We start from the raw sequence: 144,179 nt of genomic DNA, 5'->3' as shown, positions 1-144,179 counted from the left end.
TTAGAACAATTATACATGACTGTGCTTAAACTGACACACAATATTTTGTTAGCACAACGCAATCTGACTTTCAAAATTCCCTACAAAAGAATGGCCCTGACTAACATTAAACTATACCTTTCACAAATCACTTACCTCACAAAAATCTTCGCTACTCAAGCTACTGCAATACAGCGAGCGCCACTACTGCCAGCTAAATAAAAGATTCAAACTACGGAAGGCACTAACTACTAATGGGCATAGTTAGCAAATGAAAGATTTTAATAGAGAACAAACAATGTATTTACCTTAATAGTCATAATATATATATATATAGCAGTTCATGACAAATTACAAAACTCCGCCATCTCTCTCCCCACATCCACCACTGCTGGCGGCTCACCTCCAACTGCGCAACGCTACGCGCTGTTCACATCCAGCTGCCCCTCTACAATGGCAGACAACAATGCAAACTAGCCACAGACTGCACACAGCACAGCCAGTGATTTCATTTTCATACAGAGAGCGCTACGTGGCGGCGGCGTTACCAATATAAGAACCTAAACAGCCTACTTACATAAAGAAAACATAAACAGCCTACTTACATAGCCCCCATGCTCCCCAAAAAAAATTTTTACAAATGGTGTTGGGCACTGGCCAATACAGATTTGACAAAAATTTTTCACAATTACAGTAACAAAGATATAAAATGCACACACTTATTGATACAATGTTGGTCAAAAGCTAAAATTTTCTCACAGTACATAAAGATAGTCCAGATCATTCATCATAATAGTAATTACAGTTTCTCTTTAGTAAAAGAAATTGCACACAGAAGTAGTGGATTTCCATGCAGTCTTGAAGAAGTAGTGTTGTCCTTCCAACAGAAAGACAGTGCTGACTCTTGACAGGCAGACAAGTAATGGGCCACAACAGAGCAAACCCACAGCAGAGCCAGCCGAAGTTTGGAAGAATATTGGTAGGTAGGTCATCACAGAGTAGAATCACTGTAGTCCTTGTAGAGATTACAGTATTGGTGGGCCATCAAAGATGCAGACCCACTGTAGTCCTTGTAGAAATAATGGTACTGGTGAGTCAGCAAAGATGTAGACCCACTGTAGTCCTAGTAGAGATGGCCAGCAGCCATCTGCTGCGACTGTGCAGGTGCACAATCACCATCGAAGAGTCTTGCGGATAATATAGCATATCCATAACCACCACTTGTGCACTCACAAAGTTTTTGGAATTGTCGTCAGAACCAGCAATGCTGTTATCCAGTCCCTTGCTGAATTATTAACACACGTGCAAACACTAACCGTCCCTACTTCTCACATATTGTCCATATACTATGACCAACAGAAATATGTGCAGTGAAATGAATGCTTACAAGTTACTTAATTTGATGAACTGGTGTCAATTACAATTTTATAACATAAGAATACGATTACAAAGGTACAAAATACCTCATTAAAGAGCATAACAATACAGATAACATTTGTAGTACAGGCTTTACAAAAGAATAGAAATAGACATATACATCAGTGTTACAGGAATTATGACATGAGTACATACATAGAAGATCAGAATAACTTGTGAAACATCAGCTTCACACATGAGCATTTAAACAGAATAAATAATGTCTAACATCTTTACAAAGTAAATAACATATTATTAATGCCAATTATATTTGAGGATAACAGTATTCCTCATCATAGTGAATGTAGCTTAATATTAAAAGAAGAAAAAATTCTATGAAACTACACAGAGACAGGAAGAAAACAAATACACAAGGGTACACAAACATATAGTGGGATAATACAAAAGGAAAGGATAGGGTTTGTTTCATTGCAGTATTTTGCAAACAAAACTTTCTTTGCATCTTGGAGATCTCCCTTCATTCATCATTATTCCCGAAAAGTCCTATCTATACCTCTTTTCTGTATTCTAACCATATTTCTTTCAAAATAATTATGGCTCATTGTACAATACTCATTTTGGCCCAAATCGTTTTCATACAACTTCTCAATGCATTCTTTCCCAATTCTCCATAGTTAGTTTCTTATATAGTCTACCCCCCCTTAAGCTAACTTAAATCTACTGAGCTCAGATGCTAAACTAAGGTGCGAGGCAATGCAGCAGCACAAAACAATTAACACAAACATCATTGACAAAAATTCAAATTGGCGAAGCAATTGCAATATTACAACTAATATAAGGCACTGTGCAGCAAACATGAAAACTAAATCCGTAGTAAAACTGGCTTAACAGCGTAATACAAAGTCAAATTCTGTACCATTATGCCTGGCAAACAGCAGCAGCAAATAAAAAAAACATATATCTAAACATGACATAGCTCAAGCAGAAAAAATATTACACTAAAAATGGCCATGTCTAATACCTATGTCACATCTGAATACTAGAGTGATGCATCACAATTTTATTCTACAAAAGAAATTACCAAGTACTTGAAAAGAAAATTCTGTATGCAATTTCTGTGAAATGTTTTTGTGCTCCTTCCTTTTTTTTTAAGTGCATCATAAAGTGATTATTTACCGGATCTGTAGACAGAAAATATTTATATTAGTACATCTATAAAATTTTATTTTAACCAACGCTGCAGTGCAGCCAGAAACTAGATATTAAACAATATGAGTAAATAAATACATAAAGGCAAGCCATATGGCATTTCTCTCAATTAGCAAGACAATAAACCATGAAATGTTTCTCATCATTTCATTAGGCATTTTAGTAAATATCATAAATTAAGAGCTCCACAGTGTAATCATGTTTTCAAGTTTGAGGGCATCGTATTTACGATGCTTTCTACAAAGGAATGTTGATAGTGAGGATAATGGCCTCCCCTTTTTTTTTCTACCACCTGATGACTTTTTCTCAAGGCGGCTGGCACACCTGGCCGCTCACAATGAATTACGTCACGGTCACTTACCTTTCTTACTGAAATATTTACGACAGCAGTTTCCGCTACAGTGACAGTCTCATATGAAAATATTTCACAGGTCAAGAATTTGGGTTACAAATCTGTAGAAACAAAATCCTATTGATATAACAGTGTCCAAAAAATTTTCATCGGCATTGTAGTACATTCACGCATTTACATACATTTCATAACTCTTAAAGTACGATTCTTGTTTTCCAACAACCTTTTTCACAAACCAGAGTCCCTAACCACTACTCATTATTCCTTACCTTATTCGTCGACACTTCTTCAATATTTCATCATAACAGATATGTAGCATATTCAAATAACTCATAAAGCATCAGCTTATTGATCATAAACATACCTCAACAGCATAATACACATCGTCATCGTAAAAATAACATCATAACACCTCAGTCAAATCTCAAAATCGTCGTAGCTTCCTCCAATAATTTCAAAACCTAAAAAAATTTTCTGCTCATGTCAAAAGTGTCATCTGCCTCAAACACACTTTAAAAATCATAATCCCATACCAAATACATCACTCAAAGCTCTCATAGTATCACAATGGTTCCGAAAAAATATGAACAGTTTACAAAGTACAGACAAAATACAATTTCATAAGTGTGAAGTTATCCAACTGTGTAATTGCGTGATCATGTGCCACTGATGTAGTAAAATAATGTTTGTTTCTCTGTTAAATAATCAGGTAGCTGTGTAATTTGTGTGTTAGAGAAATATGGTACCGATGTGTAAAGTTGTATAAGCAAATACCATATTAGCTAGGGTTCCTTGTGGTTGCCACACACATGGTACACAAAGTAAGCACGTACCCCCCTGAGGATAAATGTAATTATACCCTCAGGTGTTACAGATTACAGCAATGGAATGAAATGTATCACGGAAAACTTTCTTTGTAATTCAAAAATCTTTAAAAATAAATGTTTTAAGTATAAAATTAATCACTGAAATGCGTGTCCTGTAGCGCTAAACTGTGCGTCTTGTAACATAATCTCTGTGGAAGTGTCGTAGTTATCGTCCTCCGAAAGCTAAGTTCTGCAGAAGTCAATGTACTTACCTCATGATAAACAAAAGTGAAATGCTTTGCGTATAGATATCGTAGTTATTATGCTTATTGGCGTGATGAAGAAAGTACTGTACAGTAACGTATTGTTGTGCTATGAAAAAGGCTGTCTCATTGTAGCTATACCACAAAAGTTACTACTAAAACCTGTTTTTCTTTCCAGAAGAATTCAGAAAACTGTGCAGATATAAAACAGATACACCGCAAAAGCAACATTGTAAATTGTCACTCATTAGTAGCGTCGTGATAAAAATCGTGTAGCTGTCACATAAACAAACCTCTGTGTCATCTGGTATCTCTCAGAAAGCACTTTAAATTCAGAATGTATTTTCAAATAAACCAAAATGTTGCATTAAAATCTCATTAGCAGTACTGGTAAATGTTCTAAGTATGTGAGCCTTATAGTCGTTACGTAATCGTGCAACAAACAAGCAAGAATGTACACACACAATAACACTGTGACGTCTGTTCACTATAACAATGCATTCGTCATTTCTGTTTAAATAAGTTCTCTTGGTTCTTGATTGGATATTTAACTTCAAACATTGTTGTATGTTAACAGATTCTAAGTCTGACAAAGCATTTTAGTAATGTGAAGCGAAAAATTTTATGACAAAGACTAAGTTAAAAAGCAGATTATCTTTCAATAAACGGTTTTACATGTGAAATGTGGTGTAAACCTTTACTCTTCCTAGTGCACAGGGTTTCAACTTCAAAGCAATTATCATGTTGTATACATCGGTAAAGAATGTTATTTTTCTCAGAGCCAGCGGCGCACGCGGCTGCCTGTGGTCCGAGTCATTGTCTCTTCCTTTGTTGGCGCGTGTCGTTATTGGGATTTGGAGGTCTAACTTCCACAAATTCACATTGTCGAGAGGGCCCTGCCCTGTTCAAATCCCGCCAGTTCTGATGCAATTCAGGTCTGTCGTTACGATCACATCGTCTGTCGTCATGTCGATAGTTCCTGTAGTTTCTTTCTTGTCGGTTAAGTGGTGGAGAATTTCTCCCTGAATTATCACTGCACGGTGGACCGTTGCGTCTAAAGTTATTCTGTCTCCCGTAATAATAATTGTTTTGGTTCCCATATTGTCTGTTTCTCTGATTGTCTCTGTGATAGTCATTACCACGGAGAGGTGATCTTTCCCTGTAGTTATTACTACTCTGCCAACGGTTGTCATACGGGTGGTGTCTGTTTTGGTCACGATTTGTGTTGTGATAATAGCCTTGTCGTGTCAAGTTATTACTTCTTTCATCGCGGAATTGCGACGGATGTGACCTGTAATTGTTGTGTTCCTGGTTTCGCGTTCCACGATTGTCAGTGTCAATTTCTAATTCTTGTAAGAGTCCCTGAAATGCTTCAATGTCGTCTTTGCAACGTCCTGCCAAAATAATATGTCGTAAATGTTCAGGCAGTTTGATTAAGCAAATGCGGATGAGTTCTGAGGGGCTGTATGGGTTTGACAGGTACTGATTCTTGTGCAACATGTCTTCAAAATATTTCACAAGACTGGAGAATTCAAATTGTTCGAAATGTTTCATCATTATGATGCCATGTTTTACTCGGTCTTGTGTGGCTTGAGACCAATATGCTGAGAGGAAGGCATGGTAAAACTCTCCTTCACTGTGGCAATCGTGAATTACCGATCGCATTCTTACAGCTGGTTCATTCTCCAAGTAGCCACACATAAATTCTAATCTGTGTTCTAACGACCAATTGGGAGGAAAACAATGCGAGAATTGATGGAGCCATGCTTGTGGATGAATGTCGTTGCCAGAATTCTTAAATGTTTTGAATTTACGTGTAGTAATGAACAGCTTATAGTCAAAATCATCATGTCGGCGAGTCGCATATCGGTCATTGTTAGGTCGTGTCGGCCGTTCCATCTCAAAATTCGGTGCACATTGCCAATTTCTTTCATAACTTCCGAAATGCCCTGTGTTATTATTTTGCGGCTTTTCCGTATTTCTAAGTCCCTCTTCCCGTGTTGGAGCGCGAGTGTCCTCTGAAATAAGTAATTCTTGTATTACCTGTGTCAGCTGATCTTGTACCTCCCGGATTTCTCTTTGGTGTTGTGTATTAATTTGATTCTGATTTTGTTTGAATTTCCTAATTTGTTCGTACTCTTCCGTGTCATTAAAGACTACCGGTCTTGCATCAATCAGATTATCATCTACCTTTGTAGATAAATTAGTGAACTGATCCAAAAGTTCGGCTACTTTCTCCGATAGTGTACTTATTTCCTCAGTGTGTTTTTCTGAACCAAGTTTCAGAGTATCTACTGTGTCCTTAAAGTTTTCCTGAGTTTTTGCAAGTTGCGTAACCAAATCGGTAGATGCATCTGAGTCAAATTTTGCTTGCAAGGTCTCATGATTTTCATGAACAATAGTTTTTTTTATGGCTGCTTCGTGATTCTGTAATGCATTTTCATGCCGCGAAAAAATAGGTTGAAAATACTCACAAATTTGAGTTTTTACGTCATTACAGACTTTTTGACATTTCGATTCAATGTTATGTAACTCAGTAGTTAAATCTTCACGTGTTTGTTCAAGAGTTTGTTCCAATGAGTCTAACTTTTTAAGATTTTGTTCCACTGTGTCTAACTTTTGAAGCTTTTGCTGTGTTTGTCTCTGATTTTGTTCCATTGTGTCTAACTTTTCAAGCTTTTGTCCCATTTGTTGCATTAATTGTAATAACAATGCACTGGTGTCTGAAACATGTTCCTCAGTGCTTTTCGGCAGTGAAGTTGCACCGGCAACATTCACATTTTGACAAGTGGAAAATGTGTCTTGACTCATTTGAGAAAACGGTGGGAACCCAAAACCTGAGTCTGCAGTATTTGCAATATTGTGTTCTGTCATTCCCGATTCCTGAGGCGAGCTGTTGCCGACCAGTCGATCGATAACGCTTCCCTGTTCACTACCTGTTTCACTGTCTACACCATTGTTTGCCGCCCGCTCCATTTTCCTATGCGCAATTACCAAATTACTACTTTGAACATTAGTTAATTCATTACTCTGCGGCGCTAACACACTGCTTTCGTCTTCACTGTCATTTCTCAGTTTACTTTGGAGCCTAGTATTACGTTTTTCACACGCCACTATTGTCACAGTATTTCACACGATAACACAGAAAAGCACAATTTGAATAGCAAAAATAAGAGAACACATTAACATAGCACTGAAAATAATATGTAGTTAATTACAAGCGCAGCTGCGAAATACTTGGTGCAAATCTACATGCATGCCACAACTGTTTTACAGTACAACAATGAAAAACTACAACTACAAAGGAAATTCTCTCTATAATTACGCATCTGTATTGGCCACTGCCCAATACAATTTGTAAAATTTTTTGGTGGGGAGCATGGGGGCTATGTAAATAGGCTGTTTAGGTTTTTTTATTGGTAACGCCACCTCTGTATGAAAATCACTGGCTGTGCTGTGTGCAGTCTGTGGCTACTTTGCATTGTTGTAATACTCGCCATTGTAGTGTTAAGCAGCTGGCTGTGAACAGCGCGTAGCGTTTCGCAGTTGGAGGTGAGCCGCCAGCAGTGGTGGATGTGGGGAGAGAGATGGCGGAGTTTTGTAATTTGTCATGAACTGCTATATTTATATATGATGATATCAAGGTAAATACATTGTTTGTTCTCTATTAATATCTTTCATTTGCTAACTATCCCTATCAGTAGTTAGTGCCTTCCATAGTTTGAATCTTTTATTTAGCTGGCAGTAGTGGCGCTCGCTGTATTGCAGTAGCTTGAGCAGCGAAGATTTTTGTGAGGTAAGTGATTTGTGAAAGGTATAGTTTAATGTTAGTCAGGGCCATTCTTTTGTAGGGAATTTTGAAAGTCAGATTGCGTTGCACTAACAAAATATTGTGTGTCAGTTTAAGCACAGTCATGTATAATTGTTCAAAAGGGGACGTTTTATACTGTTTATCTACGTCACGCATTCTCCGACAGCCAATAAGCGATCAGAAGTGTTCTGACCACTCTGCTGTGAATGCTGTAGCTAATGCCAGCATTAAACACGATCGTTCCGAGTTGTTTAGTTAATTTCGATTTCATTTGTTGCGAGTTGTCATCGCTGACGGAGGTGGTAAGCGATAAATTCTGCATAAACAAGTGAGAGACATAATTTGCACGATGTATGCTTTCTTCAAGCGGAAACCAACTGTCGCCCTGGAATCGCTAAGAATGCAATCCCCGTAGATGCTTCGACGTGGGCGAACCGGTATCGTTCGTGGATTGGACTATGGTGCTATAGCATTTCACCGATAATATTATTGCTGTGAAAGGAACTTAAAGTGATTGTGACTGTCTGTCGGATTGGACCATTCCCTTGTCAATTCAGTGTTGACTCAAAGGAATCATATTCATAAATACTGTGAATTTAACTATAATAAAAATATCTCACTTCAAGAGTAGCCTCATTTTTATGTATTTCAAGATGATCCTAAATTGCTAACACTCACTGCTAAAACCAAGACAGCTTTCATATATTTACGTTTCTATGAACTATTTTTCTCTGCTGTTTAAGTGGGTTTTATAATATTTTGGCTGAATCCGGATGATACATGGTGCTCGAAAGGTCGATGCTCTCAGAGAAGTTGGTAAAGAACCAGAAGAAATAACGCTAGTTCTCAAAGTTTCGGCATTTAAACTCCTTGACACTGACTGCATGGTAGGTGTAGGTCCAAAGTCAGTGTCATGTGAGGGAATATTGTCATCATTGGTTTGCAGATATCCGTTATACCTGATCCGATTGCTCTGGAGTTATGCTTTCCATCACCTACTCTGACTTGTTGGCAGAAATTTCAAAAATTTTTATCAAATGTTGTACTTAACATCAACTTTAGCTTTGCTTGTAAAATGTCTCCAAACATCAGTTACAGGAATCATGTCTCAGTACTGATTAAAGAGCTGAAATGAACAGATGGTGAGAAAAAGTGGTCTCATACGAAAAGAGGAGTTACCGACTCGTTGAGTTTATACACCATCCGTCCAAAACGTTCCTGGACTGATTTTATTTCTGGCGTATAGGTGCTGTCAGGGCACTCACACGTGTGGAAGATTGAACTAACAGCAAAGAACACAGGTCCGTTCGACCAGTCAGTTGTGAGCGGGTAATATAAAGTAGTGGTGATGCGGTCATAGTGTGTCACGAATCGCAATGGAGCAACATCTGTAAATCAAATATTCAAGACATTCTCCAGTCTTTTGAAGAAGGTAAAACTGTGTGAGAAGTTTATTCCACAGACATTAACAATCGTGGACGCCTGCCCTGACTTCACTCAAATTCAAAAAGCAGACTGCTCTTCCCTGGAAACAAATGATCAGTGGTGATGGTACTTCATGTTATCAATACGAACCTACCACAAAACGACAAAGTGGAGAAATTCACGTGTAGGGTCAACGCTTTGACGACATAACTGACATTCAAGCAAATGTGACGTGCGAATTGAAAATTCCAGCGAAAGACTTTTCAGACAGTTTCATATGGCTGTTTTATACACTCTACTATAGCAGAGTAGTAAGTAGTTGAAGAATAAAATTTTGCTGAAGCAAACTGGAATGATGCTAAGTGGAGCAAGGCAGTTGAGTATGTAGTGTTAACGTAACCAGTGTCAGCACTTGTAAGAGCCTAAGTTGAGAGAAATAGGGACTTCATTGTCTCAGACTGTGAGAGAGAGTGTCCAGGATATCTTATTCAGAGCATACACAGTGCTATTCTATCAACGAGGCTGTGTATAGTAACTACACCCAGCGGCGACACAAGAACGTCTTTCCGGCTACAAACTTTGCACAATGGAACGCTCTGAAGCTCTGAAACTAAGCATTACGCCAGCCGACAATTGTGACAGGCTTCGAAAAACTAGAGTACATTAGGTCACCGACACGGGGGAATCACAACATCGACAGCTATAAAACCCTCGCTTTCGTTCCACTCATTCTCAGAGTGTGGCCTCTCCATCTGCGAAAGGATGGAAGGACAGCTTTACCAGCTGCAGGATGACCCGGTGAATACAATGAACTGGTATGAGCTGGCGCCAGCTTTGAGTCTACTGCTATGAGTCTGCAGCCATCGGCTGTGTGAAAGAGCTGTATTCCTGCTGATCACACTCTAAACTACCCGAAGATGAGAGCCGGACTGATCTTCCATAATTAAAGAATCGATCTGCCCATCTTTAAACTGTTCAACTTGGGAGCAGGGCACTACAAGTATGCCTTACCAGCTGTATGCTGGGACCGCCTCTCGGGCAGTCCTCTGTGTTCCTGTTGGGTCTTCCACCTACACGCCGTCACGACAACCGACAATGGGACTATGCGCAGTTATACTCAGTGGGAGCACTGAGACTGTGACACACATTCGTAGCCACGGCAGGTTGCAGCAGGGACTAGCTGGGCTGCCGCACCCTCCTCCGACGGGGCGGTGCCACTGACCTCACGCCTAACACTACGGCAGGGGCTGCGACAGCAGACAAGTCTCTGGGCGCTGATGCGCTACCCTGGACCTCCGTGCAATGCGGGCACAGCGCGGCCCCTACTAGACAGCACTGAGAAGAAGACAGAGTGATTCTAAAACTCTCTGAATAAATTATTGTTAGTTGAATGATGCATCATTAGCGCCTGGCGCACCACGGGACCATACGACCACAACTCCGCTCGACTATCCTTCGCCCACATTGGAAGCCGCATCTAATGGGTTCCTACAGTACCCCAGTGGGAGGAGAATTTGTTCTTTATTAGTCCAATCTCAGAACTTTATTAACTGTGGAACTGTAGATGGAAAATTCACTGATTGGAGACATTCAAATACACCCCGAATTTAATGATACACAGAGTGTTACAGACGAATATACATTGAGGTGGCAAGTCATAGTACAGCGATATGCCCACATGTAGATGACGGTAGTATCGCGTACACAAGGTATAAAAGAACAGCGCAGTGGATGAGCTGTCTTTTGTGCACAGATGATTCGTGTGACAAGGTTTCTGACGTGATTATGGCCGCACGATCGGATTTAACGAACTTCGAACGCAGAATGGGCCTAGACACATGGGACATTCCATTTCAGAAACCGTTAGGGAATTCAGTATTCTGAGATACACAGTGTCAATAGTGTGCCGAGAATACAAAAATTCAGGTATTACCTCTTACCACGGACAACGCAGTGCCCGACTGCCTTCACTTAACGACCAAGAGCAGCGGCATTTGCGTATAGTTGTCAGTGCTAACAGACAACAGTGTGTGAAATAATCGCAAAAAAATCCATGTGGGACATACGACGAACGTATTGGTTAGGACACTGCAGTGAAATTTGCCGTTAATCGGCTATGGCAGCAGACGACAGATGCGAGTGCCTTTGTTAACAACACGACATTGCTTGCAGCGCTTCTCCTGGGCTCGTGGCCATATCGGTTGGATCCTAGACGACTGGAAAACCGTGATCAGATGAGCCCTGATTTCAGTTTGTAAGAGCTGACGGTAGATTTAGAGTGTGGCGCAGACCTCACGAAGCCATGGACTTAAGTTTTCAACAAGGCACTGTACAAGCTGGCGGTGGCCCCTTAATGGCGTGGGCTGTATTTACATGGAGTGGACTGGGTCCTCTGGTCTAACTGAAACAATAGTTGGCTGGAAATGGTTATTTTCGAATATTTGGAGACCATTTGTAGACGTCCAAGGACTTCATATTCCGGATCGCCGATGGAATTTTTATGGAAGCCAATGAGCCATGTCACCGGACCAGAATTGTTCTCGATTGGTTTGAAGAACATTCTGGACAATTCGTACGAATTATTTGGCACCCAGATCGCCCGACATGAATCCCATCAAAGATTTAGGGGACATAATCGAGAGGTCAGTTCGTGCACAAAATTTTGTACCGCTAACACTTTCGCAATTATGGATGGCTATACAATCAGCGTGGCTCAGTATTTCAGTAGGCGACTTCCAACTACTTGTTGAGTCCATGCTACATCGAGCTGCTGCACTAAGCCGGCCACAAGGATGTCCGATACGATATTTGGAGATATCCCATGAATTCGTTAAGAATTAATTACGCGCTTACTAAATATTTGACATGCCGTGTAATTCTGGAAACAACAACTCGTTGTTTATTTGACGTTATGTGTGAAAAGCAGTGATTACTGATATCCAATAACGACTGAAAGCTCTTAGGAAACGGATTTATCTAAGGGCGATGTATATCTGCGAAATGTACCGATATTACCAGTAGATCAACATATAGTATCGATACAAGAATGTGATCTATCTATTGCTAAACATTTATATTTCCGAGATACTGATGTATCATGTCCATTTTTAGTTACAACCTTTTTTTTTATTCTTTGCTTTTAGAATTGTTTGTTTTGACTAGTTTCGTCTCTAGTGACCCAGGTTTCGCTTACGACCACATAACCATGTCAAAAGTCTTTCGTGCTACGTCTCGACATTTTCGAATACCATTTTCATCTGTGGACAACAAGCACAACTTTTGTCCTTAACTGTGTTCCTTCATATACACAGTGCTGATGAACTGTAATAGCAACGAACTGTTGCAATTTCATAATTGGTACAATATAAAACCAAAGTGTGCACTCACCATTAACAGTGTTTCACTTACCGAAGACTGTTACATCAGGTCTGCAGAAGACAGCTACCTGGGTGTAAATCGAGAGAGTGATGTATCTTTCATTTGCTTCTACATTCGTAAAAGTCAGTCTTTCTGTTGTCTTCTCTTAGTCGAGAGTCTGTCCCCTTCCGTCTTCCTTTCCTTCACCTCTGTCGGTTTGCCATTTCCACCTATTGTGAACCGTGTCAGGTTTGTTGTTGGCGCCAGCCACAATCAGCCTGTGCATGTGTACGCCTTTTCCTGGCTGGACTGTCTTCTACAGCCAGTTAGTCTGAAATATGAGAAGAAAAGTCTAATCCCTGAAAAATAAATTCTTCTATGGAATTCCGAGCTCCTCCTCTGTCACCTTGGATGACCCGAAGCGGTCTACCTCCGTCAACTCGATATCCCTGTAGTGTGTCGGCATTTAAAAACAATAATACGTCAGCTTGTCTTCACAAAGCGTCAGTATGTATACAAAAAAAGACGATTCTTTCTCTTCGAATCTTGATTTTTGTGTGCAGTATTGACTTTTGATAGTTTATTTGTGCTCTTATAGTATTTGGTTTTGTCTTTCAAGTAACAATGAGTGTTAAGAAAGTGTTCTAGGGCGGAAAAGATAGGAAAGTATCGTATCCAACGCGCCGTCGAAACAGTATCTCATCAAAGCGTCTACAGAAAAGGTATGAGGCTGAGATCAGTTCGGACTGAGTTAGCGCCTCTCCTATGAAACTGAAAGACACTGACGAGGATTTTGATGCGAATTACGGAGCTATAGCGTTATAAATTTTCTCGGTATTTTCTCTGTTATTTCTCAACATGTGAAATGTAGAACGTACAATGCAGGCATCATGTTACAAGAAATAACTCCTTGAGGCTTAGGCTTCACGATAATTATTGCTTGTCCAAACTGCCCAGAAGTTGCTATACCAACTAGTAAGTTTACACAGATCACATATAAAATCAGTCGTCGAATCGTCATAGCACTGAGCCTGTTTGGGGTAGGGCTAAACGAAAAAGTTTTGTGCGTTCATGGAATTGTTATATACGAATGAGTAGTTTCACGGCGATATATACTGATAAAATTTTCTCGGGCTTCCAGCTCCGTGCAATGGTTTAAAATTCACGAGCTTTCGGCCGAGTTCTCCTCGGCCATTGTCAGGTTGTGACTGTCGAATGATTGCTGTTGCCGCCATTATATAGCCCGCTGTCTTCAGTGACGCCACTGGTGGGCATTCCATTGCCATATATGGTAATGTTTTCATTAAGCGCTTGCCGCACCCGCTTCAACTTTCCGATGGCCGGGTTCCAAGCTGTGCTTAGCTGCAGGCCGCCGCCTTTATTGAGGGTGTTGTCAGAAATTTTTAACTGGTTCGCTTCTTATCTCAAAAACTAGTAGCTCGCGTAATGACAGACGTCTCGGCAAATGCAATACGGTGTCTGTTTTCTAAAGCATGTTTCCTCACCGATGATTTCTCAGGATACCGTAGGCGAAAACATCTCTCGTCGTCCACGTGGAGCTGTTCAATAGTACCTACAGTCTGTCCGATATAGAACGGTCCACACCCACATGGCATTTTATATACTCCTGGCGTTCTGAGTCCAACATCGTCTTTCACAGGCTTCATTAGCTGTAAAATTTTAGCCGGTGCCCTGAAAACAGTATCGATTTTATGCTTCTTTAGAAGCCGGATTATCTTTCCTGTTACTGAGCTGCAGAACGGCAAGAACCCAAGCTTCTTCGTGCCCTCCTCGGAGGTCTTCCACTTTTGTTTCTTCGGCAAGATAGCTTGCGAAATCTGGTGGTTGTCGTAGCTGTTTCCTTTGAAGACTTTCCGTAAGTGGTTCAGTATCTTCGGAAGGCTTTCAGCGTCTGAAACGGCTTCCGCTCGATCCACCAATGTTCTCAGAACAGAACTTTTCTGCGGAGGGTGGTGATAGCTAGTGGCATGCAGATATCGGTCTGTATGGGTGGGTTTCCGATAAACACTGTGGCTGAGACATCCATTTTCCTTCTGGCGGACGAGGACGTCTACAAAAGCCAAGGCACAGTCTGTCTTTACTTCCTTTGTGAATCATGTTTCCATGGATGCTGTTGATGTGGCTGAAAAATTCTCCCAGTTTTTCACCCCACGAGGCCAGACAACGAAGGTGTGGTTGACGTAACGATAAAAGCAACTAAACTTTGCGGGAGTCGTGTCCGGGGCGATGTTCTCAAAGTATTCCATTTGTGTGTGTGTGTGTGTGTGTGTGTGTGTGTGTGTGTGTGAATGCTTAAGGGACCAAACTGCTGAGGTCATCGGTCCCTAGACTTACACTCTACTTAGAGTAACTTAAACTGACTTATGCTAAGACAAACACACACACCCATGCCAGAGGGAAGATTCGAACCTCCGGCGGGAGGGGCCAGCCAGTCAGTGACATGGTGCCTCAAACCGCGCGGCCACTCCGCGTGGCAGTATTCCATGAACAGTTTGGCTATAACTGGAGCTAATGGACTTCCCATCGCGGCCTCCATCATACAAAAATACGTAGAAGTCAGTTATGAAATTGCAAAACAAACTGCGAGAATACTTGCAGTTGACCTGTAAGACTAATGAATGAAAATTGGGGACTGTTAGGGAGAAACGAATTGCATTAACGCAATAAAAAGATGCACACTACCCAATTGGCATCAGCGAAAATTGCTATGGACTCTAAAAGTAACCTGAAATTCTCAAGAACAGTGTTCTGAAACAAGTTTAACAAATAACAGTTCCTGTTTCTTTTAATTTATTTTTTTCAAGTATTCGAGGGGATATGGAGATAAACTGCAACTGCTACTAAATTTGGTAGTTCATCTTCCATAGTATTTCTCGAAAGAGAGGCTTTCGTAGTACTGGCTGAAACTGCTTGGCTTATCGCTATGTTATGCAGGGTCTAGGCGAGCGACCAACTGCAGCGACATCAGATGTGACAGATCGCTCTGATCCGTCGCTCTTGTGTGGGGCGCCTAAGGTTCACCGGCCAGCGCACGCTAGCCAAAGAACGCAAGTATGGAAAACAAAGTACTCATACGTGCAAGGGCGCCCATTTGCGTAGGCGTTTAGGTAGGGGGAAAAATACAGGGCTATTACAAATGATTGAAGCGATTTTATAAATTCACTGTAGCTCCATTCATTGACATATGGTCACGACACACTACAGATACGTAGAAAAACTCTTGTTCGGCCGAAGCCGCACTTCAGGTTTCTGCCGCCAGAGCGCTCGAGAGCGCAGTGAGACAAAATGGCGACAGGAGCCGAGAAAGCGTATGTCGTGCTTGAAATGCACTCACATCAGTCAGTCATAACAGTGCAACGACACTTCAGGACGAAGTTCAACAAAGATCCACCAACTGCTAACTCCCTTCGGCGATGGTATACGCAGGTTAAAGCTTCTGGATGCCTCTGTAAGGGGAAATCAACGGGTCGGCCTGCAGTGAGCCAAGAAACGGTTGAACGCGTGCGAGCAAGTTTCACGCGTAGCCCGCGGAAGTCGATGAATAAAGCAAGCAGGGAGCTAAACGTACCATAGGATGGTGCTCCACCGCACTTCCATCATGATGTTCGGCATTTCTTAAACAGGAGATTGGAAAACCGATGGATCGGTCGTGGTGGAGATCATGATCAGCAATTCATGTCATGGCCTCCACGCTCTCCCGACTTAACCCCATGCGATTTCTTTCTGTGGGGTTATGTGAAAGATTCAGTGTTTAAACCTCCTCCTACCAAGAAACTTGCCAGAACTGCGAGCTCGCATCAACGATGCTTTCGAACTCATTGATGGGGACATGCTGCGCCGAGTGTGGGAGGAACTTGATTATCGGCTTGATGTCTGCCGAATCACTAAAGGGGCACATATCGAACATTTGTGAATGCCTAAAAAAACCTTTTTGAGTTTTTGTATGTGTGTGCAAAGCATTGTTAAAATATCTCAAATAATAAAGTTATTGTAGAGCTGTGAAATCGCTTCAGTCATTTGTAATAACCCTGTACAAGATTACGTACTAGCTCTGAGTGGGAGAAGGATGCGAAACGAAACTATATGTCACCTTTTCAAAGGAATCATCCCAGTGTTCGCCTTATGGTATTTGTGGAAACAACGTAAATCTGGATGGAAGGAACAGCCTGTGGAACATTGCTTTTCCAAATGCGACTATATAACGAGCCATGTATCAAGAAGAGGGGGAGAGAATGGGGCAGGGGGGGGCACATGGATTTCATAAAATTTTCCCAAACAATATTTTACTAAACATGTTTGTGTTTTTGCATATATTAATTTACTATCTGTTTAACTAATTTTTGGAGAACATAGTACCATGAGAAATAAGAGTTTCGAAAATCACAAGAAATTCTTAAAAAATTAGAAGCTCTATGGGCCCAAAAAGTAGTTTTGTTGAATATCTTTTTATTTTATATTTTTTGGTCGAAGAAAAAATAGTTGGGGTGTAACTTACCATGTATTTCAGTATATTACAAAAAAAAATACTGGAAAATATTACAAAATGGTGACACTGCATGTTGAATTTGAGGCTATTTGCGGCATGCACTATAACTAGAGCCAATTTTGATTTGGAAAAAGAAAAAAAAACGTCTATATAATCTATATGAGTGTAACTAGTGAACCACATAAGGGATTTAGAAATATTGATTTTTCCGTAATAGGCAAGTATTTGAATAAAGTCGTTCATTTTCACCAAAAAGGACAAAGATTTGTTAATAAATATTTTTTTAAATTAACTAATTAAAAGTCCCCTGTGTAGTTCACTTTTAAACGTTATTTTGAGGTTGTGGTTAAATTTTCAAATAAAAATATTGAAAATTGTTGAAGTTACGCTGCGTGCCGTTTTGAAAAATACATTTGAAGTTTTGAAATGCGTTATGAACAAACAAAAAAATTCAACTTTTAGAAAACTTTTACCATTATTCTACCGTCTAGAACCGCGCGACTGCTATGGTCGCAGGTTCGAATCCTGCCTCGGGCATGGATGTGTGTGTTGTCCTTAGGTTAGTTAGGTTTAAGTAGTTCTGAGTTCTAGGGGACTGATGACCTCCGAAGTTAAGTCTCATAGTGCTCAGAGCCATTTGAACTATTAATCTACGGTCCCAGGATTGACCTGTAGTACTGTTGCCGTTGCGATCGAAATCATATCCGCTAGTTTATCGTAGAACTATTGAAAGATCGGACGTAACAACTCCATGATAAAATTTTCTCGGGCTTCCAGCCGCGTCCAGTGGTTTAAAATCCAAGAGCTTTCGGCCGAGTTCTCCCCAGCCATTTTCAAGTACTGTCGAATGATTTGGACTGCCGTCCTTATATAGCCGCGCTGTCTTCAGTGACGTCACTGGAGTTCGCTCCAGCGCCATATATGGAAAGGAGTGGTCTTAACAGACGGACAACAAATGGCAAAAAAATTTATGTGATATAATTACAACTTAACAATTTTCGGTTTTTTTTTTTTTTTTTTTTTTTTTTTGCTTTGCTTGTACTGTGAAACATTGCTTCTTGTCAAATTTCATGATTCTAGGTCAACGGAAAGTACCCTACAAGTTTTTCCGGGCGGAAAGGAGCGCCTGGTCCCCGGCACGAATCCGCCCGGCGGATTTGTGTCGAGGCCCAGTGAACCGGCCAGTTTGTGGATGGTTTTTAGGCGGTTTTCCATCTGCCTCGGCGAATGCGGACTGGTTCCCCCTATTCCGCCTCAGTTACACTATGTCGGCGATTGCTGCGCAAACAAGTTCTCCACGTACGCGTACACACCATTACCCTATCACGCAAACATAGGGGTTACACTCGTCTGGTGTGAGCGTTCCCTGTGGGGGGGGTCCACCGGGGGCCGGACCGCACAATAACCCTGGATTCGGTGTGGGGCGGCGGAGGGGTGAAATGGACTGCGGTAGTCGTCGTGGGGTTGGGGACCACTGCGGCTGCGGCGGGGAAGAAGCCTCTCCGTCGTTTCTAGGTCCCCGGTTAGCATAAAATACAATATAATGCCGTACAAGTTTTGGTGGGTGAATCTGCGAGTATAAAACTATATGACATAAAAGGCAGGTAGTTTTTGATTGCATTGACTTGCAAACCTAAATTTTTTACAACTTAAAAGGACCGTAGATCATACTATTTGACATAGAGTTTTTCTTTATACCTCTACCTGTTCCCGAGGAAAAGGGGTCGTAACAGATGGACGAAGAACAAAGTGATCGTAAAGGGGTTTACGGAACCAACGTCGTCTTAAGTAAATTTTGAATGACCATCAGAAAATAGTGCAAATCATACACAACAAATACAATGAAACCTACCATAGAATTCCAAGTAAACCTCAGCATATCATTGAAGTTATTTCTAAATTGGAACGCCTGTCCAATTGGACACTCTCTGTTCATTAACCAGACGGTTACCAGAACAGTAATTATAACGCATTTTATCTGAACTAACATGTCTTAACGAACTGGTTCTCAAGGAAATCAGCATAGAGCACTCTATGAAAATACAAAGAAAAGTGTTAGCTATGTTTTAAAATTACCAAAGAAAATCAAATGTGATAATTAGGAAATAACGCAAATAAATTTTACGAAAATAGCTAATAGGTGAACTTTCACAACTGCAGTCAAGATTTCGTTACCGCACACTGATGTTTACCTCCACAGGTAAACACCTTCACAAACAAAAATCATACAATGTAACAATTACAAATAATTTGGAAGTCTTTGTATTAAATGAAAGCAATCAAAATTCAGTGCATTTGAAAAGCCGAACTAGACAAACCACCAACAACCAACAGAAACACTTTCACAAAATCAATCATGATATGAAACATTTTTTAAAAAAAGTAGTTATAGTTTGACAGTATTATTATTTTAAATTTATTTTACTGTTACTGTAATGGCACTTTCATTCGAATTGTAATGAGTTGAAATATCTGTGATTGTTAACCTGAATAAATTTGTTGGTTTCTTGAAACTTAATCAGTGAACAATTTAAATCTTTTGCCAACGAAACAATACTTGCGTAATTTTTGGTTTATTTTTATTAATTCACAGACTTGATGTTGATAAACAATCAATTATATCACAATAGGAAAGGTGCTGAATCCTAGTGCTGATAATAATGACTGAAGTTAATGACAAGTTCGAGAAGTTATAGTTTTCATGACTAGCGTTTCTACAGAGTTCTCAATAAAATTCACTGGGAATGCCTTACAAAAGTTCTAAACTTATCAGATGTGAATAGTCTCACAGATTGTCGATGCTACTAAGACGACAGTGTAGGCGCCTGCAACAGTTCTCCATTAGCTCCAGGCGTTACCTGAACACATCAATAGCAAACGATTTTGGGGCAGGCTCCCGTTAGTAGGAGCATAATTCATCCTTCGACATACGTCGCTTCCACCATGTCTCGCGTTAGTTGACTTACCCTCAACTTCGCAACTTGCGCTAGATACACATATCCACTGCACATCGTGGCCGTTATTGAAGTGCTGAGCACATGCACTATGACGTAACAAGGTAACATCCAGAGGTATAACGACCATCACGGTTTATTCTCTGAAAATATAAAAACATATATGTTTCCCTAACACTTCTCCATCGACAGTGACCTAGTATAATAACAATTTTCAGAATATTGCGAAAGTTGTTAATATATTTTACAAAATGCATACAGGTATGAAAAACATATTTCATTTTACTCGCAGGTGAAATTTAGAAGTAACAAAAAATATATATATTTTTGCAAGTACAAAATTAGATCATTTTTAAGGAAAACATTGGAAAATTTTGCATCTGTGTTACAGTGCTACAGTCTGTAATCAATCTGTACCGACGGGACAAACCTTAATCATCCTTTCGTTCCTGTTCACATATAGAACTTTGTAAAGGACACTACTAAGCCTTGTTCGTATGAGAGGCTTCCGAGTTCAACAGTCTCATGAATCTAAAAGCAAATTTTATCGATGATTTATTCAGAAGGAACCGCAATTTGGTGTCTCGAAAGTGAGAGATCTGCGCTATTTATGCGAGCACATTTAAATTCATTTATACATTGATTAATTATTGGTGAGCTGTCCCTATTACTTCTCTCGACGTAGACTTCACCCCAATCGCAGTTTACTTATAAAATAAATGTATTTGATAGCTGCACAATACACGTCTTTATCTGTTCCTAATAATACGTATTAATAATAAGGCGTATTAATAATACGAGGGTTGTTCACTTCCGACAGCTAGCGTAGCTGCAGGACAGTTTCAAAATGGCGTCTGTAGGTGACGCACATTACAAGCAACGTGCCGTCATTGAATTTCTCACTGCAGCGAACGAAACTGAGGGGAATATTCACAAACGCTTGTGCAAAGTGTATGGAGCACCTGCTGTCGACAGAAGTACAGTTAGACGCTGAGCCCGGAAGGTGAGGTCATCAGAAGGCGGTTCAGCGGAGCTCCACGATTTGCAGCGGTCTGGGAGACCATCCACGCCTCTCACACCTGACACACCTGACCTATCCCCTCGGACTTCCACTTGTTTGGGCCCTTAGAGGATGCCATTCGTGGAAAACATTTTGAGGAGGGGATTCACACAGTGAAACACTGGCTCCACCACCAGGACAAGGATTGGTACCGACAGGGCATACACGCCCTTCTTCCGCTCTGGAGGAAGGCCATATATTACGTGGAAAAATGGGGCGTGCAGATAAAAAGCCATTCTTCCGTGTGTGTAATTCTCATTATGTTCAGTAAAGAATTGTTCAAGAAAAAAATGCGGTGCATTACTTTCTGGGCAATCTTCGTATGTACACTAAAGGAAAAGCGACGCACCACGAAAGAATTATCCGAATGGGACGGAAATCGATAGATGTTACGTACATGTACAGACAAAGAAATGATCACAATTTCAGAAAAATTAGCGATTTTTTCAAGAAAAAGAGCTTCACTAATGCAGCAAGTCAATAGCGCCTTGATCCACCTCTGGCCCTTATGGAAGAAGTTACTGGATTTGGCATTGTTTGATGGAGTTGTTATATGTCCTCCTGAGGGACATAGTCCCTAATTCTAACCAACTGGTGCGTTGCATCTTCAAAATCCGGATCTGGTTAACGAGCCATAAACCTCCAAACGCTCTCAATTGGGAAGAGATCCGGCGACCTTGCTGTCCAAGGTAGGGTTTGGCAAGCACGATGACCTGCAGTAGAAACTCCCTCCATGTGCGTGCGGGCATTATCGTGATGATATGTAAGCCCTTGATGACTTGCCACGAAGGTCAACGAAACGAGGCGTTGTATATCGTCACGTACCACTATTCTGAAGAGTGCCGCGGATGACAACCAAAGGAGTCTTGCCACGAAAAGAAATGGCACCCGAGATCATCGCTCCTGGTTTTCGGGCCATAAGGCGGGCCATAGTCAGGTTGGTATCCCACCGTTGTCCAGACACTTCTTCGCTGGTCATCAGAGCTCAGTTCGAAGCGGTACTCATCACTGAAGACAGTTCTACTCTAGTCAATGTACAGGCCGAATGGACGCGACACCACTGCAAACGGGCTTATTGGCTTACAGAGGTCAATGGCAGTGGGAGCAAGGGGCGCTTTGAGCTCATTCCCCTTGCTGTGAGCCGCTTATTAGTGATCCTTGTGGTCACTGAAGCGCCAGTTGCACGTCGACTCCATGAATGATGATCATTTCTGACGATTTCTTGTTCTTCGTGTTCTCGCCTCTTCCTTCATGATGCTGTGTTCGGCCATAGTTCACCCATTCCTGCCAACATTGTTGCGTAGCGGCATCACTCCTGTTCAAATGTCGAGCTACTATGAGCCCATCTGTACGTCCTCTCTCAAATGCTGACTACCACGTATATTGTTTACACGTCTGTCTACGAAGCACAGATACTGTCCAACCGAGTATATGGAATGAAAATTGCAAGGACTTTATGCCCTGCTATCAACGTGTCCCCTGTTTACTATAAGTGCCATCTTCGCAGTGAAATTGCGCTGCAGCGTCATACATTTATCCATCAGCCGCCAAAGTTTACAGTTTTGCATTTTCCTTCGACACCAGTATGAATATTAGTCTGTGAACAATTCGCATAACTCCGTCCTTTCTTTAATTTTTGTGATGTATATAAAATACACTCCTGGAAATTGAAATAAGAACACCGTGAATTCATTGTCCCAGGAAGGGGAAACTTTATTGACACATTCCTGGGATCAGATACATCACATGATCACACTGACAGAACCACAGGCACATAGACACAGGCAACAGAGCATGCACAATGTCGGCACTAGTACAGTGTATATCCACCTTTCGCAGCACTGCAGGCTGCTACTCTCCCATGGAGACGATCGTAGAGATGCTGGATGTAGTCCTGTGGAACGGCTTGCCATGCCATTTCCACCTGGCGCCTCAGTTGGACCAGCGTTCGTGCTGGACGTGCAGACCGCGTGAGACGACGCTTCATCCAGTCCCAAACATGCCCAATGGGGGACGGATCCGGAGATCTTGCTGGCCAGGGTAGTTGACTTACACCTTCTAGAGCACGTTGGGTGGCACGGGATACATGCGGACGTGCATTGTCCTGTTGGAACAGCAAGTTCCCTTGCCGGTCTAGGAATGGTAGAACGATGGGTTCGATGACGGTTTGGATGTACCGTGCACTATTCAGTGTCCCCTCGACGATCACCAGTGGTGTACGGCCAGTGTAGGAGATCGCTCCCCACACCATGATGCCGGGTGTTGGCCCTGTGTGCCTCGGTCGTATGCAGTCCTGATTGTGGCGCTCACCTGCACGGCGCCAAACACGCATACGACCATCATTGGCACCAAGGCAGAAGCGACTCTCATCGCTGAAGACGACACGTCTCCATTCGTCCCTCCATTCACGTCTGTCGCGACACCACTGGAGGCGGGCTGCACGATGTTGGGGCGTGAGCGGAAGACGGCCTAACGGTGTGAGGGACCGTAGCCCAGCTTCATGGAGACGGTTGCGAATGGTCCTCGCCGATACCCCAGGAGCAACAGTGTCCCTAATTTGCTGGGAAGTGGCGGTGCGGTCCTCTACGACACTGCGTAGGATCCTACGGTCTTGGCGTGCATCCGTGCGTCGCTGCGGTCCGGTCCCAGGTCGACGGGCACGTGCACCTTCCGCCGACCACTGGCGACAACATCGATGTACTGTGGAGACCTCACGCCCCACGTGTTGAGCAATTCGGCGGTACGTCCACCCGGCCTCCCGCATGCCCACTATACGCCCTCGCTCAAAGTCCGTCAACTGCACATACGGTTCACGTCCACGCTGTCGCGGCATGCTACCAGTGTTAAAGACTGCGATGGAGCTCCGTATGCCACGGCAAACTGGCTGACACTGACGGCGGCGGTGCACAAATGCTGCGCAGCTAGCGCCATTCGACGGCCAACACCGCGGTTCCTGGTGTGTCCGCTGTGCCGTGCGTGTGATCATTGCTTGTACAGCCCTCTCGCAGTGTCCGGAGCAAGTATGGTGGGTCTGACACACCGGTGTCAATGTGTTCTTTTTTCCATTTCCAGGAGTGTATAAACATACGGCGGGATTTATGTGGGGGAACGAAATATGTTGTTTGAACCTTGGTGACATGTATAATCTTGAAATTTTGATAATATTCAGTAATGACGCGCAACGTCTCTTTCATTACTCCTGGAATTGAATAAGCATCTGTGCTTACTAATCTTATCCGCAACGAAAGTCTCTGTCTTTCTTTGGATCGTCTCTCTTCACTGGCTAATCCACAAAGTAATGGTGTAGGGGTTAGTATCGCTCCCCATAGATCGCTGGATTCTGGGTTGGGTCCCTTCCTGGACGGCGATTTTCTTCGCTCGGGAACTGGATATTTGTGTTGTCCTCATCATTTCATTTCATCTGGTTGAAGTGGCTCTGAGCACTAAGGGACTTCACATCTGAGGTCATCAGTCCCCTAGAACTTAGAACTACTAAACCTAATTAACCTAAGGACATCACACACATCCATTGCCGAGACAGGATTCGAACCTGCGACCGTAGCAGTCGTGCGGTTCCAGACTGAAGCGCCTAGAACCGCTCGGCCACAACGGCCTGCATTGTACACTTTCAGATGTATCTTGTTGAACTGATGTTAGAGATAGGCTGGAAATGCTTGACAAGGGGTCATAAAATGCAGAATTATGCAACAGTCGTCTAAATTCCGGAAAAAAATCAAAGATAATACGAAAAACATAATAAGAGAGCTTATGTCTGGCACAACGGACGCTGTTATGAAGAAGTTTGCCTTTGTCTCTCTCTCTCTCTCTCTCTCTCTCTCTCTCTCTCCCTCTCTATCTTGAGGGGTGGGGGTATCATCGGTCTGCCAACTGGTCAACTGGTGGTAAGTCAATCTATTCCTTTTACACGCTACATAGAACCTTAATTATTGCTTTGAATATTCTCCCTCTAGTACCGTAGTAAGCTTACCGCACAAAATACCAGGAGCGTTCAATAAGTAACACAACACTATTTTTCATGGCCAGTTTCTGTTTAAAAAATGAGGAATTTGTTGTGAGACATCGTGGAACATTCACGCTTGAGCCTTACAGGTTCGTGAAGTTCCTATAGGTGCCGGCGCTATACGTAGCCTTCTAAATGGCGTCTGTAATGGCGGTGCATTCTGAGTAGAACTCTGTCATTGAGTTTCTTTTGGCGGGTCCGCAGCTCGTGGTCGTGCGGTAGGGTTCGATTCCCGGCGGGGTCAGGGATTTTCTTTGCCTCGTGATGACTGGGTGTTGTGTGACGTCCTTAGGTTAGTTAGGTTTAAGTAGTTCTAAGTTCTATGGGACTGATGACCATAGATGTTAAGTCCCATAGTGCTCAGAGCCATTTGAACCATTTTTTTTTCTTTTGGCGGAAAATCAGAGAATCGCATGGATTCATAGACACTTGCAGAACGTCTACGGACATCTGGCAGTGAACAAAAGCACGGCGAGTCTTTGGGCGAGGTGTCTGTCATCATCTCAACAAAGTGACGCAAAACTGTCCGATCTCCCGCGTGCCCACCAGCCGCCCACAGCAGTGCCTTCTGCAATGTTGGAACGTGCCGACACTCTCATTTGACGTGATCGACGGATCACAAACACTTCGCTGCTCAACTGGACGTCTGTGCTGGCAGTGCTGACGCACTCGTCCACAAGCTGGGTTACTCAAAGGTGTGTTCCCGCTGGTTTCCTCGCCGCCTAACAGCAGACCGTAAAGAGCAAATTCCATATTTGTGGCCCTGCGAAGGATGCTCTTTGCGGTAGGCAGTTCGAGGATGATGGGAAAGTCATTAATGTAGTGCGACGTCGGCTCCGACGTCGACCATTAGGGTGGTACAATGCGAACATAAGGGCCCTCCCAATCACGAGACGTAAGGCCGTCTCATTTCACGGAAATTATGTAGAAAAATAGGGTTTTGTAGCCAAAAGAGTTGATAATAATATGGCGTACTGGAATACAGAATAAAACCAACCAGCTTTCAGAAAAAAATATGTTGCGTTACTTATTAAATGCTCTTCATACAGGGTGGAGCAGGGGAAACGCATGTTTTTCACTATTGAATGACTGGAACATGGTTTGATGAAAATAATAAAAACAAGCATTGATTGACAGATTTTTAATGCAGTTTTGAAATATATATACTTTAATTAGGTTCGAAAAATAATATCTTGGAGATGACGTCCTTCTTGCTGGGTACAAATTTGGATCCTCTCCCGAAAGTTAAGCATGGCTCTCTCCAACATTTCATTCGGCACGGCTTCAATTTGCTGACAAATGGAATTCCTCAGGTCATCGATTGCGCGAGGCTTGTTCATGCAGACTTTTGATTTTAAATATCCCCACAAAAAGAAGAATCGACTATTCGGTTGAGCGATGGGGCCAGTAAACGTCACCATATCTCGAAATAACATGTCTTGGGAACATTTGTCGAACCACTACCATTGATGCTCTCGCGTGTGAGCTGTGGCACCGTCCTGCTGAAACCATATTTCTCTCACGTTCACTTGACGCCTTTCAAGTTCTGGACGAAGAAAGTTGTTCAACATTTTAACTTAGCGCGCTGATGTCACAGTAACTGCAGTTCCTTCCTCTTCAAAAAAATAGGATCCAACAATCCCCATCTTCGAAATGCAACACTACACTGTTACTTTTAAACTGTGGAGAGGTCTTTGGTGTAATTTATGTCGGTTCTCCGGCGCCCAATACCGACAAATCTGAACATTGACGTAACCGTCTTCATGAAAATGTGCTTCATCACTCATGAAGACTGTAGCATCTGCATCTTCCGTAAAAATTTCGTCCATTACGCGACAAAACTCTCTGCGCTGCACAAAATCCCCTTCACTGAGCTGCTGGACGATCATTATCATCTACGGGTGAAACTTAAGATCATCATGTAAGACGCGGTGAAGCGGATGACGTGACATACCCAGCGCTACAGCGTGTCATCTAGCCGATCGTTTCGGACTAGCAAGAACTGCCGTTCTCGCTCGGTCTACATTTTCCGGATTACGAACTGAACGGGGAAGACCAGCTGGTTTCTTTCTCATCACAGATCCAGTACTTCTAAACGCTGCAACCCATCGGAGTACAGTATTTAGATGAGGCACTGCACCTCGACGTCCAACTCTAAAATTTTGACGGAAAGATGTTGCACTGCGACTATGGAACCATTGTTTCTAAAATACTGCTCGACAACGAACACACGATGCTCTACGCTCCAACGCTCCATAGCAACTGAAACTGCATTGTATGGGCAGCCTGCCAATACTCATTTAATGTCAATATCCCCTCTCGTCGCCGCGTACTAGCGGTTCAAAGAATGTGCATTTCCTCTGCTCCACCCTGTATTAGACACCATCGTAAAAGAGTACGTTGATACTTTGGAGCGTTAGAAATGATACAGAACTGGGACCAGCCGGTCATGTGACCCACCACTTCTAGTGTATCCCGCGCCAGTGAAGAAAACTGCCGTCAGTTGCGTGGAATCAGCGCAGTAAGGTGGACCGACGTGCAGACGTTACAAAATGGTAGTACCCATGATCACACTGTGCACCAAGTACCGAGGACTGTCCAGAAAGTAAACGTTTACCACTCGGAGCCATGTGAGACATCCTAGGAATACTGGAAGGAAGAAGATCCTAAAAGACAGTGACCCGTGACGAGTATCACACATTATTTGTGACAATTGATTTCAAACCTGTCAGGAATCGGTGCTGTTGCTGCGTGTAGTTTCATCTCAACCAGTTGCCAGAAACCACTGCGACTGGAACTGCATACAACAGACATTTGGCGTCGGATAGCTCGCAACGGAAATCCATTGCCCACAGCGACACATGAAACTACACGTCTTCCATGAGCAAAACCACTCAGAAACTGGACACTGGATGACTGGAGACGTGTGGTGTTATTCAGTGAGTGGTTATTCTGCCTCTTTTAAAGTGTTGTTAAGCGTCGAGTGCACCGCCGGCATGAAATGGCGTTTAACCTGCAGTGTGCAGAGAGTGTAGTTCAGCCGGAGGGGGTTCTGTGATGTTTTGAGGGCGTTTACCGACCATGTATTGGACCCACTCACTCAAGTTGCTGTGAACATGGACCAGGATGTTTATCCCAACGCTGACAATAGATGCGTTCACATGGCTGCATAACTGGCTCTGAGCACTATGGGACTTAACATCTATGGTCATCTGTCCCCTAGAACTTAGAACCACTTAAACCTAACTAACCAAAGGACAGAACACAACACCCAGTCATCACGAGGCAGAGAAAATCTCTGACCCCGCCGGGAATCGAACCCGGGAACCCGGGGGCTGCATAACTATCACACCATATAATCGCTTTGCAGCTAAGTCTGACATGGTCCGGGGTAGACAGCGGTCTTAATGTGGTTTACTAAATAATCTTTTTTTAAGTAAAAGCTTTTAATGCCTAGACCGCAATTTTCCTGTTACAATCAAAGTTCGATCACCAGTTTCGGTTGCTATCTTTAACCATCTTCAGATCGTTAAAAATATGAAAAGGCGGTGAATAAGCATTGGAAAGCATCGCTAGCTGTAGTCATGCAACAACATGCATTCATAAATACAGTAAGAGTACTTAGGTGAGAACGTCACAGCGGCCAAGTCGGGTTGTAGGCGGTTATTTTGCAGGTTAACGGCGGACATATAGGAGTTTGATCCAACTTCTACTCATGCAGCTAGACAATTTCTTATATGGCCGCCAACATGTGAACATACCGTTTACAACGGTTGCTCGCGATAACATTTTCAACTGCATACTGTCATGGTTTTGGTACTTACGAATAAATGTTGCTGCATTACTACAGCTAACGATGCTTTCCAATGCATGTTCACTGATTTTTCATATTTTGAGCAATTTGAAGATGGTTGTAGATAGCAACCAAAACTGGTTATTGAACTTTGATTGTGATAGGAAAATCGTGGTCTAGGAATTAAAAGTTTTTACTACAAATTTTTTTTAAATTGTTAATATTGGTTGTAGTGAATATAATAGGCAAAAGAGACGTAGGGCGATTATAACAATGAAATGAATGATGCACATCGGCGAAGCCTGTGTTGTAGATCTATCTTTAACGCGAAGATTAATCAGGTTTGTGCGTCAGAATTAACTTTGCAATAAAATTACGTTCATAAATCGGCATCGTGCTTTGTTATCATGCAGCTGAATGAAGATAGGTTCGTTTTCTGTGCTGTAAGCACTCAAGACTGCGACAATGGCAGCCGATCCATCACATCATTGCATTTAGACGACCATACAACGAATATTTGCCGAAAAATGTTAAAAATTATCAGATGAAGACGAGGAGTAAATTAAATAATACAAGTAAATGAAGTAAATATTCATATTAGTGTCATTCATCTTATTTAAAACAAAATCATAAGACATCTCCTTTTATTCCACCCTTTCACTAAGACGGCTACGACGGAAGATAGTGCAAAACAGTATTGAAACACTGGCATTTGTCCTAAATCAAATTCGGAGCAAAAAAATATCATAGCACATATCCCTGAGAATCTTTGATGATGCTAATAAACTGTGGGATTACGACCACGACTGCCCCCCTAAATTACTCGATCTTAATCCCAGCGAAAATGCCGGGGACTACTTGGGAGAGCGGGTGGGACATCCCCGCAGTTTGGTAGTTATACGCTACCTAATAATCAATGACTGGTTTCAGCTGAATGTGGAATAACTGAAGAAATTTGTGGATCTCTTCATTTCCTGTCTGAGGCCATTAAAGAAACTAGACGGAGCATTTACCCGGTTCGTTCAGTTACTCCTGATATCTTAAGACTTTCATCATTTCTCTTCTTTTCTGTGATCTTTCTACATATTCCTCCTCTCATCGATTTGAGGAGATATCCTCTTTTCTTAAAAGTCCTCTTAATTTATATCTGCAAATGAAATGTATCTCCTGCTGTTGGCCTAAAAATCATACCAACAATCAGATTTCAAGAAATATGGCAGTTTAAGAAAGGTACTGTTTAATAGCTACGAGAAATTCACAAAAATCGTGGGATACCTTAACATCGTGTCGGGCCTCATTTGCCCTGCGTAGTGCAGCAACTCGAGGTGGTAAGGACTCAACAAGTCGTTGGAAGTCTCGTATAGAAATGCTGAGTCATGCTGCCTGTATAGACGTCCACTAAAAGAAAAGCGACGCACCACGAAAGAATTATCCGAATGGGACGGAAATCGATAGATGTTACGTACATGTATGTCCCATAAATGTTCGATGGAATTCATCTGGGTGATCTGCCTGGCTAAATCATTCGCTCGAACTGTCCAGAATGTTCTGAGATGACGCTCTGTCAGCCATAAACATTCCATTGTCGTTTGGGAGCATGAAGTCCATGGATACCTGAAAATAGTCTCCATACAGCCTAACATAAACATTTCCCGTCAATGATCGGTTCAGTTGGACCAGAGCACCCACTCTGTTCCATGTATAACACAGCCCGTACCATTACGGAGCCACTGTAGTGAAAATTAATTTTGAACAGTTTCCTGTCGTTACGTAAATAACGTGGTCGTTTCAACCTATTATGACAGCAGCAAAATGTCGTAAAGCCGATAAAGGGTGTAAAAATGCTTTATTTCTTGAAACTAAAGTCAGTGTGTGTGAATATGTTCTAGAAAAACCAGTGTTGTAACCAACTGTACAAGTGTTCTTACAGAAGCGGCGAAGGGCACCTACGTGGCGGTGGCTGACAGCAGCAACACGGGGCACAGATAATCCTGAGCGAGCTGGCGCTATACAAAGAAACGACAGCCACAAGAAATTATACATAGAATAATGGTAGCGCTCTACGTTTGTCTAGATTTATAGTACAGCTATGGCTTTTTGGGAAGAAACAGTTAGTCACTACCGAGGAGCCGAAGAATACGTGAGCTTGAGTCGGTAAGACCACGACTGGCACCCCAAAATTACTCGATCTTAATCCCAGAGAAAAATGTCTGGGACTACTTGGTGGAGCAGGTGGGTCTTGCTATGAGAATTCGGTATCGACTATCAAGGCAGTTGGAGATTTTCCGTGAATTTTGTTGGAAAGATTTCGGATGCCTGTAGTGAGTGGATCTAGATTTTCAGTCGCAAGATTACGTGGTGCAGCGACGGGCACAGTGTAGCGTTGCTGGTACGCTGTGTTTGTTTGAACTGTTATTTGTGTGTCATAGGTACGACCGTAAATGAAAGTTTTAATGTCAGCCATTGTGTCTGACGAGGTAAGGTTTTGTTGTCTGTAATGGTTTGTTGCACACGTCAATAGATTTGGGTATAGTTTGAAGATTTCGGCATAAGCACACTCTAATGTTGAGTATTAGTTATTTCTGTATATTTGTGGAGCATAGTGCTACTACGAGGATTATTTGATAATTGAGCGTCATTACTGAGGCTTTATTGATTGTAGGCTCAAGCACAGTAACAAACGGACCGAAAGTGAATTGTGATTACCAGTGTATTTAGCCCGTACTCGCAGTTAGTGACCCAATTATAGGGAGTCCCTTGTCCTAGCTGAATCATCTGAATACGGAAAATCCAACTGCTACTTTTATTCTAGTAGTAAGTGACGAATGACATTCAATTAGATTTGTAGTGGGTACCCGAGAAGCCAACACGTGGAGTGACTGAGTTTCGAAAATCTGATTTTAAGTTGAGCATGAAAGTGGTGGTAGGGTTTATTTATTTTTCTTTATCTCAATGTGGGGATCAGATTTGTGGTCACTCGCCCACATAAATGTTTGTCGATATAAATATCTGATTCATTTTAAATAAATTCTGATTCGTTAAAATTAAAAGCAAGTCCCCTTATTATTATTTTTCCCAATATTCTAAATAAAATGAAATCCAGTTTTGAACATTGAAAAGAAAAGAATAATAAAGAATGAAAGTTTAGTGATCTGACGTATAACTCACGCTCAAGTCAATGATGTAATGTAAGTAAAATAATGACAAGTCTTTAAAAAGAAAGCACAGAAGTATTTTATCAAAGTTTAACGACGTCCGCCCCGATAGCTGAATGGTCAGCGTGACGGACTGCCGTCCTAAGGGGCACGTGTTCGATTCCCGGCTGGGTCTGGGATATCCTTCGCTCAGGGACTGGATGTTGTGTTGCCTTCGTCATCATTTCATCCCCATACGGCGCGCAGGTCGCCCAATGTGGCGTCGAATGTAATAAGACCTGCACCAAGACGGCCGGACCTGCCCCGTAAGGGGCCTCCCGGCCAATGACGCCAAACTCTCATTTCCACTTCAAAGTTTAACGACACAAAGCTTGCTATTTACGTAATGTATTGAAAGGTAACGTTGGAGTCACAGTCAAAAAATACTCAAAGATTTACTTACGATAGAATTCTGATTTAGTACAAAAGACTATATTTAAGTTTTACTAGCTAACGCTAATGGAGGTTGTAAATTTTTTTTTTTTTTTTATTTCCACTGTAACCAACGTAACTTTGGCCTGAGATGACAACTTCTTTATAAAAATAATTAACTGCTGAATCTTTTATGCATTTTGAAATGCGTAAGTGCTGTAATTAAAAAGTAGGATCAATTAACTAAATAATTTTATGCCAAGGACAACGTTGTTGTTACCTGAGTAACGAGCTAAGTGGTGTCATTATTATATGGTAGAGTACGGCTGTCCCGTATAATTTTCATTAATAGTAATTTGTACGGTACTCATGTTTGTGGTGTGTTGATGATCTCTATAATTATTTATGAGCTTAACTCAAAGAAGATCTGTGGGATCGCTAAAATATAATAGTGTTGTAAAGCTTACTGGCAAAATCGATCAGGTACACGAGTGCTCATTGTTTTCTGAATTGCTGATGCAGTGATTTAAAGAACTTGTTATCTTCTGAGAGTATATACAGCGTAGTCCATTGATCGTGACCGGGCCAAATATCTCACGAAATAAGCGTCAAACGGAAAAACTGCAAGAACAAAACTCGTCTAGATTGAAGGGGGAAACCAGATGGCGCTATGGTCGGCCCGCTAGATGGCGCTGCAATAGGTCAAACGGATATCAATTGCGTTTATTTAAATAGGAACCCCCATTTTTATTACATATTCGTGTAGTACGTAAAGAAATATGAATGTTTTAGTTGGACCACTTTTTTCGCTTTGTGATAGATGGCGCTGTAATAGTCACAAACATATGGCTCACAATTTTAGACGAACAGTTGGTGACAGGTAGGTTTTTAAAATTAAAATACAGAACGTAGGTACGCTTGAACATTTTATTTCGGTTGTTCCAGTGCGATACATGTACCTTTGTGAACTTATCATTTCTGAGAACGCATGCTGTCACAGCGTGATTATCTGTAAATACCACATTAATGCAATTAATGCTCAAAATGATGTCCGTCAATCTCAATGCATTTGGCAATACGTGCAACGACATTCCTCTCAACAGCGAGTAGTTCGCCTTCCGTAATGTTGGCACATGCACTGACAATGCGCTGACACACGTTGTCAGGGGTTATCGCTGGATCACGATAGCAAATATCCTTCAAATTTCCACACAGAAAGAAATCCGGGGGCGTCAGATCCGGTGAACGTGCGGGCCATGGTATGGTGCTTCGACGACCAATCCACCTGTCATGAAGTGTGATATTCAATACCGCTTAAACCGCACGCGAGCTATGTGCCGGACATCCATCATGTTGGAAGTACATCGCCATTCTGTCATGCAGTGGAACATCTTGTAGTAACATCGATAGAACATTACGTAGGAAATCAGCATACATTGCACCATTTAGATTAAGATAAAATTGTGGCCAATTATCCTTCCGCCCATAATGCTGCACCATACAGTAACCCGCCAAGGTCGCTGTTGTTCCACTTGTCGCAGCCATCGTGGATTTTCCGTTGACCAATAGTGCATATTATGCCGGTTTACGTTACCGCTGTTGGTGAATGACGCTTCGTCGCTAAATAGAACGCGTGCAAAAAATCTGTCATCGTCCCGTACTTTCTCTTGTGCCCAGTGGCAGAACTGTACACGACGTTCAAAGTCGTCGCCATGCAATTCCTGGTGCATAGAAATATGGTACAGGTGCATTCGATGTTGATGTAGCATTCTCAACACCGACGTTTTTGAGATTCCTGATTCTCGCGCAATTTGTCTGGTACTGATGTGCGGATTAGCCGCGACAGCAGCTAAAACACCTACTTGGGCATCATCATTTGTTGCAGGTCGTGGTTGACGTTTCACATGTGGCTGAACACTTCCTGTTTCCTTAAATAACGTAACTATCCGGCGAACGGTCCGGACACTTGGATGATGTCGTCCAGGGTACAGAGCAGCATACGTAGCACACACCCGTTGGGCATTTTGATCACAATAGCCATACATCAACACGATATCGACCTTTTCCGCAATTGGTAAACGGTCCATTTTAACACGGGTAATGTATCACGAAGCAAATACCGTCCCCACTGGCGGAATGTTATATGATACCACGTACTTATACGTTTGTGACTATTACAGCGGCATCTACCACAAAGCGAAGAAAGTGGTCCAACTAAAATATTCATATTCTTTACGTACTACACGAACATGTAATAAAAAATGGGGGTTCCTATTTTAAAAAACACAGTTGATATCCGTTTGACCTATGGCAGCGCCATCTAACGAGGTAACCACAGCGCCATCTGGTTTCCCCCTTCAAGCTAGACGAGTTTCGTTCTATGCAGTTTTTTCGTTTGATGCTTGTTTCGTGAGATATGTGGCCCGGTCACTTTCAATTGACTACCCTGTATAGAGATACATTGCGCTTCTCCACGAATTATTAGCAATTCATTGAATCTATATTTAATTTTCTTCTCCATTTCCTCTTGTACCCTGGGCTGGGGTGACGCCTGAACGTTTTATCAGGACTAGATAGTGAACACTCGTACATCTAGAGGGTTGGATCCCCTCCTTCGAAAGCGTCAGATTGCAAAGCCTGGGCTACTCTCAGGGTGGAATCTCCGTCTTCGAAGATTGTGTGTGTCTGTCTGTCTGTCTGTCTGTCTGCCCGCTGCTGTCGCTGTTCGTTCGTTCGTTCGTCCGCCTGCTGGCTGTCCATCGCCGTCGTCGCAACCGCTGCCGGCGCCGCCGCCTGCTGTTCGTCCGTCTGTTCGACGCCGACGCCGACGCCGCCTGCTGTTCGCCGCTGCCCATCGCCGACGCCGACGCCGACGCCGCCTGCTGCACGTCCGTCTGTCCGTCGCCGTTCGTCTGCAATGAGTACTCCCACCTCCACCGTCATCTACACCTCCCCCTCCCCCTCTCCCACAGTCACTTCCTGGAGTGCCGCCTCTGGCCTCCCTCCTTCCACCTCCCCTTCCCTTCCTCCACTTACCCACCCCCCTATCTCCTCCCCTGCTGTATACCCACACCTCTACACCCTTCCTCCAGCCTCCACACCCTCAACAGCTCCCACTACTACCCCCGCCCTCACGTACGCCTCTGTTGCCGCCTCTGCTGCCGCCCCTCAGGTGGTTGGCTTCCCCTCTCTCACCGACCCCGTCGCTTCGTCTTCTGCATCTCCCGCACGCATCACGTTGCGCCGAGCCACCATCGCCACCACTGAACCAGCTGCTTCTCCCGGTGCCTCCACTACGCCACAGGGATCTGCCACCCGCCACCTCCCTCTCCTCCCCGTCCCTCTCCCCTCCTCCCAGCCTCCAGTCTCCAAAAAACCCCAAAAGCGCGTCCTTACCGACTCTGCTCCCGCCACTTCCCACAAAAAATCAACGCCACCTCCCCCTCCCCCTGCCGTCACCATGGACACCACCCCTCCTCCTGCCACCCCTACCTTGGCCCCCACCCTCCACACCTTTGTCCTGTCCACTCCCGATCCTAAGTTCCTCGACGCTCGTACCCTCACCAAGGAAATACGAAAGTACTTACCTGGTGCTCCCATCTCCCAACTCATTCCCCGCAGGGACTCAGTCCTTATCAAGTCCCCGTCCCCATCATTTCACACAGACCTCCTGCGAAAACTCCCACGAGTTATGTTTGGCCCCCACGCCTCTCTGACACCCTTCCTTTCCGCTTCCACTCCTCGTCAGCCCCAGCCTCCCCGTCGCCCCCCCACCTACACCGCTGTGATCACCAAGCTCAGCCCGGTGATCACAGAGGATGAAGTGTTGGTAGAACTGAACTCCCACCCGGACTTGGAAATCCGCTCTGCTCGCCGTATCCACAATGCCTCTGGTCCCACCTACCTCATGCGGGTATTCTCAGAGTCCGCCCCGTCCATAGACCATCTCCTCACCCAGGGTGCCCTGATATACCACCGTCGCCACCCTGTTGAATCCTCCAAATCCCCTCCCCAATCCTACCGTTGCCAACGGTGCCTGATGTACAATGACCACCTGACTCCCAACTGCAAAAACCCCCCCACCTGTCCCCATTGCAAGGCCTCCCACTTTCTCAAGAACTGCCCCAACCTCGCTGCTCCTCCTTCCTGTAATACCTGCAATGGCCCCCATCCCACATACTCCCACAAATGTAAAGCTAAACCCCCTCCAGCCACCCCTGAACTTACAGTCCCAGTTCGTCCCGTCGATCCTCCTGTCCATCCTAACAATTCCCTCCGTCCACCCCCCACGGCCGAGGACATCATCCGGTTCATTACCGTTGTACTCCAAAACATTCACCCTTTTCAGCGCCCGCACACCTTCCAACAAATATCCCTTGCTGCTCGCTCTGTTTTCCACCTGAACACCTTCGCCACTTACTCCCACAACCAAGCCCACTTCACCTTCACCCGCCTCGACACCCTCGTTTAAGTCTCTTCCCTTCCCTCTCTTCCCCCCCTCCTTCCCGTCATGGCGCGGCACGAGTCTCGCATCCTCTTCCAGAACATTCGCTCCTTCCGCTCCAACAAATACCTCCTCATGCACACCCTCTCCCACCACCAGGTCGACACCTTCCTCTTGAACGAAACCTTTCTCCAGCCCCACCATTCTATCCGCTCCTCCCCCTATATCCTCCACCGCACTGATGCTCCTGGTCCTCGTGCGCAGGGTGGAGTCGCGATTGGCCACCTTAAGCATATCCCCGTCCGGCCACAACCTCTCCTCAATGACCCCACTGAACACCTTATCCTTAGCGTCTTCTTCCCCTCCCTCACCATTACCTGTGCCACCATCTATGTCCGCTCCACTGCTCCTCTTCCTTATGACTTCATCTCACACGTTGACCACACCTTCTCCACCTACGTGATTGCCGCCGACCTCAACGTCCATAGCCGCACTCCTGCTGCCCTTCGGCGGTGGCATCAGTTCCTCTCCACAATCCAGGGTGACCTTGTTCCCATTCCCCAGCACACCCGACCCGAAAGTAACACCACCCCCGATGTTGTCATTGCCTCCGCCAACCTCCTTGGGCGTATCACTGTCGCCGTCCTTGACCCCACAGGTAGCGATCACCTCCCTGTCCTTCTCACCATAACGTCTGCAAACCGCCCCCCTCCAGCTCCGCAACCTGCACCCCCTCCCAAGGTCGTCCATGACTATCGCCGTGCCAACTGGGATGCCTACCGGGACTCCATCTCCACCCAGGTCGAGAGCCACCCTCTTACCTATCGCCATCCTGACGACATCATCCGCGCCTCGTCCTTCCTTCAGACGGTAATTACTGACGCCGTGGAGGCCCATGTTCCTACTAAAACCATCCACCCACACCGTCCCACTCTCCCTCCGCGGGCTGTCCTCCTCCTCCGTGAATCCCGCCGCCTCTATCGCTCCTTCCTCCGCACTCGTGACAGGGATACACTCCAACGCCACCGGCAAATACAGCGACACGTACGGAACCTTATTACAGCAACGAAGCGCCGGGACTGGCGCCAGACCTGCACACGACTCAATGCCACCCTCCCTATCAACTCCTCCAAGTACTGGTCTGCCTTCCATCGTCTTACTGGTTCCCTTTCCGCTCCCCACTACCCCCTTCTCCATAACGATCGCCCCCTTCCAGACAACCTCAGTAAGGCCAACCACTTTGCTTCCCACCTTTCCGAGGTCTTCTCCATCCCCGATGATCCCCACTTTGATTATTCTCTTTTCCCCACCGTCATGGAACGTGCTGATACCTCAGTCGCTCCACTTGCTCCTAGTCTCCAGTACTTGGGGCAGTTGCCCCCCTCCGACGTCAACACTCCTATCACAGCACAAGACATTAAACTTCTCCTCCAGTCCAAACGCAACACGGCCCCTGGTCACGACTGTGTCACCTACCGTCACCTTCGAGAAAGCCCCTATTCCTTCCTAACTGTCCTCGCCCATCTCTATAATGTCATCCTCTCTACTGGCTTCTACCCTGACCTGTGGAAGACCTCCCGCGTCCTCCTCTTCCTCAAACCCAACAAACCCCCTTCTGCCGCCTCTTCCTATCGTCCCATCTGCCTCACCTCCGTCTTCAGTAAGGTCCTTGAATCCATCCTCTCCCACCGTATCCATCGGCACCTTGCTCAACACCACCTCCTCCCCCTTACCCAGTGTGGCTTCCGACCCTCCTTCTCTGCTGACGACCAACTCCTCAACCTTGTTCACCTTCTGTCCCTCCAGCTCAACTCCCGTCGCTCCGCCATTTTTGTTTCCCTTGACCTCCAAAATGCCTATGACCGTGTATGGCATCCCGGTCTCCTCTTTAAACTCCAAACCTACGCCCTGCCTATCAATTTTGTCCGTCTGGTCGCTTCCTTCCTCTCGCACCGTCCTTCCTATGTCACCCTCCACAACACCAACTCCCGTCTCTTTTATCCCACGGCTGGCGTCCCCCAGGGTTCTGTCCTCTCCCCTCTCCTTTATCTCTTGTATACAGCTGATATGCCCAAGCCACCCCCACCAGTTCACCTTCTCCAATATGCTGATGACACCGCCTTCCTGGCTCTCTATCCTACCCTTCAACGGTCTCAACGTACCCTCCAAACCCACCTTAACCAGTTCACCACTTGGTGTAACCAGTGGCTCCTCCGTCTGAACCCCTCCAAAACCCAGGCAATCATCATAGGCCGTACCACTCGCTCCTTTCGCCTCCAAGATTTCTACCTCACCCTTTATGGTCGTCCTATCCAACTCACCCCCACCCTGAAATACCTTGGCCTCACCCTTGACCGACACCTCACCTGGACCCCTCATCTCCTGACCATCCAGCAGAAAGCCCATTCCCGCCTCCGCCTGCTGAAACTCCTGTCCGGCCGGACATGGGGATTGCATCCTTCTACCATCCTCCACACCTACAAATCCCTCATCCGTCCTATCCTCTGTTATGCCAGCGTCGCCTGGATCTCCGCCCCCACCCGCTTTTACAAGGCTCTCCAAATCCTTGAACGCCATGCGCTCCGCCTTGCCTTCCGTATCCGCCTTCCTTCCCCCACACGGCTCCTGTATGAACTGATCCCCTTCCCCCACCTCCTCTTGTTCCTCCAACATCTCCGCATCCTTTACATTGTTCGCAGGGTTGATCCCCCCCACCCTCTGGTTTCCTCCTTCCTCTCCACCCCTCGCCCGTTGCCGCGCCTCTATCGCTGTATCCCTCCCTCTCTCCACCTCCACACCCTCCATCTCCTTCATCAGGGCAATTTCCAACGCCTCCCCCTCCCGGATGACGAACTTCGCCGTGACATATACCCTTCCTTCCAACTATAACCCGGCCTTGTTCCCCCCCCCCTCCCCAGGGCCCCCTTCTCCTCTTTCCTCCTTCTCCCAGAGCGGATTCTCCTCCATCCCCCCCTCCCCTGAGACCCTGCACCCCATACTTGCCTCTCTCCTTCCCACATCCCTCCCTACCTGGCCCTCTTCCGAGCGACCCCCATTCCCCTCCCCCATCTCTTCCACTCCCTCCCTTCTTCAGGTCTCCCTCATCTCCTTGAACCTGGCAGATCCTCTGTATTGATCATCATCAGTGTGCCACGTCAGTGTTGTGTTTCGTGCTATTTCTCGTGTGCGTCCAGAGGTGTGATTTTAATTGTGTACTGCCTTGAGGTTCGCCGTCAGTGTGCTATGCCATCCGTCAACACCTTCATGCTCCAGTCATACTGTGCCTTGTGTTCTTTTAATCGTCGCAGAGTGTGGCTTTTTGTGTGTGCTACTTTTAAACAGTTTTTTTATCTCCATTTTACAGTCACCCCGTTTTTTTTGTATATTGCCTTCCATGATGTTCTCCCTTTTGTATATCTATGTTCGCCTTCTTCTCTCCTTTGCTGTTTTTAAATGTCTTCTATTGTTTTGTTCTATGTCTTTCGGCTGAAGAGCAGCGCATATGCTGCTGCCAGCCCACCCCGATGGGGAATTGAAATACAATAAAGGAAAAAAAAAAAAAAAAAAAAAAGACACTCGTAGGTGGCAATTCCAGCACAGTGCACCACCACCAGCTTTCGCCGCGCGTTGTTGACAATTTGGGTCCATGGCATCATGGTGTCTGCGTCACACTCGAAACCTACCATCAGCTCTCACCAAATGAAATCGGGGCTGACCAGGCAACGGTTCTCCAGTCGTCAAGGCTCCAACCGATACGGTCACGGGCACAGGAGAGGAATTGGAGGCGATGTCGTGCTGTTAGCAACGGTACTCGCATCGGTCATCTGCTGTCATAGCCCATTAACGCCAAATTTTACCACACTGTCCTAACGAATACGTTCTTCATGCGTTCCACCTTGATTTCTGCCGTTATTTTAACTGTCATTTCGCGTTCAAAATCTTTTAATTCCCGTCGTGCGGTCCAGCAGTACAAATGACAGCTCCGCCAACGCAGAGCCCTTCTATACCTCGTGTACGTGATACTACTGCCATTGGTATACGAGCATATCGCTATCCCATGTTTCTTGTTACCTGAGTGTAGATTACTTCAGTATTCCCAAGATACACAACGGCACATTAAGTCCATATACTTAGTTTTCCAGTGGGCCCCACGGGAAGCGTTGTGCCTCTGTTGGTGGTGGTGCTGCTGTGTAATTATAACACCACACTGCGGCCAGAACACCGCTGGCGTAATTGCCTGGCGACGCTCCACACGTCTGGTATTAAACTTGTTGTTAGTTCTCACAAGGTGCATCAGAAATAGTTAGCTGTCACTGAAAATATCATCATGCATTAATCTTCTTCTTTAGTAGACATACATTCTATGACCAGATGGTTTATTCTGCTTGTTAGTTTATTCCTAGATACAAATATAAAGTACAAGTGCTTGTCAAAATACACTGCTGACTATTAAAATATCAACACCAGGAAAGACAGCAAGTTGTGTCCACTCAGTATAGTAGAAACGATACGTAATTAAACTTGTTAGTGGTATGGAGGCGGACAGGGTAAGAAATACAGTACACAGAGCTGCTTCTGTGGCAACAACAACGACTATAACCCCATTGGGCATCGAGTCGAACTCGCCTTTGATCACAAATATAGGGGCGCCATTCCATTCCGCTTCCATTACACGTCAGATTTCGTCAGTCGCAGCAGCTGAATGGTTATGTACCGGTCTCTCAGCAACCCATGACCGAATGACTTCAGTGCGTGAGAAATCTGAAGAACGTGCTGGACTGCTCAACACTAGAACAGTTTCAGTATCAAAGTAAGTCAGAAGAGCAGGGGCAACATGCTGGTGTTATCTAGTTGAAAGACAATATCATTGGGACATCCAAGGTAGATTACAGCCATTGGTTTAACAAGTAAGAAATGTAACGGCGTCTGTACAAATGTACAAATTACCTGCTATGGGAACCAGAGGTGATCGTGTTGTGTACTTAATGGTACCAGATGATAAGCAGGTAGTTTTCTGGCCGCGATAAGGATATTATCTCATTGTCACTTCTGGTGTCATGTGACATACTGAGGCAACTGAACTAGTTGTATTCAAGGTCATCCCCTTTCCCCAACCTCCTGCAGCATCACCGCGCATCTTGTCCGCCCAGATAGCTGAATGGTCAGCGTGACGGACTGCCGTCCTCATGGGTCCGGGATCGATTCCCGGCTGGGTCGGGGATTTTCTCCGCTCAAGGACTGGGTATTGTGTTGTCTTCATCATCGGTTCATCCCCATCCGGCGCACAGGTCGCCCAATGTGGCATCGAATGTAATAAGACCTGCACCATGGCGGCCGGACCTGCCCCTTAAGGGGCCTCCCGGTCAATGACGCCAAACGCGCATTTTCCATTTTACCGCACATCTTAGGAAACTGTGCGAGTTATACTGTATTCAGAGTCACCCAAGGGACTCCACTCTCTACCCATACATCTGGGGCGGTACAGGATATAAACCAATACCGGTTACGACGTCGTCGAGCACCTGTGTATATAAAATTGGCGGGAAACCTCTCCCATTTCCTGTATCTCTCGACCAATGGGAACATGTTGAACGGCGGGTAACCTTTCCCCTCTCCCCTGGACCACTAACATTCTGGGTCCCCTTCTCCTTCCTCATCCTACGTAGCTTGTTCAGATGTGTTGGCATTGTCATTGAAGGTTTGTGTATCATAGGTAGAGATTCACGTTTATTGAAAACAAAATATTATGAGCAATAATACTATAGTTCTGCAGCGACGAGGTCGAGATGTAATAACAATGTTATAACAAATTAACTAATGGTTTATTAATAACAGTTTGTTTAGCAATATAAATTGTTAGCAGAATATTTTGATTTCTTACTAACATTTTTTATTCTATTGTTGATTCATTTACAAAGTTATTTTTTCCCTTGAACAATAATTTGCAAAGCTATTTTTTAATCATTTTCCTGGTTTATTTACAAAGTTGTTTGGTTCTGAGGAACAATAATTCGCAAAAAGCTATTTTTTAAAATCATTTTGTTGGTTTATTTGCTAAGCTATTTGTTTGTAGTCAAGAGACACTTTCAAAGCCATTTTTACAGTTTTTATTACATGTATACATTGATTTATTTTCGAAGCTATTTTTTACATTTTTCTGATACTTTATGTACAGTATTAATACCGCCAGGTACACTACAAACTACAAGAACTTAAGTACCACGATCGCCATTTCATATGTAATATTTTTTCCCATTCTGTACACAATACTTACTTTTTAATCATTGATCTGTATACAGTATTTACATTTTAATCATTTTTTATATACAATACATATATGGAAAAAGGGAACTAGCAGCAGTAAGTGCTGAAGAACCACACATATATACAAGTATAGGCAATATTTACACCCACACATAGTGTACATATATTTTGCACGCACACATAGTGTCCAGTCATACATACACACTCACACACACACACACACACACACACACATGCATACCCACTATTTACAAAAAAGATAACCAGCCAAACACACAAATAAAAGTGTCAGTACGGGAGGACTCAGATCGAACCCCACAGAAGAATCGTTTGTCGCCACAACGTGACACCTTACTTTCAGCTGTGTTGCAGCATGTAGCTCATAGCTTGGCAACGGAAAGACTTCGTTGCAAGAAACTTTGAGGACACATAATGCGCACCCTTAGCCCACGTCTAGGTGGCAGCTGCATCTGTGCTGGGAGCTACAAACTCCGCAATCTGCTAACTATTTGCCTCTTCTCTCACCAGACCGATAGTCTTCTTGTTTTGGGGTGTTATTCCATAATTTTTATCAGTCACGTATCCAGATGTGTCGAATGTTTCAGGATTGTTCCTAATCAGGTCACATGGATCGCAGCCCTTCTCCCAGCAGATAAAACTGTTTTATCCATACAAAATAATTTGTAATCAGCGAATTTTGAAGAGGTCCGCACTTACGGATATAAAAAGGTTTTATAAACGACTGTGAAACCTTACCCACTTCCACAGCGACTAGTCCTTGATTGAAGATCATGGCCCACTTGAAACTGGACCTAGTGATGTAATGTCTTGCGCCAAAACGGCACCCTTATCTGTAAACTAAACGAATTTCGCGATATTCTCTAACATTTTCCACGGTATTTACTAAAACTGAATTGCTCATTAATTTATAAAAATCTTCTTCAAAGTCACATGTCGTGAGAGCCTTCTGTTCAGCTGTTACATCACTGTACTCCTTCAGCGATCAATGCTGGCTGAAGGATATGCCAAGGGCGATTGTAACACGTTCCATCCCCAAACTGAGACACCGATGGAGGTTTCTGTAGTGCAGAATATACCTATGTTTATTCCCCAACCTTTGGTATGGAACCATTTCACGGAACTAAACACTTCAGCCACAGTGGTAAGTCGCTGTACGCATCATGTAAATGGGTGGAATATGTCAGTCCTGCCTCCAGAACATATCCCTCATCAGAATCTGGAGCCATATTTGGATCTATTTCCTCATTGGGCAGCCATCGGAACACTCCAAACGGCAAAGTTTGCTGTGTGATGTACTCGTAGAGATTGTTTATATCAAAGCGAAGTATGTAATTTAAATCATTCAATGGCTTGTATTCCTCCTCATCCATTAATAGGTTATTCGCCTTGGTGTACCTGTGCACACATTGGCAAAGTCCCACGCATCTCTCGTGCTCGAAGAATTGCAGTTTATCAACATCAGTCAACACTTAGATGCTGACAGTACAGCGCTATTCATGTATTACCAGGGATGCTGAACTCTTGCCACACATTCGCTGTGTGCTCATACTTTGCATTCGTTATGGCAGAGCATGTTAGTTTAGTGGAGAATTTTCATGAAGCCGCTCCATCAAATCCGGACCTCCTTATTTGTCACAAGCTGAAACTTTGGATCATCTGGATATGCAGCTCTGGTGGTGTACATATCTTCCCAACGCATTGTCTCAGCAAGTTTCTGAAGAGATGCGTTCATCGTAGGTAGTGAATCCACGAAGAGGGGCATTACGTTTGGTGTGATTCGCTTGGAAAATGATATGTACTTTTCAACAGTGTCAGGAATGACACTGAGCTTATTATCTTTCAAGCTGAAATCACTGAAGTTCTTTACAAGTAAATAAGCACCCACCTAAATTATAAAAGAAGACGGGTATGTATCATGGCAGTTGGTATCTCAAGTTCCATGCATTTTGAGCTGCACCACAGAACTTCCTCATAAGATGACAGTCGTTTCTACATAGATGGAGATTCTGCTTTCCTATCCAACAGCAGCCAACAAATATGACAGTTAACTGCCTGCTCATACAGGGCACCATTCTGATGCATGTCGATGGCGATAAATCCCATCAAGTTCCCAAGCTCTGAGAGCAGCCCTCTCACAGGATAATCCCTGACATATGACGACATATGATTCGAATCTGTTGCGGTTGCAGTCATATGAGCAAGTAACTTGGTAATTTGCCACATAGGGTGAGTGCCCTTCTGGGAAGGTAGTACAAGAGGCATTGAGGTCACCTTCACGGTGCACTGGGGGACTTAAGAGGAACTTAAAGTCAGAATATATAACGAAGGGACAGCACTCACGGTGATGGATATGACCTTGGTTGAACACCACATATTGTTCTTACTGCTCAATTTTGTAGAATCAGTATTTTCTTTCTAAGTGGAGAGATACCCCAGAAAATTATTCCATATGATTGCTGAGTGGAAATATGCAAAATGTGTCAAGAGGCTGATTTATTTGTTCTAAGACTAGAATTATACGAAGAGCAAAAGTAGGCAAAACCAACTGTTTGAGCAGCTCGGTAATATGCTTCTTCCAGTTCAAGTTTTCATCAATATGTACACACAAAAACTGGGATTATTATACCATGTTTACCTACTCTTCCTCATATGCTACACAAAAGGTGATATGACTGTTTCTTGTAAAGAACTAAATATCGTATATTTTATCAAAATTTAAGGTGAGTCCATTTTCAGAGAATAATCCAATAATTGTATGTAAACCATCATTAACAATTTCTTCTGTGCCCGTCTCTCTAATGGGATTTATTACAACACTAGTGTCATCTGCATTAAGGACCATTTCCGCTTGTTGAATGTTAAGTGAAAGGCCATTCACATACATATGGAATAAGGGTGAACCCAAAATTGAGCCCTGTGTGACTATCTTTGTCATTTTCCCCGTTCATTAAAATCCCCAACATTGTTTGAATTATTCATCATAAGTGTTTGTATTCATCACAACTGTTTGTTAAGTATTACTATGATTGAAGCCAGTTGTATGTAAAGCAATCGATTTCATAAAACTTGAGTTTTTGTAAGACTGTAGCATTACCGACACAATCACACACCTTAGAAATATCGCAAAAATTTCCATCTGGTGATATTTTATTATTTAAGGCTCTTTAATTATTGCTTGGTTAGTGCTTTTCTGTCAAATTCTGCCTCAGTGAATTGTCCGGTTTTACTCTTCCTGCAGGCAGCCATTTAAACTCTCTAAGCATCCTGTCATGAAATGGCAGTTCACAAAGGTGCTGGACTTCGCCCAAGTCGGTCTGTGAATCTAAAACATTGCATTCTCGTAATCCTGCTCTAAGTGTCTATTTCGACGTCAAAGTGAAACTAATATATTGCTCTTACATTCCTACAGCAATCGCTTGTGTGAATTCCTCACTCTTTTGTAAATAAGAGACACACAATTTGCTTCCTCTCTTTTGCCACTTCTCCTTTGGCATTCTATATTGCAGTAGCTCAGCCTGCAAGCATCATTGTACTTACATCAAAGGAGTTGGCTAATAATAATAGTAATCTCTATTTTTGTCTATATTTATTTTAAAGAGCACTCTTATTGCCCTTTGTCTCTAAAGATATAAAAAGTTTCTTTATTCCAGTGTAATTGGAGTTGGAAGGAGATCAGTTTGGTGATATGTCGAATTGCGCGCCAGTCACATGTTATTATGTGCAGATTTGCACAACACAGAAAAGTCGAACCTTTGCAATCTAAATTTATTGCATGAACTACGATCTACGTTACACAGCGCAATGTAAAATTATTTGTTTCATTGTATTTAATACAAAGAAGGTACGCCATCACCAAAGGTATCAGCTCGCCAACAAAGGTTGAGAACCTGATAACCATCAAAGCTGGTAACACAATTACTAATAATTGACCGTTCACTGTAGAAGTGGTAAAACATAGATATTGCTCGGTTTAGTTATGATTTGCATATTTAATCACTGCGGTAGTCACTGTGGCTCCTTCCAACTTCCGAATAATTAAGGTGCAGAAGAATGCTACATCAGTGATTTTCTCAATTTTATCACTTTCTCTCTCGCCCCTCTTTCTTGTCTGGTGAATTACACCGCCTTAAGGACTGTTCATATTCATACTGCCCATCGAATTAGAATTTACAGATAACGCCGATATCTTCCAAAGCCACTCTTACACTTTCGACTTGACATGCTTGCTCCATTTGTCTCTCTTATAATTCGGAAGTGATTTCTCTTTATGCTCGTTAATATTCTGTTTTGGAGCCCAAAGTTCCCACCCTTGCCAGCCTAACGAATTGTCATCCTTTATTATTTCTATTGCAGTCGGCTCCTGGTTGTCAGACAACCTTGTAACTCTCAACGTGGCATTGCCGTCATGTTCATCAAGAATAAGAATGTGATGGTGGTTTGAAACACTGCTGGGGTAATGGCGCTGCGTGGTACTCATGCCCTGTGCTGTGGGTGTATCCCGCTCCCCACTCTTCAAGGCTACTCGTCTCTCCACCCTGACCAGAGTCATTAGAGCACCCTGGTAACTGCTCTGACTGGCTAACCAGCAGACACGCGGTCCCCCTGGCACACGCCATCATGCTCAGCCATGGCATCTTCATTCTGCATTTTATTTATGCTCAGTCTATGAATATTACTTGTCAGTATTTCCCTTTAAATTGGAACCTTAGACCTCGTTTGGCCAATCCTACACTGAGAACTGTTTACTTTAATGGATCATGTGACATATGCTGACTACCATATTCTGTTTTGCCTCCACAATGGCTACCACTTGAGGCGTCACAGCTAGGACACGAGCGCCAATTTGTCTATTAAAGCTTTCTTGTATGAATGTATGTTGGCTCCAGTGCAAGCATTCAGAATCTTATACGATCTGCAACGGGCGAGCTGTGTCCTGCAGACGTGCGTCATGACCATATGGCGTGACTGCAGCGTGTGAAAGTAGCAGAGAGGCGATTACAGAGTAGTTACATTCTCTGGAACTATAAAAATTAATAACTGATCTAGAAATAGCCTGAGTAACTTCATATTAGGTACATAACCTTCTGTTGTGTAAAGGAACAATCTGTCAATATCTGAAGTCGGTAACTGTCATAATTTGGAAGTTACAAAAAAAAAGTCAGCAAAAAACGTAATCATTCGACACTTAAAAAACTAAATATATATATATATATATATATATATATATATATATATATATATATATATATATATATGTTAATAGTTCACCAACTCTGACTATTTGAAAAGATATGATTACACCTTCAGTGTTTAGATTCAAATTTGGAAATTTCTCGTTTTAGAAAACCTTTCGTAATTTTGCTGTAGTAACAACTTTAAGAATTTCAAGTAGATATTTATGTTTTGTGTTAGGGTGAGTGTGAAAGAGCGTACTTGTATGAGTGTATGTGGGACATTCGCCAATATTAAATTTTCAGTTTGTAATTCTCTATAGGAATTTGCAAGTGTTCCAACTTTGTATCGTGGGAACGAATCCACCAGTGATTCCCCTACTAATGGATGACGGATGCTCAAGCATGTTTGAATATGTAAGAGACAGCCAGACGTTCGCGACTATATGGTTAAATTCCAGACGTAAAATACAGCTTAAAGTTTATTTCATTTTATTTGTTTAACAAGAGAGTTTGGAGTTGCTTATTTTAATGACGTCAATGAGCTGAGAGCAGTGGTTGGTCCTTGCTAGATTTTGGCGCGAGCCGCGCCCTGAAAGTCAGTTCTGATTGGCCGTAATTCTGTACAGCCAATAAGAAGTGAGACGGTTTGCCACCTAACGCATGAGACAGTGGGGCTTGTAGAGGCAGAGAGAGAAGAATGAAGTGGTGGACTAACTTTCGAAGGAGCCGGTCATGCTGAGAGTGTCCGAACGCATTATGTGCGAAACGAAGTGATATTGTGACTTCGGCGTTTCGGTACAGTGATAAATGTAGCTGGTGTTTACCATTAACTATTTGTGAGATTTTTTTCTGGAGAAAATCACGTGTGTAAACTTTGAACTAAAAGCGTGGCGTTACTAAGTAATTTTTTTTTACTGAGTATTTATGGCGAGCAAAAACTTTATTTAAAGACAAACACTGATTGCCGAGTGCAAAAGTAAACAGCAGTTTATTGACTGTGTTACTCTCGTAAATGATTTCGGAATTGGATAGGAAAAGTTCTGGCTGTTTGAGTGTGACGAGGACTGTGAACAGGAACTTTAATGATTTGAACACATTTGGGCTGATGATCTTGCTTAATAGCAACAAAAAAAATCCTAATGCAAGTTTTAAAGGACCTTTGAACTTAGAAATTTGAACAGCAACCCATTTCCGATTTATTCTTTAGAGTTCACAAGACTATTTTCAGCTTTTTGTACTTATAGCGGCCTCCGACGTGTAGGTATGAAATCTCAGTTTCTTCAACACTGCTTTTGTGAGATCTCTTAAGTAGCTGCAGTCAGGAGTTACGTGTGCACATCTGCAGCGGTATCGAGATAGGTGGACAATTTATGTTGCAGAACCGCCGTCGATGTGCGAAAGAGCGCGTTACGTCGCACACTGTCGCCTACTGCATGTGTTTCGCTCATGGCCCCGACTGCACAAATAAAAACCACCAGCCTAACACCATCTTGCCGTGTCTGTCCGGTCTGCTGGCCATCGTACTGGCTGTGTCATCAAATCACTCTTTGGAGAAATAACTATTCCATTTATCCTGCAGCTCAAAAAAAAAATGGCTCTGAGCACTATGGGACCTAAGTTCTGAGGTCATCAGTCCCCTAGAACTTAGAACTACTTAAACCTAACTAACCTAACGACAGCACACACATCCATGCCCGAGGCAGGATTCGAACCTGCGACCGTAGCGGTTGCGCGGTTCCAGACTGTAGCGCCTAGAACCGTTATCCTGCAGCACTGCAACCTATTTTCGACGAATGTTCTTTAACCAATGCAAACAATTCTATAGCTGTGCCCACATCAACATCTTTAATACAGTTTCACCAGTATTTGTGGAATCCATTCGTGATACCACGATGTAGTTGATATTTATTCCACCTCCAGAAATCTACTACCATCTCTTTCAGAACTTCTGAAGACCAACAGTATTTTAAAAAAATTTACCTGAACTAATTTAAAGCATTACAACACTTGACATCATCATTTGCCCAGTGAACTGCATCCCCTTTCAAATGTCTTGCAAGAAAACAAATCTGCTCTTGTGCTGAGCGAGATATCGGTAATAGTTCCATGAATTCTTGTATGAATAATTTTCGATGCACATTTCCAAGCAAACCGAAATAATTAAATTTCCCGCAACTAACTAATGAAATTTCTGCTGAAGTAACAGTCGAATGCTGTGCTACACATCAAGAAAGCTTTCAAATCTCTTGGTCGGTTTTGAACAGCTTCAGGTCAACTAAACGATTATGTGCCAACTGTTGCACCGAAATGACTCTCGCACTGTTTACTTTGTGTCCAGAATGCAATCTGTCACTGTTACATGCTTATTAAAATTAGTATGTCGATCGAGCTTTATAGTATTACTAATATTACTTCTTTACTCTCTGTCTCAACATGTGCTGCTTGCTTTAGCTCTATTTTTTCAGAGAAAGTGTGATAGGCAGCGTCATTAGTTTCCATTCTTTTTGCAGACTGTGCTTCAGAGTATGGCATGGGCGTCACAACTTTACCACGCCTGACTGAGATGTAGATCTAAACTGAAGCGCCGAAGAAACTGGTATAGGTATGGTTATTCAAATACAGAGATAAGTAAACAGGCAGAATACGGCGCTGCGATCGGCAACACCTGTATAAGACAAATGTCTGGCGCAGTTGTTAGATCGGTTACTGCTGCTGCCGGCCGGGATGGCCGGGCAGTTCTAGACGCTTAAGTCTGGAACCGCGCGACCGGTACGGTCGCAGGTTCGAATCCTGCCTCGGGCATGGATGCGTGTGATGTCCTCAGGTTAGTTAGTTTTAAGTAGTTCTAAGTTCTAGGGGACTGATGACCTCAGATGTTAAGTCCCATAGTGCTCAGAGCCATTTGAACCATTTTACCGCTGTTGCAATGGTAAGTTATCAACATTTAAGTGAGTTTGAACGTGGTGTTACAGTCAGGGCACAAGCGATGGGACACAGTATCTCCGAGGTGGCGATGAAGTGGGGATTTTTCCGTACGACCATTTCACAGGTGCACCGTGAATATCAGGAATCCGGTAAAACATAAATCTCCGACATCGCTACGGTCGGAAAAAGATCTTGCAAGAACGGGACCAACGGCGACAGAAGAAAGTCATTCAACGTGACAGAAGTGCAACCCTTCCGCAAACTGCAGCAGATTTCAATGCTGTGCCATCAACAAGTGCCAGCGCGCGAACCATTCAACGAAACATCATCGATATGGGCTTTCAGAGCCCAAGACCCACTCGTATTCCCTTGATGACTACACGAAACAAAGCCTTACGCCTCGTCTGGGCCCTTCAACACCGACATTGGACTGTTGACGACTGGAAACATGTTCCCTGGTCGTACGAGTCCGTTTCAAACTGTATCGAGTGGATGGAGACAACATCATGAAACCATGGACCCTGCATGTCAGCAGGGGACTGTTCAAGCTAGAAGCTAGTGGAGGCTTTGTAATGGTGTGGATCATGTGCAGTTGGAGTGATATGGAACCCCTGATACGTCTAGATACGATTACGACAGGTGACACGTCGTAAGCATCCTGTCCGATTGCCTGCAACCATTCACATCCATTGTGCATTCCGGCGAAATTCGGAAATTCCAACAGTCAAGTGCGATACCCCACACGTCCAGAATTGCTGTAGAGAGGCTCCAGGAACACTCTTCCGAGTTTAAAGACCACCGATGGCCACCAAACTCCACAGACACGAACATTATTGAGCATACCTGGGATGGCTTGTAACCTGTTATTCAGAAGAGATCTCCACCCCATCGTACTCTTACGGATTTATGGACAGCCGTGCAGGATTCATGGGGTCAACTCCCTCCACCACTACTTCAGACATTAGCCGCGTCAATGCCAAGTCGTGTTGTAGCACTTATTCGTGCTCGCGGGGGCATACACGATAATAGACAGGTGTACCAGTGTCTTTGGCTCTTCAGCATACCTTTAAAACAACATTTTTTTTCAACAGTGTGTCAACCTGCTGCTCCAGTTACACTCAATATTGGGCAAACTGTTCTTCAATGTCATGTCTTACTTCCGATTTTAACTTCGACATTCCTGTTGACCCTGGCAATTGACCTTATCAATCGAAATTTTTACATTTAAATTTAGCTGATCCACACTTAAATATACTTTAATCATTTCTGCTCTTAAGCCTTCACTGTCCTTTTGCAACTCTGTTTTTCGATTACCTAACGTTGCAGTTTGTGACAACTAAAAATCTTTGCCCATCTGATCAATCTATGCAGACTATTGCTCCAATGAATCTGTCACTGCTCGAGTCTCATAGGTACTCACAGGTATTGAACTATTCAGAATGATGACCAGTGGTTCACCTAACTTGTTCTGCTAACACAGTACTTCGAGATTCCGACATCATTTCATCTTCATGCAATATTTCTGTCGAGTACCTATCAGCCCTGAAAACTTCAGTACTGCCCAGTTCCCTCTTAATACTATCCATATCTGTTACACCGTCGATTAGATCTGGTGAAGTGTCAGATCTGTTGGGTCCTTATCCCTATCAGCCATTCTGTTCTGAAGTGTTACAAGCATGTCCAACAGTTAACAAAGAATTGGAGGGCTTAGCTTTCGAAGAATTCTCCATTGGATAATCCATCACTGCTCCAGCTGTCACCATTTTTGATGCACGTAGCCATCTTGCCGCCTGCGTTAGGACCTAACAATGCCACGTTTCACGACTTACCCAGTGATGTTATCTATGTCCGCAAAAGTGCTCATTCCACTATAACACTCTTTCCGCTGCAAGCTGTAGAATTTCAACCTCCAGCTGATACTTCTAAGTGTTGTGTTTAAAAACCCAAAACTTACTCTTAGAGAATATTCCACAAAGTACTCTATTATTAAATACATAACAGTATTACATGCCATTTCCAGGTGTGGTGATTCACGATTTTGGAACATGTTAAGTCCTTTCCCCTTTTGAGGCTAATCAAAACAAAATACATTGGTTTACATCGAGAGAAAATAAATGCAAAATACTAATCAGTAACATACTATGAACTAACGCCTATACCAGGGACCGAGCGAGGTGGCGCAGTGGTTAGACACTGGACTCGCATTCGGGAGGACGACGGTTCAATCCCGCGTTCGGCCATCCTGATTTAGGTTTTCCGTGATTTCCCTAAATCGCTCCAGGCAAATGCCGGGATGGTTCCTTTCAAAGGGCACGGCCGACTTCCTTCCCCGTCTTTCCCTAATCCGATGAGACCGATGACCTCGCTGTCTGGTCTCCTTCCCCAAACAACCCAACCCAGCCTATACCAGGAAGTAGGAATCTAAGAGAGATGCAGGACTGAGTTGCAACATACACATCCTTACCTACCTACCCACCTCCCTACGTACCTACCGGTTTGTATTGTGTCATCAAAGTCCATCTGTACATACTATACCTGCTAAACTTACCTGCCCTTACCTGTAGTGCAATTACCTGCAGTCTAATATAACAACTCTGATGATAAATTATTATAATGCAAGAATATTCTGGGTGAGATTGGTACACCAGCTACTGAAGAGCATACAAATTTGGTAAAACATTAATGTGTTACTGAGGCCCGGTGTCCTCCATGTAGATAGCTGTACACCCATTACAAATGCCAAGTTACAATCAGAAATCATGGAGCTCCCCTGCCGACAATTACATCTGATCAACACAGCACTACTGCCATTAATGAAACAGTTGCTTCGGTATCAGTTTACAATTCTAAGCTGCCGCAACATTGCTATACTGTGCGGCATTTGATGTATGCTCTGTGCCACGTATACTTAAGACCACACCACCAGGGTAGTTTCGAAACTGCTGGTAATAAACTCCAAGATCTAAACCGGCCATCATCACCAAGAAGTTATCGATAATAAAGACACAACACTTAGGCAGTAAACAACTAGATAGTCCACATCGTCCATCTTACTGGCATGCCTTGGAGTGATGGCGTATTCCGTGACGTAAGCCTTGTCAAAGTCGGAGTAGACTGTCACAGCCTGAATATACTTTGTCAAACCCAGTCAAAATTTCTGGCTACGCAACTGTACTGATTACCTGTAGACGTTGTTAACTCCACAGGAACAAAGAGATGAAACTGCCTTTCGATATGTGTCCGACCTCTTCCAATATCCAGTGCGTTCTTCCCGAATAATGGCTCGTCAGACTTGGCACTAACTTTTCCGTGCTGCATTTGCATCAGGCATTCCACTCCTTCTTACAATATAATCGTCCAACTCAATTGCTCCTGTAGAGAGACTCTCAGAATTCTTGTTGTTGTTGTGCTCTTCAGTCCAAAGACTGGTTTGATGCACCTCTCCATGCTACTCTATCCTGTGGAAGCCTCTTCATCTCCGAATAACTACTTTAACCTACATCCTTCTGAATCTGTTTAGCCTATTCTTGTCTTGGTCTCCCTCTACGATTTTTACCCCCCCACCCCCCACCCCCACCCCACGCTTCCCTGCAGTATTAAATTGGTGATCCCTTGGTGCCTCAGGATGTGTCCTACCAACGGATCCCTTCTTTTATTCAGGTTGTACCACAATTTGTTCTCCCCAATTCTGTTTAATACCTCCTCATTAGTTATGTGATCTACCCATCCGATTTTCAGCATTCTTCCGTAGCATCACGTTTCAAATGCTTCAAATTTTTTATCGTCCATACAAATACGTTCAGAAGGGACTTCGTGACACTTAACTCGCTACTCAGTGTTAACAAATTTCTCTTCTTCAGAAACGCTTTTCTTGCCATTAACAGTCTGAATTTTACATCCTCCCTATTTCGACCATTATCTGTTATTTTGATTCTCAAATACAAAAACTCTACTACTACTTTAAGTGTGTCATTTTCTACTCTAATTTCCTCAGCGTCGCCTCATTTAATTAGACTATACTCCATTATGCACGTTTTGCTGTTGTTGATATTTATCTTATATCCTCCTTTCAAGATACTGTCCATTCCCTTTAACTGTTCTTCCAAGTCCTATGCCGTCTCCAACAAAATTACAATGTCATCGGAAACCTCAAAGTTTTTATTTCTTCTTCCTGAAATTTAATTCCTATTCCAAATTTTTCTTTTGTTTCCTTTACTGCTTGCCAAAAATACAGATTGAATAACATCTGGGATAGGCTATAACCCTGTCTCACTCCCTTCTCAAGCATTGTTCCTCTTTCGCACTCCTCGATTTTTATAACTGCCATCTGGGTTCTGTACAAATTGTAAACAGCCTTTCGCTCCCTGTATTTTACCCCCGTCACCTTTAGAATTTGAAAGAAAATATTTCAGTCAATGTTGTCAAAAGCTTTCTCTAAGTCTACAAATACTAGAAACGTAGAATGCAATGTGAAATAATTTCCTCTGTCTCATAACTGTGTCAATATGTAATTCTATGATGGACTAATTTTCGTTTCTGTGCTGCACTGCCTTGGACAGTTCTAGCTGATTGTAGTTAAGGAGTTTCCGCCCCTGCAAACTATGCTGTATTTTTATTTTTACCATTGCTGATATTCTTGCACCGGTCTCCAAACTTCCCAGCGCCGCACCCGCGCGTTTTGTACGCACCTGCCCTCTACTGCTCAACAATGCCTGCCAGCTACCATTAATTCTTATTATTATACTCAATCAATACTCAAATATCTTGTGGCCGCAGGCTCAGATTACGATGCAGCTTTCACTAATCTCACTTCAAAAAAAGTGTAGTTACTCTGAAATGAGTGTGCCCAGGATATGACACAGCACTACCATAGCTCATACTCGCTCATACTCACTCAAGTATCTGAGTGTGCCCCATTGTAAACACACAAGAAAAACACTTAGCGATGTATTTTAAATCTGCTCTAGTTTTATGGTTGTTCTGTTGTGTTGTGCATCCTATACAACCACACATTTTGCCGTCTATATTGCACTGATTCTATGTGATACCACTGTAACTTGTTATCGGCAGTACACTTGTGGTATACATGGCCATAGTCAACAGGGTCCGACCAACGTTTTGAGTGACTAGACACACCAATAGTTGCTGATAACAGATTCCCTAACAGGGGTCACTCAAAGTACAAACAGTGTTTTTGTAACGCTTCAAGCATTCTTGAAAAGTGAATATGTAAGTTACAATGGCCATTGGGAGAAGTTTACCATACTCTGTCCTGAAGATCACGCAGCAGATTTCACACTTCTTGTCGGGTATCTGTCACAGAGCTGCCTGTGTGCTGTTTGATCTGTCGAATATCATAGGTGGTTAAGAAACAAACCTTTTTTTAGTTTCAGTATTTTTTATTTTTTTATTTTATTTTATTTTATATATATATATATATATATTTATTTATTTATTTATTTATTTATTTATTTATTTATTTTGCAAACCAGTGTGCAGAGTATCTGGTTTTCTGGTTTTATGTTTTCACCCTTTGTGAGCGATCAGATAAACAATCTCATGATGTAATGTTCTAAACAAATTCTGTTTCTATTCTTTAAAATCTCTAAATATAAAAAACACACAAATTTTACTGCATTATCATGAGTTTTAATGAATAATTGAAGACCAGGAGAGAGCAATTTTGATTTCTCTTTCTTTTGCGAGTTAGAACGACATTCATTCCAGAAGCTTTCAGTAAGAGCGTTAATAACCTCTTCTCAGCTCTTTCAGCGAAATTATCTGTGTACGAACATGAACCACATCATAGAAGCTGCTAAGCGAGACAGAGTCTTTTCCACTTGCACTAGAGTAACCGCTCGGAGAGCGAGTAAAACTAACGTCCAGGCATAGCCCATACGTTGTGTGTGTCACTCAGGGCTGTGTGCACTGTCACCAGTACTGCATGGGAAATCAGCTGTTCTGCAGGGTGTTTCCGTAACGATACAAAGTTGCAGGTACTGTGGTGAATGAAAGGTGTCACTCTGAGATAAGGTTCCCTCCTCCAGAGAAAACTGGATCGAACGTTACTAAGTCTTGTGTGTTCTGTGATAACTATGCCAGTCGAATATGTTCACGTGAAGTAGAGATTTGATTTATTATGCACTTAGTTGCTAAATTATAGAACAGAGGAACCGGACCAACGTTTGGGAGTGCATCTTGAGCGATATGGACTCTAGAAGATCTCCAGCTTGATCTTCATGCCGAATGCGATTCCAGTACGACGGAGTTTGTGACAGTTCCCATCAAAACGCGACGGACTATTTTGCATTTTTATAATGTTATATAATATTGTATTTGATAAAATATTTAACTAGCGAAATCTGAAATGTTTCGAAATTGCTAAATATGTATGGGAATTCGATAACCATCCTAAACTACTTCCCCTTCCTTCTGCCCATCTTCTCTCCCTCCCCGCACCTCTGTCCACTTACCCACCCGACCTTGAGCTTTGTTTAGCGTTACTGCAATCGGAACTGAAATCGCTGAACCTGGGTAAATCGGTTGGGATCCCATTGGTTTATGGAGTATGAGAGAAACCTCTCCAGCTGCTGGGTCTATGAACATAGTAGCTTCAAAGATAGTATTTCTCATAGTTTTCATCTGTCAATGGATAGAAATACAAAGTTTCGGACGATTCGTATTCTGTAGTAATATTCTAATTATAAGCCAGTAAGCCATAAATACACTAAATACACCTTCGGTGTTTTCTGCAAAACCAACGGCAAGGAAGAAAACAAAACAGCACATTGTTGTGTATATAATTTTTGGTTGATATACGTATAAGGAGGAATAATATATGCACATGACACAGTTCGTCTGATGCTTTACATGCCTTCCCATCGTAGCTCTAACAGCAATAAAGAAAAACGAAATCGCACAGCATTTTCTCTCTCACAGTCGGTCTTAACAGAAAACGTATACGTTAAAAAAATATATACGTGACGTATTTCAGAATGTTTATTAAATTATCATACAAAAATTTGAAGTAAATATCTCAATAACTTTCCGAGACTTTTGGTAACAAAATTTCCCCTTATATATTTCATATATATTTGTATACTATAAATGTATACATTTAAAAAGAATACTGTCCAAATGTTCGTTAGAGTATCGTGTAAAATTACGAAGTAAGTTGGCCAAGAACTTTTCGAGATTTTTGGTAACAGCGTTTCCTGTTTACATATTACATACACATTCACATTTTAATAAAATATAGCCTCCATCCGTCCGAATGTTATGAGCAGTGTTTCAGTTTGCATATTCATGATCCTTGACCATTCGTGTAATCTGTAAATGAAGTTTCGTTGTGGCTGGGTGTTCCTGAGAAGCAGATTTCAAGTAGCCGGATACCACCTCCTTCCGGCTGCTGCGACTTTCTTCCCGCGTCTGCCTCCTTATGTTGATAGGAGACCGTCGGTTTTATATTGCTAAATATTTTCTTGGCTTGTTGAAGACATTCAACACATTTTTACACTGTCGCCACCTGTTCCAACAGATGTCACAATACCGGAACGTGACTGGTGGTCCTCATGGTAAGATCAGTTGAAGCTAGTAACGAGACGTCTAAATACAGTTCAGTTTGAGCGCCAGTATGGAATACTTTAATAATAAATATTATACAAAATAGGTAATGGCCTAAATCAATTTTCAGTTTAAAGTTCCACTAAAAGTAATAGTTTCATAAAAGGTTTGCCAGAAAGTTACCAGTCAGAAGTAGCCAAAAGTGAGACGTAGGCTGTTGGAATTCTGATACCGAACTTTAGCGTGCTAGGAACTCAGCTTTGATTCGGGTTTGCCCAGAGTACACTGTGTTACTTATGAACGATTTTTTGTATTACTAAGTTAGTCGGTACTTGAGACAGAGTGATTTTGAAATTACGCACTATCAAGAGTAATAGTGTGATATATGTGCTGGAATGGTAATAGGCGTAGGGGAAGTACAGTGCAACTGTCTGCCTCACATAAATGTCAGCCAATTGCATGTACTAATAAGCTCCACGTTATGATCCGGACAGGCTATTCAGTGCCTAGTCTACCAGTAGCCGTGTTAACCTGTGCCAGCGAAGTTATTTGGATGCACCATGGGGTGAGCACACTGCTCTTCCAGGTGTTGCACTTTCCCTGACCTTTGAGCGGTTACAAATTACTTAAGAAACATCAAGACGCTGAGTGCACCCCACTCCAATCTGCCCTCCACCAAGGTAAACATTCTGGCGGTGCCGAGAATTGAGCCCCTGTAATCATACAGGATGATCACTTAGCTCAAGAGGTGGACAGTTAATGTCTGAAGTTGCTCTTAATAAATATGATTGTACAGTTCACGAGGCATGTCAACTCTAATCTACAGTCAAGAAGCGTTACATCTGCATGGCACAAAGACTAACAGGTTGAGTGGTACGAATGTTACTGACGCCAGCTCAGACCAGGTTTTAGTACTTCATCCACACAGCATCAACCTGTGTGACGTATACGCCACAGCAATTCCAAGTTGGCGTCATTACACTACAGTACTAAAGCAGGTTTACGACCGACCATAAAGGTCGTTCTGAAACTGCAGCTGACATTACACATCTCGTCCGCAAACACCTGCGCCAGATGATAGGATAGGAAGAGAAGACAATGTTTCGTGGCCTTTAGCTCACGAGTTATAACCCCACTAGACATCTTCACATGGTATCACATAGAGACTCTTGTGTAAGAGGCCCCTGTAGAAGCGCAGCAGGATCTCCAGGCAAGAATACTCGCTGCCCGTGACAATGTTTATCCAACATCGGAGTCGCTTCGTTACGTATGGCACTTCTGAGATGAAGTCATGTCCACGAAATAACTGGACGACGGAACTCTGAGCCACTACTGAGAATTTAGAACTTGTGCCGGAAACAAAATTATAGCACTTTGAAAGACGATGTCGATTTTGATCCATGGCAGAATATGGCACCTGGTGAATAGTAGGTGTACTGACAGTGGTTTCAAAGTGATCCGCCTGCATATGGCGTTGTGATACAGCTACCAGACTGCCAATGTGCCTACGTTTTAAAAGGGAATGGCCAAAGGCATAAGACTCAGTGTGATGCAGACGTATAGAGTAAGCAGGCTGCATGCCATGGAGACGCATTTGTGATTTCTACAGCCAACATGAGAGAGGGTGATAGAGGTAGAATTGTGGGCTTTCAACTGGCAGGGTTGCAATTTGGAGAGCTGTCACACAAGTTGGATGTGCAACGTCAGTTGCGCACCGATGACGGCAACAGTGCACTCGAAAATTAGCTTCTGGACGTTCATGCACCACAGATGCCGGCGAAAACCGCAGTGTTTTAAGGGCAGCGGTGGAGAATCGTCGTATTGTAACGGCAGCAATGGCAGATCGTACAGCTTCAACGGCACAGGTAAGAGATAATGTCAACAAGAATTTTTACAAACCAGTTACGAGCAGCAGGACTACAGGCGTGCACTCTACTCAGTTCTTCACTCACGCCAAAGAATTCCCGTGTACGGTTCGATTGCTGCCGTCGGAGGATCACTTGTAGGATGGAATGGCGTGCCCCGTTCTTCACCGATGGAAGTAATACTGTCTGCATGCAAGTGATGATCGTTGCTGAAGTTTTGGTACGTACTTTTATTACACAAGTCTTCAAGACTTTAATATTTTCACTGAAGGTGGTCACACAGTGACTGAAATCGATTTTCTAATGTAAATGATTTCCGATGCTGCCAATTTTGTTGTTTACGATATCAAATTTTTTTGCTACCCCCATTACACTGACTGTCTACTGAGCCACTAAGTCCACCACAATTCACTATTTAAGTCTACAATCATTCGTTACGAAACTTTTCTGACCGTAAAGCCGGTTTGATCCACTGCCTGACAAAAAACGTAAAGCAACCAGAAGAAGGAAGGGTTTCAGCGTGTCGTCTTACATGTACACAGCATAGGCGGGTACCTGGTGTAGAGTTCATGGGGCGTAAACAGCGTTAGGTATTGAATGATCACTGCAAAGGATACGGACATGACGCAATTCTATGAGACAGCGTTATCAGCGTATGGCAAAGTTTGAAAGTTGATTCATTGTGGGTCTCCACTTGTCCGACTCGGAGAATCGTGCAATACCCAAATTTGGTGGGCATTCATATGTGACAGCGGCTAAATGTTGGACTGCATAAGAACGTTAGGGCAGGCTTGCTCCTCGTATTGCGGGCCATCACATCTTAACCACTTCACATCTGCACCTCCCGTTCGAAAAAAGAAAACGGATTCCTCGCAACATTGTGTATCTTACCGCACTATTAGCCGGAAACTAGTAGCGTCAGGATAAGGGAATTACCGTGACATAGGCTGCCGTTACCACAACATGAACGGATGCGTTTGGAGTCTCGCCGTGACTGGGACCCATAGACTTGATGAATGGCACTCGAATTGTGTTCAGCGACGAATCGCAGTTCTGCAATGATATTATAGTCATAGTCGAAGAATATGGTGATTACCTGGGGAGAAATTACATTCTTTCAGTGTTTTAGACAGGCAGCAGTGTTACTCGCGGTGTCATGGCGTGGTGGAGCAATCGCGTATGACCTGTTAGTGCATGACGGAACTCTGTTTCCACAACGGTACGTCCTCATTTGTTATCTCCTACTCGACAGGATCTTGGTGCCAGTTTTCACAGGGCAGTGCTCGCCCACACATGGCATGTCTCTCTATGACCTGTCTGCAGAATGTTGAGGTACTCTCACTGCCAGCAAGATCCCCAGATCTGGCACGATAGAACGCATATGGGACCAGTTCTGACTTCAGCTCTTTCACAATGCAAGTATCCAGGATATAAAGGACCAGCTACAACAATTGTTGGCCATCTTGCCTCAAGAGAGCATGCAATGGCTTTTTGACACGCGCCCTCCACCCTCCCCTACCGAGTCAGTGCATGCATGCATCTAGACCAGAGGGAGTGAAGCGTCTTATTGCTAAGTGGACTCATACCGCGAAGCACTTTCTAAGTCTGACACGAATTCATAATCACATGACCTCTCAAATTTGGTTTCGTTTCCTCCTCCGCTTCTCGGTGCCCTACTTCAGGCAGTGTATATTTCCAGGCCGATCGATGTTGTAGTGGTGACCGGTATATTTTGTTGTGCTGGGGCCAGGAAATGGGTATTGATGGGGATTTGGGATGGAGCGGGAAAGGGTGTGTGACGAAAATTATTATTTGTTTAATTCATTAACAATTGTTTTTTGATATTAATATTTGCCATCATTCAGATAGATAAAGAAGGAATACTCATTTAAGTTACATTGCAGTTCATTTGAAAAGTTCTATGTGGCTTGTTTTTAAGACAAAAAACAAAAAACAAAAAATTTTAAGAATAGACTTTATTTCCAGATATTTAACAGCACATATTTCTGTATGGCTCAGGTACAATTTTCTTATTTTTTTTTTAATGATAATGGAAGCCTTATGGTTTCCAAGTCAGTAAACAGAAGTTTCAAAATGACTTTAGTAACTAGATATTGCTTACTGAAGAATCTTAAATTCCTTAAAACGGAGTGAAAGATCATGAGATAAAGCCTCCTACTTTAATAGTTTTTTTCGATTAATAAGAACTATGCTGTAACCAGACACACACAGGCACACACAAACACAACTTGAACAAAAGCTTACCAAGACATTTTTTATCAATATTGACGTAACCAGATAACACATCGTGTCACTTGGAAAGGCTGCTCTCAGATGTAACATTTCTTTCAAATCTACTAATCCAATCATACGATGGCTGGCTCTGTAACATGCTTTCAGCAACTGTTGCAACATCTGTTTGCTTCGCAGCAATATATAATTTACGTGATAACATTTAGAATAACATTTTTTATTGATCGATAAACCCCTAGTAAAATAACGTTTTAATAAATAGGAACACATTTTGAAATTTATTATGTTTTGCATATAGAACTATTTGTCACATCAAGATGCAGAAAGTAGAGCACATGACTTTTCTTAGCCATCAGATACCTAAATTCTAATTTATATACCTTCAATCACAAAAATATTGAACACACAGTTCCAATAAAAGTCCCTGGGTTTCTGAGGGCACCATGTTGTGAAATACACCGATAAAAACATGAACTGACAATAGAATTTTAAAAGTTTCTGAGAAGGTGATGGAAGATGCTCTTAACTTACAATCTGTTAATTTTTTTATTAAGTGCTACCCACCTGTTTCATTACGTCAAATGTTGGTGCTGTCTTTCAGTGTATTCTTAGGCAGCGTTTAAATTCCATTTTCAGTTAATATAAAGTTCCTTCTCCCAAAATCACAACACAACGTGACCACAATCCCAGAAGAATTTTATTCAAACTGACTGGCTGTGTAAATTTGTACACATATATCTAATACACATTTCAATTGCATTATATTCATTTATTAGTGCGTTATAAACATCTGAGAACAACAATTTAATAAACTCTATGCTTTGGTGTTTCAATTAATGACCCGCAGTATAATTACTTTAACCACCCCTCAACTATAAAGTACAGAATACTTCAAAACTGTTAATCTTCACCACTGAAAATATTCATTAGTACTCGCTCTTTCCATAACAGACGTACAAAATTAAATTTTCAAGGAAATCTGAGAATCCTATAAAAATAAAAGCTTTGGCCACTGCATAAAAAACAGATGAAGAGATAACTAAATAAAATGGGAGAACTACTGTCTGTTAGAAACAGTTGAATATTAGCCCATAGGAAGGAACTCTTATTTCCTACACCTGAGAAACCAATTTTAAAAAGTAAGGCAGATTCATTATTACTGCTCTGCGGTGAAGGTTTATGCTAAAACGCTAGACGTCTTACTTGCAACTGCTATTTAATTGTCTATATGTACATATATTCGCAGTTTATTTCCTTGCTGAAAATTATTAACAGTCAAGAACTACCACTAGTCATATATTGCAGTTTTGTCAACTGATATACACAATGGGTAAAACATGTCTCTCAAATCATTCATCAGACCAATAGTCAGTATAATGAAGTACAAAAATATTTCGAAATAATTTATAAAAAACATTTTAAATAATTCTCTCTACTGTACTGCAAGGAAATTTTATTTGCTGCTCTTATTATGTAATTGATTCTTTGAATGGTTAAATATTAACAATCTGCAACAATGTAGTATAGTCATGTTTGTGATATGGTAAGTATTGTCTGTGATCACGTCTTCAAGAAGGTGTCACTGTTGGCCCAACGTTATTATGGAGGTGTTATGAGGTTATCGTTTCAGTGTCAATATGGACGTGTGTTAGTGCATGAATTGGGCTAAGATTTTGTTAATTTCTATTTACTACTCTCCCTTCAGTTCCTCTTCTTTGAAAGTGAGCGCATTTCTGAACAGAACTACCTAACTGTAACTTTATCAGTTTAAGATAAATTAAAGCTATAAATCAGACCAACGTAAAAGTATTTATACCAATCAATATCTATAATGTAAACTAGTGTATTATTCAGTCTTCGAGTACTGACGCACTGTTAGTATGACGGCAGTCCCAGATCGCGATATCATCTACATATATACAGTGACACTGAAATTCATTTCTTCCGTTGTGAAGAGCATATGGGGAAGCCCTGACCAGCTGTCAGAGTTACCAACCCATAGATACAGCCTGTGAACCTATTTAAGTTCAAAACAAGAAACCGCGTTGATAGCAACCAATTCTATGAACCAGTATCAGTTGAAATCACCCTATGTTGCGTTAAGTTTCAGCTGTTCGTGTCTATACTGCTTTCGACTTCACAATGGCACTCGGACATTTTGTACTTCTGACTGCGACTCCATATCTGCCACAGGACTCCCCAAACAATAAACTGAGGACCATCACTCGCAAAATGTCAACCAGTTGTGTACTATCTGTACTATATGTCAATAACCTTTAACGTGCAAGATGTTCGATTATATATCTTTTTGCTCAGTTTTGTTTTCCACATCGAAATATCTTTCACGTTTTGTTTCTCAACTCTGAGTTTAATAGCAAATGAATTCACAACAATAGTATTCGCTCAGTATGCGGCAGCACATGCTAATCCGAGCACAAAGAATAAGTATAAAACCTTTCATCGTCTGCCTTTATTTCACGACGAAACACCGACGATGAAATCAAATACGAACTCGATCCTGGCACAGCTACGAGTGAATGAAAATATATATATACCTTGCTCACCCCCTCCCCCCTCCGTCGTCCCCATCCCCTCTCCCACTCCCTCTCTCCATCTTCCGTTCCCCACACAACAGCCACACAACCAAAGTATCTCATGTACTTTAGATCTCCCGATCGCCATAAAACATACTATCTTCGAAAATGGTATAGAAACTTAACAGGCGCTTTTGTGCAAAAATATCTTTCTATCAATTAACTTTTAGAATATGGGATACTTGTCACGTATGTACCAGCCACTCTGAATCTTTCTCGGTCTTTTGCATATAACACAGTAACTTCTGTTTCTGTTGAGATACTGTTCCTATGAGAATTGTACGGAGCTGAATAAGTGTGTCGAATTAGAATTCTCGATATACTTTTTGCACATTCGCGATGTTTAACTATTCGTTTTTACGCAGTGTTTGCATTAACTGGGCAACAGCTGATGCTGATCTTTAGGCCTTGAAACTGATCGAGTTTCTAGTGGAGTTACACCACGAGGAATCTTCTGGCGGACCGCGTCCCGAATGATTATCCAATTTGTCAGTTGCCATTGCACGCGCTCCATTCTCACTTTTGTCACGCTGACAGTAACTAAACAATACTTTACATTCGGCTTAAAATGTGACTGCAGAAGGTGAGGGTATACAATGGTGGTTATGTACGACGTTGTAGGCTGCGGAGTAGCCGAGCCTTGCGGCCGGGTTGCGAGCCGCGCCGCTAGGTGTCTCGCCAGTAGCGGCCGGCGCCGTGACATGGCTGTGGAGGCGATGGCGCGCCCCCGGGGGCCGCTAGTAGAAGGACGGCCAGCGGTCGTCGACGGGGCTGAGCGGCTCGACCGCGGGGGCGGCGGCGGAGGCGACGCACTGGAAGGCGTAGTTGGCGCCGCCGTTGCTGTCCCAGAACTGCGCGCCGCGGCACTGGAAGCGCACGGCCAGCTCGAGGCGGCCGCCGGCGGGCAGCGCGTCCGCGTACACCACGAACGAGAAGCGGTCCGAGAAGCCGTCGCACGAGCCGTCCACGTAGCGCGCCTGCACGTCCGCCCACGTGCGCCAGCCGTCCATCGTGTAGCGCACGTGCACCGACTTGTGGAAGTCCAGGTTGCGCACGCGCACCACGCCGCTCAGCGACAGCAGCGCCGGGTCCTGCAGCGTGGCGCTCTCCAGGCACACCTGCCGGCACACACAACCAGAAAAGTGTGTCTAGCGGACCAAATTTGGAAACAGGTTCTCCTCAGTAACTCGTACCAAAATGGACTCGAGTCGCAAAGGAACAGGTGGTTTAATGGGCCCCACTTTGATTTTTTATAATTACTGGCACAATTTCGTTTCTATCTACTTAAGGGGGGTAGGACGTCAAACGGGCCGACTTGGAGCAGGAGAGACACCACAGGACATTTTAATTTCCACTATCTATACTTTTACAAATAAATTCATAAAACTTTACAATGAAATGAACACACTTAGCTGCTTACAGGCGTTGACATACGTCAACAGATGAAAATGTATGCCCCGACCGGGGCAAGCAGCTTGAAATCCGGCTCTGTCCCTCATCAAAAAACAGAGCGACAGAATTAGTGCTACCTCACCTGTTGATTAATAGTCACTATCGATATTTCTGATGTTGGTTTTCTTTGGTTGTATGTTAACTCTGCGGTTACTTGTTCTGTGTGTGGTATCTTCCTTGTTTCTCCTCTGTGAACCGAGGAATTAAATTCCCTTGTACATTCCTTCCTCCTGGCATTTGTGCCCTGAGAATGGCAGGGTGTGCTCCTGTCGAAATATCGGCGGTAGTCGACGACGTCACCCGGCAGCAAACCCGTAAGTTATTTGAACATTCAATTCGCCGGGAAAAGTTAAGGTCTCACAACAATCTCACTGTCGCCCGCCACACGGTTCAACACCTGGGAGTGATGGTCTGGGATTGGTTGTCATCCACGGCACCCTTACTGCACAGCGGTACGTCAGCAATATTCTACGCCCCATTTTATCGCCCTTCGTGGCAAACCATCCTGGGCTTACAGTCCAGCAAGATAATGCCCGCCCGCACAGACCAGAGATTCTACTGCTTGTCTTCGTGTTTGCCAAATCCTGCCTTGGCCAGCAAGACCCCCGGATCTAACCCCAACTGAGAACGTTTGTAGCATTATGGGCAGGGCCCTCCGATCATCTCAGGATTTTGAGACTAACGCGCCAGTTCGGCAGAATCATTTTACGCTATCGCTTAGAAGGACATCCAACAACTCTGTCAATCAACACCAAGCCGAATAATTGCGTGCATAAGTGCCAGGTGTGGACCAACGCGTTACTGACTTGCTCATTTCATGAACCTCCTTCTCTTTCAAGTTTTTCTGAAATCTTAATCATTTGTTTGTCTGTACATTTACATAACTTCTACAGATTATGTCCACTTCTGATAATTTTTCGTGATGCGTCGTTTTCTTTTTTTATTCCCCCTTATACCTAACTCGACAAATGTCGTATAAAAGGGCACAAAATTGTACAATACGGAGCACTACAGTATAAGCTACATAACAGGTGCCTACCCTTCCCCGATATCCTAATAAGGAAGAAAACGGACGACACACTGGGACACTCGCTGTACCGAAAGAAAACACCCACAGACCTGTACCTCAACGCCAACAGTTGCCATCATGCAGCAGCAAAACGGAAATCCGGGCTCACGGCCCTTGTCCGCAGATATCATGACATATGCGACAAGCACATTTCATCTACCGGGATTCAGCACCTGAAGAAAACCTTCCAGAAGAAAGGCTACACTGGATCAAGGTACCTCTTCTCCTGTCAACGGGACAGTTATTTGCGATGTTGTCATCTTGTTACTATTTGTTCAAACTCCATAATCACAGAAAAATATGTAGTTCTTCCTGTATGTATTAGGCACTTGCCTGTTCCGCCGCTTGGTTGAAACTATTAATATTGCCACCTTTTCCCCTGTCTTCCGAAATATCTTCTGTCCACCAGCCGGCCACTGTGACCGAGCGGTTCTAGGCGCTTCAAGTCCGGAACCGCGCTGCTGCTACTGTCGCATGTTCGAATCCTGCCTCGGGCATGAATGTGTGTGATGTCCTTAGGTTAGTTAGGTTTAAGTAGTTCTAAGTGTAGGGGACTGATGACCACTGATGTTAAGTCCCATAGTGCTTAGAGCCATTTGAATCATTTCTCTCCACTGCGCAATAGTTCATCGTTAATTTTGTTATTCGGTCATCTTCCATTCTTGTGACATGACAGTTCCAGTTGTTCCTGTATTCATTAATTTGCTCATTTGAGCCTCTATGATGTCAGTATGCATCCTCCCATCTGACAGCATTATGAGTATCTCGGATGATAGTGATATTTGTTCATTTTCTTTTTGTTACAGCCCACGGTTCACTTCCACATATCATTTTGCAGAACTTCAGTAGAGTTTCCCTTCTTGCTTTACTTCTGTGGATTCTATACTTTGTTCTGTTAATATAATTAAATCTTTCTACTTTCTTTCACGTCTTCATTTCTGTCACGAATGAGATAGTATTTCCTAAGAAGATGAATGAGATTACTCTTTCTACTTTCTGATCACTTCTTATTGTTAGGATAGGAATCGGCTGTTGGCCGCTAGAAGCCATAACTCTTCTTTTCTATATAGATACCAACAGATGACAACTTTCCTGTTGCGGATAAAATACGAGCACCTATCTGCAATGTGTTGTCGCTATCAGCAATCAAATTTGACCATCAGCAAAAAGTATTGTTACAAAATGATTCATGTCGTTCAAGTCGTTAGTATAAAAACTTAATTTACTTTTCGATTACCTAAGTACGTCGTCAATTTAAATATTAAATAAAATCGGACACAAACTGCATTCTTGTCTTATTCCCAAATTTGACCTGTCGTTTCTCACTTGGTACATGCTTTCTACTACATTTAGTGTTCTTATTGTTGTTGTTGTTGTTGTTGTCTTCAGTCCTGAGACTGGTTTGATGCAGCTCTCCATGCTACTCTATCCTGTGCAAACTACTTCATCTCCCAGTACTTACTGCAACCTACATCCTTCTGAACCTGCTTAGTGTATTCATCTCTTGGTCTCCCTCTACGATTTTTACCCTCCACGCTGCCCTCCAATACTAAATTGGTGATCCCTTGATGCCTCAGAACATGTCCTACCAACCGGTCCCTTCTTCTTGTCAAGTTGTGCCACAAACTCCTCTTCTCCCCAATTCTGTTCAATACCTCCTCATTAGTTATGAGATCTACCCATCTAATCTTCAGCAGTCTTCTGTAGCACCACATTTCGAAAGCTTCTATTCTCTTGTTGTCCAAACTATTTATCGTCCATGTTTCACTTCCATACATCGCTACACTCCATACAAATACTTTCAGAAACAACTTCCTGACACTTAAATCTATACTCGATGTTAACAAATTCCACTTCTTCAGAAACGCTTTCCTTGCCATTGCCAGTCTACATTTGATATCCTCTCTACTTCGACCATCATCAGTTATTTTGCTCCCCAAATAGCAAAACTCCTTTGCTACTTTAAGTGTCTCACTTCCTAATCTAATTCCGTCAGCAGCACCCGACTTAATTCGACTACATTCCATTATCCTCGTTTTGCTTTTGTTGACGTTCATCTTATATCCTCCTTTAAGATAACTAGCGAGGAGAAATTAGTCGAACTGGAAGGAAAATGAAATTCATAGCACAACTCTTATAACCTCCTTTCAAGACACTGTCCATTCCGTTCAACTACTCTTCCAAGTCCTTTGCTGTCTCTGACAGCCTTACCTTTAGTAAGAGCAGATATATTCCTCCTGTCTTCATTTCCTCTCATAGCTTCTCTCAACTTACATTATCAAAAACTTTTACGCTACAACTTGGCGATGGCTACATTTCGATACGTTTATTCGTTCTAGATGTAATGGAGATGGTTTATGTTAGCTTCCTCATCGTGAATACACAGAGAGGGAGGAAGAGAGAGATCCAAGTTTCCTGTATTGCAGCTTGTTTTTATAGCCCTAAATTAGTCAGGGCACGAGGCGGATTGTAAACGGACGTGGCACGGTGTCAAGAGCGCCTGGCACCGCTTAGCTGGTGGCCGGCGGTATGCGGGGCTATTTCCACTGGCGTTTACGTCCCACCGCCAGCAAACGTCAGCCAGCGTGCAAGAACCCGATTTGCAAGTGAAATGTACTGAGTTATTTGCTCTCCGCCTGTTGACAGAGCTGTCCAGAAGATGGTTTACGTATAGTGCGTTCACCGTAAGTGATTACTTCTGGCTAAACCTCTTACACAATTCCTGGAAGCACTGTCCGTGAACAGGCAGAAACGTAAGTTAGCTCTTAACTCAAGCCCTGTATGCTACCATCACACTGTTTAAGTATGTAGTGTGAACAAGACGGGCCGTCGCAGTAGAAGTGAGTAGCAAAGACCTTTGCTGCACATCAGTAATGCGGTTCATGTCGGGGTCAATGTTCGCCGCGTCGGGGGCAGGCGCGAACTTAACGCGTTGTGTATCTGAGTGGCGGGACACCTGAGGAACCACGGCTATCTACGGTTGGGTTCCGATATCAAGAACCCACAGATCACGAGCAGCGTGCTCTTAAGCGCCCGTAAGCCGCTTGTCAGATCATAACCGCACAATGTTTCAGTTGAGTGTGACAGCCGAAAGCTATTACGTTTGTAAGAATTGACGTCTGCACTTAATCGCGTAGCTAGTGAAACCTCCACTTAACCGTGCACTTCACAGATTTTCAAGCTGTATTGTGTGTTCTCGGTACACTTGTCGCGTCAATCATTCTCGAAAACATCAACTTTTGACAATATCCTTCATGAAATGTATTCGCAGTTGCGAATATGAATCACCTCCAGCTGTACAGCGTGTTTCAAAAAGGACTTAACAACTTTGAAAATTTATATGAATTAAGTCATAGTACCTACAGAGGTGATCGTGGTGTCAATTTCTAGGGAAATACACTAAGTTTTCTCTCGCGTAGTTTGCTAGTGCCGAATCGTACCGTAAGGAGCGCTAGCGACAGTGGCGTTAAAGATGGCTTGCTCCACTGGACACTAGCGTCCTAGCTGTGTGTTTTGGTTTGAAGAACCGCTGTCGGCGACAGCAGTTCAGCGTAATTTCCGTACCAAAAACTTTAAAGATCCTCCCAGTAGGCCTACAATTTATGAGTGGCGTAAATGTTTTGTAGAAACAGAGTGCTCGGTAAGACATGGGAAATCGTCAAGTCGTCCAAGCACATCTGACGTCAACGGGATAGTGTACCTGGATATGTTACAACAATTTTTGATACCACAGATCGATGAGGATGACCAAAAACGAAATGTTTACTTCATGCAAGGTGGTGCATCACCCCATTACCTGGCTTACGGCCGGGACTTTCTTAGTGACCGCTTTCCAGGTCAATGGATTGGCTGTGACGCGCCAATTGCAGGGCCCCCACGTTCACCAGACCTGACACCACTCCGTTTTTTAAATGGGTGATTCAGCTAGGGTATCGTGTTTGTACCTCCTGTGCCGCCTCTGAGCAATGCTACAGCGAGTTTTGGGAAGAAATTGTCTTCAGATGGGAGTGTGCAAAATAACCAGCTGGAAGTAAAAAAAAACTGTGTTTCCCTGCAAAATATAACTAAACCCAGCTCTATATCTTCTTCTAATATATTTACATGAATTTTTAAAGTTGTTAAGTCCTTTTTGAAACACCCTGTCTAATAGAATGACGACAGTGGAAATTTGTGCTGGATCGGAACTCGAACCCGGATTTCCCAATTTACGCGGGACGTCGCCTTAACCGCTTTGTCTATCCGAACAAGATTCACGGCCAGACCCAAACTGCCGTATGTCGTCGACCAAGTCTCATACCTGTACTCGTAGTTGCCAATAATGTTATTCCCGAAAAGGGAGGCATTTAATTTTAAATTGCTGGCCCGGCAGCGGCCAATAAACACGAAACTGCAGTCTCTGTATTGTAAAGAAGTATGATACGATGTCCCTTCGGACCTGCATGCATGTCTGATGGAACATTGCCTTCGTACTTCTTCACAACGTAGGCACTGCAGCGTCGGATTCAGGGTGCTCGGAAATTCGGGCTGCAAACTTCTAGGACTTGTAGAGGCGAGTGAGTACATAATATTTTGAATAGGACCCCTCGTCCGGAAAGGTACCGTTTCCGTACTATAGCCATATGATGGTTAAAAAGGCTCTAACAAGGGAACCTCCCATCGCACCCCCCTCAGATTCAGTTGTAAGTTAGCACAGTGGATAGGCCTTGAAAAACTGAACACAGATCAATAGACAAGACAGGAAGAAGTTGTGTGGAACTATGAAAAAACAAGCAAAATATACAAACTGAGTAGTCCATGCGCAAGATAGGCATTATCAAGGCTAATGTGAGCTCAGGAGCGCCGTGGACCCATGGTTAGCGTGAGCAGCTGCCTAACGAGAGGTCCTTGGTTCTAGTCTTCCCTGGAGTAAAACCTTTACTTACTTTATTTTCTCAAAGTTATGATCTGTCCGTTCGTTCATTGACGTCTCTGTTCATTGTAATAAGTTTAGTGTCTGTGTTTTGCGACTGCACCACAAAACCGTGCTATTAGTAGACGAAAGTACGTGGCTCTCCAATGGGAACCGAAAACATTTGATCGCAAGGTCATAGGTCAACAGATTCCTCCACAGGAAAACACGTCTGATATATTCTATACGACACTGGTGACGGCATGTGCGTTACATGACAGGAATATGTTCTCGACCACCTAACTTGTACACTTGGCGAATGGGTAAAAAGATTATTCTACCTTACCCGATTTAGGTTTTCTTGTGGGTATGACAATCACTCCCAAAAAAGTGATAAAAACTTAAGAGTTTGCCACATAAACTGCAACAAATGAATGCAACAGTTCCACAGTTGCACAGTTTTCCCTGTCCTCTATCAAAACATATGTTTTTAACGTTTTCAAATTTTTCAATGTGTAGACCGTCAAATTCTGCGTATGTCCAAGCAAATCTGAACATGTCCTGGAATTTTGGAGAGCGAAGTTGATTATATGTGGATGCCTGAACTTTGATAATTGACACACGATCACGTAAACAATACTGCTCTGTATACCTGTGCAGCTTCGCAAAATCATAGAATCTTTTCACAAAAAGTATTTCATTTGCCGAAAACCAAACACATCTAACGTTTGCACAAGAGGTGTGCAACCTGGAAGAATGGTAATCACGTCTACTCCCACACTAAAATTGTACAATGCCTTATCCTTCTGTCCTGTATAGCTGTCAAGGAGTAAGGCAAAATCCTTGTCCGTGTAAGGAGCAACCACACGTTCATTAAAGTCTTTCACTAGTCTTTTCTCCATTTTTTCTGACGCACTGCAATTCACACTGACATTCGGCGTTTGCGCAAGTACCCTATTCACCTGTTGCTGAACTTGCGGTCCAAATACACCAAATACACAAAAAATTAATCTTTTCACTCGAGGGAAGTCTTGAACTAGGGATCTCTCGTTCTGCAGCTGCTCACGCTAACCACGAGACCACAACGCTCCTGCGCTCTGAGTATCTTTGATGTTGCCTTTGTTCCACATGGACTACTCAGTTTGTATATTTTCTTTATTTGTTTCGTAGTTCCAAACAACTTCTTCCTGTTTTCTCGATTGATCTGTGTTCAGTTTTTCAACGCCTATCCAATGTGCCAGCTTATAACTAAATCTGTGGGGGGTGCGATGGGGAGGTTTCCTTGTAAGCATTTTGGGACTTAACGTCTGCCGGCCGTGATGACCAAGCGGTCGCAGGTGGATGTGTGTGATGTACTTAGGTTAGTTAGGTTTAAGTAGTTCTAAGTTCTAGGGGACTGACGACAGATGTTTAGTCCCATAGTGCTCAGAGCCATTTGAACCATTCTAACTTAACATCTGAGGTCATCAGTCTCTTAGAAATACTTAAACCTAACTAACCTAAGGACAACACAAACATTCATTCCCGAGGCAGGATTCGAACCTGTAACCGTAGCAACAGCGCGGTTCAGGACTGAAGCGCCTAGAACCGCTCGGCCACAGCGGCCGGCTAGACATCTGATAAAATATTTGCTAGATAGATATGCAACAAGGTAATCATGGTTGGAGGTGGTTACGTCGGATCAGCTGATGTCATTTGACGTCTGACCTACCCCTCTGACCTGGTTCGAGCCTCATTCACGTGTATGGAGTAACATGGTTGAGTTCACGTTTGCAGAATACGCCGACATGATCCTTCTGAATGTCGAAGCTCACGGTAATGGCAGACCTGCTCGTCGCCTTTATCACGATTGTTCTGGACAACGTCCGACTCCATCGCACACCCTTTTCGCCACGATTACTCAACGGCTTCGAGAAAGGGTACCTTCAAGGTCAGCAGACGTGACTGTGGTGCTCCAAAGAAACGCTGCACATTCGAATTAGCAGAAGCCGTATTTTTTTTTTTTTTTTTTGGGGGGGGTCATCAGTCTACTGACTGGTTTGACGCGGCCCGCCACGAATTCCTTTCCTGTGCTAACCTCTTCATCTCAGAGTAGCACTTGCAACCTACGTCCTCAATTATTTGCTTGACGTATTCCAATCTCTGTCTTCCTCTACAGTTTTTGCCCTCTACAGCTCCCTCTAGTACCATGGAAGTCATCCCTCATGTCTTACCAGATGTCCTATCATCCTGTCCCTTCTCCTTATCAGTGTTTTCCACATATTCCTTTCCTCTCCGATTCTGCGTAGAACCTCCTCATTCCTTACCTTATCAGTCCATCTAATTTTCAACATTCGTCTATAGCACCACATCTCAAATGCTTCGATTCTCTTCTGTTCCGGTTTTCCCACAGTCCATGTTTCACTACCATACAATGCTGTACTCCAGACGTACGTCCTCAGAAGTTTCTTCCTCAAATTAAGGCCGGTATTTGATATTAGTAGACTTCTCTTGGCCAGAAATGCCTTTTTTGCCATAGCGAGTCTGCTTTTGATGTCCTCCTTGCTCCGTCGGTCATTGGTTATTTTACTGCCTAGGTAGCAGAATTCCTTAACTTCATCGACTTCGTGACCATCAATCCTGATGTTAAGTTTCTCGCTGTTCTCATTTCTACTACTTCTCATTACCTTCGTCTTTCTCCGATTTACTCTCAAACCATACTGTGTACTCATTAGACTGTTCATTCTGTTCAGCAGATCATTTAATTCTTCTTCACTTTCACTCAGGATAGCAATGTCATCAGCGAATCGTATCATTGATATCCTTTCACCTTGTATTTTAATTCCACTCCTGAACCTTTCTTTTAATTCCATCATTGCTTCCTCGATGTGCAGATTGAAGAATAGGAGCGAAAGGCTACAGCCTTGTCTTACACCCTTCTTAATACGAGCACTTCGTTCTTGATCATCCACTCTTATTATTCCCTCTTGGTTGTTGTACATATTGTATATGACCCGTCTCTCCCTATAGCTTACCCCTACTTTTTTCAGAATCTCGAACAGCTTGCACCATTTTATATTGTCGAACGCTTTTTCCAGGTCGACAAATCGTATGAAAGTGTCTTGATTTTTCTTTAGCCTTGCTTCAATTATTAGCCGTGACGTCAGAATTGCCTCTCTCGTCCCTTTACTTTTCCTAAAGCCAAACTGATCGTCACCTAGCGCATTCTCAATTTTCTTTTCCATTCTTCTGTATATTATTCTTGTAAGCAGCTTCTATGCATAAGCTGTTAAGCTGATTGTGCGATAATTCTCGCACTTGTCAGTTCTTACCGCCTTCGGAATTGTGTGGATGATGCTTTTCCGAAAGTCAGATGGTATGTCGCCAGACTAATATATTCTACACACCAACGTGAATAGTCGTTTGGTTGCCTCTTCCCCAATGATTTTAGAAATTCTAATGGAATGTTATCCATCCCTTCTGCCTTATTTGACCGTAAGTCCTCCAAAGCTCTTTTAAATTCCGATTCTAATACTGGATCCCCTATCTCTTCTAAATCGACTCCTCTTTCTTCTTCTATCACATCAGACAAATCTTCACCCTCATAGAGGCTTTCAATGTATTCTTTCCACCTATCTGCTCTCTTCTCTGCATTTAACAGTGGAATTCCCGTTACACTCTTAATGTTACCACCGTTGCTTTTAATGTCACCAAAGGTTGTTTTGACTTTCCTGTATGCTGAGTCTGTCCTTCCGACAATCATATCTTTTTCGATGTCTTCACATTTTTCCTGCAGCCATTTCGTCTTAGCTTCCCTGCGCTTCCTGTTTATTTCATTCCTCAGCGACTTGTATTTCTGTATTCCTGATTTTCCCGGAACATGTTTGTACTTCCTCCTTTCATCAATCAACTGAAGTATTTCTTCTGTTACCCATGGTTTCTTCGCAGCTACCTTCTTTGTACCTATGTTTTCCTTGCCAACTTCTGTGATGGCCCTTTTTAGAGATGTCCATTCCTCTTCAACTGTACTGCCTACTGCGCTATTCCTTATTGCTGTATCTATAGCGTTAGAGAACTTCAAACGTATCTCGTCATTTCTTAGTACTTCCGTATCCCACTTCTTTGCGTATTGATTCTTCCTGACTAATGTCTTGAACTTCAGCCTACTCTTCATCACTACTATATTGTGATCTGAGTCTATATTTGCTCCTGGGTACGCCTTACAATCCAGTATCTGATTTCGGGATCTCTATCTGACCATGATGTAATCTAATTGAAATCTTCCCGTATCTCCCGGCCTTTTCCAAGTATACCTCCTCCTCTTGTGATTCTGGAACAGGATATTCGCTATTACTAGCTGAAACTTGTTACAGAACTCAATTAGTCTTTCTCCTCTTTCATTCCTTGTCCCAAGCCCATATTCTCCTGTAACCTTTTCTTCTACTCATTCCCCTACAACTGCATTCCAGTCGCCCATTATTAGATTTTCCTCCCTCTTTACATACTTTATTAGCCTTTCAATAGTCTGCAGCTCGTGGTCGTGCGGTAGCGTTCTCGCTTCCCGTTCCCGGGTTCGATTCCCTGCGGGGTCAGGGATTTTCTCTGTTTCGTGATGACTGGGTGTTGTCCTTAGGTTAGTTAGGTTTAAGTAGTTCTAAGTTCTAGGGGACTGATGACCATAGATGTTAAGTTCCATAGTGCTCAGAGCCATTTGAACCATTTGAACCCTTTCAATATCCTCATACACTTTCTCTATCTGTTCATCTTCAGCTTGCGATGTTGGCATGTATACCTTAACTATCGTTGTCGGTGTTGGTCTGCTGTCCATTCTGATTAGAACAACCCGGTCACTGAACTGTTCATAGTAACACACCCTCTGCCCTACCTTCCTATTCATAACGAATCCTACACCTGTTATACCATTTTCTGCTGCTGTTGATGTTACCCGATACTCATCTGACCAGAAATCCTTGTCTTCCTTCCACTTCACTTCACTGACTATATCTAGATTGAGCCTTTGCATTTCCATTTTCAGATTTTCTAGTTTCCCTACCACGTTCAAGCTTCTGACATTCCCCGCCCCGACTCGTAGAACGTTATCCTTTCGTTGATTATTCAATCTTTTTCTCATGGTAACCTCCCCCTTGGCAGTCCCCTCCCGGAGATCCGAATGGGGGACTATTCCGGAATCTTTTGCCAATGGAGAGATCATCATGACACTTCTTCAATTACAGGCCACATGTCCTGTGGATACACGTTGCGTGTCTTTAATACAGTGGTATCCAATGCCTTCTGCATCCTCATGTCGTTGGTAATTGCTGATTCTTCCGCCTTTAGGGGCAGTTTCCCACCCCTAGGACAAGAGAGTGCCCTGAACCTCTATCCGCTCCTCCGCCCTCTTTGACAAGGCCGTTGGCATAATGAGGCTGACTTCTTATGCCGGAAGTCTTCGGCCGCCAATGCTGATTATTTATGAAAATTTAGGCAGTGGTGGGGATCGAACCCGGGACCGAAGACGTTTTGATTATGAATCAAAGACGCTAGCCCTAGACCACGGGTTCATTCGAAGCCGTACTACATCACGTTGAAGAGGATCCGTCAACGAGTACACGAGCAATTTCTTTGGCTATTAATGAATGGACTCATAAAACAAGTGATGTAATGGGTCACGCCTAATCAACTAATTGTAAAAGCGGTCCCGTTCCCAACATGCTTTCAAATGATTGTAGCACGGAAAAGATACGTTTCTGGACATGGGTTCCAGTTCAAAATCCTATCTACTCACTCCCTTCTACACGTCCTAGAAACCCTGTATATCCATCATCATTGTCTTCGTCAGAAAAGCAACTCACTGTCGATGTAGTAACGGAACCACGCTCATGTCATTGATGTACGCGCATCCACAACGAAGGGGCTTCTGTGGAGAGACCAGACTAGCCTATGCTTCCTGAAGAGGTGTATCATACTATTCAGTTGTTGCAGGGGCAACGATCTGTGTAACTGACAAATCTAGTCTTTTAACATCAGGCAACATGGCCTAGCTGTGTTGGTACTGCGAACAGCAGAAATCAAGTTCACACGAAAACTGTTGTTTTTCCCAAGGACATACAGCTCTACTGTACAGCTTAATGATAGTACCCTCTTCGGTAAAATATACCGGAAGTAAATATCCTCCCATTTGAATCTCCGGGAGGGGACTATTCAGGATGATGTCATCAAGGAAAGACAAAATTTGCATTCAACGGTTCGATGAGTGGAATGTTATATCCCTTAATCGGGTAGGCAGGTCACAGAAATTAAAAAGGGAAATTGATAGGTTGAAATACGTACTGCGAATTAGAGAAACGCGCTGACAGGAAGAGCAGGTCTTCTGATCAGGTGCGTACAGGGTTATAAAATAGAGTTAATGCAGGATTAGATCTAATAATTAATAAAAATAGGAATGAAAGTACGCTACTATGAACAGCATAGTGAATGCATTACCGTAGTCAATATAGAAACGAAGCCATGATTCAGCATAGTAGTACAAGCTTATTTGCCACCTAGCTTCGCAGATGACATTGAAGAAATGAATGATGAGAGAAGAGAAATTATTTAGATAGTTAAAGTAGGCGAAAATGTTGTTGTAATTGGGAACTGAAGTCAGATAGTAGAAAAAATAAGGGAAGGAAAAAAATCACGCAAACATGGACTGGGGAAAGAAATTAAAGAGGAAGCCGTCAGATAGAACAACTCTGCACAGAGCATAATTTAGTTATCGCTAACACTAGGTTTAAAAAATACATAAGAAAATTGTATACTTGGAAGGCACATGGATACAATGGAAAATTTCAAGTTGAATATCTGGTGGTAAGACAATTATTTAGAAATCAGATTTTAAACCGTAAGAGATTTCCAGGAGCAGATGTGGACTCTGACCGTAATTTATTGGTCATTATCTCCAGATTAAAACTGAAGAAATTGAAAAAAGTTTTGCAATTAGGCCATGAGACCTGAATGAAATGAAAGAGCCAGAGGTTGTTGAGGGTGTCACGGGAGCATTAGCCAACAGTTTACTGAAAAGGGATAAGAAGTACAGAAGGGAACGAATGTATAGCTTTGAAAGATTAAATAGTGAAGGCAGCTTAAAATGAATTATTTATATAGACAAGACCTAGTAGAAATCCTTGGACAACAAGGCTAAATTTCATTTAACTGACGAAAGGATAAAATATACAAAATGCAAAGGGGAGTACATATGTCTAAACAATGCGACTTACAGAAAATTCGAAATGGCTAAGAAGAAAGGGCTGGAGAACAAACGCAAGGATGTAGAAACAGGCATGACTTGAGGAAAGATACATGCAGCCTATAGGAAAATTAGAGACGTTTGGAGGAAAGATAACCAATTGTATGACTTTAGAACTCAGATGACAAGCCAGTGCCAAAGAACTGCAAGGTGGAAGAAATATACAGTACAGAAAGGCCACGCAAGGGAAACAAACACAAAGACAATATAATGGAAAGCAAAGAGGAAGCAAATTAAGATGAGATTAGAGGTATGATAATGCGAAAAAAATTTTACAAAACACAAAGATCTTAATGGAAACGAAGCCCTTAGCGCAAATAACATTACCTCTCAATTAGTATTACTGATATCCTTGGGCGAGCCATATGCGACAACTGTTCTACGTGGCGTGTAGGATATATGCGACAGTAGAAATACCCTTCGATTTTATGCAGAATATAATAATTTTAATTCCAAAAAAGCAGGTGCTGAAGGATGAAAATACTGAACCATTAGTTAATAAATCACAGTTGCAAAATACTGACACGAGTTATTTACAGAAGCGAAAGACTGGTAGAAGCCGATCTCGGGGGAGTATCAGTTAGGGTTCTGGAAAAATATTTGAATACGCGAGGTAGAAGAAATGTTGAAGAAAACGAAACGTACGTTTGTAGCCACATAGGCTTCTAGGGCTGGTGTCAACCTTATTCAAGTCATCCTCGATGTACTGTGGATCATCTCATAAAATAATTAAGTAATAAAATAAACCGATGTTTATCAATGTTAAATGAATCACACTATGACTGGACTGCAGTGTGATAACTAAATGTATTTACAACTTGTTCGGAAACCTGATTACAATTATTAAAGTCAAAAGACATGAAAGGGAAGCAGTAGTTGAGGAGGGAGTGAGACATATTCGTGAATATCCCTGTTATTGAATATTTACCTAGAGAAAGTGTTGAAGAAAACTGAAGAAATGTATGGAAAGGTAATTAAAGTTGAAAATAAAGAAAGAAATTAGATTTGGCCAGAACATTGTAATTCTGACAGATATACCAAAGGACTTTGAAGATCAGCTGAAAGGAAGTGATATCTTTTAAAGAGGTTATTAAACGGAAAACAACAAAAATACAACAATGGTGTTGGAATGTAGTCTAATTACGTCAGGTGGTGCTGAGGGCATTACGTCCTGAGAGACAAAAGGTAGTATATTACTTTCGGTATATCTGAAGAAGTGTAAACTAATAATAGAATGAAAAATATTCTGATGATGAAAAGTATATTAACATCAAACAAATGTTAGAGCTAAGCTATTTTATCTGAAAGTATTTGTCTGGCTTGTAGCCTCGTGTAGAAATGAAAGTAACGATAACTGTAAAGACAAAGAGAAGAGTTTATTTTTATGAGTGTTTTTTCCAAAAGAATGCTCACGATTACTTGGAGCTAGCGAAGCAGTACTCAAGTGAATGGAGCAATAAAGAACTTAATGGTGCAACTTGACTAAAAAAGGGGATAGAATGATACGATACATACTGAGTCGTTAATGGGTACATAATTTGGTATTGGAGACAAGTAGGTGCGAGGGAGGGAGTGAAAATAGTAATAGGAGACTGAGCGTTAACAACATTAAGCAGGTCCAAGTGGATGTACAGTATGTTGCGGTAGTCATGCAGAGAAAGAGATTAGTGTAGACAGCCTACGAACACATTACTAAAAAAACAAACAGCTGGTGGACAAGAGCGTATATTCCATGAAGTTTGCAGATGATGCTATTGTACATTACCTACACAGGTTTAGTGTTGGTCTAGGGCATGGCAGTTGAGTGCCTAGGTCAAAAAAATAAAATTTGATGTATTACAAACAAACAGGGGGAAAGGAGTCACTATGTTGGGAGTGATGGAGAGGAGAAGATGGAAAGTGAAGAATAGGGAGAAAGAGATGAAGGTAAGGAGGGGGAAGAGAAAGGCATGGAGGAGGAAGAGGAAGATTAGGATAACGGCGAGGAACGGAAGGAGAATGGCGAGGATAAGGAGAAGAATAAGGGAAAGAAGGTGCTGGATGATGATGATGATGAGGAGGAGGAGGAGATAAGAATACGTACACGGGGAAGCAGGAGTGGGAGGAAGTGGCAAGGGGCAGGAGAAGAACAAAAAAGGGGGCAGTCGCTTTGGATAGAGGTGTAAATCATTCCTAGTGCTGGCTAAAGATTTAAGAAAATGATTGTGGTAGTGGTGGTGGTAAAAAAAATTCCTATGAATAGGAATCAAAATTATGACATTATTATGTTGAGGAACAATGAATAACAGGTTATAATAACACGAACAGCTGCATCAAACTAGGTCAACAACAGTGTATCATGTAACACTATCACCAACGAAACAATGACAGGCCAAAATGTGAGCTCCTAGACTTGGAATTGATCATGGTCAGTGATACGGCTTCACAACTCTACATGAAGTAATTAGTTTTTGAGGGGCCGATGCCTAATATGAATAAGACGGAAGTGAATAATGGAGATTCAGGAATAATAAAGAACTACCTGACTTCTGGTCAGTTGAATAAACACAAAATCAAATAGCGGTAATGCAGGAGTAGGTTTAATAATGAATAGGAAAATAGGAAAGCGGTTAAGCTACTACAAACAGCATTGCGAACGAATTATTGTGGCCAAGATAGATACGAAGCCCACGCCCACCACAGTAGTACAAGTTTATATGCCAACTAGCTCCGCAGATGACGAAGAGATTGATGAGATAAACGAAATTATTCAGATAGTGAAGGGAGACAAAAATTTAATAGCCATGGGTGACTGGAACTCGATAGTAGGAAAAGGAAGAGAAGGAAATGTAGTAGGTGAATATGGATTTGGGGTAAGAAACGAAAGAGGAAGCCGCCTGGTGGAATTTTGCACAGAGCACAACCAAATCATAGCTAACACTTGGTTCAAGAAATCCTTGGGTAACAGAAGAGATATAGAATTTAATTGATGAGAGGAGAAAATATAAAAATGAGATCGGAGGAAATACAAAAAGGCTAAGCAGGGATGGCTAGAGGACAAATGTAAGGATGTAGAGGCGCACATCACTAGGGGTAAGATAGATACTGCCTACAGGAAAATTAAAGAGACCTTTGGAGAAAAAGAGACCCACTTGCATGAATATCGAAGCTCATATGGAAACCCAGTTCTAAGCAAAGAAGGGAAGGCAGAAAGGTGGAAGGAGTATATAGAGGGTTTATACAAGGGCTATGTACTTGAGGACAATATTATGGAAATGGAAGAGGATGTAGATGAAGATGAAATAGGAGATATACTGCGTGAAGAGTTTGACAAAGCACTGAAAGACCTGAGTCGAAACAAGGCCCCGGGAGCAGACAACATTCCATTAGAACTACTGACGGCCTTGGGAAAGCCAGTCCTGACAAAACTCTACCATCTAGTGAGCAGATGTATGAGACAGGCGAAATATCCTCAGACTTCAAGAAGAATATAATAATTCCAATCCCAAAGAAAGAGGTGTTGACAGATGTGAAAATTACGGAATTGTCAGTTTAATAAGCCACGGCTGCAAAATACTAGCAAGAATTCTTTACAGACGAATGGAAAAACTGGTAGAAGCCGACCTCGGGGAAGATCAGTTTGGAATTCGTAGAAATGTTGGAACACGTTTCTAGCATTTGTAGACTTAGAGAAAGCTTTTGACAACATTGACTGGAATACTCTTTCAAATTCTGAAGGTGGCAGGGGTAAAATACAGGGGGGGGAGGGGTGAAAGGCTATTTACAATTTGTACAGAAACCAGATGGCAGTTACAAGAGTCGAGGGCATGAAAGGGAAGCAGTGGTTGGGAAGGGAGTGAGACAGGGGTGTAGCCTATCCCCGACATTATTCAATCTGTATATTGAGCAAGTAGTAAAGGAACCAAAAGAAAAATTCGGAGTAGGAATTAAAATCCATGGAGAAGAAATAAAAACTTTGAGGTTCGCCGATGACATTGTAATTCTGTCAGAGACAGCAAAGGACTTGGAAGAGCAGTTGAACGGAATGGACGGTGTCTTGAAGGGAGGATATAAGATGAACATCAACAAAAGCAAAACGAGGATAATGGAATATAGTCGAATTAAACCGGGTGATGCTACGGGAATTAAATTAGGAAATGAGACGCTTAAGGTAGTAAATGAGTTTTGCTATTTGGGGAGCAAAATAACTGATGATGGTCGAAGTAGAGAGGATATAAAATGTAGACTGGCAATGTCAAGAAAAGCGTTTCTGAAGAAGAAAAATTTGTTGACATCGAGTATAGATTTAAGTGTCAGGAAGTCGTTTCTGAAAGTATTTGTATGGAGTGTAGCCATGTATGGAAGTGAAACATGGACGATAAAAAGTTTGGACAAGAAGAGAATAGAAGCTTTTGAAATGTGATACTGCAGAAGAATGCAGAACATTAGATGGGTAGATCACATAACTAATGAGAAGGTATTGAATAGAATTGGAGAGAAGAGAAATTTGTTGCACAACTTGACTAGAAGAAGGGATCGGTTGGTGGGACATATTCTGAGGCATCAAAGGATCACAAATTTAGCATTGGAGGGCAGCGTGGAGGGTAAAAATCGTAGAGGGAGACCAAGAGATGAATACACTAAACAGATTCAGAAGGATGTAGGTTGCAGTAGGTACTGGGAGATGAAGAAGCTTGCACAGGATAGAGTAGCATGGAGAGCTGCATCAAATCAGTCTCTGGACTGAAGACCCCACACACACACACACACACACACACACACACACACACACACACACAAAGAACTAGCTACTGACCTGTCTGTCGCGCACACGGTCCAAGAAGTCCGGCTGCGTCCAAGGCTGCTGGAACAGGGGCACCAGCGTGCGGGCGGTGGGGAACGCGAACGATTGCTGCTGGGAATCTCCCAGTATAGTCGTCGTCGGCGCCGGCAGGAAGCTGGGCGCCGAGGTGCCCAGGTCGACGTCGCGCAGGTCGTCGTAGGCGGAGCTGGGGATCTTGGGGATCTCGTCGAGGAAGGTTCGCACGTCGGCCAGGTCGAGGCCGAGAACGTCGGCGAAGCGCACGATCTTCTTGCGGCCCGGCGTGCCGGGGGGAGTCTTGCCGCTCTTTAGGGACGAGCAGCGGCGGACACGCTGCGGCCGCGAGTCGTCGTCCTCGTCGTTGGAGGCGCTGCCGCTGCCGTTGACGGGAGGTCGCTCCTTCCCCTGTTGCGCCTCCGCTTCGTCCTCCGGTTCGGGGCTCACCACGATGCGGCACTCCACCTGCTGCGAGGCGTCCGCTTCGACGCACACACCGTTCGTCGCCTCTTCGTGCCTTTCCTCACGTTCCCCAGAGGCTTCTTCACACAGTGCACGCAGGTTGTCTGCCGACTTCTCCTCGCTAATGCGCTCACGCGGGCCATCGTCGTCCGTAACTCCTCCCTCTTCCACCGGCGCTTCGGCTTCAGCGTCTAGCTGACAGTTCATCTGCAAGTCGACGGACACAAATGTCCTCTCGTATTCAGTCTCCGAATCTCCGTTCAGTGCCGCTCCGTTACTGTCCTCCTGGTGGGTCGAGCCTTTGAGGCGGTCGACTTCGCTCTGGGGCCGGTGGTGCAACGCGTCTGTTCCGTTATGCAGACTGTTGTGGTGGATGACGCACTTGCCATTATGCAGGCGCACTACGCAGTCGCACCCGCCGCGTCCAGCTCCGCCGTTGGTGAGCCCCAGCCTTCTCACGACTGCACTCAGCGCCTCCTCCGCCTCCTCTTCTGGCATTCCCTTCAGCCTGTCCGACTCAGGGGGCACTCCGTCCTCCAAGACGGAAAACTCTGCCGTGGCGACCGAATCTTCTATCGTGGAATACGAGCTCGGCGTCGGTTCGAGCGCAGACAGCTCGCTCAGGGGTCGACTATCGTCACTTGCCGACTGCGATCGAGGAGACGACCGGGTCTCTTCACTCGGTGTCCTAGTCGATCTGTGAAAACATAAGGTTTTTCAGCGATGCGAAAAAAAGAAATTTCAAGAATATCACAGGACTCTGACGGCAATACTACTGATATGCGTGGCGAAGATACCCTTTCCAACTTTCGTAAACAAATTAATGTAATATGGAGAGGTGAGCGTCTCGAGCATTGTAAAACGCCCAAATATATTGGTGTCACGTTGGATCGCACACTGACCTATAAACATCATTGTAATGCCAAAAGGGAAAAAGTCTCAACTAGAAACAACATCATCAGGAAACTAACCAGTGTATCCCGGGGTGCAAACCCAAAAGTCCGCGGAATACGCTGCTCTAGTATGGTCTGCATCAACACACGCGAGAAAAGTTGATGTTGCGGTGAATGAAATGGCACGGATTGTTACCGGATGCTTGAGGCCAACCCCATTGCACAAGATGTACTTAATCATGGGGATCGCACCGCCTAACATACGACGTGACATCGCTGCCGAAGCCGAAAAAAACAAGCAAGAAAAGAACATGCGTCACCCTTTATATGGACACCAGCCTGCTGACTGACAGCTTTGTTCGAGGAAGAGTTTCCTGTCACGTACTTGAGCCCTGGAAGGGTCGGCTGCAGAGAATCGTTTGAAAAGATGGAAAATCGACCAGAGAAACCCCCATAAATATGTAAAAGAAGAACTGGCGCCTGGTGGAGACCAACCATACACAGTCTGGAGAACCCTAAACCGTATGAGGGTAGAAGTGCCAAAGTGCAAGACAAACCTGCAGCAATGGGGTTTCCTAAAAGAGAATGAGAACACACACTATCTGTGTGGTTCTGTCCAGGATCCTCAACACCTGCTCATCTGTCCATATTTAGACCAGCCCTGCACAATGAATAACTTATTGGAGGCAAATGACAACGCCATAATGGCTGCTGATTTTTGGAAGTCTGAAGTCTAGTTCCGGACACGGAAAGTAAGTAAGTAATGTATGATTTTTCAGAAATGAGTACACCAATCGAGACATGAATACAATTCGGTGTGAGTGGATGGGTATTCCATTTAGTGTTCCTTGCATCAAAGATTGAGTGTGTATCTCCTGCACTTTTTTTTTAAATTTAGTGGCTTTCGGTACTTGCCCATACAGTCATCTCAACTCTTAAATGTTAGTTACGACGATACAAACGTAAAGACGACGACATCCAGCCCCGAGTGGAGGAAAATCTCCGCCAGCCAGAGAATCGAACGAAGCCCCTTTGGTTAGGAAACCACCGCGCTGTCTGCACAGCTACCGAGGCAGACGTTGACACAGGTTGTTGCAAGTGATGTTTTCCCAAACTCTCCACACGGAACTATTAATTCCAAAACCCTCCGTGGTTCGAAAGCCGTTTCAGGTAACTGCTCCGAAAGCAAAGAAATCTTCACAACAACCAAAATGTTGCAGATAAACACTGAAAGAAGCCGAAATTAGCGTACGGAGAGCCATACGTAAAGAGTTCAAACGGATCAAAACCATATGTCTAGACACTATGTGGCCACAACTGGTACGTAACAGAGAATAAAAGAATGAAGGTCGAAATACGAAATTCGTTTTACAAAATATTGTTTCACGAGAAAGATCGTACTGCTGTTTTTCCTTTCAATCGTCGCCAGAATGAGGTACCAAAGGAAGTTACCATTGGATAAAAACTCAACTACTGCTGGTGAACGGATGACGGAATCTAACAGGTATAGTTTCAGGCGCAACGTGAGCGGAGGAATTTGCTCCTCTTGTAGCAGCAGTCTACCGTCGGCCACTGGAGGAACGAAACGTTCCGAATGATTGGAAACTGAAAGCCACATCCGATTTGGAGGACGCACACGACTGAAGGCCTATATCGCTGTCAGTACGTGATCTTTTAAGAGACAAAAACATCTCCTGTGTAGGAATAAACACAAATCTCGCAGACAACGATAGTTTGAAATCTATTTCGCTCTCTTCGCCAAACAAAATCGGCAGGTTCTCACCGGCACTCAGGTTGATACCATGTTCCCTGAATTCCAGAAAGCGTTTCACATAGTTCGGCGCTGTATCAAATGATTCGAGCGTATAGGACATAACATCGGCTTTCTGACTGAACTGAAGACTTTGTAGCGAACAGAACGCAATAGTTTAATCAGGTTGGAATCCATATAATCCGCTTGTGTGTAGCGATCGTTGAATATAGACAATGGAGAAAAGAACAGCAATCGATCGCGAAATTTGTCGTTTTACTACGGCAGACCTAGACTTAAACTATTACATAGCCATCTTTAGTTCTAAAAATTACGAAACAGGAGAATCACGAACAAATATGCGACCGTTGACAACGTACCTTAAGTGCAAACATAACACCGTACAACTACATACCACATAGCAACAGGTGAATTAGTCCAAAGGGTCACGTAATAAACAATATTAGTTACTGTGGAGCATATAGGAGTGTAACATGAACTGAAGCCGTTGTTTACATGGTTGAACGGGAAGAAAATGTGGCATCATAGCCGTGTGGTGCCCTCTATCGAAGTGCCGGTAAATAGTTAAATAATAGCAAAGCTATATAATTTTTTAAAATATTTCTTTTTAAACTACACTGAACAATAAACCACTAGTAGTGGTTAAACCACGGAAAGCAAATCACATTTGCGAGGTCATAAGCGTAGCCTCTCAGCAAAATTAAGTACAGGATATTTGTCTTTTTTTCCATTAGGAACTAACGGAATAAGATCCAGTTACACTTCGATACAACGGGAAAAGTACAATGTTAAAATAATGTATCAAAATAAAAACTTTAAAGGAATGAAAGTACTACAATAAAATGCAGTGCGCCCTCTCTGGGGATAAACTAAAATCGTACAACTCGTGAAGTTACACTAGCGCCATCTCTGGGCTTACAGTATAAACAGGTGGAATAAAGCAGGTTTACGTTGCCGAAAGTTATGCAGCCAGCCAGTATCGCACAAAAATGAACAAATGACTAAACTTGAATGAAAAGTATGATGAAAAATTACAATAAAAATCGGGCATAAGTTAAATCATGCAAATCGAGGATTTCATTCCTTTATTTTACTTAATTGTTCATTTTTATGCACCACTGGCTAGCTTTCGACATTGTAATACTGCTTTATTCCACCTGTTTATGTTGTAAGCCCGGAGATGGCGCTAATGTAATTTTACGAGTTGCAGGATTTTTGTTTGTGCCCAGAAAGGGCACACCACCTTTCGTTGTGGTACTTTATTCCTTTAAAGTTCTTTTTTATTTTGGTACACTATTTTAACATTATACTTTGCGCGTTGTATCGAATCGTAAATGGATCTTCTTCCATTAGTTTCTAATGCAAAAAAAGGAAAAAGTAACATCCTATCATGTGATAATAGTATGTACTGCGAGGAGCGTAGGGACGATGTGGGAGACCCGCAACGCCGTACTAGGCAAGGTCCTAGCGGAGGTGATTTGCCATTGCCTTCCTCCGACTGTAATGGGAATGGATGATGATGATGATGATGATGATGATGATGATGACGACGACGACAACACTACAACACCCAGTCATCTCGAGGCAGGAAAAATCCCTGACCCCGCCGAGAATCGAACCCGGGACCCTGTGCGCGGGAAGCGGGAAGACCACGAGCTACTAGCCTGTACTTATCTTTATTGAGGGGTTACACTTTATGTCTTCACAAATGCGATATGCTTTCCATAGTTTAACCATTATTTGTGTTTATTGTTCAGCATACATTTTAAAGAAATATTTTTGAAAATTGTATAGCTTTGCTATTATTTAACTATTCACCGGCACCTTGCTAGAGATCACATTTTCTTCCCGTTCAACCACGTAAGCAACGGCTTCAGTTCATGTTATAATCCAGTATGCTCTACATTAACCAATATTGTTCATTACGTGACACTTTAGACTAATGTCACCTGTTGTTATGGGGTACGTAATGGTATCGTGGTTAGGTCTGCAGTTACGCTACGTTGTCAACGGTCGTAATTTCGTTCCTGATTCTCCTGTTTTGTAATTTTAAGCACTAAAGATCGCTATGTAATTCTTGAAATCTGAATCTGCTGTAATAAAACAATGGATCTGGCGATCGATTACTGTTCTTTTCACCACTGTCTCGAATGCAATATGTCATTATTTGTGGATAGTTCGTCAAACATAAAAGCAACTTTGTGCCTACTTCAGGAAATATCTGAGGATTATCACTGTTCCTAATGTATGTGAATGACGAAGTGGATAACGTCGGAAGCTCCAAGAGGCTGTTCCCTGTTGTATACAGAGAACTCGCAACGCTATAAAATTGTGGCGAAATGCAGGAAGATCTGCAATGGAACGACGCTTGGCGTAGGGATTGCCAGTTGATACCCTACATGAACAAATGTAGCGAACTGCGCGCAAACAGATAGAAAGGCCCTCTATTGAAACTTCCTCACAGATTAAAACTGTGTGCCGGACCGAAACTCGAACTTGGGTCCTTTGCCTTTCGCGGGCAAGTGCTCTACCAACTGAGCTACCCAAGCATGAATCACGACCGTCCTCACAGCTTCAATTCTACCAGTACCTCGTCTGTGAAAACGGGTCGTGAGAGCAGCGCATTACGGCACACATTGGCTTAGTAAGAGCAAAAGCGTCACGGAGCTGTCCAGCGAATTACAGGGGCACACGTAACGAGAGTGGCGTCATCAACTAACTACGAACAACTTCAGTTGGAAAGACCACATAGATAATACTGTGGGGAAGGTGAGCCAAAGGTTGCGTTTCATTGGCAGGACACTTAGAAGATGCAACAAGTCCACTAAAGAGACAGCTTACACTACACTCGTTCGTCCTCTGTTAGAATGTTGCTGGGCGGTGTGGGATCCTTACCCGGTGGGATTGACGGAGGACATCGAAAGGGTGCAAAAAAGGGCAGCTCGTTTTGTATTATCACGTAATAGGGGAGAGAGTGTGGCAGATATGATACGCGAGTTGGGATGGTAGTCATTAAAGCAAAGACGTTTTTCGCCGCGGCGAGATCTATTTACGAAATTTCAGTCACCAACTTTCTCTTCCGAATGCGAAAATATTTTGTTGAGCCCAACCTACATAGGTAGGAATGATCATCAAAATAAAATAAGAGAAATCAGAGCTCGAACAGAAAGGTTTAGGAGTTCGTTTTTCCCGCGCGCTGTTCGGGAGTGGAATGGTAGAGAGATAGTATGATTGTGGTTCGATGAACCCTCTGCCAAGCACTTAAATGTGAATTGCAGAGTAATCTTGTAGATGTAGATGTTAAATTTCCGATGGCGTAGGTTCCCAGAGTATCAACTAATATATTGCTTCCTCCTACGTACATTGAGGAGGTAACAAAAGTCACGGGGTATCTCCCAATATCGTATCGGACCTCCTTTTGCTCGGCGGAGTGCAGCAGCTCGACGTGGCATGGACTCACCAAGTCATTGGATGTCACATGCAGAAATATTGAGCCATGCTGCCTCTATAGTCGTCCATAATTGCGAAAGTGTTGCCGGTGCAGGATGTTATGCACGAACTGACTTCTCAATTATGTCCCATAAATGTTCAACGGGATTCAAGCCTGGCAATTTGCGTGCCCAAATAATTTGCTCGAATAGTTCAGAATGAACTTCAAACCAATCACGAACAACTGTGGTCAGTGACTTGGGGCACTGTTATCTGTAAAAATTCCATCGGTGTTTGGCAACATAAATTCCACGTGAATAGCTGCAAATGGTCTCCAAGTAGCAGAACATACCCATTTCAAGTCAACGGTCAGTTCTGTTGGATCAGAGGACCCGATCCATTCCATGTAAACCTATCCCATAACGCTATGGAGCCACCACCAGCTTCGATAGTGCCTTGTCGACAACTTCAGTCCATAACTTTGGGGTCTACGTCAGACGCTAATCCTACCACCAGCTCTTACCAACTAAAATTGGGACCCATCCGACAAGGCCACGATTTTTCAGCCATCTAGGGTCCAACCGCTATGGTCACGAGCTCAAGAGAGCCGCTGCAGACGATGTCATGCTGTTAGCAAACACACTTGCATCGGTCGTCTGCTGCCATAGCCCATTAACCCCAAATTTCGCCGCACTGCCGTAATGGATACGTTCGTCGTACGTCCCACCTTGATTTCTGTGGTTACTTCACGCACTTTAGCTGGTCTGTTGCCAAATGTTTAATTTTGATTCATCCTTAGGGAAAGTAGACTATTAATCACACCTACCCATTCTACACGTGATGGGTACATTCTATGACATAAAACCTGGCCGCCAGCCAGTCGCTTAAGATATCAATGAATTTTAAGTCCGAGTACCTACTCCATCTGGCAACACTTTAGGATGCGTAAGTTCCTGTTTGAACTGTTTTGCTACTGCATCTCCTCGTGGTCTAAACGTAAACGTCATGCAATGCAGACACAAGTCTTGGAATCCACTCCTTCTTTTATCATTTCCTTCATGAAGAGTACCAAAGCTGTATAGCTGTTGAAAACATTTTGAAGTACTCAACCTCGGCTGTTTTTGACAAGCATGCACATCATTACCTCTAGCACTATAGGTCAATAGTTCTTGAAGGTCATTTTCAAGTGCAGTAGGTCTCAATGTAGATAATTATCCGCCTTTTTATAATCGGATAATTGTACAACACATTGACAACTACTGGCCTTGAAAGTGGCCTGTAAAGCCGAAATTTGTCAGTCGTCCAAGATGAAACAAAGCGAATGCTTGTCAAAAACAGCCGAAGTGGAAAAATTTCAAAATGGTCTTCCATTATTTTTTAAAACGCATTTCGGTTGTTTGTTGGAAGTATCAATCTGATGGAATTTTAAAGGCAGTTTGTCTCAATTTTTAACCGACCAAAAACAGTAAAACCTTTCAGAAAATTTCCGCGATAGAGCTGGTGGCTGTGTGAAGATCATTACAACACGTGATACTAGATAGTTTCGTCGCCATACAGCGCCCACCGACCTCCAGCAATAATGCCAGCGTCTACTTGATGCCAGACGGCCTGCCACGTGATCGCGACGTGGCAGATCTTTGTCACATTTCTGCTCTCGCACTGGTAAGCATAAAATTGATTGCTAGTGTAGTTTGATTTTCCGCGCAAAATAACTTCGATTAACTCAGTAAACGAAGTGCAGCAACAACACGTATATGACGCTATGAGTGTATTTATCACGAGTCATTTTCATAATTTAAATTCAACTGTGTGCCTTGCAGTTATGTATTCTATTCTGCATATTTGAGTCTTACGAATGTTGTTGATGCGTTATTAAACAGAATCGCAAACGGAAAAAGGTCTGAAGTTTGAATTTCTTAATTTTAGGTTAAACAGATGGGTGAAAGCAGCGAATACAACTCGAAACATTTGTGTAGGACGAATGACATCGGACAAATCACGCCGCGCGGGATTAGCCGAGCGGTCTAGGGCGCAGCAGTCATGGACTGTGCGGGTGGTCCCGCCGGAGGTTCGAGTCCTCCCTCGGGCGTGTGTGTGCGTGTGTGTGTGTGTGTGTGTGTGTGTGTGTGTGTGTGTGTGTGTCCTTAGGATAATTTAGGTTAAGTAGTGTGTAAGCTTAGGGACTGATGACCTTAGCAGTTAAGTCCCATAAGATTTCACACACATTTGAACATTTTTGAACAAATCACGCCAGGAAAGTTCAAATGGCTCTAAGCACTATGGGACTTAACATCTGAGGTCATCAGTCCCCTAGACTTTAGAACTACTTAAACCTAACTAACCCAAGGACGTCACACATACCCATGCCCAAGGCAGGATTCGAATCTGCGACCGTAACAGCAGCGCGGTCCCGGACTGAAGTGCCTAGCACCGCTCGGTCACAGCGGCCGGCACGCCAGAAAAGGATTTTCTTGTTTCATAAGGAATCGTTTTGATACGAATGATATTCCACACACAAGAAGTCTCGATAAATGAAATATATGAAAACTGCGATCATTTAATAGCCGTGCGACATTGCGTTCAGTACCCAAGGTTCAGAAGTTGGGTGTAGGAATTCCTAATTCAAAGTAGTAGTAATGAAAATTATAGCATTTTTATTTGAACGTCATCAATCCGCTCATCGAGCATTCCTAAGCAATACCGCTACTTCTGATGAGTTATGGTGCCTTTATCTTAACTTCCTAAGAATATATTAGTAGCTGTCCCTATCAAAGTTCATCTCCTTGGGCGAGGGGCAGTGTGAATGATAATATTTTAAATTTGTTGGTACGCACAGGGTGTTTTACACTACCAACTACTCTCATGGGGTGCGTTCATCGTTGCTGGCATTTGTTTCGGAGAACTGAGAAGCCTTGCGGTCGCAGTGTCAGAAAAACGGCAAACAAAGCTACATCAGGTGTTGCTACTGCACGATAGCGCCCCCCTGCACTCTGCTGATTTCTCAATAAAACCGTCTGGGAGTTTGAGAAGTCAGCTCTTAAGCACTTACTCTTCTGATCTTAGATCCTACCAGGCCTGTATCGTTCATAAAGCCTCTGTAGGTCATGGATAGGTTGTGACTTACCACGATAACCTTTTGGTGAAAGTCTATTCCAATAAAATATGAAATATCTGTAAAATGAGAGTGCTTAAATAGTCACGAATTACATTTGCATTTTCAGCAATACTCCACACGCTACTTGAAGGTTGGCGGAGGGAACTTTTGGTATCAGTAACTGATTCCACCTTCCCTGTTCCACTCGCGAATGGTGCGCGAGAAGAATGGTTGTCAGCAAGGCTCTTGCGTTACCATTAATTTCTCAAATTTAGTCATCGTGGTCATTTCCCAAGATGTACGTGGAATGAAGTAATATTTGTCCGATTCTTCCGAAAAGGACTCTCTCGAAATTTCAACAGTAAACATTTCCATGGTGCACAACGCTTTTCTTGTAGCGTCTCTCACTGGAGTTTGCTGAGCATCTCTGTAACGATCTCGCGCCGACTAAACGATTCCGTGACGCAATGTACTGCTCTTCTTTGGATCTTCTCTCTCTCTTCTAACTATCCTAACTGGTAAGGGTCTCAGACTGATGAACACACTTAAGTGTTAGTCGAACAAGAGCCTATTAAGCCACTTCCTACGTGGATGAGTTACACTTCCTTAAGATTCTTCCTATGAATCCGTTTGGCTTCAGCTGCATGCACAATATGCCACATTTATTTACATTCAGTGTTAACTTCCAATACTTTCACCATTCATCGATGTTCCGTAGGTCATTTGCATATCGATACTGTCTCCTGGTATTGCTATTTTCTTATAGATATCCCCCATTATATGCGAACTTAAAGAGCTTCCGACTCTTTTTACAAAATAATTTACACTAAACAGCCAAAGAAATTGGTGTAGGCATGCATATTCAAATACAGAGATATGTAAACAGGCAGAATACGGCGCTGCGATCGGAAATACCTATACAAGACAACAGGTGTCTAGCGCAGTTGTTAGATCGGTTGCTGCTGTTACAATAGCAGGTTATCAAGATTTAAGTGAGTGTGAGGGTGGTGTTGTATTCAGCGTACGAGCGATGGGACACACCATCTCCGGGGTAGCGATGAAGTGGGGATTTTCCCGTACCACTATTTCACGAGTGTACCGTGAATATCAGGAATCTGGCAAAACATCAAATCACAGACATCGCTACGGCCGGAAAAAGATCCTGCAAGAACGGGACCAACGACGACTGAAGACAATCGTTCAACGTGACAGAAATGCAATCCTTCCACAAATTGCTGCAGATTTCAATGCTGGGCCCTCAAGTGTCAGCATGCGAACCATTCAACGAAAAATCATCGCTATGGGCTTTCGGAGCCGAAGGCCCACTCGTGCACCCTTCACTGCACGACACAAAGCTTTACGCCTCGCCTGCGCCCGTCAATATCGACATTGGACTGTTGATGACTGGAAACATATTGCCTGGTCAGACGAGCCTCGTTTCAAATTGTATCGAACGAACGGATGGACGTGTATGGGTATGGAGACAACCTCATGAACCCGTGGACCTTGCATGTCAGCACGGTACTGTTCAAGCTGGTGGAGGCTCTGTAATGGTGTGCGGCGTGTGCAGTTGGAGTGATATGGGACCCCCGATACGTTTAGATTCGATTCCGACAGGTGAACTTATGTAAGCATCCTGTCTGATCACCAGCATCCATTCAAGTCCATTGTGCATTCCCACAAACTCGGGCAATTCCAGCAAGAGAATCCGACATCCCACGCGTACAGAATTGCTACAGAGTGGCTCCAGGGACACACTTCTAAGTTCAAACACTTCCGCTGGCCACCAAACTCCCCAGACCTGAACATCATTCAACATATCTAGGTTTCCTTGCAACGTGTTGTTCAGAAGAGCTCCAGACCCTCGTACCCTTACGGATATATGGACAGCCCTGCAGGATTCATGGTGTCAGTTCCCTCTGGCACTACTTCAAACATTAGTCTAGTCCATGCCATGTCGTCTTGCAGGTTTTCCACGTGCTCGCGCGAGCCCTACACGATATTACGCAGGTGTACCAGTTTCTTTGGCTCTTCAACGCATGTACGCTGTAAACAGTAACGGTCCTATCACACTTCCTTGGGGTACTCCAGAAATTAACTTCACAACTATCAATTTGGTCAGCTAAGAACGACCTGTTATGTCTGCAAGGAAGTGTTGAATCCGGTTGCAAATGTGGTTTGATACTCTGATGGCTCGTTTTCTTTAACTTTTTTTCCACTAAACGGCAGTGTTGGACAGTGTCAAATGCCGTCCTGAAGACAAGGAACATGGCATTAAGTTAAGCGCCATCAGTAAGATATTGGACATTACGGACAATGCAATAGCCTTTGTTCGTGTGCTTTCCTGTGACTTACAAAAGTACTATGGAACTGTGACAGTTCTAACGGATGCAATACCATAAATAATTTTTTTTACGCTCACAATCCAAATATTATCTCGGCAGAAGCATAAAAAGGCATTAAGAAATGTGCAGTATCATAAGTTCGTCGCTGTTCGACTATGGGGTCGTGAAAGAAGCCAGAAGATTTATGATGAAGTTTTCTTAGGATTTCGCTATTGATTTTCGATTTAGCTGCTTCTAGCTCTCTCACATATTTGGAGTAAAAAGTTAGCCACCATCTAGATTGTAACCAAGAGCCAACATAGCCTTTACTTTACCATATTACCTCAGAGCTAGCCTAGCTACGGCATTTGCCTCTGCTCTATTGCCCCACCGATGGCTAGGACAGAGAGCAATATTAGTTTGTAGTTTGTGAGGAACGTGCTTTGTGGACTCAAAACTAAACTATGGGATCTAAAGTATGAGGACACCTAGCTAAAAATGACTTCGTTCGTAGCGCCCTCCATCGGTAATGTTGGAATTCAGTATCGTGTTGGCCCACCCTTAGCTTAATGACACCTTCCACTCTCGCAGGCATACGTTGAATAAGGTGCTGGAAGGTTTCTAGTGGAATGGCAGCCCACTCTTCACGGAGTGCTGCACTGCGGAGAGAAATCAATGTCGGTCGGTGAGGCCTGGCATTAAGTCGGAGTTCCAAAACATATCAGACGTTTTCTATAGGATTCACGTCAGGACTCTGTGCAGGCCATCCCATAACAGGGATGTCACTGTCGTGTAACCACACCGCCACAGGCCTTGTATTATCAACAGGTGCTCGATCGTGTTGAAAGATGCTATCGCCGTCGCCGAATCGCTCTTCAACAATGGGAACCAAGAAGGTGCTTAAAACACTGTAGGCCTGTGCTGTGATAGTGCCACGCAAAACAACAAGGAGTGCAACCCCCTCCACAAAAAACGCGACCACACCATAACATCAACGCCTCAGAATTTTACTGTTGGCACTACACACGCTGGCAGACGACGTTCACCGGGCATTCGCCATAGCCACACCCTGCCATCGGATCGCCACATTGTGTACCGTGATTCATCACTCCACACAACGTTTTTCCACTGTTCAATCGTCCAGTGTTTTCGCTTCTTACATCAAGCGAGGCATCGTTTGGCATTTACCAGCGTGATGTGTGGTTTATGAGCACCCGCTTGACCATGAAATCCAAGTTTTCTCACCTCCCTCCTAACTTTCATAGTATTTGCAGTGGATCCTGATGCAGTCTGAAATTCCTGTGATGGTCTGGATAGATTTCTGCCTATTACACATTACGACCCTCTTCAACTATCAGCCATCTGTCAGTTAAAAGACGAGGTCGGCCTGTACGCTGTATGTGTCCCTTCACGTTCCCACTTCACTATCACATCGCAAACAGTGGACCTATGGATGTTTAGGAGTGTGGAAATCTCGCGTACAGACGTATGACGCAAGTGGCATCCAATCACCTGACCACATTCGAAGTCCGTGAGTTCCGCAGAGCGCCCCATTCTGCTCTCTCACGATGTCTAATGACTGAGTCGTTGACATGAAGTACCTGGCAGCACATGGCACCTAATGTGAAAAACGTATGTTTTTGGGGGTGTCCGGATACTTTTGATCACATAGTGTATGTGTAGATAACCCCATTTCAGTCAAATTGCTCAATGGAAATGAAAATATGAAGTGAATTTAGCAGGATAAATCTGTACCATCCAGGAAGTAATTTGAGCATCACTGAGTTCCCAAATGAGTGTATTCAGCTTGCCTCTCAAAGACGCAGCAGCCGAGAGCTGAGATACCAAAAACATACCAAGTAAGTTTCATTCCCATTTATATATCTAAATTTAGGGACAATTGCACAGTTACTAGTAATACTTAGGTGCTGTGGCTTCAAACTAAACATTGTAAATCAGTAACTGTCACAATTATTTTTATTTTTGTCTTTAGCATACTGGAAATTGAAAAGCTCATTCACCATAAATGATTAACTTCTTGGAGCATCTGCAGTGACTATACTGAAAATATTGTGGGTAGCTAACTCATCTCTTGATCATTATTGACTGAAAAAAAATTTTTCTTAAAAATGCAGTCATCGGCATTACCCCCAAAAATTAGGAACATATATCAATTGTCGAGACTTCCTGAATGTGCAGAATCATTGATTTTAGAACGATGTTTCTTGATACAATAAAATCCTCTTCTGGAGCGATTTCTCCGATAGTAGTCACCGCCACACATGATCAAATGTTCCGATCCACTTCCGCTGCCTGCACCCATGTATTAGATCCAACGCGAATAATACGAGTATGTCGCAAATATTAGACCGTTCTCCATTTGCGACTATTTGACAATGGTTAAACAACGTTCACAAAACTCAAGTATGCAAAATTCTATGTGTAACAGTGAGGCAAATACTAGAATTTCAAACAAAAGCATGACAACTTATAAATACACTCATAGAAACCAATGCTTGTTATGTACTGCACTTTGTTCACTCGTTTTAACAAAATAATTTTGCATAAGAAAACTATATACAGTAATAAACAGTTTTATGCTTACCAAGATGAGTGCATAAAAACGTTCGAGGTGCACTGAGTCGCAGTCACGTGGGTGGATGCCGGCTGGTGTCAGACGGCAGCTGTATGGTGAGAGAACTCTAGAGCATATTCTGTTTTGATCTTGATGTAGCCGTGATTTTTTTCAAGTAAATATTTTTGGAATGTTTCACTATTACTGGTGGGTAAAAGTGAAGCCAATTATCTCTGATTTCCCACGAAACTGATACTTTCTAACAGAAACCCGAAATACAGTTAAAAAAATAAAGGAAGGTGTGGACCAAAGTTCACGACTGCGTCTACACTGCGTCTAGTTTAAACAGTTCGATCAGAAGACATCGCTTCCTCCAGATTCGTATGCTACAGTGTTGCCATATCGAGCAGATGGCCAGACTTATAATTCTGAACGGCAGACAGTTTTATTCGCACCTTAAGTGAACGACTCGGACTCCGTCTCTGCAGTGGTATGTCAGAGGCCAGGTTTTACGTCAAATGCTGTAATAGTACCACAGTTGCGTATTATGAGGGCTTCCAAACAAGAAAAATGGCGTGCAGATCCGTATAATATATATAAATAATATACAAATCTTATCTACTGGTGAACATCGATCGAAATGTGTGTATATTCAACGCATTGATTGGCAGCACGCTCCCACACTAAATAATTTGTATAGCAGATGAACTTTGGGTATCATGGAGTAGTTGGACAATATGAAATACTGTGATTCCTCAACCGTCGAGCGGCACTCCCAAGCAAGAGACTATAATCTACCTCAAAATGTTCCCCTGATGATCCAGTGTGACTGCAGTTCCTCCCCATACATCAAGTGAGCTACAGCGCAGTTATGGCGTGGTTTAAAAAATTAGAAGTAAATTTTGAAAAATATGCAACGTTTATTGAAAATGTACACTAACGTTTGATCCAAGATGGCACGTCGGGCAATATGGAATACCTGGTATTCTGTAAACCTACCTTGAACGTACGGGTGCTGAGAACGAAGATTAGATTTGTGACTTATGCCAATAGGTGAATGTAAAACGAATTACCTCTATTACACAGCAGGCCGTGGTGGCCGTGCGGTTTTAGGCACTGCAGTCCGGAACCGCGGGACTGCTACGGTCGCAGGTTCGAATCCTGCCTCGGGCATGAATGTGTGTGATGTCCTTAGGTTAGTTAGGTTTAAGTAGTTCTAAGCTCTAGGGGACTGATGACCTCAGCAGTTAAGTCCCATAGCGCTCAGAGCCATTTGAACCATTTTTTTCTATTACACAAACAACTGTTTCAGCACTGTTCCGAAGTTTACACGCTTAACAGATTTGCTATCGAATAAAATTCTTTTTTGTTACAGATAAGTAATTCTTTTAAATGTGTAAACTAAGAGAAATCTCAAAATTGAATTTTGTGTACATAAAATATTTGTTCCCAAATTTAAAAGATTCTCTGCATTTGTACAAATCGGTTCCATATTTCCTGGCTACTCCATATTACCCTCCAAGCGCAATTCTTTCTAAAAACTTTTTATGATGGTGAGTTTTTTTTAAATTTTACTAAGAGAAATAAACAAGCTTATTGTCAAGCATTTGAAGCTTATCATAAAGTGTGTCAGCTCATATTACCCTCCAAGCGCAATTCTTTTTAAAAAAAATTTATGATGGTGACTTTTTTTAAATTTTACTAAGAGAAATAAACAAGCTTATTGTCAAGCATTTGAAGCTTATCATAAAGTGTGTCAGCTCAAAGAATGAGTTGGGGACACACTATCCAGTTAGATTAATGTGACCACCTGTCAAAAGCCTAAAGAAGAGAGAGAGAGAGAGAGAGAGAGAGAGAGAGAGAGAGAGAGAGAGAGACATTCAATGAGGTTCTCGAAGGTACCAACAGGTATGTAGAGCCAGCTGCACAGGTTTCTCCCTGTAGGATCCATGGCGCAAACAGCTCGATCGAAGTGGTTATACAGTTGTCGAATGGACTTAAATCTGGGAAATTTGGTGGCCAGAGGAGTACGGTAAACTCATCGTGGTGCTCTCAGAAACATGTACACACACTACGAGCTGTGTGACACGTTGCATTTTTCTGCTGCTAGATGCCATGGGGCCGAGGAAAAACAACATGCAAGTACACCTGCATGCAGGGGTGGACATGGTCCCCACGGATAGATGCATTCTTGCATTAATCCATTGTCTATTTCAGAATTACTAGATCACACAGGGAATGCCACAGAAACATTCCCCAGACCATAGCACTCCCTTCTCCAGCCTGCGCCCTTTTGATGATTGTTGTAGGATGCTGGCTTTCACACATTTGATGTCGTATACACCAACGGACATCTGTGCTATTGAGCATAAAATGTGATTCATTTAAAAGGGCCAGCTGCCGCCGCTCAATGGACGTCCAGTTGCAGTAGTGATGTGCAAATTGTAGCCTTCGTCACCGATGAACAGCAATCAGCATGGGTACATGAACCAGGCGCCCGCCGCGGAGGCTCATACGCTGCAACGTTCGCTGAACGGTCGTTCAGAAGACGTTGTTCATGGTGCCTTCGTTCATCTGCGCGGTCAGCTGCTCAACAGTTGCATACGTCCTCGCTCGTTCGTATTTCAGTGTCTGCCACTCACCCTTGTCAGCTATGGCCTGTGGTGGAGCACTTTAGCCTCGGCGCTGGTTTTGGATAGCGCCAGTTTAAAAACTTTGCCGTTTTGTAAATGCTTCCATGTTTGGCCCGAAACCCAGCGGTCCTGCCCTTTTGGACGTCAGATAAATCGTTCCATTTCCGCATCCCCCGATACGCCTCCACAGCTACCGTTGCCACCCGCCGTCTGTGAGTGGTTATTGCACGCTGGTATCGAACATGGCCAATAGTAAAATTAATGTGACTGGATCGTGTACAACAGTAAACAACATTCCATGATACTAGAACTTCATCTGTTTGTGTCGTAAATACACTGAAGCGCCAAAGAAACTGGTATGGGCATATGTATTCAAATACAGAGATATGTAAACAGACAGAATACGGCGCTGCGGTCGGCAACGCCTATATAAGACGACAAGAGTTCAACGAAGTGAGTTTCAACGTGATGTTATAGTCGGCGCACGAGCAATGGGACACAGCATCTCCGAGGTAGCCATGACGTGGGGATTTCCCCGTACCACCATTTCACGAGTTTACCGTGAATATCAGGAATCCGGTAAAACATCAAATCTCCGACATCGCTGCGGCTGGAAAGACATCCTGCAAAAACGGGCCAACGACTACTGAAGAGAATCGTTCAGCGTGACAGAAGTGCAACACCTCCGCAAATTGCTACAGATTTCGATTCTGGCCAGCGTACGAACCATTGAACGAGACATCATCGGAGCCGAAGGCCCACTCGTGTACCGTTGATGATTGCACGTCACAAAGCTTTACTCCTCGCCTGGGCCCGTCAAGACCGATATTGGACTGTTCAGGACTGGAAACATCTTGCCTGGTCGGACGAGTCTCGTTGCAGATTGTATCGAGCGGATGGGCGCGTACGGGTATGGAGACAACCGCAAGAATCCATGGACCCTGTATGTAAGCAGGGGACTGTTGAAGCTGGTGGAGGCCCTGTAATGGTGTGGGGCGTGTGCAGTTACAGTGATATGATACCCCTAATACGTTTAGATACGATTCCGACAGGTGACACGTAGGTAAGCATCCTGTCTGATCACCTGCATCCATTTAAGTCCATTGTACATTACCGCGGAGTTAGGCAATTACAGCAGGAGAATCCGACACCCCACGCGTACAGAATTGCTACAGAGTGGCTGCAGGGACACTATTCTGAGTTTAATAAACACTTCCGCTGGCCACCAAAATCTCCAGACATGAACATTATTGAGCTTATCTGGAATGCCTTGCAACGTGCTGTTCAGCAGAGGTCTTCCCCCTCGTACTCTTACCGATTAATGGCAGCCCAGCAAGATTCATGATGTTCCCTCCAGCACTACTTCAGACATTAGTCGAGTCCATCCCGTCATGTTGCGGCACTTCCGTGTGCTATCAGAGGCCCTATACGATATTAGGCTGATATACCACTTTATTTGGCACTTCAGTGTATACGACCATACTGTCAAATGAAGTAGCTCTAGACATATTACGCCGTGTGTCTACGTTTTTCAATACACAAATCGCCTTTTACTTTATGAGTAATGTAATTAGACCGTTTTGATACTTACTTTTACAACCCTTGACTTATTTGGATTTGCATCCTTATCAGAAACAACTGTTGAAATTCTCTGTTACTAGTAAAGTAAAAACATGGGAAGAAAGTATGATTCAGAAGTTTCGATCATAGCGCTAAATGTAAACAAACAGCTTTATATTGCACTCATATGGTAATTTTGACGCTCTCTCTCTCTCTCTCTCTCTCTCTCTCTCTCTCTCTCTCTCTCTCTCTCTCTCTCTCTGCATCCGCTTAAAACAACACTTTTCCCTAATTACAACTTCAACTGCTCATTAGTGTATTACTGCAGAGTCCCAAACTATAAGGATGTAGTTGTACGGAGCATTTAGTACTATTCTGGTCACTGCTTTCGATTTTGTTGTCACTGGAGGGTAAAGGGAGAAGTTAAGATATCTATGATGTGCTATCATACGCTGCTCGCAACTATAGTAACTCTTTTTCTGGTGTGGTATTTAGTGAAGAGCGACTTGTGAAGAATGTATGTGGCCAGCTGGCTAGTACCTGCTATCGTCGCTGGCGCTGGCGCTAGCGTGTCCCGGCAGCTGAACGTGCACGGCGCTGGAGGAGCTGCTGGACAGGCCGGACAGCGTGCCCGTGTCCGAAGTCGACGTCGAGGTCGACTCCGAGCCGGAGGAGGCGGCGCGCCCGTTGTACGCCGCGAACGCCTCATCCTCGCCGGCGCTGCTGCAGTTGCTCGTGCTCGACTCGGGGTCGAAGAACAGCACCTGCAAATAACACTCTTCAGCTGCCCGGATTGTTCTCCTCTTTACTATCCGCCACACCACGCGTTGCAACGCTCGTTTGCACGACTGACACTGTATTTGGGGCGTTCAATAACTAGCAAAAACTTTTTTTCTCTGAAAGCAGGTTGGTTTTATTCAGGATTCTAATATACCATCTTGTTCCCTACTCATTTGGACACGTAACCCTATTTTTCAAAATAATATCGGTTCAGTGCGATGGCCTTACCCCACCTTACTTGGACAGCCTATAAGCCCGCAGGGTACCACTCTATTACTCGACGTCAGAGCCAACGTCTTGCTGCATCAATAACCTCCCTATCATACACATACAGCTTCCCACAGAGTGCATCCTTCATTGGGCCAAAAGAGATGGAAGTCGAAATGTGCGAGTTCAGGGCTTTGGGGTGTACAAGGAAGAGCAGTCCAACGAAGTTTTGTGGACGCTGCCAACAGAGACGTCCAGATGAGCAGCTAGGTGTTTAACTGTGATCCGTCGATCAGCTCGAATGACTGCGTCCGCACGTTCCAACACTGCAGGAGTCACAGCTGTGTGCAACCGGCTGACACCCGAGGGATCAGACAGGTTCGCGCGACCTTGTTACGATCATCTACATCTACATCCATACACCGCAAGCCACCTGACGGTGTGTGGCGGAGGGTACTTTGAGTACCTTTATCGGTTCTCCCTTCTATTCCAGTCTCTTATTGTTCGTGGAAAGAGGGATTGTCGGTATGCCTCTGTGTGGGCTCTAATCTCTCTGATTTTATCCTCATGATCTCTTCACGAGATATACCTAGGAGGGAGCAATACACTGCTTGACTCCTAAGTGAAGGTATGTTCCCGAAACTTCAACAAAGCCCGTACCGAGCTACTGAGCGTCTCTCCTGCAGAGTCTTCCACTGGAGTTCACCTATCATCTCATTAACGCTTTCGCGATTACCAAACGATCCTGTAACGAAGCGCGCTGCTTTCCGTTGGATCTTCTCTATCTCTTCTATCAACCCTATCTGGTACAGACCCCACACTGATGAGCAGTATTCAAGCAGTGGGCGAACAAGTGTACTATAACCTACTTCCTTTGTTTTCGGATTGCATTTCCTTAGGATTCTTCCAATGAACTTGGTATCTGCTTTACCGACGATTAATTTTATATAGTCATTACATTTTAAATAACTCCTAATGCCTACTCCCAGATAATTTATGAAATTAACTGCTTCCATTTGCTGACCTGCTATATTGTAGCTAAATGATAAATAAATGATCTTTCTTTCTATGTATTCGCAGCACATTACACTTGTCTACATCGAGAATCAATTGCCATTCCCTGCACCATGCGTCAATTCGTTGCAGATCCTCCTGCATTTCAGTACAATTTTCCATTGTTACAACCTCTCGATATACTACACCATCATCCGCAAAAAGCCTCAGTGAACTTCCGATGTTATCCATAAGGTCATTTATGTATATTTTGAATAGCAACAGTCCTACGACACTCTCCTGCGGCACACCTGAAATCACTCTTACTTCGGAAGACTTCTCTCCATTGAGAATGACATGCTGCGTTCTGTTATCTAGGAACTCTTCAATCCAATCACACATTTGGTATGATAGTCCATATGCTCTTACTTTGTTCATTAAACGACTGTGGGGAACTGTATCGAACGCCTTGGGGAAGTGAAGAAACACGACATCTACCTGTGAACCAGTGTCTATGGCCCTCTGAGTCTCGTGGACGAATAGCGCGAGCTGGGTTTCACACGACCGTTTTTTTCGAAACCCATGCTGATTCCTACAGAGTAGATTTCTAGTCTCCAGAAAAGTCATTATACTCGAACATAATACGTGTTCCAAAATTCTACAACCGATCGACGTTAGCGATATAGGTCTACAGTTCTGCACACCTGTTCGACGTCCCTTCATGAATACGGGAATGACCTGTGCCCTTTCTAATCTTTTGGAACGCTACGCTCTTCTAGAGAACTACGGAACACCGCTGCAAAGAAGGGGGCAAGTTCCTTCGCGTACTCTGTGTAAAATGGAACTGGTATCCCATCAGGTCTAGCGGCCTTTCCTCTTTTGAGGGATTTTAATTGTTTTTCTAGCCCTCAGTCATCTATCATGACAGACTCCTCGCCCAACGGCTCACTGGCTTCACTGCGAGGTCTCCGTAGACATTCTGCAAGCGCCTGCGAATATTTGCGACGCTCTGGTTTTCCGCCAAAAGAAACTCAATGACAGCTTTCTGATTGGAACGCACCTCTGTTACAGACGCCACTTTGCAGGCTATGCATAGCGTCGCCACCTGTCGGAACTTCATGAAACTATAGGGGATGAAGGTGGGACAATTTCACGATGTACCACAGCGAATTTCGCCTTTTTCAATCATCGACAGTGACCGAGGAAAAAAAGTTATTTTGCATTACTTATTGAGTGCCCTTCGTATTTAACTTAACATTACTGCCCAGACATAAAAGAAACGGGAACGAGAGCGAACTCAGCTAGGGACAGAAAAAAAGTAAACCAAACTTAATATGTCAGTTTCGCGGGCAGAATGTAAGTATAATTCTGAAGAAAGTCGGAAATGTAGTGGATGCTGACTAGTAGGATATAGGCTACCCCTGCGGTGGTCTAGCGGTTCTAGGCGCTGCAGTCCAGAACCGCGCGACTGCTACGGTCGCAGGTTCGAATCCTGCCTCGGGCATGGATGTGTGTGATGTCCTTAGGTTCGTTAGGTTTAAGTAGTTCTAAGTTCTAGGGGACTGATGACCACAGATGTTAAGTCCCATAGTGCTCAGAGCCATTTGAACCATAGGCTACCCGTCTCCGTGGCAGAGGTCGCTAACGCACTCCTGTGCAGCGGTGCTCGAATCTGAGGTTCGCCAGTTCGAATCCTATTGGTGTAAGAAATTTTCACTGTCAATCTGGGACGGGCAAGAGGTGATGGCTTAAGGTTTTGACCAATAGTGTCTGCGCCAGTGCGCTGAATTTAGTTCCAAACCTCTCCTCGGTGTCTCTCGAAGTGCAGGCGACAATGTCTATGGTTGATCCGTGAATCAGATAGGGTCTTTAAGTTCGGCTGTCCTCGTGGTGCTCTCCGAGAGGAGGAAGCTACGTGGCGACACCGGGACTCACCCTCCCCTTCTATCACCATCATCATCATCATCATCATCATCGTCGTCGTCGTCGTCGTCGTCGTCGTCGTCGTCGTCGTCGTCATCAAATACAAATATCACACCACACAATAGGCTATACGCATACATTACATCCATTTTTCTTTAGTCATCAATATTCTGACTGGTCTGATGCGGCCCGCCACGGATTCCTCTCCTGAGCCACCCTTTTCACCTCAGAGTAGCACTTGCAACCAACATCCTTAATTGTTTGGTGGATGTATTCCAATCTCTGTCTTCCTTTACGGTCTTTGCCCTCAACAGCTCTCTACGGCAACATGCAAATTTTTCCTTGATAGGTGTCCTATAATCCTGCCCCTTCTTTTTGTCAGTGATTTCCACGTATTCCTTTCCTCGCCGATTCTGCGGAGAAACTCCTCACTCCAAACCTTATCAGTTCACCCCATTCTCAACACTCTTCTGTAGCACCACATCTCATATGCTTCGATTCTCTTCTGTTCTGGTTTTCCCACATTCCATGTTACACTACCATACATTTCTGTGCTCCAAACATATTCTCATTAATTTCTTCCTCAAACTAAGGCCTATGTTTCATCAGTAGACTTCTCTTGGCCAGGAACGCCTTTTTTGCCACTGCTAGTGTGTTTTTTATGTCCTCCTTTCTCCGTCCGTCACTGGTTATTTTGCTGCCCAGGTTGATGGCCAATTTTTGTGTCAAGTTTCTAGGTATTCTCATTTCTGTTACTTCTCTTTACTTTCGTCTTCCTTCAATTTACTCTCAATCCATATTCTGTACTCGTTAAGGTACGTTTACACCAGTGCGCGTTGCGCCTAGTCACAGTACTGCTGTAGCTTGTCCGGCCGGCCGTGGTGGCCGAGAGGTTTTAGGCGCTTCAGTCCGGAACCACGCGACTGCTACGGTCGCAGGTTCGAATCCTCCCTCGGGCATGGGTGTGTGTGATGTCCTTAGGTTAGTTAGGTTTAAGTAGTTCTAAGTCTAGGGGACTGATGACCTCAGATGTTAAGTACCATAGTGCTCAGAGCCATTTGAACCGTTTGTAGCTTGGCCCACGCGGAAGTAGAGGTGCCCAGTGTGAAAGCACGTGTGAATGAAATCATTCCCACGCACATGTTGAGGAACAGACATGCAGCCTACGTGCGTGCCTCTACTTCCGTGCAGGGCAAAAACAGTCGCATGGAGACTAGGCGCAAGGCGCACAGATGTAAACGCACCTTTAGAGTGTTCATTCCATTCAGCAGACCCTGTAATTCTTCACTTTCACAGAGGATAGCAATGTCATCAGCGAATCTTATCATTGATATCCTTTCATATCGTTTCATCTTGCATTTTAATTCCACTCTTGAACCTTCCTTTTAGATCCGTCATTGCTTCATCGAGGTACAGACTGAACAATAGGGCCGAAAGACTACATCCCTGTTCTACACCCCTTTTATTGATTTCGGCCTTGGTATTTCACTCCTAATGTTCCCTCTTTGTTCTCGTTCATATTGTGTATTACCTGCCACTCTCTACAGCCCTATTTTTCTCAGAATTTTGAACACCCTGCACCATTTTATATCGCCGAACGCTTTTGTCTGGTCGAGAAATCCTATGAACAAGTCTTGATTTTTCTTTAGTCTCTTTTTCCAATATCAATCGCAATGTCAGAACAACCTCTTTGGCGCATTTACCTTTCCTAAAGCCAAACTTATCTTCATCTAACATACCCCCAATTTTCTTTTCCTTTCTCCTGCATATTATTCTTGTCAGCAACTTGGATGCATGAGCTATTAAGCTGATTGTGCGATAATTCTCGCACTTTTCAACTCTTGCAGTCTTCGGAATTGTGTGGATGATGTTTTCTTTGCGAAAGTTAGCTAGTATATCGCCAGAATCATACATTCTACACACTAAACTGAATAGTCATTTTGTTGCCACTTCCCCCAATGATTTTAGTGATTCTATGGAATGTTATCTATTCCTTGTCCCTTTCTTGATCTTAAGTCCTCCAAAGCTCTCTTAAATTCTGATTCTAATACTGGATCCCTATCTTCTCTATACAGACTCCTGTTTCTTCTTCTACCATTTCTCTATACAGCCTCCTGTTTCTTCTTCTACCATGTCATCAGACTGGTCTTGCCCCTTTAGAGGCTAGAGGCATTCAAAGTACTCTTTCCACATATCTGCTGTCTCCTCTGCATTTAACAGTGGAGTTCTCATTGCGGTCTTAATGTTACCACACTTGACTTTAATCTCACGGAAGATTGTTTTGACTTTTCCATATGTCGCGTCAGTCTTTCCAACAATCATATCTTTTTCGATTTCTTCGCATTTTTCATGCAGCCATGTCGCCTTAGCTCCAGCTTTCATCACCAGTAATAGCCTTCAAAATAAAGTCTGGTTCACTTTCAAACATTTCTTGAAGTTCTCTGCAGCCTTGCACTCGATCCTGTTTCTGTTCTGCTCTTCGCTGAGAATTCGCAGCACAAACTTTGCGACAATCCACCGCATGTCCAGTTCGTCGGACAAAATCCTCTGACGCGTCTCGTAAGACGGTCCCACGATGCAGCACATATCCAGGATGGTCTGTCTACGATCTTCCAGCACCGTATTGCAAACAGCAGCGACACGGCCGTCCTGAATGTCGATCATCGTCAAACTATGTTCTGACATCTTAAAAACGTAAGCCAGTCGGAAGTTTCAATGCGACCTAAGACGTCTTCCGCAAATTCTTGCTTCAACATACTATGGGTTTTTGCAGCGGCTTTTCCCAGTCTGAAACAATATTTTATATATATATATATATATTGCACCTAGACACCTACCATCTTCAGTTTCGCAAGACATGTCACACACGAAAACGGGAAACGCGCGTAAAACCTAAACGTGACCACCCTTCACGAAGCCGCATGTAGGAAACGTGTTGACATTCAAAATAGCTTCTAATCGTCTCGGAATTGATAAAGACTGGCTCCAAGGGAATCTTATACCACTCTTACTGCAAAATAGTAGCAAGTTCAGGTAACAATGAATGAGATGGATAGCGATCACGAGCCCTCTCTCCAAAGTAGCCCACTAAGGCTCAATGATATTGAGAGCTGATGGCTATGGTGGCCAGCTGAGATGAGACAAGTCATCCCCATGCTCCAAAGAGTCGTGGACGATGCGAGCTGTAGGACCAGAGGCCCTGTCGTCCTGGGACACATCACCGCCACTGAGGAACAAAGATTTTTTCAGGGGATGTACCCAATCAGCCAAAATGGACACAATCCTTGGCAGCAATGCAGAGTATGTCATTCCATATTCCAAACCTTTATAAGTAATACGATCCAGGTCCAATCCCAGAATACTGATCCCAAGAGGCGGCTTCCAGGTAGCCAATTTGGCCAGCCAGTCAGTGAGGTCATTCCTCATGATCCCAACATGTCCTGGGGTCCTCCAAAGACCACCATGTATCCACATTGTTTGAGATGAAAAAGGAAATCCTGGGTAGTCAGGAGCAATGGATGGCGTTGGTAACAGTGGTCAAGAACTTGTAAACTGCTCAAGGAGTAGCTACACACGAGGAAGGACTCACTGATGCAGGAATGAATATGCTCAAGAGCACAGGAGATAGCCACCAACTGTGCAGTGGAAATAGTGCAGCCATCTGGCAATAAGTGGAGTTCGTTGTATTCATCATATATGTAAGCAAAGCCAGTGTGACAGCAACCATAGAGCAATCAACATAGACTGCTTCAGAACCCTGAAACGTGCAAAGAATGGAGACAGCAGTGGAGGGCCTCAGCCAGAACCGAGTCTTCTCGACCTTCTCATAGATCAAGATAGAGCTGTGAACAATGGCTTACCTTGGAGGTGAATGTGAGCGAACCCAGAAAAGGGATGGTGATAACAACCCCGGAACTGAGCCACTGTTGCGGGAGGCAAATCTCCGTACCTGGAAAGAGACGGTAGATCAGGTGCTCTGGGGAGCAACGGATGTCCGACGCGTAAGTGATCAACTGTTGCAGAAACTGCAATGGTGGAACCCTAGGATACTGATCACCTGCCTAGACCAAAAGGCGCCAGTTGCCAGTTCTATCCCACAATGGTTTATCAGGCCCAGCATCCATAATTCGAAGATGACGCTGAGCTGTAAGAGAGACTGGACCAATACTTTGTAGAGCCATAGCAGAGTAAAGTGGTTCTTATGTAAGGTATGCCATGTGGTACCATAAACTTTATGCAAATGAAAGAAGACTCTGACAACGTGTTGACACCACGCAAAAGGCGTTGGTATAGCGGACTCGAAGTGGACTAAATTATCTCCAATAGAATGGAGTTGATAAAAACCACCCTGGGTCGAATTTAAATGATCCTGGGATTCAAGGATCCAGCATAGCCTTCGACTCACCATATATCTGAGTAGCTGGCAGAGATGTCCATCTGAAGAGGCAGTTAACCTGATTTAAAATTGGAACAACAACAATTTCTCGCCAATGTAAAGGGAATTCCCCATCGCTCCATAGAAAACTGAAAACGGCTAGTGTATGACGTTGGCTAGCCACCGATAAGTATTGAAGCATTTGATTGTGCACCTGGTCCAGTCCAAGAGCTGTGTTGGTGCATAGCAAGGGCACTCTTGAATTCCCGCTAGCTGAACACGGCGTTTTAAGGTTACAGGTGTTGGGAAGTGAAAGATAGAGGGACTCATTTGAGACAGTGTTTGAGAAGACAGAATGTGGGCAGATAATGGACTGACAGTGAAGCCCAGAAAAAATCCCAAGCAAAAGGTTCAGTCATAAGAGTCCAGGCTGGTCAGGATAGCATCATTCATGGAAACTCCCAGCATACCTGGAGGAGGAAGTAGCCAAAACTGCACCTGATTTTCACCCATACCTGCGAAGAGGGAGTATGCAGCCCCATGGTAAAGACGTATCATTCCCAAAAAATCCGTTTTTGTCATTTAATTCGACGATAGGCCTGGGCGCAAAGCCATTTAAATGCCAAGAGGTGGTCGAGAGATGGGACATTTGTGTTGTTGGAGGGAACGACAGTGATCTTTAATAGTCACAGCAATTATGAGGTCTATCAATGGAATGTCTTCCACTGAGGAGATCTTGAGGAACAAGGAATCGCTGAAGCAGCTGCCACAAGGACGGTTTCAGTCAAAATCTATTTGGACTCATCAGTGGCATTGTCTAATGTTGTTGGAATGGCAGCCAAGGAAAAGGCAACTCAATTTGCATTAGTAAAGGCCCAACTAGAAGGACGCCCAGGTGACTGATTATCAAGAAACGATAAGACAATCGAAAAATGATTTCTGTTACACAAATCGTCAGATGGAAACATCAATGACTGATAAAGTGCTGTGTGCAACTTTTAGTGTGTGGAAGCTCCACTGATGAGGAGGCAAAGATCAAGCCATGCCAGAAGAACTTCAGCAATCCTACTCCAGCCAGCAGAGGGTTTTAGGCGTTAAAATCTCAGGGAGAAGGAGGGGAGGAGGGAGTTATCAGAGGAGGCCTATAGTTACTGCACAGTCCAAATGGATCTGAACACCCACCACTTCCAGTGCAGTTTGAGGAGGAATACACGACTAACAATGTTCATGTGGACTAATATACTGACACCACCGAAGACATATAAATGGCTGACCTGCTCCTGGCAGAAGATATGGAAACCACCAAGTTTCAGCAAATGAGTATCCACAAAATGAGATTCCTGCAATAAACACAAGCTACAGAGTAGAGAAAAAAAACTCCAATTCTGGAAGGTGACGATAGCAACTATTACAGTTCCACTGGAGGAGAGTCCAGATGGAGGACGGATGGGTCAAGTTAGTATCTGTCACCAGTAAGGCTGGAGTAACCTCCATGTACATAAAATCAGAACCTGACACATGAAGGGGGATACATCCACGAGATGTAAGGATCGCCTCGTCCTGAAACCTATGCATCTTCTTCTACACCACCTGCTCTGGGAGACGAAATGGGAGTGATCAGAAAGAGAGCTAGTCACGGCAGTATCAGGAACAGAGCGAGGGGCCTTGAGACTCATGGAGTATGGGTCCCACGTCCAACTCTAAGCAGCAGGCTTCTGTGTCCTTGAGGCACTTGTGAGGGCACTCCTAGAGGAAGCCTCCATCCCCAGCGAGTTCTGAGGAGAAGGAGCGATTTCATTAACGGAGGCAAGGGGAAGTGCCAGAGAGAAGGAGGGGGAAATTGGGACACAATGGAGATGACGAGGAGGAGGAGCAGGAGGAGGAGGAGGAGGAGAAGAAGAAGAAGAAGAAGAAGAAGAAGAATAAAAGACGCAACTGAAGCAAAGATAGACGTTACAGATACTGAGTGGAGATGGTCGAATTTCTTTCTGTTGGGCCTCAGAGTAGGACATATGGTCAAGAATTTTGAATTCCTGAATCTTCCTGTCTGGCGATCGAGGACAATAGGAGTCAGAACAGTTGATACGGTGGGAAGCAATAACTTCCTATATGGAGAGGGTGGCCACAGTCGCTACAAAAAAGATCGCCTCACATCGTTAAGATATGTCACCAAAACGGAGACACCAGAAACAGCAGATAGAAGATGGGATATGGGGCTTTTGTCGCAGCAGTAAACCATAACTTTGACATTTTCTGGGAGGGTATCCCCTCAAAAGGCAGAATGAATGCCACACACACACACACACACACACACACACACACACACACAGACACACACACACAGATCCCCGAGGGAGGACTCGAACCTCGAACCTCCGACGGGGGGAGCCGCACGAACCGTGGCAAGACGCCTAAGACCGCACGGCTATCCCCCGCAGCCGATGCGCCAAACGAAATGAACAGCTCGCCATGTGAGATTTCTCCTGAGTTCCCCGCGGAAAATAATGCCCTGGGTCATATTTAAGGACACAAGCACAAAAGAAAGCCGAATCACTGTAAGGAAAGATCTTAACCAATAGGGAATTAAGGGAGTCAACTTCACCAAAATTATCTTCACAGTGTTCTACAAAAAAAGAGCGGTTTGGTAGCAGTCTAAGTCTCCCCCTCTGTCCTGGGACACACCAAGCATTGGGGAAAGGGTTTGACCCCACAAAGGCAGGTCCTGGCCCTCGTCCCATGGGTGGAAGACCGAGAAGCAGAAAGAGAATTTCTATCTAGCGACATGTCCGCGGAAGAGAAGCCAGAAGTGTGGAGCTTAACACGCTTCATGAACGTCCGCCCCCCCCCCCCCCCCCTCCTCCATTTGGACAGGGGCTCGCCCCGTGGGCGCCAGCCAGCTGCAGATGGGTTTGACTTGCACAGCGTCGGTGCCAGTAGTTTCGGTGCCCCAAAAAGATGAGCAACCGCTCCAAGCACGGACAAGGGAGTGACAGCTCAACTACAAGAAGTGTGAGCCCCGTGGTGTCAGAGGGCTCAGCCAGATTACGTAACAGCTGCAGCACATGGACTGGCTACTAAGCTGCTGACACAGAAGGAGGGGTGTAGGCTATGGCGGGCAAGGAAGGGGGAGAGGAACCCATGATTATGACGGTACGGAGGGAGTTCTACACTAAGTGGTTCACATTATGGAAACAATTTAGACAGAGGTCAAACCCCAAGGGGGACCAGAAAAAGGTAAAAGGAAGGGACAGTGCAAATGCGAGACAAGATAGTCAAGAGTAGCAGAACCGAAGAAATAGCCAGGTCGTCGTGAAGAGAAACAGCAAGCGAGAAAGAAGGAAGGGAGGAGTGGGAGGAGTTAGGATGGGAAGGAGTGCATATGGGGAGGGGAATGCTGCCCAGGAGGGAAAAGCCTGCAACGGCTAAGGTCCAATGAACGTCACACATGTACCCACAATGAAGCTGTGGGCCTCTTCGGGAGTCTGGCTTTATGTATTCACAACATAGAACACTGTTCTGATCACCAGTGACTCTTGCAACGCACTTAGGACATTCCATAGTGGTCGTTAGTGGTGAAACACAACAGCGCAACTTGCAAGCTTGGCGAGCATCTGGATTTCTCGCGGTGTTTCCATAGTTTTGTCCAACCGACGTACGTAATGAACTGGGCTAACCTCAGAGCTGTCACTGTCTGAAGAACAGGTCTGCAGTGGGGCTGCCACAGCCGCAGGCGGCGCCACTTCCACAGGGCTGTCCACGGGATCGTAGAAGACGTCGGCGTCCGAGGGCACGCGCCCCAGCTGCACCTGCACCGGCGCCAGTGGCTGCGGCTGCGAGGGCGGCGCCGCCCAGAAGGGTCGCTCCTCGTCGGCGGACGCCGCCACCGCGCCGCCTCCCATGCCCAGCGTCTGCAGGCGGCGGCTGAGGCGGCGCGCGAACGCCTCTGCGCGGCCGCGGCAGCCGGCCGACAACAGCGAGCCCAGCCCGCACGAGGACTGCTGCGGCTGGTGCGACGGCGACTGCTCCGGCTGCGGGGGCGGCGCCTGCGCGTGCGGCTGCCCCTGCTGCTCCGCCGTCATGCGCTCCCCAGACCTGCCCACACAAGGCGCGCGCCGTCAGTCGCCGTGTGTAACGCCTAGTGCACTGACCACAGCGCACAAAAACACTAAGACGCAAAGTACGACGCACCGTGAAATTATTATCAGAAAGGGACGCAAATTGGTTGATGTCATGTAGATGTACAGAAATAAATTATTACAGTTTGATGGAAACTGGATGTCCTCCTGACGAATATCGTTCCAAATTCTGTCCAACTGGTGCGTTAAATAGTCTAAATCCCGGGCTGGTTAGAGTGACCTGCTCGTAATGCCCCAAACGTTCTCAATTCAGGAAAGATTCAGCGATCTTGCCAGCCGTAGTAGGGTTCTGCAAGCACGAAGACCAGTTAGTAGAAGCACGTCAGCGGGCGGCCATAATCTTGCTGAAATGTAGCCCTCAGGATGGCCTGCAATGAAGGGCAACAAAGGGGTGCATAGAATATCGAGGACGTACCGCTGTGCCGTAAGAGTGCCACGAATGAAAATCAAAGGCGTCCTCCTTTTAAAAGAAATGGTAACTCAAACCGTCACTGCCGGCCGTCGGGCCGTGTGGCCTGTGACAGTCACGTTGGTGTCACATTGCTGCCTGGAGCGTCTCCAGACATGTCTTCGGTCTGAAATTTCATTGACTGACGTAGAATTGTCTTCAGTGATGAGTTCCACAACGAACTGAGCCCCTAGGACCAACGAAGACGTGTTTGGAGAACTGAGGGGCTCACTACGACCAGGGAACACGTGCCTGGAGAACTGAGTTGGGCTGGGTTCGGTTGTATGCGGAAGGAGACCAGACAGCGAGGTCATCGGTCTCATCGGATTAGGGAAGGATGGCGAAGGAAGTCGGCCGTGTCCTTTCAAAGGAACCATCCCGGCATTTGCCTGGAGAGATTTAGGGAAATCACGGAAAACCTAAATCAGGACGGCTGGACGCGGGATTGAACCGTCGTCCTCCCGAATGCGAGTCCAGTGTGTAACCACTGCGCCACCTCGCTCGGTGGAGAACTGAGCACCTAGGACCAGCGAAGACGTATGTGAAGACGGTCCACACAGCGGTACGTTACCATCCTGGCTTTCGCCTGCCGTACGGCCTGACAACTACGATTGATTGTCAGAGGACTCACTGCATTTCACAGCAAGACTCCATTGGTTGTCATCCGCGGCACCGTTACAGCACAGCGGAACTTCGATGATATCCTAAGCCTTATGTTGTTGCCTTCATGGCACATCATTCTGGGCTTACATTTCAGCAAGATAATGCCCGTCCACACAGAGTGAGAGTTTCCACTGCTTGTCTTCGTGCTTGCAAAACTGTATATTGCCCAGCAAGGTCGCCAAATCTCTCCCCTATTGAGAACGCATGGCGCATTAAGGGCAGAGCCCTCCCACCTGCTCAGGATTTTGACGATCTAACGCTCCAATTCGATAGAATTTTTTCAGGGGGACATCCAACAACTCTGTCAATTACTGCCAAACCGAATAACTGCATGCATAAGGCCGAGCTGTGGGCCAGCGTCTCATTGAATTGCTCAATTTGTGAAGCTCCTCCTCTTGAATATATCATCCACTTTATCTGAAATTTTGTACATGTACATCACATCTCCACCATTTCCGTCACCTTCGTGGTGCGTCGTTTTTCTTCTCTTAGAGTGTATTCATCAATTCATTATTGGACAACAACAATCAGCGAACAGAAGCTGCGCCTACAAAGTCACTGACATCAGTTCCAGTGGGTGAAAGCTGCTACTGTCCTCTCGGGGCTTGGGGAAAAGTTCTCGTGCACCTGCGTACACCAGCAGTGCACTTTACATACGGCGATGGCAGAATATGAGACGACAGATCATCATATGAGGCGATGCGTAATGCTTGCCAACAGGACACTGTTCAGTACGGATGAAGCTTACATGGGAGCAAATGGACCGCATTACATATCTGCCATCGTATTTCACTGGTGAGCGATTCAGGATCTTCTGTCGGATGATGAGCACACGTGTATTCGCCTACAGCACCCCATAATGAACCAAAACCATATCGCTCCAGAATTGTGTCGTAATGATCTGGGGGACATTTCCCGACGCGACGGTGATTTTAATGATAGATCACCTGGCTTAGTTCTTACGGAGCGCATTTGGGACACCAACGAGTGAGATACGAGGACCTTTGACACGTCTGCAAGAAACCCTTTCGTTTTTGTGTGTAATGGTTGAGCGGTCCTGGATCAGGATGGAACAAGGCTCAGCCACTGATACGTACGTTTACAGCTATGTGCAGGGGAAGTATAGCCATCATTTTCCGTTCCACTTGCCGCCATCTGGAGTTTGTGACTGGCTGAAATCACGTCACGTTGCACTTCCGCTTACGTGTTAATGTGTGTGCTGCTCTTTTGTCTCTAGAAGGGAGAGAGATTTTAGAGCATTCATGCTTAAGGGAAAGATGCAGTAAGCAGTAGTTTTATTCATGAACATAAATCATCTTGAGATTCGCCGACGAGATATTAAGTAACGAAGCGCTATAACTTTCTGTCATAAACAAATTCGCGATCAAAGTTTATGGGCAATCACGTAAGTCTAAATTCTTGAAGTACTGACCTTTTTAATTTGTCTGCAGATGGTTAAAATGCTAAAGTGAAGATGAAGTTACGGCTTAACTGAGCCAATATCCGAATACTGTTTGATTTCGTTTCGTAATTAAAATTCTTGAAGACTGTTGCATCATGTTTAATTGCGATTCGTGTATCGTTATAGTACACGAATAAATACAAGAAGATAAGAAAAACATGAAAATATAATTGGAATCCTATAGGTGGTTTTTTAAAAAAATCCTCTGTGTTTTACAGCCGTTTCTCTATTACACCTAGCAATTTCAAACGTAAATGTTAGACATAACAGGTGCATCCGGCAATTTTTGCTGTGAAATTAAATTTTACGAAAATTACACTTCGAGTTCCGGCAGATGCACCTTTTTTTTTTAATAGGCCACGTTTTCAAACACTAAAAAATGTAAAGATTATTTTCAGTAAATAGCAACTTTTTTCTTCTTTTTGCAGCGTAATTTGTGTTTCATGTCAATTCTAATAATTTATATTGGAGAATAATTATGCCTTTTTGTCTTTATTCACAAGGGGGCAAGAAACAGTAATGTCATTTTAGTTCGCAATATGTACTTTACAAACCACGTATACATTTTTGCAGAAAGATCAGATTTTAAATCCAGTGATCTGTACATTATATATGTATGGACTAGAATGTAGTGCCGGCTGTTTGAGATCAGGGAAGGATAATGTGAATGTTTCATGCATGGGTGATACGTATGTAAGGAGGGTACTATTCACAGCTTTAGCCGTCGGCGAACTAAATTACCTTAGCCATTGCTACGCAGAGCACTATGTCGGAATTTAGCGTCTCTAATGATCAGAAACAAAACCAGTAAACGAAAAATGTCAAAAAATATCTTTTGTGGTGAGAATAAACTTCAGTTTTTGCCGTAGTCAGTTACTAATAATGATAAATACCGAACGTCGTTGTGAGAAGCTTTAAATTGATCTTGACCATCAGCACTAAAAAGTGAACCAATATTAGGTCGGAAAATATTCGTTTTACAAAGAGAAAATCAAAGCCACCGTTCAAACATCAGAATTCTGGAGCAATTTACGTCAACGAAATTGAAAAGGAACCATCTAAAAACAAAGATTTGCTAGTAGACAAAAAATGCTCCTGCAGCAGCCGGCAGTAAGGTTTATTCAAGATTAAATGTTTTTCTATTGTAAGATTCATTATTGCTGCGCTTTCGTAAGCTGCTTTTACCGAGACAGAATCACTCTGATAGTAGCGAGCCAGTGTGTGAATCGCAAGTTGGTGGAAGCAAAAATCTCCTCGAATACGTCTTTCCCATAATGGTGCGAAAAGTTGGATTACTGCAAAGAAATTCATTTGACCACATTTTAGAGTGACACTTCTGGCTGTGAAATTTTAGATCGACCAAAGTAAATGTAATTGACTCATGAAGGAGATGGCTCAAAAGATCCTCGTTAGATCGATACTTGAGTATTTCTCGGTATCTGCGATCTTAACTGGGAAAGAATCAGAGGCACAACGATATACCAGGCGGTCATAATTAAACTTTATATCACGGGGACTAATTACCGTACGAGTACCAAACTTGGTAGCATTAATGTCCAGAGTATGGGGTGCATGATTTCCATCCCTCACAGTGCCACCAGCCACTTCCAACTAGGGCCACCAGGTGCCGTGATCAGTCATCAGGTTCATAGTCTCACACCTCATCAGTCGCAGTGCGCTTGTTGACGTGTCAACATTAGCTTGGACGAAAGGAGCAAGGTACTGTTCGTTAAGGTCTATTATCAAAACGACAGTAATGCTGCACTTTCACTTCGAGAAGCATTATGGAAGGGTCCTCCTTCCCCACCTGCTGTGCTGAGTATGATGAAGTAACTGGACAACTCGGCGTCGTTCCAGGAAGATGCCGACGACTGGTTGACGAAATTGCTGTTGCTATGACAGGCAAGATGAATACACTAAGCAGTTTCAGAAGGATGTAGGATGCAGTAGGTACTTGGAGATGATGAAGCCTGCACAGGATAGAGTAGCGTGGAGAGCTGCAATCAAACCAGTCTCTGGTCTGAAGACCACAACAACAACAACAACAACAACAACATGACAGGCAACGCTGAGCGCAATTCCCGATTGTCTGGCAATGCGCGTGTTGTGTCACGGTGTCACGACAGTTGAACATCCCGTGGTCCACTGAATGATAGGTGCTTTGAACCATTCTCAAATGGTATTCGAACAAGTTCCATATCGTTCAGCAGCTTGCACCACAGTGCGCACAACGACATGTTGACTTCGCTCTCCACTTTATCGCAAGGATTGAAGTTGAAGACAGCTGGCCCCTGAACATCCTATGGACAGACGAAGCTCATTTTTCTCTGACGGGTGATGCGAACACACAGAATTGCCAAGTGTGGTTATCTTCACCTTCAGTCACTGTGCATAAAAAGTTCCTTTGTAAGGTGGACGCGTCACCGTATGGCGTGGTTTCACGGCTACATTCATCAGCGGCCCATTCTTTTTTGAACAGGTTGGGGCTCAAGGACCAAAGACGCGTAGTGTCCAGCATTACTGCGACATGCTTCGCCAGCATGTCATACCCGCCCTAGAAGAGAGACACGCATTGAATTCAACAGTTTTCATGCAAGATGGAGCCCCACCGCACATGGCTCGTGAAGTTCACCTGCTTCTCCGAAACACATTTGGAAACGATCGAATTATCAGCGGATCGTTTCCAAATGCTTGGCCTGTACGATCACCTGATCTCACTCCCTGTGATTTCTGGTTGTAGTGCAACCTGGAGGAGCCGGCCGTTGTGGCCGAGCGGTTCTAGGTGCTTCAGTCCGGAACCGCGCGGCTGCTACGGTCGCAGGTTCGAATCCTGCCTCGGGCATGGATGTGTATGATGTCCTTAGGTTAGTTAGGTTTAAGTAGTTCTACGTCTATGGGACTGATGACCTCCGATAATAAGTCCCTTAGTGCTTAGAGCCATTTGAGGTACCTGAAGGACAGTGTGCGTCAGTCGAACATTTATCCACGTGCTGATCTGAAGCGCAGCATATGAAGAGAGGTAGCTAGCATACCTATGGACATCCTTCGTTGTGTTGTGCAAAGTGGAATCCTCTTCTGGACACTGATGGGCGCCATATAGCATTACTGGTACAGGTATGTAATGGTACAATGCACCGTAGCAGCACATCAAAAGTGTTCCAGTTCAATTGTTTCTGCATTATTTCTGTTCCTCACGTCCTTGACATTAATGCTGTCAAGTTTGGTACTCGCAAGGTTATTAGTTCCCATGTTACAACGTATTAAATTATAACCACCCGATATTTCGTCACTGATGCGATAAGCAAGTGCGTAAGCATCACAGAACTGCACGTCCAACTCTAGTGGCTGACGCTACAAGGAACGTCTTTTGTATGAAAAGGGACTCACTGTCAAATTTCCGAGAATATAGCTTCCCAGGAAAGAAAGGCAATATATTGCATCCTCCCGCTACGCATCTCGTGAAATGACCACGACAGTCAAACCAAGGTACTGTGCATGTACACTACTAGCCATTAAAACTGCTACACCAAGAAGAAATGCAGATGATAAACGGATACTAATTGGACAGATATATTATACTAGAACTGACATGTGATTACATTTTCACGCAATTTGGGTGAATAGATTCTGAGAAATCAGTACCCAGAACAACTACCTCTGGCCGTAATAACGGCCTTGATACGCCTGGGCATTGTGTCAAACAGAGCTCTGATGGCGTGTACAGGTACAGCTGCGCATGCAGCTTCAACACGATACCACAGTTCATTAAGAGTAGTGACTGGCGTATTGTGACGAGCCAGTTGCTCGGCCACCATTGACCAGACGTTTTCAGTTGGTGAGAGATCTGAAGAATATGCTGGCCAGGGCAGAAGTCTGACATTTTCTATATACAGAAGGGCCCGTACAGGACCTGCAACATGCGGTCATGCATTATCCTGCTCAAATGTAGGGTTTCGCATGGATAGAATGAAGGGTAGAGCCAGGGGTCGTAACACATCTGAAATGTAACGCCCACTGTTCAAAGTGCCGTCAATGCGAACAAGAGGTGACCGAGACGTGTAACCAATGGCACCCCATACCATCAAGCCGGGTGATACGCCAGTATGGCAATGACGAATACACGCTTCCAATGTGCGTTCACCGTGATGTCACCAAACACGGACGCGACCATCATGATTCTGTAAACAGAACCTGAATTCATCCGATAAAATGACGTTTTGCCATTCATGCACCCAGGTTCGTCGTTGAGCACTCTCGCAGGCGCTCCTGTCTGTGATGCAGCGTCAAGGGTAACCGCAGCCATGGTCTCCGAGCTGATAGTCCATGCTGCTGCAAACGTCGCCGAATTGTTTGTGCAGATGGTTGTTGTCTTGAAAACGTCCCCATCTGTTGATTCCGTTACAGCCATGCAGATAAGATGTCTGTCATCTCGACTGCTAGTGATACGAGGCCGTTGGGATCCAGCACGGCGTTCCGTATTAGCCTCCTGAACCCACCGATTCTATATTCTGCTAACAGTCATTGGATCTCGATCAACGCGAGCAGCAGTGTCGCGATACGATAAACCGCAATTGCGGTAGGCTACAATCCGACCTTTATCAAAGTCGGAAACGTGATGGTACGCATTTCTCCTCCTTACACGAGGCATCACAGCAACGTTTCACCAGGCAACGCCGGTCAACTGATGTTTTTGTATGAGAAATCGGTTGGAAACTTTCCTCACGTCAGCACGTTGTAGGTGTCGCCACCGGCGCCAATCTTGTGTGAATTCTCTGAAAAGCTAATCATTTGCATATCACAGCATCATTTTCCTGTCGGTTAAATTTCGCGTCTGTAGCACGTCATCTTCAAGGTGTAGCAATTTTAATGGCCATTAGTGTATTTACAATATTCACCACAAATGGAGACCTAAATTTAGAAAGCAGACGTAGAAGAGCGCCTGTGACGTATGAGGGCGCCGTCAGCTGCCGCTGCTGGTCACAGGTGACAGAGACTCGCCAAGTCGCTGCTACTGAAGCCAACTTGGCGGCGACCGCGTGGCCGCCTCTACTGGCCGACGGTCCTCGGCGTAGGTCAGCGACGCGTCTATTTCCGACACCACCCGCCCCACGTGTTTCCTCAGACGGTGGCCCGCGCCTCCCATCACCTGCGGCAACGACCGCTCCCGTAAATTCTAAAAGCCGCAAGTCCGGTTCCACGAGTCTGGCCAGTGTAATAGGCAGGGATCTGGTGTTCAACGTCACGGTTTGACGTCTAGGTGGCGGGGCTCTCTAGAGTAGGTGGTCGTGGAATTTGAGGAAAGTGTTCCACTCTAGCCTGGAGAAAATTAAATCAAGAAACGATGGAAAGGCGCTGAAACATGTTTCTGCTGTCGTGGAGATCCGTCTCTTAATGCTGCATCGTACAATTCAGCAAGGAAACTCTGAATAACTAGTTGTGCTGATCATGTTTTTGCGTTCATGTTTCTAAATGTCCTTGCCCCTGGGCACCTACGTCTTCCGTTAATATCGGTTGTTCACAATATGTTATGAACGTCAGCATTTCCATTTGGTAACTAATACGTATTTTACAGAGGAAAATAATGACCAACAATAATAAATCGTAAGACAGAGAATAATAATTTTGGATTAACACAACCGATCTCTAAGTATTCCGACAGTCTCAGTATGTGCTCAACCATCCTCTCCCTTTACATTTCTTCTTCCTCCTCCTCGTCCTCCTCCTCCTGCTGCTCCTACTCCTCCTCCACTTTTTCAACCCGAAAAACTGGTTTGATGCACGCAAGCCTATCCTATGTAATCCTCATCATCTCCCAATAATTACTGCAATGTAGAGCCATTTGAAACTGCTTACTGCATTCATCCTTTCGTCTCTTTCTACAACTTTTATTCCCCCCTTCCCAAATACCAAACGGACAATCTCTTGATGCCTCATAGTGCGTCCTGTCAACTGATTGCTTCTTTTAGCACCACATTTCAAAAGCTTCCATTCTCTTCATGCTTGTCGTCCACGTTTCACTTCCTTGTAAGGCTGCAAACCACACATAGCTCAAAAAAAAAAAGAAAGTGCTTTCTAATACTTAAATTTATATTCAGTTTAAACAAATTACCCTTTTTCAAAAATGATTTCCTTGCTATAGCCAATCTGCATTTCATATTCTCTCTACATCGCCTATCATATGTTATTTTGCTGCCCAAATAGCAAAACTCATCTACTATTTTCAGTGTCTCATTTCCTAATCTAATGCCATCAGCATAGCCTGATTTTATTTTACTACATTCCGTTACTCTTGTTTTGCTTTTGTTGATCATCATTTTGAAACCTTTTCTCTCGAGACACTACCCATTCTGTTCCATTGATTTTCCAAGTCCTTTGCTGTCTCTGAAGTATTACATCATCAACAAGCCTCCAAGTTTTTATTTCTTCTCCTTGAGCTTTAATTCCTTTTCCAAATTTTTCTTCGGTTTCCTTTGCTGCATAGTCAGTGCGCATATTGAATAACATCGGAGACATGCCACCCCCCCCCCCCCCTCCCTGGGTCAGTCAGTCAGTCTCTCTCTTTCTCTCTCTCCCTCTCTCTCCCCCCTTACGCATTCTTCCTGGCTGAAATATTTTAGCTTAACACAGAGAGATCACTAGACAACATGGCCATCTGAAATTACAATTATAAATGACTATGAAACTTCCTGGCAGATTAAAACTGTGTGGTGGCCCGAGACTCGAAATCGGGACCTTTGCCTTTCGCGGGCAAGTGCTCTACACTCCGCTGCACAATGAAAATCTCATTCTGGAAACATCCCCCAGGCTGTGGCTAAGCTATGTCTCTGCAATACCCTTTCTTTCAGGAGTACTAGTTCTGCAAAATTCGGAGGAGAGCTTCTGTTAAGTTTGGACGGTAGGAGACAAGATACTGACAGAAGTAAAGCTTTGAGGACGGGGCGTGAGTCGTGCTTGGGTAGTTCAGAAGGTAGAGCACTTGCCCGCGAAAGGCAAAGTCCCGAGTTCGAATCTCGGTCCGGCACACAGTTTCAGTCTGCCAGGAAGTTTCACATCAGCGCACACTCCGCTGCAGAGTGAAAATCTCATTCTGGAGAAATGGCTATGTTGGTTGACAACCTTCAAATTGTCATGCTACCGGTATAATAAGCAGTGCTTGCCACGATGTCGTATATCGACGATATTTAACTGAGCTCCCCCTATCAGGAATGAATTATGTGGATAGGATTTGGTATAGTAGACGGCCGTAAATATTCTTTTAATCAAAGGTTTGAGTACACTACAAGCAGAAATTAAAGAATTGATCACAACTATTCCATCGCTGATATTCAGGTGAAGCGGTCACAATCTGCAGACACATTTGATTTATAATAATCAGTTTCGTTCGTCAGATGCGAGGATCACAAGATAATCATTAACCTCGCGACAACCCGTTAAGGGGTTTAAACAACCGTTCAGTAGCACACTCAAAGCACTTATTTAACAGTGCAGGGTATGGAAGAAGCGCTACAAATTTTTAAGAAGAATTGAGAGACACGCTTTAGTATATTTAGATGGGCAGTCCGCGAAAGCTAACGGTCCAGATTTAGCTCTGGTCATATGTCAGCTGGAGAGGCCAGACAGAGGGCGATCAGCTGACGCTCCGGCCGTGTTTATTTTTCGCTGTTGCGGCTGAGTGGTCCTCGTTATCAGACGGCGAGATAACCGCGGCCCGTGCCTTACACCACGTGCGCGGCTGCCCGCCCGTGACTGCGAGCACACAGCGATCTCCAGGTAGCACAGGCACAGTGTTTCCAGACTGAGTTTTCGAAATTTCCGCATAACACTCAAGAATCCTCAAAAAAAAAGGTGGAATTTTGAGTTCAGGGCCGTGAAATTACCTTATATATCCAAAAAATTTGAGTACATGAAGAAAAATTTTTAATCTGTAAATAAAAACAATAGCCAGACTAGATAAAGTAATGCTGCTCTCAGAGCGCCACATTTTCTTTCTTCATGCTTTTTTCATTGTTCTGCTGATTTACCATGAGCGTACCACCTACATCACACCTCGCAACTCGACACCCCTGTCCAACACGCTACTGTGAACAGAAAGTCCGTGGCTGTGTGTTTTTACTTACACCTCCTGAAGGCACTTAACAACCGATCTGTCGTTACCTTAAACTGTATTTGATTACACCAATACCGACACGTTTTCACGAGATCCTCAGCATTTGAAACAGCACTTACAGGACATACAAGGCCGCGCGGAATTATCCGAGCAGTCTAGGGCGCTGCAGTCATGGACTGTGCGGCTGCTCCCGGCGGAGGTTCGAGTCCTCCCTCTCGGGCATGGGTGTGTGTGTTCGTCCTTAGGATAATTTAGGTTAAGTAGTGTGTAAGCTTAGGGACTGATGACCTTAGCAGTTAAGTCCCATAAGATTTCACATACATTTGAACTTTTTCTGGACATAGAAACCCTTCAGACACAAGCTTCAATTAAAACGACGGCAACCTGTATGGCGTCTCCTCAGAGTTCGATATGACCGCGAAAGTCTATAGACATTTCTAACGGTCGTAACGTACACACGTCAACGTGACCTCACGGAGAGGTATCACCATGGTGAGCGAAAGTCTATAGACATTTCTAACGGTCGTAACGTACACACGTCAACGTGACCTCACGGAGAGGTATCACCATGGTGAGCCTAGCGTCTCACACATAAGGAAACACACTTCGATTGATTTGAATAAAGAGTGACATCTGGTGAATATCTAGTAAACTAAGTATGTGTTGTCTGGACCAAAATATCAGCAAAGTCAGTTGTAGGGGTACGCAAATGAAATACTTCCCCAGGTTCCCCGGTACCAAAATTTTCTTCGCCAAAAATTTCCACAAGAAGTTGTTGCACAGGCGCTGTTGTACAGGCTCAATTCTGAGCGCCCTCCTTCACCTATTCACCTTCGGGAGCCCCGTCATCACTTATAAGACTCTTATGCGAAAGCACATCAATTATGAACAAGTTCTGGTTTCACGTGTAGCAATCTCACGATGCACTACTAAACTTCAGTAGTTTGTTAAGAAAATCGTACTAAAACACTTGTAAGCACAACGGTCAAAAAATTAGTCTCCCTTACAAGGCATTACGCTAACCCACTGGTCTCAATTCGGCGAGAAAGACATCCACGAATTCCTTCATGAATGTCACATCCAAATGGCATTCACTGATTATTAGATCCCGTGGAGCTACCAAATTCCGAGCGATGTTTCTTGCCACAGTTCGTCACTTGTTCCAAATAGTCTCAGATATTTTATTTGGGATTAATATCGGGTGATTTAGATGCAGGCGGGGTGCTATAAGATTCCTGTATGTTCGTCAAACGAGGAACTTATGCACGCACACCTCTAAACACGGCTGTTGTCAGCTTGGAAGACCGCAATGTACCTATCATGAAGTAGTAGAAGAGAGGGCAATTCCGAAATAAGCATCTTGATTCATCTTCACAATAGCCTGAATGGATGTGTCCAAGTCATTGTACAACTTACAGCTTGTGGCAGAATGATTAGGAAAGCTAATACAAAGCTACCGAAGAGATGCAGGCACGAGAATTACAACAAACTAAATACCAGAAATGCTGACGACAGTGTATTATATGCGGTCTGTTGGCTAGGTATAGGTGAAATGATATCGCACACACTGACCTGGAAAGACAGGGGTAAGCAGTGCAGATTAATGAAGAATTTCGACTTTCAGGTACATAGTATTATGAGAGGAGGAGGTGCAAATGGATCAAATGGCTCTGAGCACTATGGGACTTAACTTCTGAGGTCATCAGTCCCCTAGAACTTACACCTGGCTAACCTAAAGACATCACACACATCCATGCCCGAGGCAGGATTCGAACCTGCGACCGTAGCGGTCGCGCAGTTCCAGACTTAAGCGCCTAGAACCGCTCTGCCACACCGGCTGGCTCTGAAGGTCTCGCTGCGCGGTGGTACAACATTCAATGTGTGTTTTCGTGAGCAATGAAAATGGCGGAAATGATGTTTATGTTGATCTCCATTCCAATTTTCCGGAACTCTCGGAACCCAGGTGATGCAAACCTTTTTCGATGTGTGTACAGGGTGTTTCAAAAATGACCAGTATATTTGAAACGGCAATAAAAACTAAACGAGCAGCGATAGAAATACACCGTTTGTTGCAATATGCTTGGGACAACAGTACATTTTCAGGCAGACAAACTTTCGAAATTACAGTAGTTACAATTTTCAACAACAGATGGCGCTGCGGTCTGGGAAACTCTATAGTACGATATTTTCCACATATCCACCATGCGTAGCAATAATATGGCGTAGTCTCTGAATGAAATTACCCGAAACCTTTGACAACGTGTCTGGCGGAATGGCTTCACATGCAGATGAGATGTACTACTTCAGCTGTTTAATTGTTTCTGGATTCTGGCGGTACACCTGGTCTTTCAAGTGTCCCCACAGCAAGAAGTCACAGGGGTTCATGTCTGGCGAATAGGGAGGCCAATCCACGCCGCCTCCTGTATGTTTCGGATAGCCCAAAGCAATCACACAATCATCGAAATATTCATTCAGGAAATTAAAGACGTCGGCCGTGCGATGTGGCCGGGCACCATCTTGCATAAACCACGAGGTGTTCGCAGCGTCGTCTAAGGCAGTTTGTACCGCCACAAATTCACGAAGAATGTCCAGATAGCGTGATGCAGTAATCGTTTCGGATCTGAAAAATGGGCCAATGATTCCTTTGGAAGAAATGGCGGCCCAGACCAGTACTTTGAGGATGCAGGGACGATGGGACTGCAACATGGGGCTTTTCGGTTCCCCATATGCGCCAGTTCTGTTTATTGACGAAGCCGTCCAGGTAAAAATAAACCTCGTCAGTAAACCAAATGCTGCCCACATGCATATCGCCGTCATCAATCCTGTGCACTATATCGTTAGCGAATGTCTCTCGTGCAGCAATGGTAGCGGCGCTGAGGGGTTGCCGCGTTTGAATTTTGTATGGATAGAGGTGTAAACTCTGGCGCATGAGACGATACGTGGACGTTGGCGTCATTTGGACCGCAGCTGCAACACGGCGAACGGAAACCCGAGGCCACTGTTGGATCACCTGCTGCACTAGCTGCGCGTTGCCCTCTGTGGTTGCCGTACGCGGTCGCCCTACCTTTCCAGCATGTTCATCCGTCACGTTCCCAGTCCGTTGAAATTTTTCAAACAGATCCTTTATTGTATCGCTTTTCGGTCCTTTGGTTACATTAAACCTCCGTTGAAAACTTCGTCTTGTTGCAACAACACTGTGTTCTAGGCGGTGGAATTCCAACACCAGAAAAATCCTCTGTTCTAAGGAATAAACCATGTTGCCTACAGCACACTTGCACGTTGTGAACAGCACACGCTCGCAGCAGAAAGACGACGTACAGAATGGCGCACCCACAGACTGCGTTGTCTTCTATATCTTTCACATCACTTGCAGCACCATCTGTTGTTGAAAATTGTAACTACTGTAATTTCGAAAGTTTGTCCGCCTGAAAATGTACTGTTGTCCCAAGCATATTGCAACAAACGGTGTATTTCTATCGCTGCTCGTTTAGTTTTTATTGCCGTTTCAAATATACCGGTCATTTTTGAAACACCCTGTATATAAACGACTTGGGAGACAATCTGTGCAGCCGTCTTAGGTTGTTTGCAGATGACGCTGTCGTTTATAGACTAGTAATATCAGAATATCAAAACAAATTGCAAAACGGTTTAGAAAAATGTGAAGTCATCCACATGAGAGCTAAAAGTAATCCATGTATTTGACACATTCAGAGACTAATGCAGAGCGGCAGAAGACGTGGCGTTCTTCAGACATAACCAGTGTAAACTATAACAGTCACGAAGATCAGTTAAAATGTTATAAAAGATGTGCATAAACCATATTCAGTCCTTTCTGTATGTCGGTGGTCCAAACTTCTGATCGATGAGTGTAATCAGCATCTACACAGGTACTTCGTACCGTCTCTCTTCTCCCTTTCTCCCTTCTCTCTCTCTCTCTTTCTCTCTGTACTATGCTTGAGAAATAAACTGCAAAGGAAGAAGAAATAATTAGGTTTAACGTCACGTTGACGAGGATGGATAGCGCACTTCGACTGGACGATGACGGAAAAGAATAAGACCACCACTCGCCCACTTACTTTTCAAATAAACATTGTCGACATTCACTTCGTGTTGTTTATCTGAAAGATGTTAATGATTTGAACTCCCCGCGAAAAGGGTTCAATGCTTCAAACAATACGCCACGTAGCTTGGTTGCTGGAGAGTAACTGTTGGAGAAAGTGATTCTCTGAACATCTAGACAAAGCAACACTTACGCCAAACAGGAACAGTTCTTTTTCTGGATACAGATACAAGGAACAAACAATACAAAACAAGCAAGCAAGGAGATTTAAGTAAGAGGTATTACCATTTCACAGAACCCTGCGGAAATTACATTACCGCTCTCTGTAATCTGCATGAGGCATGGCTTTTCGGCATTATTAGGAGACGTCAGGAACCTGACAGATGAATGATCTTCATTTTCGAAGATCCATTACTTAATGGTTGATAGACAACAGACTGTATTTATCTAGAGAAATAATTCGCGGAAGTTCTCCAGTATCTTCTGCACGTGTAGCAACGTTACACAATTGTAGACTCGTTTATAAACAGCCACTACTATGCTGCGATGTGGTTGTTCTGCTGGTGTATCAGAATTTATGAAGAGTCTCCGTGATATTCGTAACTTGGTGGCAAATGCTTGCAATTTTCGAAGAAAGGGGAGTAGAGGGCAACTAGAAAGACGTTTACAGCCTTCCTGCGCAGTCTAAGACGCAGCTGACCTTTCAGCACGTCACGTGACGAGACCAGTGATCGTTCTGTTCGTTGCCAACAGCTTATTAGCGACGACGCGTCAGTCAGACTCAATTCCGCTTGATGTCACTTCATAATCTGCCGGTCGAGTTCAAGTGGAGTGCTGACCCGGATTACTGGCGCGTTAAAAAGGAAGAGGAAAAGAATAATTAACGACGGAAATCGCAACACGTATTTATTTACGTAGTCACAATTACGACATCTCCCGCCTCCGTTCCACACTCTTCTCCGCCCTCAGAACACATACACACACACACACACACACACACACACACACACACACACACACACACACACCAATAGCTTCCCTGAGCACAAACTCATCCTCTGCAACAACGGAACCAATAGATTACGAAACGCTTTTCGTGACAGACACGTCTTCACCTACGAGGCAAAGTTTTTGAAACAAAAGCTGGCAGGACGAAGGCCTTAATACAGTCACAGCGTAGCGGATCTACTATGTCCATTTCCATTCCGCAATTTTCGAATGCGCGATTTTTTACTTACATTTCGTGCAGGCAGCTTATCGCAGGAGCGTGCTTCAAGGCGGTTGGCAGGTATGAAATGGGGCCTCTGGGATCACACGAATATTGTAAGCAGCTGAAGCACATGTTATGTGGAATACTGCAGCACCAAATGTTTTTAACCAATGTTAGGATGATTTTGATATGCAATCGAGTTTTGGTGACATTTTTAGTGTGGTGCCTGGTAAACGTGTCGTGTAAAATAATTGAGGTGTGACGCGCCATTTCAGAGGAAATTATAGGTCACATCTATCTCCTCCTAGATGAGTGAAAGTGATCGAGAAGTCAAGTCTCACTCTCGGAACACGCAGCCCAAAGATGTGCTACGGCCATTGAAAGGCACCCACCAATAATCCGCGAGAATTTATAAAAACAATACAAATTATGTTATTTTCTTATTATCAATGAACTGTATAGCAGGAGATGAAATTTTGTTTTGTGTAATAAGTTACACGAAAGGGTTCCGTTATTTAGTAGGTTGCAGAAGATAAAAATCTTTTTGTCTTAGTTTTACAACACAGTCTAGAAGTTTATAAATCTAAACTTATTCCACGTCAATTATATGGTTTAGCGTCGTGTTTTCATTTTATCTTATAAATGTAAAAGTGAACGAAGAAAAATTTGACAACCGGTACCCGCAAGCACGCGCCTCATCTGATGGTCCAACCAGTGGAGTTGGCGCACTTTGTCAACTTGACAGCCTCCGTAGAACGAAAAAAAAATATTTTTTTCGTTCTATTTACTTGTATACCTTGTTCGTATTAGGATATTTAAGCACTCTCATTGCTTGAACAAGACACCTCACAGTTATATTAGACCCGCCAGGAGGTGATGAGTTAATGGCAACGAGCCAAAGAACTAGGTTTAGCGGCATAAAAAGTGGGAACGACTACGGATTGATATGGATAACAGTAACCGTAGTCGGTGGACTTCGATCCTGTGGGTCGGGTCCGATTAACCTGACACATCGGTCGTAGAGTAATTCAAACATAGTTTTATAGCACAGAAGTACCTAGACTGTAAGTAAGTAGTAGCCTGTCACTTTAACCTGTCCAGTATCTACTATGAAACTTATGAATGCTTTATCGGAAGTAAGGCCAAATACTCTGAAAACACTGTTTCACAGCTGCCTCGAACAACTAGTCCAGCAAGTGCCACACGAAGCAAGATTTTAGACTATCTAGTTACTAATAGATAGTGCTGACAGTTGTGAATATTACTGAACTGTCAGCTTTAATAAGTCGTGGTTGCGGAATGCCGACGCGAATTATTCACAGAATACTGAAAGAATTGATAGAAGCCGCACTTCGGTAATATCAATTCGGGTTCCGGTGAAATGCACGTACACGTCAGGCATTACCGACTCTGCAACTTATTTTGGACTGAGGAAAAACAAACCTTCGTTTATAATGTTTGCAGACTTAGATACAGCTTTTGACTAAAAGGACAGTCGGAATCTTTCAAATTCTAAAGGTGACAGGGGTAAAATACAGGGAGCGAGAGGTTACTTACAACTTGTGCAGCAACCAGACGGCAGTTAAAGAGCCAAAAGCCATGAAAGTGAAGCAATGGTTGAGAAGGCAGTGAGATAGGGTTGTAGCCTATCCGTGATATTCAATTTGTATGCTGAACAAGAAGGAAGCCAAAGAAAAATCTGGAGAATAAATTAAAATTCCGGAAGAAGAAACAAAAGATTTGTGGTGACCCGATGACACTGTAATTTCGTCAGAGACAGCGAAGGACTTGGAAAGGCATTAAAACGGAATAAACGATGTCTTAAAACAAGGATATAAGGTGAACATGAACAAAAGCAAAACAAAGGTAATAGAATGCAGCTGAATTAAATCTGGTGATGGTGAGGGAATCAGATTAAGAAATGAGACACCTAAAGTAACAGACGACTTTGAGGAACTGGTTTCCGTCGAGTGCCTGCAACAACAATGTTACGTCTCCAACCATAGTGGATGTTAGCCACTGATGGAATCATGTATACGATTGGTGTTAACCCACTCAGCGTCAGTTAAAGCCTGAAGATGCTTTACTGAAGCACCGAAACTGGTAGCCATGTAAGACATAACACTGAAAGGCTGGCTGTAGGGGTTCACACATTTTGGAGCAGTTAGAACGTCGAATTTGTAACAGATCCCAGTATCCAAATCGTTACCTTCTTTGGTTTCGGCTTTTGCGGATACCTCTGAGACATCCAGACACCTCAGTTAAAGTGTCCCCAGAAGAGTTCAAGCCGACAAAAAGCTGAAGTATGGACGCTCTCCATGTCCGGATACTTTTGATCAGATTTTGTAAATGTTTGCAGACTGTCCACAAGCAACATCATTTGCCAAAAGTTGTCCCGGAGTTCAATGGTAGGAGGGGTTAGAGTTGTGTTATAATCCTCGAGATGTGATGATTTTCTGTCTAGTTGGCTCGCCCTCGCTAGGGTCGTGGATCACATCCTCATTCGACCTGCCCGGAGCGACTTGTCAAAATCATCTAAGACAAATTCGAAAATGACATTTGAAGCACGGCAAAACGCATATACTGACTTAGAACGACCTATTTGTCGTGGGGTTTTAGTGTGCGACTGTTAAACGGCGTTGAACAGTTATTAAGCTGTGAGAACTTTTATCAAAATTGATGATTCTACGAGCTGTGGGCCAACTCCTTGTGAAGTTGGAAACAAGATTTTCAGCCTGCACAGAATCGCAGAAAACGACACGCAGAAATGTTTTGTGATTTAAGAGAAACGAATGTAGGCGTGTATTTCACTTTGAAGGAACTATCCCTAATTGAACACATTAATACCACGACAAATGAGTTGCGGAAAATCTCGGAAAACGACATTTTTCGTGGAGAAAACTGCTATTCCATTGCCACTGAGGCTACCACAAGAAAATATATTGAGAAAACTGCTATTCCACTGCCACTGAGGCGACAGATATTGATGCCACGATGAAACGATCAGTTGAAAGTATAAAAACCAGTAGCACACTAATACGTATGAACAGTGTAGTTTAATATGCATATTAATTTTACCTTAACGTAATGGTTAATAGCGCAGTCGATGCCGAACAAATTGTTACCAGTGTACTTTAAACTACACTGAAACTCGTTCTGAAGCCCTCAGGATGCAGTTTGCCTGTACACTTCTAGGACGACCTATGTCAGGTATGTAGAAGTATACGCGCCTTCTGGGAGCAGACTTGTGTGTGCGGGATCTGGCCAGCCTAGTAGTGACGCTGGACTGCCTAGTGCGCTATGTGGGGCACCGCATGCAGTGGAAGTGAAAGTGACCTTCAGCCGCAACCCGGTCAGCGATAATTGCCGATCAGTGTGGAGGCATCCACGTTGCACCTCTGGTCATTCATAGCTTTGCTTACCTACCTATGCCGTCAGTGTCCAACTGAACAACTCCTACTTGGCACGTACGAATGACACGTGGTAGTTTGGTGGGTCACTTCTGCTGCCGATCTTTACGCCGTTGCACACACACACACACACACACACACACACACACACACACACTATATACAGGGTGATTCTTATTAACGTTTCAAAAACCCCAGAACCGACGTAGATGACGTTGAGACAAGTAATTTAACACAAACACATAGGGCCGCAAATGTTGAGACACTCCCTAAATATGGATGTCAAATGCTAAACATGCGACGTAACCACAAGACGCACCCGTTCGGACGTGCAGCGGTGGAAACTATCAGTCTGTCACTCCTGATCGTACCAACGCTCAAAATGACAGACCCCAGACAAAACCTCTAGTACGCACATTTGTATATTTCAAAAAGGCGTACGAATCGATGGACAAGCCCTCACTAATCCAGTTTTAGAAGAGAGGTGGGCTAGATCCCTTAACATGAGACCTCATCACACAAACACTAAATGGCACGAAGTCTAAAGAGAAATTTGTGGAGGAAATCTCAGAACCCTTTGACAGTCAAAGAGATGTGTGACAGGACGAAGAGTTTGCCGTAAGACAGCTCGAGATACTCAAAGAATATGCAGAAAAACTAGGTGTACAACTCCAATTCGAGAAAAGTGAATTATTTTGTTCAAAGACAGAAATCACGCCTGAAAACAAAATACGATAAAATCAACAGGGTCCTGTAATTTGAATACTTCGGACAATTCTTCGAACGCAACGCCCTTGGAAAAAATCTCACAGCAAAATCACCTTAAAAAAATCAAAAACGCATTAAGGCTAGTCCAAAACACCTACAACAAAAACTGCATGGCAAGACAGACAAATATTCGGCAATACAATACAGACCATAAAACCAATAGTCGTCTGCGCAAGCGAAACAGTAACACTTAACAGGAAACACGAACTTGACGAACTCAAAAAAGGAGAGAGGAAGATCATTAGAAAAATTTTAGAAGCAAGGCAGTTACAGGCTACAATTAATCAAAACAACAGAAAACTTTTCAAACATCGAAACTGACATTACAAAAAGGCAAACGAAATCCTTTATCACACCACCAGACGCCCAAAAAAGCGATTGACAAAAAGAATAACAGATTATACAACATCACTTAAGAAATCAAAACCTTAGCTGAACGAAATTCTGAAGGACCTCAAAAACTTAAACGTAAGACCAACCAACATTTTACACTAACACACCTTCAGACACAAAGTAAACAAATGGGAAGTTGCATCAGAACAACCAAAACACAAACAGCACAGGCCAAAGTGGTCTGAAGAATGTAAACATGCCTTCTCGGAAAGAATGAAAGTCTATTGGAACAAGAAGAACCTAAAGAAAAATTGATTGAGTTACTTGCTTAATGTCTTCCATTTATTGGGATAATTTGCTAGTAATAATACTAATGATAATACTGGTATGAATAATTAAAAAATTGGAGTAGCTGATAAAAATTGTTGAGCGTGATGTTTTTTTTAATATACCACTTGTGTTTCTTTGTATTATTTGCCTTACTTTCGCAAATTTTCTGTATGTTTCTTCGTATAACGTTCATAACCTTGCGTCTGCAAGGCACGCGAAATCAAAACCTTGCCTTTCGTGAGCAAAGCTTTTACCTACTCAGCTATCCAGGCACGTGTCACGATCCGCTCTCACAGTTGACATTCGCCAGCACCTGCCTCTCACCATCCAAACAGAAGTTAACTTGTAGGACTACCGATCTTGGAGGACAGGATATTGCGGAAAAATAGCTTAGCAGCAGCCTGGGGCAGTGGTCGTCAAAGTACTTTGCCCAAGGGCCAATAGTGTCATGTTTACCGATCTTATTATTAATTGGCAACCCGCAAAAATTAATATGTTACGAGCCCTTAATACACTAGCTATAGAAAGATTGCAATATATTGGCCGTCGGCACAAAATTACTGATAGTTAAATGTCGGCACCCTTCGAAGCATTTCGTGTCACCTGTTCCGTTTCAGATTGCTGCCGCACTCAGCGAACCAAAATTGTAACACTGCAGTTGCCTGAAGAAGTGGTGGTGTGTGAGCGTATGGTTAATTGATTAATAACAGTAATTATACTCATATTTAACACGTTCACGTCTGCATTATAAATGTTAGTCTCGCCGTCGGAGGGCGTGCTATTCATACTTAACTTCTTCTGGCAGCGCTGGTTTTCGTGTTTCTCGTCGTGAGGTGGCGATCGTATTCAGACGCCCGAGGCTGCTATTTTAATAACTGGGGTTTGCTAAATTAATCACAAATTATGCGGAAAATATTGTATCCACCGCTGTTCGTTGCGCCTGGCTGATACGTAATGCATTATACATTATTGTTTTGCTGGTAGCATAATTGGGAAGCAATTAAGGCTGAGCGATGTACCGCTCAATCTCATTTGATGTTCGCGGAGAATCATGTTAGGGCGGTACAAATATTTTCTACAAATGGGCTTATACCATTTTCAAAGCAAAGGGTCCAGTACGAGTCTGTACTTACGTGCGTGAGTATATTTGTGTTCAAAAAGATTACGGCGAAGAGTTGCCAGAGATAATGAACGGACGTTATGGCGGAACGTCGGACCGTCTTGCAGTTACTCCAACTACACTCGCAGCGGTTCACACTGAACCATCAAGCTACTTTGCTTGAGTTCCAGCAGAATCCTCTTCAATAATCTTTTCGCTGTCACAATTTCTTGTTGGGAGCTACACACAACTCGTTCGATCACCCTGGTACTTAAATCCATGAATTCGTCAATATTGCTGTATGCAGAATGCCTCCGTAGCGTTAATGCTGATCGTTTATATAATATGAAGCAGAGCACTGAATGACGATTTAATTTATATTACTATCTGACAACAGTGAGGAATTCATGGGCTATAGATTTGACGCCATTCAGTTTATATCGCCTAGCATGATGTGAATCTTTTATGAACCTGATGATGGACTTTGGATCGAAACTGGTTGTTCAATAAAGAATATTTATAAGTTGATATTGGCGCTAAAATCCTTTCTTCAAACTATGGCGAGTGTTGGATTCGTGTCTGTTTCGGCTACGATAATACGTTCACTACATTGTTCATAACAGCCTAATCTTAATCCTATTTCCTTATTCATTGTCAGGCCTTTTGCCGCTCATTTTACTCCTGTTGCTATCAGACCTGTGGTGCTCGTGCAAATTATTAATTTGTAATTCCACATGCAATACAATCCGTTCATGCTCGGCCCATTTAAACAATCTATGAGCATGTAATGATACTCGTGGAAGTCGAGACACCCGTTTTGGGCTTATTCGAATACATTTTCTTAAAATCTATTGCATAGAATTGTTATTTATTGATCCATGAAGTTCTGGGAATGCAACGACTCCTTTCCCTGTTGATGTATTTCGGTTGTGGATCATCGAGCCATCTTCAGAACGAACCATACGACATACTGCACATATTTATTCACAGGGTGACAACTATTGAACTATATGGGAAAAAATAAATTAGTTACAAACTACAGCATGCACACACTTTATTCAACATGTAAATGTCACTACGGGTATTCGGATTTACGTTATGACGTGATCGATATGCTTGCCATCATTGGCGATGATGTGGAGCAGAGGAATAGCGAAATTCTGCTTGATCCGCTGTTTTCAGCTTAGCAATGGTTTTGGCATTATTGCTGTACACCTTGTCTTTAATATAACCTCACAAAAAGGAGTCGCATGTCTTCGGATCCGGAGAATATTGCGGCTAATCGAGGCCCATGTCAGTGGCTTTGCGTACCCCAGAGCCAGAATGTAGTACCTAGTGTGTTCTTCCAGAATATCAAACACACTCCTGCTTCGACGTGGTCGTAATTGGCTTGCATGAATCACATGTTGTCGAAATCAGGGTCACTTTGAGTAATGGGGATGAAATCATCTTCCAAAACATTTACGTACCGTTCGGTAGTCACAGTGCCATCAAGAAATATCGCATCGATTAGTCCGTGACTGGACATTGCACAGCACAGAGTCACCCGTTGAGGGTGAAGAAGCTTCTCGATCGCGGAATGTGGATTCTCATTCCGCCAAATACGCCAATTTTGCTTACTGACGAACCCATCCAAATGAAAGTTGGCTTCGTCGGTAAACCAAACCTTAGTCACATGAAAATTTGATACCCACCTGTTGTGCAGCTCGTCTTATCGATTTACTCCGGCTGGTTTGAAAAACAGCGCTTGTCTTCTAGATGTTTTCAGGCGGTTTCAACCTTTTTGGACGACCGACATTGCCAACACTGTCATCACGAACATACTCAAACTTGCGAATCAAATTCTTGATTGTTAGCACTCTTTGACCGATTGCTTTCAGCTTGGACTCGCTCGCAAAATTCCCTTGAGTCACGGTTGGGCTGTTATAGCTCGCAGGGCTTCACAAGCGCTATACACACAGGCACGCTGTACCGTGACATTTTCACGTGCAAATGGCCGACAACAAGAAGGGTCCTGCACATGCGCATACTAATTCCTGTCTTGCTACGCGGCCAACCTTGCAGTTTGAACGTCCTCACGCAAACAGTTCAGAAGTTATGACTACTTTATTTCATATAGTTCAATAATAGTCACCTTGTACATTGATCGTTACCAGAATGAATTTCCACTCTATAGTGGAAAGTGCCTTGATTTGGACTTCTTGGCAGGTTAAAACTGAGTGCCGAGACTGGACAGAGGTGAGCAAGTTTAGTAATTGTTGTCTATTGAGGTCAGGGTATGATGGAGGCCGAAATATAGGCTCTACTTTACCTATGCATCTTGGACTGTACTGGCGCGTTTGACGTCGTCTTTCATCAGCACCAACACGCGCCGGTTTCCCATTTCCCCATTATGCATGTAACTGTAGTCATCAAACTTTTTTGTTCAAGAGCCAATACTGACATTGTAGAGCGGCACCTCGAAACGCAAATTCATCGATCTTATTATTAACTGGTAGCCAATACAAGTTAGTATATTATGAGAACCCAGTACTCTAGCTACAGTAAGGGCCCAGTAGTTATTCGCTGCCCCACAAGAAGTGATCGTCAAAAATTGGCACCATCTGAACACTTAGTGTCGGCTGTTCTCTGCTTCAGATTGCTGCCGCCATCTGCGACCCTACAGTTGTGGGACTGTAATTGGCTGATGGTGTTTTGTGTAGTTCGTGTGAGCGGATGACTTACTGATTAATAACAGTAACTTTACTTATATTTAAATGCGTTGCACATTAATAGGAGACACGATCACACATATTTACTACATGTTTTGAATATAATTTTTCTTCTCTTCATTGCGTTGTGCTGCAATAGCGCTAATTTTACTTCAAATTCGTTGCTAGAAATATGTACCACGTTTGAAAACGCCGGTCTGTCTAACGCACAAACATAAATGAATGTTACTTCCGGGTGAAATTGACACCATATAGCTGACCTGTACGAGGCGCAAACGCCTGTGAGTAGTCAGCACTGGAAGATAGACAAGAAAACCCTCCCCCTATCAAACACACTAACCTTGCAACGGCAAATTCATCTGCCCCTGCACCCAGCTTCGTCCCTGAGGTGACCAGACGGCTTTTCGCAGGCCTGATATACTACCTCCAGCATATATTTCATTCGATTATGGAGTCACCTACAACCAACAACTGAAAATAAGTATTTATTCTTTCCTGGTAAATAAATGTAAGTGTCGTGTGCCTAGGACCTCCCGTCGGGTAGACCGTTCGCCGGGTGCAAGTCTTTCGATATGACGCCACTTCGGCGACTTGCGCGGAGGAAATCTTCGATCCAGCCGGGAATCGAACCCGGGCCCTTAGGATTGACATTCTGTCAAGCTGACCACTCAGCTACCGGGTCGGACTCCTGGTAAATGAGTATATGTATAAAATAGATTTAATTAATGTGACTTTTTATAAACTTTTTTGGCTTTCACTTATTTGCGCCTATTCAAACGTATATAATTCATATTGCGTCTTCTAAACGCGGGATCTTTAAATATAATGTTAGACAGTATTGTTATCATAATGTTATTAAAATTACTTTTTACCTGTCAGCTGACGGAAGGGACGCAGAGCTTTGCCACCTGTAGCGGCGCACCGGCAGTTGTAACAGAACAGAGCGCATGTCGCGCAGATGGCAATTATGTAGAGTTCGTATGCTAGACTGCAAGATATGATTGGCTCACTCAGATACAGCCAACACATGCTCTTAACTGTCATGTGAAGTATAAACTCGTACTGAACACACACGTTAGGTAAACTTCCTTGTCTGCGTTAAGCCATTTGTACGGTATTAAGTAAATTTTAAATAAAACATTGATGTCACAGGACTTTGGAATCTGAAGAACGCTCGGAAAGTGCAGTTCCATAATTATTGGTCACTTTTGTTATCGATAGTATTATTCTAGACTACCCAAGCGAGAGGTTTCCGGCAGTCCCAATATACTGATCGCTAGATGTCGGTACCATTCGGAACACTTCTTGTTGGTTGTGGTTTGTTTCATTGATGCCTGTCTGAGCAGGGTAAAAGTTGTGACACGATAGCTGTGTGGTGAAGTGTTGTTGATTTCACCGTATGTGCGAATGACGCATTAATAAAAGTATTAGTCCTTACAAATTCTGATAAATAAAATATCTGTTTTCTTCTACTCACTGCATTGTATTACAACAGCCTTAATTAATTTAGTGTTATTTGCCACCGCATTTGAAGATGACCGTCGTTGTAATGTGCAGTCACAAATCCATGTTACATCCGTATAAAAATCTTTATAAAAGTAGCTGGTCGTTACGAGTCCGTAATGGAATACAAACAATACAATATTCCTCCTCACACATCCCCAAACCCCACAGTTACCACGCTGCTTATCTATCTGCCCCGGAGGCCGGCGACTAATTTTACTTATCTCACGACCGAATTCACCAACGTCAATTACAATTTTGCATATCTTAAAGTGTTGTTGTCTCTGTACGTATTTCTGTTTGTTACTGAGTAGGAAGGCTGCATTCTTAAGAAGCTTGTGCCGTTTACGCCACATCCCTTGTCACATATATTACATTTGATTGCTGCGTTCTAATGCACACTATAGGAGGACTTTGTTATGGGAGTCTAGCAAGTAGGTAGTATCACAAAACAGACTCGTCGGAAGACGCGCCACATAATCTCGTAGTGTGAGAACGGCCGGGCGAGTAAGAGCCGTATAGTACTGGAACAGACAGACACTAGGGATTCACCTACCACGCTGGGCGCAATCAAGCCCATCTTTTATTATTTATATTTACTGTTTAAATATTAATATACAGCTCCAACCGTGCTGATGACTTGGTAGTAATAATGTCAATATCACATACACATTTCTTCAGGAAATGCTATCGACAAATTTTTACTGTCAGTGGTTATTCTTGACTAGAGAACTTCTCGCTTCTATAGTCCATAATAACCACAGGAACGGTGGACCAGTCAGAAGCGCGCCCAGAGAGGGCAGGCGCCAAACTGCTAAGATAGCTCGCTACTAGTGTACAATGGGTTTCAGAGGAGGTAATACATAAATCTGTGTATGAAAGCTGATCTCATGTACACCCGGAACAGTTTGTTGAAAAATTACCTCGGATGACACTGTGCCAGCTTGTGCTAATCTCGTATTAGTTCTAAGATCATGTGAAGATTTTTACGGTGTCCTTTGCGGTTCTCTAGAGATGTTTATCGTCCGGAAACTTTGTCATAAATAATGGGGGACTGGCTCTCAGAATCTTTTTCTTGATTTCTGCTCCTTCGAATAGAAATAAAAGCCAGTGGCGTTCCAATACTCCGTAATTACAATTTTAATAGTAATGATATTTTTCCCACATGCCACTTTGTTTATGCACTACTTACGCCATGCACGTCAGAGTCTGCGGTCGGCGGAGAAGAAACAAACTGAGATTACAGCTGCATCTTTACAAGACGGAAAGGTCCTTTTCGTGGGAAGTGTTATATTCAAAAACCCATTGTGTAGTATTTGCGGGTAACAATTTGCTTCTCTCGGCAATTCTACTTGACGCATACTCATCAATATTTTATATGCTTTTGACATTAGTTGACGTTTTTTGGATTCGGCAATTAGCTGCTAAATGCATAGGCGGTGGACAGTGGGCCGCTAGAACGCTTAACGCGGGCCGCAGTTTGACGACCACACGTGTTTCGTTTCATTCACGGATGTCGACGTCAGTGTCAATGTTGTGTGACATTCTTCAAGCCTACGCCGTCGTGGAAGTGTATTTTGTTGTCCTATATCCAATATGTCCTGTTAGGATTATTTGCGTAGAAACCCCGCCCCCCTCCAAAAAAAGTTACTTCATGTTTAATTATTAATGAATTGTGTGCGTATATTTTCGTAATAAGACGCAATGAATATAGGACAAAAAATACAGTTACACAGCGGCAAAGATGAGAGGAAGGAACCACAGGATACCTCCACTTATGATGCTCCATAAACAAAACAAGCGCAAGACGAATCTTAGAAAGGTAAACAGCCTTTTATTTAGTCATCGAGACGAGCTTCGGAT

The 144,179-nt window shown here is 43.7% G+C and overlaps 1 protein-coding gene across 1 annotated transcript; it reads right to left on the bottom strand.

The window, feature by feature from the left end:
* Window positions 1-62,697: 62,697 nt before the first annotated feature.
* LOC124788642 (glycogen-binding subunit 76A) lies at window positions 62,698-115,975 on the bottom strand. The gene is made up of 4 exons (XM_047255912.1): window positions 115,751-115,975; window positions 104,339-104,562; window positions 85,055-86,216; window positions 62,698-66,701 (listed from the first exon to the last, which is right to left on the bottom strand). Exons 1-4 carry the CDS (start codon window positions 115,973-115,975, stop codon window positions 66,321-66,323), a joined length of 1,992 nt encoding a protein of 663 aa, XP_047111868.1. The 3' UTR covers window positions 62,698-66,320.
* Between the last annotated feature and the right edge of the window lie 28,204 nt (window positions 115,976-144,179).

Source organism: Schistocerca piceifrons, chromosome 3 (genome assembly GCF_021461385.2).
Source record: "Schistocerca piceifrons isolate TAMUIC-IGC-003096 chromosome 3, iqSchPice1.1, whole genome shotgun sequence".
In the NCBI taxonomy this organism is placed as follows: Eukaryota; Metazoa; Arthropoda; class Insecta; order Orthoptera; family Acrididae; genus Schistocerca; species Schistocerca piceifrons.
This window is presented reverse-complemented; position numbering and strand designations above follow the sequence as displayed.

Excerpts from the sequence above, each read along its gene's own strand:
- LOC124788642 (XM_047255912.1), bottom strand. The coding sequence starts at position 115,975 with ATGGGAGGCGGCGCGGTGGCGGCGTCCGCCGACGAGGAGCGACCCTTC. Across the intron at positions 104,563-115,750 it reads CAGACAGTGACAGCTCTGAG|GTGCTGTTCTTCGACCCCGA; the intron begins GTTAGCCCAGTT and ends TGTTATTTGCAG. Across the intron at positions 86,217-104,338 it reads AGCGCCAGCGACGATAGCAG|ATCGACTAGGACACCGAGTG; the intron begins GTACTAGCCAGC and ends ATGTTTTCACAG.